Consider the following 144,179-nt stretch of genomic DNA (forward strand, 5'->3'; position numbering starts at 1 on the left):
TTTGTCCACCACAAAGTTCACTTGGCGAGGGCTGGGATCGAACCCGGGACCCCAAGCACCAGAGGTGAACGCTCTACCACTGAGCCACCGCGGCCCCTGAAAAAGGAAGGATAACCATTTCTCCAGTCTAAGATGAATCTTTATTTTTGGAGTGTTTTGCCCAATGAACACCATATATAACAGACATTATAATTAATTGTATATGTAATGTATTTTCTTATTACATACTGCATGCAAGAAGAAAGAAAACACTGGTTATACATGAATTAGAAACTTCAACCGGAAGTAGGCTCAAATCTTGCAAAGGGTGCGAGATATTGAGAAAAAATAATCGAAAAAATCTCCCCTTTATGATACTCCTTGCCGATTTTTTTTTTTTTTTTTTAAATCAAGACGTCTTTCACTTGTGTCTGTAAAGGGACATGTACATATGTTGTGAGAAATGAGAAGGAGATTTATGCTCATATGCGAATGATGCGCTGTGTAGAGAGCGCAGGTTCAGCTAGTTGGATTTGAAATTTCCTTAAACAATTTAACATTTCCAGGCATATTAAATATCCAGTAATATTGTTTTCGTCTACAAATAATAATGATAATAAATAATAATAATAATAATAATAATAATAATAATAATAATAATAATAATAATAATAATAATAATAATAATAAATTGCAAATAAAATTATATCAATATATATAATAAAAGTAAGTGTGGTTTGTCCGTACGTGCCACAAAGGCTCCGAAACCAAGACCCGGAGCCCCATGGAAGTTATATGGTATTGTAGCCCTGTATCTCCCATTCATGAAGAAGGTTTCGGTTTGGACCAGCAGGTGTCCTAGAGGAAGAAAACGCCCTAGCAACGGTGTTACTGTGTTAAAAAAAAAAAAAAAGGGTTAAATTTTAACGACAATGCGTGTATTTCTTCATTTTCAATTTCAATGTTGCTTTTCTTTCTACACAAATCATTATTGATCGAATATTCCAGAATGCTCTAGAATTATCAACAATCTTGGAAAATGTTATAGACTGTTATAAAAGTTTCCCAGAGGTTCGAGAATGTTCTAGAATTTTCATGATGCTCTAGAACCTTCTAGAATCATCTAGGATGTTCTAAAATGTTCCAGAATATTCGAAATTGTTGTAGAATGTGCCAGCATGTTATATTACTTTCCTATAGGTTCGACAATGTCATAAAATGTGCACCACTAGGAAGATACACATTAATATTACGGGGTCATTTTTATTAAAGTTTACAGTTATCATTATCATTATGCTCAGGTTCTTCTCAACCTATTTAATGTTTTGAAAGGAAAATGGTGGGGTTATGTGTAGATGATGGGAGCCACACAACAGAACCTACCTAACCTAACCGAATCCGAGCTACTACTACTACCAACTACTACTACTACTATTTGTTCTACTATTACTACTGCTACCACTATTGTTACCAACTACTACTATTACTATTTGTACTACTACTACTACTACTTCTACTAAAGGCTGCCTCCCATCTCTAAACACAATTATCTCTGTGGCGCCCCTGAAGTTTACCTGTTCCAGGTTGAATATCGCCATGCACCACCACTAAAATTATAGATTGCCGAAAAACTCTTACAAGTTGATGAGGGCAAGCATCCAATTGATTGTATAACTGGCCAAATTGAACTTACAAGTGATTTATGTAATGCTGTCGACAGTCCAGATGAATTAATAGATAAAGTTTATACCCTAACGTTGTTCAAAATTACACAAATTCAAATTGGTTATTTGAAAGAGCCATTCTAGCAGTAAGAAATGACGTCGTCGACCATATTAATTTAAAAATTCAAAACAAGATTCCTGGCGAGAAACGAATATATAAATCAATTGATTCTATGATTGATGAAAATGAAAGTGTTAACTTTCCTACCGAATTTTTGAATACAATGCAAGTGCCATGAATGCCTTTACATTGTTTAAGATTAAATATAGGATCTCCAATAATTTTGTTGAGAAATTTGTATTCAGCAACATTATGTAATGGGACAAGAATGACCGTGAAACAGTTATCAAACAATATAATTAAAGCAAAAATAATGTCAGGAAATAATAACGGAAAAACAGTATTTATTCCAAGGATTCCGCTCATATCTACCGAACTGCCGTTTCAATTCAAAAGACTGCAATTTCCAGTAAGATTAGCATTCAGCATCACTATAAATAAGTCAAAAGGACAAACGTTAACATGTTGTGGGATTAACTTAAAAGAATCATGCTTTTCTCACGGTCAGTTATATGTAGCTTACTCTAGAGTAGGGAAACCAAAGAATGTATATATCTACTCACCAAACAATAAGATAGCAAATGTAGTTTATAAGCAAGTATTGTAATAAAACAACTAAGTTATGAAATAAAATGAAAATAACATTAAATACAAACCAGACTTTCCTTTCACTACAATTTTCTTCATTCTAATTTAATAGCATTATTGTTGATTTTCTTTTTAAATGAGTTTCCGTTCACTAAATTTTCTATTCTTGCATAACCGTGCACTTCACATATAAAAGTACGAAACTTATTAAATAGTCAAAAATCAATTTATAGCGAGTCACCTATCTCCTATAAACATATTTCCACCGTGCGAAGAACGGGCATTTCAGCTAGTAAATAAATAAATTCTAATCTTTACAACAGGGATTGAAGTTGGGTTTGATGACTTACGATTCCGTGACTGTGTCATAATACTTTTAATTTCAACCCCACTATTTTACTGTTAGACTGCTTCCAGTTAAGGTAAGTACGGTACAGAACATTCGTTGAATCACACTGTTTGAATTACCCTATACAGTGTCACAAGTATTGAATTGGCAACACTTGACTTTAGAATGTTTGCATCCTCATACTACATCTAGTAGGTTGCCTGAGCACATTAGCTCATCAAACGTCGCTTAACTAACGACATTCTGATGACGTATGACTCAGAGGATACTGAAGTTGAGAAATTTTATTTTTTTATGTAACATCCTCAGGGCGATGCTACACTAAAATGGATTGAAATGAAGACCACGAACAACAGACACAGCATTATTCCTGTATACAAGTATAACTTTTTACTCACAGAAAACTTCTTGAAAAGAAACGAGAGTACCTGTGAGGTTTCAAGACAAATCCCTTTGACAGAAGAGGAAAAAACTTATCTGTAAATTCCAGCTGCGACACAATTACTTACAAAAGAAAAATAAAATAAAATTTAAAAAAATTAGAGTATCAGGTATCTACTTTAATATAAAGTTAAGTTTGTGCATAGAACTAAATCAATCAAACAAAATACTTCCAGTCTTCCTCTACACAAACATTTATCGCGACCAAGACACACAACAGCAAGTATCGGTTAAAATAATCTTTAAAAGTTGATTACAAAGAACTCTTTGCACTAAACAAATCATGCTAATGAAACAGATTTAAATTTCCTTCCAGTATAAGTATTCTTAGAAAGTTTTATTCTTAGGAATATAGAACTGACCATCCCGATATAATTGAAAGTATTTATTTCATGTCAAGATACCAGATACAAAGTAAACACTATTCAATAATAACTTACGTAAAAATGTTAGATTGAGATAGTTCCATGATATATTCACAACGTTCCCTATAAATTCACGAAATATGAAGACCTTGGAAGTATTTCACAGAATCGTGTCGGAATGAAAAGGAAAACAATTAAAACTTCAAGTATAAGCCTCAATAAAATTTAATAATGTGACATAGCGTAATATAATGTAGTGTCACTGATAAAGTTTTGTCACTCATCATCCTTTGTCTTACATATCAGTTGTAAATTGTAACATACAATTATATTCAATTTCTTAATAACACTTCGAGTTCTGCAACTTTGAAATTACCTAAATTGCTACCATGGTTTCTGGTACGCCAAACAACATATCGTCGCTGCGTCTCGAAGAACCGCCATGTGACATTTTTTTCGAAAATGAGTTATGTCGTGCAAATAAACCTGAAAGCTATCAGGCAGAGTCCCTTATAATGTGATAAGTGAATGTTCAATTGTTTCACCACAACAATGAAAAAATAATAGGAAATTGAAGGCTTTAGGTTCCCATTACTTACGTATTAATTAATGTATACAAATTCTCTATGTGCTTATAAAGGAGCAAAAGGTAAACCGACATGTGCTACATAAACACAGAAATAGTAATATAATATTGTTGAAGCAAGCTAACGCAAAAACAATTTTATTATATTTTTCAAGTGTTTCCGTGTTTATTTGGCAAAATTTTAAGAGTTCGGAATGTTTTTTGCTTCTTCTGGAAAGTTGTGGTTTTAACACATAGGGATTCTTCGAGGCGCAGCGACGATATATTTCAAACGTATCCTGCCACGTCATATCATTTAAGAAATTCACGCTTTATCACAATTTAAACGAACTTTAGAATAGTCCAACGCAGATTTCAAAACAATATGTATTAGGCTACTTATAGGAATGTGGATGCCCACGGTGGAGTCATAGGCTGTGGGTTTTGCAAGTACGACATTACAACAGCAGAAATCGATAACCTGTAAAAGAAAATTGTGCAATTACTCTCAGTTTCACAATTTTATGTAGGAAATGAAAAATTGTGTTGAATTTACTATTTTATTCGTAACCAACAGAATCTACAACAACAATCTCTAAGTACATTCTCGTCTGAAAAATACATATAAACTGCCACCAATTTTGTTAATGTTGCATTCACAGGTGAAATTATATCAAATAAGAATGTTGTCTTTCTTCAGACAGTTATTATCAGCCTTAAGATTTCCACTAAAAGGGTTTACCAATAAGAATGAGATACTGCACTGAGAAACAAATTAAAATGAGAAAACTGCAAGCAAGCAAATAAAATGTTTATTATCATTATCTTTATTATTATTGTTGCGAAAAGCAATCAATGTCATCATGTTTTGAAGAAAATGTCGTCCAAATGTTCTCTGCTTCTGGCCAGCATGAATTTTGAGAGTTTAGTTTTGCATCATTTTTGCACATACAGGTACAAAGTCGCTTTCCCAAAAACAAGTAACGAAAAAAAAAGAAAGAAAGAAAGAAAAGAAGAAAAAAGAAGCAAGTTATGCGCGAGTTTTTTTTTTTTTTTTTAACTAGAAGTGGCATTACTGTCTTTCTCAGTGTAGCTGGGATTTGTAACAACGTTTTCGTACATACTTTGTTTAAGAGTTGTTTAGTAATCGAAGTTGCGCCGAGCAGTACAGGTGTTGAGATGAATCGCAAATTAACAAAGGAAAAACGTAGTTTCGTGCGCTACAAGATTGATGGTAACACAAACGTGGCAGAGTTCAGAAGATTTCGAAGTGTGGAACCACCGTCACGTCAAACCATAAGAAACCTCAACAACGATTCGAAGCTACAAGTTCTGGGTATGATCTACCACGAAGCGTACGAAATGAAGGGAACACTAAACTTGCTCTTCAAAGTTGTGTACCTATCCCGAAAAAGTCTACCAGAAGACATCAACGTGACCTGGGAATTGCACGTACCTCTTTAAGAAACATGTTAAAGGATTTGAAGATTAAACCTTACCGGCTAAAGCTTCTGCATGCATTACACGAATGTGATCCGAACCGGCGTGTTGAGTTCTGATTGGTTTCTCATTCGGAACGAAGTTGACAGAGATTTCTGGAAACGAATTTTGTGCACAGATGACATGTCATTCAAGATGAACGTTTGTGAAAACAAACACAATTGTGTTTATTGGAGTGAAACCAATCAACACGAAATTGTAACGGGAGTCAGTAGTATCATCCTTTGGGATAGTATTTGAAGTGGTGGTGTCATAGGACCATTCTTTCTTGAAGGACCAGTGACACATACCTTCAGATGTTGTAGGACGTTGTCATTACGGAACTTGAAAATAACCCTCTTTATGAAAACATTCCGTTTACGTGGCAACACGATGGAATCCCCTCTCACTTTGGTGTTGTAAGGGATTTCTTAAATCAACAATACGATGAATGGATTGGTTGTCGTGGTACGACAAATCATGTGATTTCACACCATGCGACTTCTCCATGTAGGGTATTGTCAAAGACGAGGTGTTTTTCGGGCAACCGAATGATTTGGATCACTTGAAACAGCTTATCGAACAATAATTCCAGAGGTTGGATGTCAATCCTCGGTTGCCTCACGGTATTTCCAAATCAGTGCTAAAGAGATGTACCTTGTGCAATGAATGTCGTGAAAGACAGTTTAAACAGTATTTGTAAGTACAATAAAGACTGTCAAGTCACCTAGCTTCTTTTATTTTATTTCTTCATATATTGGGGAAGGCTACTTTGTGTCCACCTTGTACATTGGGCAGTAAATTCGCACATCCTGTTTTGTCACATTTTGATGGTGAATTCGAATAGTTTATACTAACTGTTGAATTGTGTATCTCTCAATGGTAATCTGCCACAAACTACTCCATACAGCTACCTCAATTTCATCTCCCCAAACCAGGTAGTATTATCAGAATATGATCTCAAAGTTCTAACGTTCTTATTGGTAAACACTTTATGAGTGAAAATACTTTTATACATGGCTACATTTAACACTATATATACACAAAATGATTTCCCACCCCAATGGAATCTATACTCCTGCAGTAAAATTCCTTAGCTTGGATATCTCTCCATTTCACATGCCTTCCCTTGGTACTGAAGGAAGCAAAATTTATGTATGTAAATCCTTCAATAATTTTCTTAAAAACATACAGTGTGTCATTAAGGAGCAAATAACTTCTTAGATCTATACTACCAGATCTATATTAAACAATGTGGAATACAAAAATGTGGTTATAGAACATATCAAGGCTTTGTGTCCTGTCGCACCGTTACAAAAAAGAGTGACACATATTATGTTAACCTTCCACGAAATGCAGTCCACACTGGTAGTTCACCATTAGTTCTATACTACTCACGAGAAGATGTTCAAACAATGAAATCAACTTACAACAGCAGCAGACCTTGCGCTGAAACCAGTTCTTTATGTAAGGAACATCCACGAAAATATACGAAGCCCAACAAATATGCCATGATCCCCACTCCTCTCGCTCCTCCACTGTCAGTGCTACAGCCAGTGTGGAAATTGAAGCACTTCGAGGTGGGGTGGGGGGGACTTAGTGTGGGCCAAAAATAAACTTGTACTAAGAGTGTACTATTGCAGCAGTGGCGTATACTGGTTTGATGGCTTGGGCTACCACTAACCTTTATAATACCTGTACATTATTATTATTATTATTTGACTTTTTTCCACTTTATTATACAATCTTCAAAATAAGAAAAACTTTACACCATCCTTTTATCAAGTAGATAAATATCATTTTTTCTTCACTAGCAAGACTTATATTATCTTATTAGTATTACGGAAAAACGATCGTACATTTCTACCTTTATTTGTTGCATGAAGTCAAGGGCGTCGATCCTGGGGGACCAGGGGGCCCGGGCCCCCCCAAAGGTCATGTGGGCCCCTCATTGTATTTGTGAATATACAATATTTTGCATAATTTGAATGCAATTTGTCTTAAAATCCTCATATATGTCGTCTGCATCTGAATGGACCCCCAATTTTACAGAGAACTCGGTGCCCTTGCATGAAGTATTACTACATTTCGCATTGGATATATGGTAACCCTACTCATCAGAACAAATGGAAGCTGTCCGAGTAATAATGAACGCTGAAATAGGCGATTAGGAAAGGAGTCGTCTCAGTCTGTGAGAGCTACGCAAACTACTGTAAAGCACAAAATTTTCGTTGCGCTAACGCAAATCGCTACAAAACGAGGCCCGTGATGTAAAAAACAATTCACAGAGACCACCAAAACTCACTGTTATTGCTCGTCTAATTTCCTTTTACTCTGTACTCACGCCCAAGAAACCGATTTCTCTAGAGGCAACTGCTTTTACCTGGCGGAGTTCGTATGCTGTGGGCGGAGGTGGAGCGAAGGGGAATGCTCTGATACGATTCTTGCTGTAGTAGCTAGAGAGTAGTTTCTACTATGTTGTCATATTGAAGACTCTTAAGTTCGCGAGACAGGCTGAGTGGATCTTTCTAAATACATTCAAATTCTCAAAAACTTTTATCATTGAAAGAAGATACTAAAGTATAAAATTATTAATATAATTTAGTTCATATTATAACTTTATTTTGTAATATTCTAGGGCTGCTGCCGGTAGGTCACAAAATACGCCACTGTCTTGCAGACTGTGTTAATTTCTCAACACATTCCAAAAGAAACTTGTACTCGCAGGAAAATAACTCTGTACAATATGGAATAGTATTTTTCTCACAAAAGACTTGAAAAATCAGTTTTTCTAATGTGCATAGTGTATAAAGGATCTTGGGTATCCTCTGTGAGAGTGTCTCCATAAAGTGTGCTCATAATTGTAATTTGTGTAATCACTAGAATACCACGTTAAATTTAAGTTACAAATATGCATAACCGCAATTATTATGAATATCATTCAAAGTAATTAACCTTCTAGTTTAAAAGAGGTGTATTATACAAAAAAGGTAGAACAGATATTTGTTAAAAACTATCTTATATCCATTGTTCACAGTAAAACAGCTTCCAACGAAACATAACTAAACCTGAGAAACTGAAACACACCTCAATCTGTTCACTGTTCAGATGTTACTTTTCAGCGTTTCGGATAACTCACTGTACCAGTGGCGTATTTAGGATTTTGTTTCGGGGAGGGCTATGCACAATACGGCGAAGAATGGGGCAATTCCCCACCTGAGTTTGAGAATTAATATTTTAATCAATTGTCTACTAATTCTGTACTAGGAAAAAACGTGAAACTTTTATGTCGGTGGAGGATCTTACCTCCCATGCAAATCCCAAATGACACTTCTACAAACACACGTTGAAGATTTGTAATCTCATTTCAACTTAGAATAAATGGAAATATTCAGCTTTATCTGTTTAATTTTGTACCTGAAATAAAATGTTGAGACAAGTTGAAGTTGAAATATACTGATTGCAGTTTTAATGGCAAGAATTGTAGATTGGTGAATCTTATGTGATAAAATACACACAAAAATTTAACAACCAAACCTTTTATTCTATTCATAGAAGAAAAAAGGAAGCATCTTCTTGACGTACCTAATTTCCTGGACTACGTATTTCCCCTCTCTTGATTTTCTTTAATCCAAACATTTACTTTTCTTTATAACTAAACGATGTAAATATTCCTTTGCTATAATAACTAAACTCCCGTTATGTTGATATCCGTGCAAGTTGGTATGGAACATCAGTTTGGCTTATCAGCTTACCATAGTTTTGGTGTTACTGACGACGGCCGACTGAAATCACAACCAACAACGGTCGAAACTATGATAGGAAAAACGAAAAAAAGTAACAACCAAGAAAAAGAAACAGAAGAGTAGAATGGACGAAAGATTTTAAAAAAAATGTTCTTACATGGAATGAAATTGGACAAATACAGTATTATTTGTGAACAAAGAGCATAAGGAAATGGAAAGTCAATGAAATAGTTAGAAATGGTGAGGATTAATGTTGTAGTCCTACGTGGAGTGCGAAAAACCATCAAATTTATTTCGGGAGGAGCTTGAGTCCGATAACCCTCCCCCTAAATACGCCACTGCACTGTAGTAAAATTTCTGGGAGTAGATTCTATTTCGACACAGATTCCTTATTAGTAATTTGAAAAACTGATAATTTTTATTTGTATATAAATTTAATTTTTGTAATTACACATGAAGGTTGGGGTCATTGCCAAGTCCCCTCCCTAGAAAGCACAAAGGGAACGAGGTTCCGGGGAAATGTTCAGAGGTGCCTGGGAATTTCCCCCCTTTCTCCCCCTTCAATTACCACACTGGCTACAGCTGATCAAAATGTGGGGAAATTAATTGGGTATTATTGGCAATAACTGTATTGTCAATTGCATCATTTCAACACAATAGAACAGAGTAATTCAAATCAGTACAAACTATTACGAACAGTTTTCAATGCCATTTTACATTTTTGAATAAACAAGTTTCTATCTGTAATACATTTTGTTTTATTAGGATCACACAGTGAGACATTCAAGATTGTATTGTAAGTACGTCAGTCCGTCCTTTCGTTACTCCACACGATAACTCTTGAACGATTGTGAATTTGTTAACACATTATTTTGGGCAATAGATAGCTAGAGCGATTATCTAGGACCAGTTCTTTAACGGGGGCAGTCTGTTAAAATAACGGATAACGTCGACTTTAACGGCGGCTACCAATGGTTCATATCCCACATATGTAAGAATTTTTTAAAATTTTATTTCTTGTAATGTATAGCTAGAGCAATTATCTGCGCCGAGTTTGTTAATGGAATCAATCTATTAACAACTTAACTCATCACGACGACTTTAACGTGGCCATCAATAGGACTGGGATTAGGAATTAGATTTCTGAGCTTTCAGCAGCTATAACCATGTTAACCCGTCATGTATGAGGAATGTCATCCGTCGGCGATTACACTACCAGAGGAATTGGTGAGGAAAATAGGAATGGCAAGCGTGGAAGCGGCCTGGTACCATTGTTATATACCATCCCGGCACTTGCTTGATATGAATGAGGAAAACCTCTCCCAGGATAGCTAGCCTGAAATCTCACTCAGGACTATAGTCAATGTCCTACATATGTAAGCAAATTTTTGAATCCTGTGTTTTGTCATAGGTAGTTAGAGCGGTCGTCAAAACCCAGCTCGTTAACGGAGTCAATCTGTCAGCACAGTAACAGGTAACGGTGATATTAACGGTGTCAATCTATAGCTTATATCACACGAATGTAATGATTTTTTAAAAAAAAAATTCTGCTTTTTACCAATAGACAGCTCAAGCGATTATCTCGATACAGTTTTTCTTTAATGGGGTCAATCATTTAATATCGTAACGGGTAACGGTGACTTTAACGCTGGCTATCTAGAGCCCATATCCTATACATGTAAGCGAATTCCTTTGTTCTGTTTTAGTAATACATAGCTAGAACAATTATCTTAACCCAGTTTGTTTACGGAATCAATCTGGTAATATCGTAACGGAACTTTAACAGTGTCCATCTATAGCCTATTATTACCATACATGTAAGAGAATTTTTTGCAATAGATCTAGAGCGATTATCTCCGCTGAGTTCCTTAATGAATTCAATCCGTTAACATCTTAACGAGTAACAGTGACTCTAAAGATGGCTATTCATATCCTATACATGGTAATATTTCGGATCTTTCCTACTGTCTCTAGCCTTCAAAATCTAGGTGGTTTTATTGAGTCACCCTGTATAACCACATTTCTGAAGGTGCACAATTTCATTTTTATTATCTTAGTTGTTCTCAGAATATTTATAATATTACAGTTAGCAGTGGCGTACACAGAATTTCATCACGGGGGATTCAAGCACCGAACACTGAATCCCACATCCTTTCAGGACAAAAGTGATCATATATTATATAAGTGATTATATATATTACAGTAAATGTTTATTTTCCCATAATATTTTCCGTAAGGAGGGGAGGGATTTAAACACCGAAACTTCCGTTCTCCTACTTCGATTGATCATGAACTCCATAAAAATAGATTGACACACTTCTCTTGACTTGAGCTTTATAAAAAGTTGATCTACATAAAATGAAATAACAAAATACAAGGTTTTCCCGGAAATTTAGGAATGAGAAGAAATTACTATAGACCGGATGTTTTCAACTTCTTACGAAGCTGACCTACATCTGACAGTCGATAAAGCTGGTAACAAATAATGTTAGTATGAAAAAGGTGACATATCACATCAGCACAATATTTGTGTTAGCATAATTGCTCTCAAACTTTGCTACCTGTATGCTTTGAACGTGAAAATATTAATTTATGGTTTTCACAAAATACTAAAACAGCAGATATGCGTTCATATAAGTGTGGACTTACAGCAACTACGCAGTGAAATTATTTCCATACTAAAAACTAAAAAAACTCGTTTTTATTCAGCTAGCTTGTCGTCTTTGGAGAACAGAACTATCAAGGAGGGGCGACGAATTTGTTTAGGTAAGTCATGTGAACATTAAGCGTAATTTAATGAATTTATCTACACGCAATAACACAGCACTAATATATAATTTTTGTAAGTGATAAAAATATTTCTTTCACCTCATCCAAGGTCACCAGTCGATGTAGAAGTATATTATCGTACTCGTTGATAAAATTAGTGTTTACAATGTACCTCACTCGCACGTTTACTTTATCAATTTCGCTAGCATCTGCTGCTCTCGATTTTTTTGTTTAATTTAATTTAACGTTCCACGCTTATGCCTGCTAGGCTAAAAGAGATGTGAATCTATTGATTATAGTGGAATCCGAACCACTTTAGTCGCTCAACTGTACCTATACCGGGAATCGAACCCGGGACCAAGCGAAGTCAAACGTGCTTGCCACTAGACGAAGCGGGGGTTCTATTCTCGAAATTATTCACTGATGGATGAACTTAAATAATTTGGTTGCTAATACTGTATAACATTAGTCATCATTATTAACACCAGTTGTCGAAGTGAAGAGCTGTGAAACATATCACTGGTCCATTGTAGGTTTATCTAACAACGACAATGCAACAACAACCCAAGAAGTAGGCTTGTTTCAAAGATACAGCCATTCTCGGCGTTTAAAAAAAAAAAAAGAATGCCCTGGAAATCGACCAGACAGTTTCTTTCCTCATTATCATTTATTTTGCACTTTAGAGCACCGGTTAGGTTTTATGGCTTGTCATTCGTACAGTCAACCTTCAAATACCAAAGTGTATTTATGCTGCACCCGCATTGTCCTATTCTAATATAAAGTAAATATAATACTACAATACTCATAGAAAATACTTACATAAAGCTACTGAGTATTTGCTTCGTATCATCATTCACTCGAGAGTTTGCGAAACTAATGCATGAACAGTAAAGGGCAACCCATGCACACCACTTCAGCTGAAAATAAATTAATAGCTAAAAAATATGGTAGAATAAAATGTACACCGAATAAATTTTATGAAAGCTTTACAAACTTAATATCTCCAGACAACTTTCAAGGAATAAGTTTCTCCTAAGCCATATTTGGAAAAATTAATTAAAAATTTAACGGATTAAAATTAAAAATTAAGCCATAAAAAGTAATTGTTTACATTAAAAATTATTCAACAAAAATTAAAATTAAAAATGGCAATTTTCACTACTATCCAACAAAAATTGCCTGGAGTTATTAAATATAAAATTTAATGGATAAAATTACGGACATGAAAAAACTATTGGATTATTATAAGAAGTTACGATTTTCGAACAAACATAATACCATAATTAATAAAAAATATAATAAAAATATAATTAAAATTTGTAAAATTCCAAACAATTTCACCAACGAAAAACATCTATTTTTAAATTTAACTTTTTGTGTATTTGTTAGTTCTAAAGGGATTAACATAATAATCTTTAATAAAGGTGACTTCATAATTATAAAGCTCGCGAAAGATCTCGTGACGATCTTTAACAATATTTCCAGTGTAATCGTACGTAACATACTAAAACTGAAAAACAAAGACAGGAGAAAACTAATAAACAGAGAAAATTAATGTTCAGTACTTCTAATTGTGGTTATTCGGTTATCTTTATATGCATTAGTTGGTTCCCCCAAGCCTTCGGCTCTTCTGTATGGTAACGACATCTCTTAGCTTCAAGTAGGAGGGGGCGCAGCTAGCGACATCTATTAACTTCAATGTGAACTATTACGAATTAACGTGACTGGATAGACTGAGGCATCTTGCTTTTATAAGAGTGATACTTCTAAAAAGAACATACATTTTGTTTTCAAAATGCATATTTTTAAACGGCTGCCCAAGTTAAATTTCGCTTCTAATTAATATAAAAAAAATCAATACTTAATTATTATAACGATATCGTTATATCAACCTTTTAACCAACCCTCTTATTCTCCATGTTAATTCTTGGAACCAACGCCTAGCCAGTCGGAATTCGCAGAAGAGCGAAACAATGGAATTTTTCTCCCCAGAAGGTGCCTCTTTCCTCAAGACATTTCAGCACCTCTCGCCGGACCGTATTTGGGAAGGTATTTGTTCGTTCCCTCACTCACACCCACGCAAAGCTGATTGTCTGAGCAACAGCAGTGGATCATACGTCATAACGTGCATTTTTGAAAATAATTATTAATTATTTACACTATTATGTGCGTCAATATGATTAATGTACTCTCAACCAAGTGATAATTAATCAATTATTTCTTATTATCAAAGCAGTTATATAAAAACTAAATGTTTTGTGCGAACTATCTTTTATTCCAATAATGTATCAATGAGCCTCCATTGTGACAACGAAGAGAGCAGCCAGGACTTGGCGCGAGAGTGCAATTTGGATACCCAAAGAGATGAGAGCACTCGACGAACACTCCAATTTTAAACTAGCGTTAAATACAAGTGTCATAAGTTTTATTACATTTTTTTTCGTACTAAGCTCACCAGTAACGTGTAGACATGAAAAGGCCTCTAAGTTATCTAAGTTACCATCACCAACAAAATAATGCAACGGAATTTCCTGTGCTAGTCAGAATGGAACCAGCATGTGGGAGAAGCAAAAGGATCCCAACAACCTGTGGATGGATTCTCATTTTTGTGAGCAATGTTTGTATTTGTTGGTCAATTGACTTTCGTAACCGTGAATACGCTAGCGGAAATATTAATATTCGGTCGTCGCGTAATACGGGGCCACATCATTGCAATTTGTAAAGGTATCTTAGTGCTGATAAAATGTAAAGTGCCACAATATGTGAAAAGTTTAAAATATACATATTAATTATATTTTTGTGTGAATTAATTAACATACAAGTGACGCAAAAAAGTGCATGTTATATAATAATATTTTTTGTTAGAGGAAAAGTATTATGCATGTATTTTATTTATTATGTTTGCAGTTTCAGCAGTGCAACAGGTTGATATTGTTTTGCATGAAATACAAAGGAAATATACGTCGCACCCAACGTTCCCCAAACACTGACCGTATACTGGGTAACCACGAACGGAACAATCAGCTGATCCAGCTGAGGTGAATACAGGGAGTAATCACGAACACGATACATATTAATAGTCCCTGGTTCGAATCCTGAGTTTCACCAGTTTAGTTCTTAGTTGGTTAATATTTACTTATAGGTTGGTATTTCGTACTCCAAAATTCTGTTTTCTTACATGAATCAGTATAAGGACGTTTTAGGATCAAACCCGATACCATTAAATCTGTTTACTCAAACGATAGCCCATAGGAACGAACCCCAGTATAGTCATATATAGTCATATATAGCTTATCCCGAACAGGGACATATGAGAATCGAACCCTATATAGTAGGGCGGAGCGAAAAATCACTTTTTTATATATCGAAGACGCAATAGTGCGGAAAAGTTGTCAATTGATATTGATAAAATACTGTAAAAATTTCGTTTCTGAAATCAAATATCTTCCGGTGGCGAATCGCCAAAAAAGATTTTGTGTCTTTATAGGGTATGCAAACCCGCCGTACACATCACTTTTTTCTGTTTCTATAATAATTATTACCTATATTTCTTAACGTAAGCAGTCTATAAAATGGAAGAAATAATTTCTAGATGGTTTAGGCAGATTTAGAACCATAAAATAGTCCATTTTAGCAAAACGAAGTGTTGTATATCATATCCTGTACTTGTGGTTTCTTATAAAGTTCTAACATTAAATTAATATGCCGATAAATGTGTTCATTGTTCATTATAATTTTTCCTTCAACACTCTTTTTCCTTTTAAAATTTATCGTACTGCTTTATAGAGTTTAACTTCCTCCCCTGAATAAGAATTCAATTTGGTCTAGTTCAATTGATAGTAGCAGTATTATAAAGAAACAACGTTAGTATTTGATAACTTCGTTCGAGTGTGGAAGACGATCTTTTCAAGGTAATTTTGCGGTGTTAACATTGCGTTTCAATGTTTACTTCGTTGTGCGTAGTTGGTATGTGTATAAACAATTTGTTTTTGTACTGTAAATTAAACTTTATGTAATGTGTGTGAGATCTGTATTTTATATCAATATTGAAACTCTAACCATGCCGAAGATAAGAACAAGATTAAGAACGACTTACACCGTACTTGGACATTCAGATGAACTTTCAGGTGTGTAGTTGCCCACAAAATTAGATGTAATGAAGCATTATTTTCAATTGGTAGAGCTGCAAAAGTGTGAGAAAGGGTGTGATCGATCTGTAAAGAAGTTGGCGAGAGACGTTGCTCAATGTCTGAAATCTGTTTAGGGCAAAGCTTCCATCCCTACTTTGTCGTTAGAACGTGTAGTTCAGTTTCTACTTGCTTTGCACGGAAAGTATATAAGAAGTTTGTTAAATCTGAGAAGAAAACGAAAGCTTCTGCTAGCTTCCAGAAAAAATGGATATATTTAAACAAGATTACAGGAAGTCTTTTGATATATGTTCCTGTATATGTCATGAACTTTCCATGTGCTCATGTGAATTAAGAAAGAAAATACCTAGGAAGGAGTGGATATTTCTGCAAGAACAGAGAACAACACGAGTAGCCAGAATAGAGGGAGTTGACTACGAGTTGACTAATCATACGTACTAAAAGTAAATCACGAGAGACCACCCGACAACAGTCTTCTTACACATCACAAACGAGTACTTCCAATGAACTCCAGACATCATCTTCTGATGGCGATGAGTCAGATGTTGATTACTTTGCAAAACAACAGAATATTAGAGAAAAAAGAAGCAAGCAGCAACGACATGTCCTTAGACTTCTCGGCATGCTGGCAGACCGATTTCGAACATCTCATCGTGCAACTGCTTTGATAGCAACAGTTACATTGCAATTTTTTGTAATAATTGATCCACAAAATGCTGGCTAGATGACAGACTGCCCAAAAGTCCGGCGAGAAAGGGAAAATATAGGACAAAAGGAAGTGCTAATGAACAAAGGAAAGAATCTTAGAAGCTTGTACTTTGATGGTCTTAAAGATCAAAGAAACTATGAAGGAAAGAGACTAGAGGTCGCTGATTTTCAGTAAAGAGATACGCTACTTGTAAAGATGGAGCTAAACACGTATGGTTAATGAGAACTTCTTCAAGGTACATACCACAAAAGGAACGTCAACTGGTTTAAGAAGTGCGTAATCCAAAATAACTGCTATTTCGCACACCCGGAGAATATATTGCCTTCTATGGTTGACGATGAAAGACTTTACGTCAGAAAAGAGGCATAGAAAAAGATAGTCAACGTAATGGGAAAAGCTAGGAATGAGAAGAGCAGATATCATGACAGTAGTATCAGTAGGAAGACGAAACGAGGAAGACCAGCTAAAGAAGACAATGAGTCACATGTAAAAAATGTATGCTACCAAAGCTCAATTTCAATGCAAACGATTACACAGACCTTATTAATTGGGAATCAGTTGAAGTGAGGCATCCTCCAGCGTTGTCTTGTTTTCCAACAAAGAACTTGAAATCTACAATAATAACCGTGAACATCCAGTCATAAAAAGAGCTTTAAAATATTCCTGTCACATTACGAGTACAGAACGCTGCGTGAAACTTGTAACAGAAGCATCTGCAGCAGTTTGTGGCAGAGATGGTTTTATCAGACAAACTAAAAATACCGATTTGTGAACACAAAAGTACAGACAAAGGCAAACTATGCTCTGCAAATAACCAAAGATCTAATTTTGAACATACGTGTATGGATGGTAGGGTGGGCATGGGAGGGACTTGACCGGCACCCACGTCCTCGTCGTGGGTCCTGGGTCGTTTCGCTGAAACAAGCAGAAAGGTGCAGAAAAAATATGTATTTTGTATGAAGTAGATTGTTATTTTGATCAAATTGACTAGTTTGTGATCCAAAATATGCCTGAATCACGCAGAAAACATTTCTTGAATTTTATATATTACTTAACTTAAGAAATGTGGGTTATACTTTTGTTCATTTACCGTAGAAACGCAAAAGAGTGATGTGTACGGCGGGTTTGCATACCCCATAAAGACAAAATCTTTTTTGGCGATTCGCCACCCGAAGATATTCGATTTCAGCGCCGAGATTTTTACAGTATTTTATCAACATCAATTTACAACTTTTCCGCACTATTGCGTTTTCGATATATAAAAAAGTGATTTTTCGCTCCGCCCTACTATATAGTCATATTATTATACTTTCAAATTATGCGATGTATAAGTTCGTCAGTCTCACAGAACGGCTATGTCCGTATGTCGTCTGTCTGTCAACAGGTTTCAGAGTAGAAACGGTAAGATTTGGAGAAGCGTGTTTCTGCAATCGATTCAACGCCCCAAATACACGTGTTCCATTTTCTCCGGTAACCTTCTATTCAAGCCGGAAGTGGTAGAAATCCGGCGATTTTTTTGCAATCCATTCAGCATCTTTGGAGAACACATCATCACTGCACGCAACGCTACCGCAACCTGAAGTGGTTCAAATCTAATAAGATTTCCGGTTTCAATGCTAATTTCCAGAGAATTATAAACGATACCGAGAAACGCTTTTCTGTAATTGATTTTGTATTCCAAAAATAGATTCCATCTTCTCCTTTAACCCTCTACTGACACTGGATGTCGGAGAAATAAACCATTTCCGGTTACAGTGTTGCTTGTCACGCAACAAAAACAGTAATAAACAGCGACAAGCAGGTTTTTTTGTTTCAATCGACTCAGGGTCTCAAAAGAACATGTCATTGTCTTCCACACCACTCTACTGAAACTTGAAGTAGTAGAAATTCACCAGTACTTGAGGTTTCAATATTGATACTCATAAAGCGAAAACGCTAAAAGATATCGAGAAGCATTTTTTTAATCGATTCAACGTCCCATGAATAGGTTACATATCCTCTCTTAACCTTCTATTTATACCGGAAGTCATAGAAATCAACCATTTCTGATTTCAATGTTTATTTCCATAGAACAAAAGTAGTAATAAGTAGCGATAATCCATTCTTTTGCAATCGATTCAACGACTTAAGTGAAGACATAATTATCACCTGCAACACTCTACCAAAACCAGAAGTGGCTAAAATTCACTAGTACTTACGATTTCAATATTGATTTCTATAGAGCACAAGCGGTGAAAAATATCAAAAAGTGTTTTTTGCAATCAATTCAGCATTCCAAGAACAGGTTTGATCTTTGTTAACCCTCAACTTAAACCAGAAATAGTAGACATCAACAATGTCCGCTTTCAACATTGTTCGTCATAGAATAAAACAGGAAGAGAGAGCGACAAGTGGTGTTTTGTACTCTAACATGTCAAGAGAACATACTACCACCACCCGCAATACATTATCAAAAGCGGAATTGGTTTAAATTTACTATATTTTCGGTTTCAATATTGATATCCATAGAGCAAGAAATGGTATTGTTTGTTCCTTCAACCCGAGTGCAGTTCATATATAAAGAATGCCGCCTTCTACGTGTGGTGGCTCGTGCTATAAATAATTCGTCGTCAAAGAGATCTTGCGGAAAACACCTCCCAATCAGTAAATGGCCAACTAGAACTCTCATTCTAAACAATTGACAGTCGCTTATCAAGTTTACGAGCAGTCTTAGTTGCCATTATTCCAACTGCTGCCCTTTAAGTTACTTCTCGATTCCCTATTCCCACGACCAGCTTGTGTTTACATTGCCTGACATCTGTTTCATATTAGCCATAGTACTGGGAAGAAAGAAAAGACATAGTGGATGTTACGACGTTGCAACCCCGCAAATGCGGTCGAAAGGGGGATGTAGGGAGGAAGGGGTGCTGTTGTAAAATTCAGCATGAGGACTTCAAAGATATATGCCTAACTGCACTCCTATTGAATGAACACACTATAACAGGTATTGAGGAGTGATTTTTTAAAGTTGATTCAGCGTCCCAAGAATATATTCCGTGGCTTCCTTTAAACCTCTATTCAATTCGGAAGTGGTGGAAATCAAGCGTTTCTGGTTTTTAACGTTGATTGCCATACAACAAAGAGAGTAATGGATAACAACAAGCGATTTTTTGCGATCGATTTGGTGTCTTAAGAGAACATACTATCACCATCCACAATACTGCATCGAACAAGAAGTGCTTGAAATTTACTAATTCCTTCGGTTTCAATACTTATTTCCAAAGGGACAATCTATATATATATATATATATATATATATATATATATATGTGTGTGTGTGTGTGTGTGTGTGTGTGAGAGAGAGAGAGAGAGAGAGAGAGAGAGAGAGAGAAAAGTGGTGTCTTGACTCAGATTTAGCTTTCCGAGAATGAGTTTTATCTCGACTTTTATCTGTCTGCTCACACCGGAGGTGGTGAAGGTCTATGGTTTCCGCTTACAACACTGAAAGCATAATGGATAAAACAGAAAGAGATAGCGACATGCAGTTTTTTTTTTTTTTTTATATATAGATTCACTACCGGAAGAATATACTTAACCTATGATTTTATTTCTCTCTTGTAACTTAAAGTGATAAGACATCAACTAGCAATTTCGGTTTCAATAACTATCACCATAGAACAAATAAGAGATAGTATAATGGCTTTTTGATATGGATTCAGAGTCCGAGGAACAGGTTCTATCTTTGATCTTATTCCTCTATTGCAACTAGTAGTTACTATATACTATTTCGAGTTCAAGCATTGAATTCGCATAGTTTGGAAGTCTATCGTAGTTTTACACTGTGAAGCGAAACTCACTTGTTATAAAGTGTATGATGCACGTACTTGCATATTAAAGTGCAGAGAAATATAATGGGTTAATTTGTTTAGAGAAAATATACCAAAACCAAACCAAAAGTAAAATAAATAAATAAATAAATAAATACATACATAAATAAATAAATAAATAAATAATAATAATAATAATAATAATAATAATAATAATAATAATAATATAGACCGAATTGTGAGAAGCAACAGACAATATTATGTTTCGATATGTGAAGCAGAGTAGAGCCATCCCATGTCAAACCAACACAAATTCTACCTTACCTTGCCAGATTTTGATGAAATTTGAAAAAGTTCTTGGTAAGACTGGAGAATGACAAACCTTGATATTTCAGGTTACTATGTGAACACGTTTCAAAATTACAAGCCCCCAAAATTCTCAAAATTTACAAAAAATTCGTGTCATTGCCATTTGCAGACAAAAGAGTATTCAGATTGTATATAACAGTATAAAATTTTCTTAGAAAATAGTTATTTTTATTTTATTTATTTATTTACTGGAAATTTCAAATTTTGAATTCGATTTTCTCAAAGAGTCATATTTTGAAACTTTTCAAAAAAAAAAAAAAAAAAAAAAAAATATTATATATATATTCAAATTGTTAAGCCCGAATGTATCCTCGAAGATTTATGTTGGAATCAGCACAGGATCATTTGTTACAAGAGTTTTCACTTCCAAATGTATAGTTGAAAATCGCTTTAATTTACGTTCTTGTAAAATGGATGGAAATAAAAATTTTATGGCACAGGATAAGGTGCAGAGCTATCACTAGACTAGTGAGCAAGCCACTGTTCATCCTTTATAGTCAGTGATAACGCCAGAAATAGGCAAAGAGGTGGGGACCCACTGGTGAGTACATCTACCACCCAAACATTTGCTGTTGTAATGTAGGTCAAATAACATAAAACTATCCTTTCGGTATATAAAAGAATAGGTACCCCCATCAGGAAATTAAAACTGCAGCCGTCACTGTTTGTAGTTTACTATAAGGGGTAAATGAAAACAGAGCATGTTATATATGTTGGAATTTTGGAGTGTCTCGAACACAACACTAAGGATGTGTATCGCTTCCAGCAGAAACTTCCCTCTGTTCCAACGGTGCTGCTTCCAGCTGAACGGTATTCTGCTCCTGAAAAATCAATTTACGCCAAAAAAGATATACTACTACTCTGATGGATCTGGTACTCAGTGCAAAAACAACTTATGTTTACATAAAGCTGAATTTGGCATAAAGGCTGAATGCTATTTTGCTGCAGTATCTCATAAAAAGAGGCCTTGTAATGGGATTGCTGACACAGTCAAAGAGATTGGCAGCCCGAGCTAGTCTGAAGCATCCACATAATAATACAATTTTTCACCCCGGCAGCTTTTTGATAGTGGCAAACGTTACTGGAGAGCATTTTACATTTGATAGTCAAGAACAGTTTACCAAGTCAGCAAGTTCGCCTCATCAAAGCACAAACAATTCCTGGGCCACAGAAATTTATGCGTTCATTCCTACAGCTTCATATACTCCCAACATTTTTGTCTAAGTACTTTCGTATTGCCAGAGTTCATTGGAACAGACTTGGGTGGTGACAAAAATTACGGGAAAGAATTTCCTGACTTTTCCCGGTTTTCCAGAACATTTTTTCCCCTGATATGTAATTAGCCATACAAACTTTTTTTATGTTGATAGAAAAATAAGTCAAAGGAAACATACCGATGATACAAAAATAATGTATTGGTCCCTAATTAACTAGAGTTTGGTTTGATTTAGTTTAACGTCCCACGCTTATATCTACTAGGCTAAAGGAGACGTGGATCTACTGATTATAGTGGAATCTGAACCACTTTGGTCGTTCAACTGTACCCCTACCGGGAATCGAACCCGGGACCACGCGAACCGAAGTCAAGCGTGCTAGCCACTAGACCAAGCGGGGATTCCCTATTTAACTAGAATATGGAATTATATTTATATATATATTGTGTATATATATAAACCTATTTTATTAAGAAATTACAAAGCAAGAAATTGCAAGAAAGAAATTAAACCAAGAAGAATTAACAAAAATTCGCTAAGCAAGAAATTAAACATCTTCCCTGAAACTTGAACCTGTAATTTTAACTTCATGATGAAAGTTTCGTCATATACGGACAAGAAGTCACAGTGAGACAATCATTGAAAAGGAGTGGATGTATGTAAGAGTGGTATATTAACAACATATATTTCGAAATAAAAGTCAACAGAATTATGTAATTCATTTCACTTCTCCAAGCGTGTTTCTCCTCCTTCACTATTTTAGTCTTCTTAATTTCACGCTCTTTCAGAATGATCTTTATTTTCCTCTCTCCAGTTTCTTCTTCTTTCTTTTCGCCTTCCTCTCCAGAAGTTTAAGAACATATTTCGTAGACACTTTATGCACAATCAGCGAAAATACATAATTTCCAAACCCATTATTGGTTGATATTTCTTAAAGACAGTATGTGTAACAAAACCAATGTCAACGTTTTTCACAACAAGATGATTTTCTTCATTTTCCACATCAACTCGTATACATGAACTCGAAGAATTAAAAGCCTGCCGTTTTACAAACTTATTTTGCATCCTTTTTTTTCTTTCTTTCTTTCTCGAGTAACAGTGTTCCAAAATCCCTTCATTTGTGTGATAACCTACTTTCAATTAATGCAGGACACCAAACTGCGATAAGATAGAAACTAGTAGGAACGAATAAGCGGAAAAAAATATATTGGAATTACACATGGGTCGAAAATGAATTTACAACTGCGTCACTGATTCAACAGCATTTTGTAGGTGATTCAACAATATGGTATTCTACTACTCAAGCGATAAACGAAAAATGATGCACACAGCTGCAAAACATAAGTTTGTTACACATCGAAAGTGGAAAACACAGACAAGTTTCTAAGTTTGAAGTTAACAAACAGAAAACAAGCACTAAATCACATCTGAAATTTTGATTTTTAAATGTCTTCAAAATATCATTCTTAGCAAATCGAAATTCCTTGACTCAGCAAAATTCCCTGGTTTCTCAATTTCCCTGGCATTTCCTGGTTTTCCAGGTTTGTGGTTATTCTGCGTTTGTTTCCATGTAGTAAGCTCCCTTAACAGTATAAGATTTTCAGAATTTAGTATGTATCTTTTCTTAGGTGAAATATGTACAATCCGCGGCAAAAAACCTGCAACATGAGGATGTAAGTTTATTGTGAAACTACGCCTAACAGCACAGGGAATGAAGATAACGTCTAAGTAGAACGAATCACACCAGGATAAACCTCGGCCTCCTCCCGTGCACACTTATTTTGGAGCAAAAGACTTCGTCATTTCACAATAAACTTATATGCTCATGTTGCAGGTTTTTTGCCGCGGATTGTACAATGGGACCAATCACAATTAAAAATTATGTAAATTTCTTTGCAATATATGAAAGTGACTTTCGTCATTTTCTTTTACACGGCAAATTTATTGTAATAAACAAAACACCATGTCATCATGAACTACATACACCTTGCACTATTTTTCGACATAGTCGCCACCGACATTGAGACCTTTGTCGTACCGTGCAATCAGTTTGAAGAAACTACTCTGGTAAAACTCGGTGCCCTGCGATGCACATCCTACTCTATCTCAGCATTGTTTTGGAAAAAAAAAATGAAATTTTTGAGTTTTACGTCCCACGGTTATGCCAGTTAGGCTAAAGGAGACGGTGATGATGAGAGATGAATGAAATGGTGGAATGAAGAAAATGGAAGGAAACGGGAGAACCCCGAGAAAACCCACGCACACGGTGTTTGTCCACCACAAAGTTCACTTGGCGGGAGCAGGATTTGAACCCGGGACCCCAAGCACCAGTGGTGAACGCTCTACTACTGAGCCACCGCGGTCCCCAGCATTGTTTTGGAAGTGACGTCCCGAGTGCATCTTTCAATGCAGGGAACAGATGAAAGTCCGATGGGTCAAGATCGGGGCTGTGGGCAGGGTGATCCAATCTCTCCCATTCGAAGCGACGAATCTGATCTTGTATGAGCCTTGCTGTGTTTCGTTTTGCGTTGTCGTCCAAGAGCACAACACCTTCACTCAAGAGCCCTGTTCTCTTTCGTCGAAAGGAGTTCCAGAGTTTGGTCAGGGTGTCGCTGTAGCATGCCGCATTGATGGTCCCTTCATGGAGGAAATCAACCTAGAACACTGACCATAACCTTTCCTGCGGAGGGTGACATTTTGATTTGTTTTCCTCACTGGTAAACTGGGATGCTTCCACGCCATTGAAGTGGCCTTTGTTTCTGGGGTAAAGTGTGCATCCATGTCTCATAGCCTGTGATGATTTTGAACAGAAACTCATTTCCCTCTCCCGCATCGAGTGATCAAGGCTCATTCCCATTCTTTACACTCTTGTGATCCGGGGTCGGGTTTCTCGGCATCCATCTTGCAGAAACTTTTCGGTAACCCAACACATTACGGAACATATGATGGGCCTGAGCACGACCAATACACAGTGTGGACGCCACGTCTGACACCGTTATATACTTGTCCTCTATCACCATGTCATGTACTCTAGCAATGTTGTTTTCATTTGTGGATGTGGACGGATGCCCACTTCGACATTCATCCTCCACACTCTGCCTTCCTTCACATGAAACACAAGCGACAAACCATTTGACGAGATATGACCTCTTCTCCACACGCAATTTGTAGGCGTTCATGGATGATGGACACACTAGTCTCACGTGTCCATTTATACCGGATAACAGCCCACACTTCCATTGGCGACCACATTGTCAGCACACGTCTGTCTGCCATCGTGATTTATACTCGAATAACCTTGGGCACGCAGGTCTGCTGCTACTCTCTCTTCTTCGGCATTCTGCGCATGCGTCACTCCACCTCCGCTGAAGCTCCTTCCGCCGTTGAACCAGCAACCGGTGTGGTTTCTTATTGTATGTTTCACGTGATGTGCCATCTTCTCGTTCAAAACAAATGACGAAACTTATTTCGAAACGTCTTTCGTATATTTAAAAATATAATATTGATTATCTAATGTTCGATATGACTATACTGGATGTATTATAAGAATTCATCGTCTTTAGAACAATATTAATTCCATTTTTTATTATTATGTGTACCCCTATATTATTGGGTACTGACATACATATATACATTTATCACTATACTTAATTTTAATGTGATATGTGTTTATTTGTTTAATAAATATAAATATTGATCCACACATATTGTGTACAAACTAATGACTAGCAAACACACGCGAAGTTCAATGAACTTTCATTCATACATTTGTTTGTGCATTCTTAACATTTTATTCTTATTAATTAGTTGTCCTTCAGATCGCTGTACACTATAGGTTAAAATCATCCTTAAGGTTGGTGTAAAGGGACAAGTTTTTCCAATAGATGTCACTACAGTCTTCGTATCTCTCTCATGTATTTTTTAACTTTCATGAAAATTTACAATTTCTCTTCCAAATTTCAACCTAGATACTTGAAATTTTTGGAGAAGGAACTTGATAACCGATCGAAGGCAACAATCCGTGCCGATTTCTTATTTTGAATTTTCTTCATTGTTGAAAGAGTTATATTGTTAAAGGTTTGGATATCCCTTTCAACAAACAAGCCTTTTAAACAATGAAGAAAATTCTAAATAAAAAATCGGCACAGATTGTTGTCTTCGATAGGTTATGAAGTTCCTTCTCGAAAAATTTGAAATCTCTAGTTTGAAATTTGTAAGAGAAATCGTGAATTTTCGTGAAAGGTAAAAAATACATGAGAGATACGAAGACTGTAGTGGCATCTATCGGCAAAACTTGTCCCTTTAAACTAACCTTAACAACAAGCTGTGATTGTTTACATTTAACTTTTTCTTTTTAACCTTCGAGTAGTCACGCCGCGGTCAAAAGCACCGCAGGAAAATTATTTTTGATCGTGTGTCCATTCTGTTTGTCCGACAGATTCCTCCGTCTAGCTAATCTTCCCTTTCACCTTCCCGAACATTACTGCTCAATCACTCCGTTATCTGTTGTTTAGTTTAACTACTAATGATTGTTTAGTGATTCTGCGGTGCTTTCCACCGCGCGCGACTAACCGTGTAATGTTTTTTCTCAGTGTTTCGCTCTGCACGTGACCTTTGCTTTGGAGATGTTTTAAGCTTTATAAAAATAAATATTATTTTAATGGACGGAAGAGAGGTCGACAGAGTTAACAAACTGATACCAAGTGTGAAAAAAGAGAAAATTAGAAATGAACAGCTTAAAACAACGGAGGGAAATGTTAGGAATGAACTATTTGGATAAATCAGCCGAGATGATCTCGTGAAAGCTTTGTCTGAGGAAAATAATAACAAATATATATGGACCAGCGATTCCCCGAGTGTAGTCAGAGGAGTAGAGGACGAAATAAGCGACGGCGAAATGTAGAACAGTATAAATTTCAAGATAACCTAAAATAATTCAATGTAGTGCTGTATAGGTGAAGTTTCAAAATAACAGGACAATATAATACGATGAATAATAAAATAATTCAATGTAAATTTGATTTGATTTCAATTTAGCGCCCCTTTCAGCATCAAGGCTATGTAAGACGTGGACCTACTGCTTAACGTGGGATCCGAACCACATGAACTCCCACCGGGAATCGAACCAGGAAGTCCCACGCCAAAGGCGTTTATGCTAACCGCTTAGCTACGAGTGAGCTCTAATTGAATGTAAAATGCGCTGTGAAGCTTTGTTTTAGTGTTATGTTTATCTAGTATTTATTTTACTATTGCATTTCTAATTTTAGACAAACCAAAGAGTTGACAAAACAAAAGATCGACATCAGATTTAGAATTTTCAATAAAACCAGTGCTTAGCTATCTATCTAAAGAAATATGTAACGAAAAAACGTTTTATTCCAAATAAGAAATAAAAAAAAAAAAAAAAAAACAGTACATGTTTAATTGTAGGTTCCTCTATTAGTTATTACTGTAAAACTTATTATAATAATAAAAATGCTATTCCCTCTTAATCGGAAAATATACAAAATTACGTTTCTAATACAAGAAAAATGTTTAAAACGATATTTGCAACACATTATGTTCGTGCGGTCCTTTTGACCGCGCGCGACTACTCGCGTTACTTTTTCAGCGCGACTTCTCGAGGGTTAATATTTTAGCAACTAACTTGCGGTTACACAAATATTAATGCTCAAATTCAAATACGATTACGACTCCCGTCTTAATAATAAAAAGCAAAGTACGTTCATGTTCAGCATCATCACTATCAATTTTGAAACAATTCAACTGAAACAATACAGTTCAAGTTGCAATTAAATCGTCATAATATATTGCTGTAGAAATACTTAATTAATACAGAAATAAATATTCATGCTCAAATCTAAACGTGGTTACGGCCTTTGTCCTATTTTGCAATAATTAAACTGAAACAATGTAGGTCTTAAGTTGCAACTAAATTGTCACAATAGTTGTAAATCTGCAAATTGCCTGCACGCTAGTGACATTTGTTAGCGCCAGACAAACAAGCACGCAGGCAGCGCACACAGCGACACCTATAAGGGCAAATGTGAAAGATGAGGAATAAGAGTTACACACAGAATGGGACTACTTCGTATAACGATTTTTTTTTAGTTTTACGTCCCACAGTTATGCCATGTCGGCTAAAGGAGAGGGTGATGATGAGAATGAATAATAGAATAATGAAGTGTTGAAACGAAGAAAGTAGGAGGAAACGGGAGAACCCCGAGAAATTCCATCTACACGGTGTTTATCCGCAACAAAGCCCACTTCACTCGATTTATCGTATGACAATAAGGATTAACATTATAATTACATGGGCGCATGGGAGGATAATCCAAATTAACAAGAAATTAAAAATTAATTTATTTCCAAGGGAGGATTCATTGGTAAGTAACCAATTTTTTGTTAATAAGGATTAACGTTTGTTTGAAAGGAGTAACTTCTCATAATAATCGATTAATTTTCTCATGCATGTTGAAAACATTCCAATAACTATTGATACAATTGAAATACTGTTCATAAAATTGGTATTAGCACATAAATCTTTTTATATAATTGTAGTTTATTTTCCACCGAAAATAAAAGTTGATAAATATCAAGAATTTTTTGCAAAAATCGAGCAGATTAAGGATATTCAGCACAATAACTTATTAATTTTCGGTGATTTCAATATTCCAGAAATTACCGATTCTGATTATGACTTGTTGCAAGGTAGTCTGATTTGTGTTTCGTTGGCCAACTTCTTGTCATTGGTTAATTTTGAGAAATAGTAATGGAAAAACTTTGGATTTAGTTCTTTCTAACATTGAAGAAGGTTTAAATGTATCTAAGTGTATATTTCCTTTATTACCTAAAGATTATCATCATCCCTCTTTAACCTGTCAACTTTATATTAAGAGTTCTAAGTTTACTATTAAACCAAGTCCTATTATTGTATATGATTACAGTAAAGCTGACTTTTTCAATTTACATAAATCATTACAGAAACAAAATTGGAACGTAGTAACTAACTCCAATAACGTTGATAAGACCGTGGATATTTTCTATGAAGTAGTTAATGGTGTTATTGATAGATACGTAACAAAGAAAAGATTATTTAAGAAACGTACTTACCCTTGTTGGTTTACACATGAAATTATTACTATTCTCAAGCAAATGGATTATTATAGAAAACACAAAACTCAATCGGAGTATAACTATAATAAATTTATTGAATTTCGTAGACAACTAAAACGTATGTTGAGCACTGCGTACAAGAGTTATATATTACAAACTGAAAACACTCTAAATAAGAATTCTAAATGTTTTTGGAATTTTATTAAATCCAAGAAAAATAATAATTTTGTAAATAACTGTATGTTTTACAATAATCAGAAGTTGAACTCTGACAGAGATATTGCAGACAGTTTTGCGCTGTATTTCCGAAGTGTGTATAGTTCAGATTCTTCTTCTTACGTTATTCCTGATATAAGTACTATGGAAGTTTCTCAGAATTTAACAATTTATTTTATAACTGAACTTGAAATCAAAGAATCCATCAAAAAACTAAAGCCATCTAAGGCAAGTGGTCCAGACTCTATTCCTAGCTATGTGTTCAAAGGTTGTGGTGATATTTTAATTTCCCCTTTGTATTATATTTTTAATTTAATATTAAAAACGGCATCATTTCCTAAATTGTGGAAAGTCAGTAAAGTTTGTCCTATTCTGAAAAAAGGTAATACAAATTTAATTGAAAATTATAGGCCAATATTACTTATATCAACTCCGGCTAAAATATTTGAGCACAATTTTTAATAGAATTTTTAATCATGTTAAATCATACATATCCATATATCAACACGGATTTTATCCAGGACGTTCAACTGTGACCAACTTAATTACATTTATCCAAAATATCTCAGATTCCATAAATAATAATTTTATGGTTGATACCATATATACGGATTTTGCAAAAGCTTTCGACAAACTCAATCATGATATGTTACTACGAAAATTATCTTCCTTTGGATTATCATATAAATTATTGACATTAGTAGTATCGTATCTTAAACATCGCGTACAGTATGTATTATATAATCAGTTAAATTCGTCACAGTATAGAGTCTTATCGGGTGTACCACAAGGTTCAAATCTTGGACCATTACTTTTTCTGTTGTTTATTAATGATTTGCCTTGAGTTATAAAATACTCCAAATGTTTGTTGTACGCAGACGACATGAAATTGTATAAAGAAATAAAGAACAACGGTGATGTAATCAAGTTTCAAATGGATTTAGATAGCTGTTACAGATGGAGTATTGACAATAAATTGCCTTTTAATATAAATAAATGTTCGGTAATAACGTTCTCGAGAAAGGTAACCCTACCTAATTCCAATTATTCTATGAATAACATTATAATACAAAGAATTAGACATGTAAATGATTTAGGCGTCCTTATAGATTCTAAACTATGCTTTAATCAGCATATACATAAAATGATTAATGAGGCATACAAATCTTTAGGATTTTTAATTAGAAATACAAATGAATTTACTAACATAAGAGCTTGTACGGTTTTGTTTAATAGCTTAGTACGTAGCAAGTTAGAGTATGCGTCAATAGTATGGACTCCTTACTATAAACAACAGGAAAGGAATATTGAAAAAATACAAAAGAAGTTTTTACGATATTAAAAATGTACAGGGTGAATTCCTATGACATGAGAGTTTCTTACAGCAAATTATTAGACATTTTTAAATATTCGCCATTAACTACACGAAGAGAAATATCTCAATTGATTTTCTTATTTAAATTGATGAATGGCATTATAGATAATCATGAATGCATAAGTTAAGTTAAGTTTTAATACTGCCAAAATGAACTTACGGACCAGATCGCTATTTTATACTGTAAAATCTAGAACTTCTATGCATATGAATTCCCCCCTAATTAGAATTTGTCGAAATTATAATAATGTATCTAAGGAGAGTCCAGAGATTGATCTTTCTTTGCCATACACTTTATATTTGAAATTATTAAAACAAACATTAGATAAGAGGTGTGTCAGATGATTATTAAAATATTGTATATATTGTATAATTTTCTCTATTATATCCTTTATATTTGCAATTGTTGAAACAAATATCAGACAAGCAATGCGTCAGATGATTATTCGAACATTGTATACATAGTTCCTTTTTTCTATTACGTTATAGATGTAACATTGTTTTTGCTTTTCTTTACACCAATGCCAATCAAACGTATATCTTTCTTTATTTTATTTTATTTTAGTTTTATTTACTCGTTTTTCTTTCTATTTTTCCTCTCTTTTAGTTTTATTTTATTTTTATTTTTATTTTTATTCTTATTATTGTACATGTATATAAGTATTTGAATATAATTTAATTCATGTAAGCCTATTGTAATTGGGACAGCAGTCCTGTTATAGGTGATAAATAAATAAATAAATAAATGCCTCAATGTCATGTATAAAATTTTACATTAACTTTCACAACTCTCGTTGCACAGTAGTGAAAATGATCTTCTTTTTTTTCAAATTTCAATTAATTAATTAATTCTGATGATAATTTTAATTCTAACCATTATTTCTTTCTGACATGAATTTTTCATTTAGACAATTATTTTTTTCGGAGCCTCAATTTTTAATGTTAATATACTAAAATTGCTAATTTTTTTTTTCAACTATGCATAAAACACACTGTATGTGAAAATAATATTTAAAAAAAATACACAGTGGAAAATTTTGTGCAAAAAAATTAAATAATTTCTAAGTTAGTCCGATAGAGCAGTCGCAATCATGCTTTATTCTACAAGAAAGTAGGCCTTTAGCCTTTCACATTCAAAAGCACATTCCTACTGTGATATACAAGTTCAAGTATGTCTCAGTAATTTTAGGTGTGAGCAGAAAAAGGCAGGTATCACATGTACTACTTCAAATATCTACAAGAAATTTATATAAACTGCGAGGTCTTTTTGGTAAGTAATGCACTATATGTTAAAATGATCGCTAATGTTCTATTCTTGTAAACTCACAACTATTTCCATGTTACGCAAAGCTCTGAAATGTACAATCACATTCAACAGTGGATTTTCTCAGATACATTTTTGCCCGCAATAACTTCCAGATACATAATATGATTCGTATACAATGAGTAAATTACATTAAAGCATGACAGGAATAGTTTACTTCCATTAGCCAATTCATTAGGAAATAATTGACACATTAAATATTATAAAACATCGATACAAAGAAGGTTGAGAATAATTTCAGCTTACTTTGTAACGTTGCAACGAAACGTTAAACATTGTGTTGAATTATCTACGTATACTTCAATGTCTTTACATTATGTTTGCGTTAGGTTCAGTTAACCACTTTCTTTGTATGTAATGTCTTTGGAACAATAACTCAACATGTCTGTACTAGGTTCTTCCTTATACATGCAAGCTGCACATTAGTTAAAAAACACGTTCACTCGCCTTAAAACGAAAAAGTGTTGTCAAGTTAATGGTCTTGCGTTTGACATGCTTAATTTATAATTTACGGTAATTCAGTACACAAATCAATTGCTGACAGCAATTTGAAGCAAACAGTATAAACAGTTACACTTGTAGGTAAAATAATGCTTAACTAAATAGCATAATTGTCCCGGAAACTTCTGTATCATGAAATTTCAAAACTTTCGTCATTTTCAGGAGTTAGTTTTACTTCTAAAACTGCTATATTTAATATAATACACATTGAGAATAGGTTTTGAAAGTGTACAGGTCAGTTACAAGGTAACGTGTCAGCCCTGTATTTACCACGCATTAGCGAGGGTTGATTGACTACATACTCAGTCGTAGTGGCTCATTGTGTTTAATTTACTTCAGCAATAATTACAAAAATGCGGATGTCATGACGAATTATTCCATTTATGTTACGTGTACGAATGCTCCGATCTATTATTGTTCACGTTACGTGCACACTGTTTGTATAATACACAGTATCCATGTATTGATTATGGATGTAGGGTAACCTACCTGAGCTTTTAAATAAACTTAATCCAACGAGAGCTTATCTAATGGTACTGCATGCTAAACATATTTATAATTCTTATGATTTTTTGCATTAACTCAATCTCGTTTCACCTCTAGAAGAAAACTGACAGTTAACACATTAACCCACTAACTGCTTACAAATAGAACTAGAAGCTTACCTATAGTTAAGGCGGCTTTTAATAAACTTAATATACTAATATCTCTGTTTTTACTAATATGTAAAAACCAGCTCCTTGACTGGTTTGATGACTTTTAGTTTTCCGAATTTGGAACTGCTATTACTCACGTTTACAAACATTACTGGTTGTGGGTCTTCACTGAAGAGGACTATTTCAGATATTTGGGTTTATACTTTTATTTATCTAACGTTCTGGAACAAGGCAAATGAAACACATATTGGAACACAGGATGTTAAGGGGTGTGTGAAGTATAAGCTATGGAAGCTTAGTTAAAACATCTGAGAGGTCTTATGGATCCATATCAAATTGAAAATTTTCATTGTAACGCCTGTCTAACGCTTTTGGAGGGCTAGACGAAGTGCTGACGTTATAGGCTTTACCAAATTTTGTTAAGATCTCCACCTCTGGAACTCACATACCTGCTTAAGTTCGTAGCAATTTTGTTGGATCTGAATAATTTAAATTGGCTTTCACGAGAACGAAGTGTATAGAGATTTCATAATGGTTGTATATGGAAAGCAGATCACGTACGTGTAATTATAACGAATGTATAAACGTCCGGGGTCATAAGCAATCTCCGTTATGAGTAAAGATAAGAAAGAACAGAATGAGAAAACGTTGTTGGAAATGTGATTTTCAATCTAGATTAATAATAATAATAATAATAATAATAATAAAAAGCCCCAGCCGTTTGGGCTCCACACTGGTAATGCGTCCAATGTTAAATGTAAAAGTAACGTTGTCAGTTCAACAGACTAGTCGAACGGATCGTGTGGGCACACAAAAATAACATAGAGAGCGTTCACAGTATTACGTGAGAGAACCTAGAACACCTCGAACGCATTTTCCAATAATGCTGTAATGTTGGTATGTGTCGAAACAGTATATAGAATAAACGACAGATCTTTACTCATGTATGAACAATAAATGCAGTACAATACTGTATGCAAGATAAATTATTATAATAACTCATGTCATTTACTGTACTTAAATCATATAAAACGTAATCGGCCTGGCTTCGATGAAAGATAGCTACAATTAATTTTACAGTTGTTCTTTCAGCATCTGCAAAATAGATGGAAGTGATCAACAAAAGTACAACCATTAGACAATGTCCATTTGCATTAAATGTCGTTATTACAACTCAATTACATGACGTGTTTTGCAGCTATTTACAAGCTCGCCTAAAAATGCTAGAATTATAAGTGGATCCCTAGGAAAGCATGTAGATGAGTCATGATAACGGAATTTCATGCAAAAGAAGTGTGTCTAGGGTACTTACCTTTTACTTTTCGATTACTTCAATTTATTTTGTAGATAATACTGTATTTAATGAAAACTGTAAAATTAGAAGTAGTTACGGCATTTCATTAGTAAGAAGGACCTTAAGCATGCAAGCTGAAAAGAAACACAGTTACAGTACTTTAATATCTGATAATTTCGGCACTTCTAATTTTGTGAATTACAAGCCATTGAACAGCTCTGAACTCATTGCTAAATGAAGTGAATGTGGAATAAACGGGGCGCGTCTTTTATTTATTTATTTATTAATTACTATTATTTTTTGTATTTATATATGTCTGTGTTCAGTGATGATTTCAGGCGATTTGCCCCAAGGGGGAATTTGAATAAAACAGGTGTAAGTAGTACTACGAAAATATTGGTAATAGGTTGAACACGATCGCAGAGAAGCCCCAGGGGTAAAGTCACTCCCGGCTTCACCCCTTGAAACCACCAATGGGTGATATGCATAAAAGTGAGATCTTCAAGCTTGCTAAAGATTTTGAGATTAATCTCAAGGTTGTATGCATGAAAAGCAAGACAACGTGACGTCATTTGAGTTTAATCTCAGGTACCTGATTAAATGCTCGGAACTGATGAATCAAACTGTGATTTCTCACTTTTCGTATGCATAAAGTTGAGTATAATCTCAACTAGCTGAGATTAATCTCCAAATTTTGTGAACCACCTCAGTAACTAGTTCACTTGTCTCACAGTGTGTTAGAGTGGGTTGAAATGGCTGAATTTATGGAAGTGTAGCCACGAAGAAAAGTGTACAAAATTCGAAGAGACTCTGATGTGCATGACTATAAAAGTCTATATAGATCTGAAAAACAAAATGTACAATGGATTGCACAGCGTTTGCTTGGGAATTTACTGGAAACCAGAGGTGGGGCTCTGAATAATGAAAAGAAGAGAGTTTTTTGCTCTCATGTTGCACTCTCAATGATAAAAAAAAAAAAAAAAAAAAAAAAAAAAAAAAAAAAACAATAAGCAAAAACATGTTAAAAATAGTAGCCGCGCTCAGCGTAGCGGCTAACGCTCTCGCCTTCGGTGCGAGCAGTCCTGGGTTCGATTCCCGATGGAGGCACTCGGTGGAAAAAGTGGAGAAAGCTTTTACAGGCAAGCCATCCTGAATGAAGTTTTTCTCATTCACACCAAGAAAACGCCGGGATGGTACCTAACTTCTAGGTCCCAGGCCGCTTCCTTCCTTCCCTTTCCCCGGATAGTGTGCTCGCCGAGGGACGTCATCCTTCATGTACGTGACGGGCTAAATGGCCTTCGATGCCGAAAGCCCAGAAATCTAAATTCTAAATGTTAAAAAATAAATATAATAAATAAATATGGTGATGTACGGAAGAACCACTTCTTGTTCTTTAGTAATTCATAATGGACTCAATTTTAGAGTCGTTGGTGCCCCGTCCACTTCTGATTTCAACATGTGCGCTCTAATACTCGATATGTGTGATTACATGTAACATTTTATTAGGAACAAGATTGCACTTGATAATTTTTTCTATTTCTTGTAATTTGTGAGCTAATCGATTTTTTCTGCTTATTTTAAAACTTTGATTCCCGTTCTTTAACCTTTTCTAGAAGTTTTCGGGAAACCGAGATTGCCATTTCTTTTTCAAAATCCACGGGAACCCCAAACACCGTTGCATGAGATAGGGGCACGGTGCCTCAGTGGTGCCCTCCCAGCTGCTCTAGTGGCTAGCACGTGCGCCTTTGGTGTACGGCGTCCATGATTCGATTACCGGCGAGAGAGCCTTTGACATTTTAACTGTCCTCGATGTTTCTGTGTTTGTGTCTCTGCCGTTAAAGAAGTTACTGGAAACACTGTAGACTATACAGTGAAGTAAAAATATAGTAAAATAAGGAAATTAAGTTACTGCTACTTGTTCGGTGAATCAGTTAACTTTTTTTTTTTAAAAAAAAAAAGGTAGGGCGCTTACCTCTAGTGCGTGGGATCCTTGGTTCGATCCCTGACCAAGTGAGGTTGTGGTGGACAACATCGTGTCCGTGGATCTTCTTGGGGTATTCCCATTTCCTTCCACTTTTTCATTCGACTAATTCTTCCATAATTCATTTGCTTTAATCATCGTCTCCCTTAGGCTAAATGGTATAATAGTGAGACATTAAACTGTAAGATTACTTTTTTTCTTTTTCTTTTTTTTTTTTTTTTTTTTTTTTTATACTGTTGCATGAGTTAGCACTTCCGTTTCGTTTCCCTATCACAAATGCAAAATTGTTCCCAATTGGTTCCCCAAAATTGGAACAACTGTTGTGACCGTATAGTGCAAAGAATTTGGTCGTCACTGTTTTATATGCTGGAATATTCAAACGAAAGTAGCCGTACTTTAATCAATCTAATCCGCGGACCCCTGGGTTCGTGGGACCTAGCCAGGAGGTCGACGACGCCTAAAAGTGAAATGTGTTTTAATAAAATAGAACTCTCAGCTGTCATGCAAGAAGTATTTTTTTTCAGTTACTAAAAAAAAAAAGTTCCTTCTTTGTTAAGGCATTTTTTCAAAAGCAGTTGTAATTTAACTGCACGCTGCCTTGGAATTTCATGGATTTCATCTTCAAGTGGCGGAAAGCCCCCACCATACCACCAATTTCAGATTTTTTTTTAAAAAGAAAAAGAAGTAAATGTTAGCTCCTTTGCTTATAAACATTAAGCATCCCCCAATTCTGAGATTTCTAAAAAAGAAAAAAAAAAGATGAGAAACCCCTCCCAAAATATGTTCCTAGATCCGCCACTGCCAGTAACTTTTGACTCAAATTGGTTTGCGTGTGTGCTATGAGTATGAAAAATTGTCTAAAATGGCATTGCAACATTTGATGCCTTTCCCTACCACTTACTTATGTGAGCAGGCCTTTTCTGCTCTTTGCAGTATCGAAACTTGAAAGCGAAATAGCCTTAGTGTGGAATGGGACCAAAGATTGATGATGACAAAAATTCATCTTTGTGTGAAAAACACAAAGAAGTTCATTCCTCACATTAGTGACCCCCTAATTTGAGAACATTGTTTCTCAAATGGATTTCCTTAAATAAATAAATAAATAAATAAATAAATAAATAAATAAATAAAAAAGTAAAAGATTGAAGTTCAGTCTTGAAGGTTACTGTATTTTGAATTGAAATTTCACTAGGAAACAATCATGTATCTTTAGAATAAATTACTTATTGTATTATATTTCTTGATCTTTTGTAGGTGGTAATTTTAATTAGTATATTTTTGATACAATGTGAAATTTCAGATAGCATTGCAGGGGAGTCCGCAGATCACTTCCCGAATGAACAGAGGTCCGCGCAGTCGGAAAGTTTGACCACCACTACTGATCCAATCCAATAGATGAAAAAGTCATGCTTTTGTGCTGGATAAATAACGGTACTGATTTTAATTTTACTGACATGATTTCACTTCGTACACACCTATGAATTCCTAATTTAGAAAAGTGAACGAAATAAACATTGCATTCATTACGTCATTTCTGTATGAAACGTCATCAAAACCAAGTTCGCATGAGACGGAACTGCCTGTCACAGTGAGAACAATCTCATTCCTATTCGTTCTTTTTATGCATACGAATTACGACTAAGAACTCACTTGTACATTAATCTCGTTTAAGAGGTGAGATTATACTCTCTAGTACTTAGTCATCTTTATGCATATCACCAATAGTGTATGTATGTTTTTCTGTAGAGAGAAAGAAAAGTAGGTTCATTAATGGGAGAGGTGCATTGGTTTCGTAATGTATTCTTTCCTTCATACATAATAATTATTCTCTTTCATTCTTTTGTGTATGAAAGACAATTACAATTTACGTCATTTTGCTATCATAAGAGAGATGTGCACGCTGGTTTGTTGTAGAGTTTTAGCATCTCATTCTGCAGCGAGGCTATATAAGACCTGGACAAGACCTGGGATTCGAAGCACATTAGCTCCCACCGACAATCAAACCTGAGTCTCCTAAACTACACATAGTACACATTACAGACTGTTTTATCTCTAATTTTACGGTTTTCCGTAAATATGGTATTATTTACAAAATAAATAGAAGTGATCGAAAAGTAAAAAGTAACTACCTTAGTTTTTTTTAATAGCAAAGTAACTACCTTAGTTTTTTAAAATAGCAAAACGCATTATGTAGAAAATTGTAATAACGGCACTTAATGCAAACGGGTAATGTCTAACGGCTGTACTTTTAACTTTTCGATCACTTTCATTTATTTCCCAGATACTGTAAGAACAACTGCAAAATTGGCTGTAGCTATCTTTCATCGAAGTCAGGCTAATTACATTTCATATGATTTAAGTACAATAATTAACGTGAATTATCATGATAATTTATGTTGCATACATAATTGTACTACATTTGTCCTTCATACATCAGGACAAATGTTTCATTAAGACACAAGATCTACCGTTTAATCTACGTGCTGTGATTGGACATTTAGGTTCTCACCATACAAACAATAGAGCATTATTGGAGAATGAGTTCGTGGTGTCCTATGATCCATCACACAACACTCTGCACGTTTTCTATGTCATTTTTGCGTGCCCTCATGTTCCGTTCGACTAGCCTGTTGAACTGACAACGTTGCCTTTTCATTTAATATTGGACACATTACCAGTGTGGAACCCAGGTGCATCTAAAATAAAATAAAATAAAGAAATAAATTAAATAAAATCACGTATTTCCAACAACTTTCCTCTCTCCATTTTTCCAATCTTTAGTCATAACAGAGATAGCCCCGTACTTCTGAGGGTTTTCACTTTAAAATCTGTTGAAAAACTTAAAAATAACGATGTTTTTTTTTAATTATAAAGAAAAGATGCTACATACTCTCATCATTAATCCGCACATGCTAAAAATCATTCCAAGTATATTCATATAATCAGGAGTTAGATCTTCTCCCGGAGCAGCCTGTGACGATGGTGTAGGAAGCTTGTACCTATAATAAAAAAGAAAATATAACATTTGATTTCTAGAAGTATGTGAAAAAAAAGTCCACATTACTGTAAATAAAATCAAACGCAGTGTACACATATAACTGAGAAGCTTAGGGGAAAACGGCATATCCTGTAAAATTGTTATCAAATGATGATGGCTGTATGATTGCTCTATTTTTTTGAGGAAGTTTGAAGCTTCAGACGTGTATATTAAGAATAATATATACAATTTAACGAAGAAAAAAAAAAGTTTTATGGAAATGTTAGCGGAAAAAAAAAACTATCTTCATGCAAATTCTCAGCCCTTATTTCGAAAGCGTCTTATCTACACGTGAACGTAACAACTGAGTGGATGATATGATACTGAATGTTACTTGCTACAAGCTAGATGGGCACCCTATCATGGATGTTTTTACATTTTTCTGAAGTCACTCATCTCCAGACATTAAATTGCAAAGAAACAAAAAAATAAACAACAAAAATACAAAAGCATATACTTTCTTGAAGGCGTGCAATAACTAAACTCGGTTTTTAACAGTACATTACGAGTACTGTTTGCTCCAAAAGAGAGCACTTGCATCTAGCATTCTTTTATTTCAGACGTTTCCTTGATATCTGAAGATTGCAAGAATTTAACCTTTTGATTATTTTAGTTGCACTACATTAGCTTATTTTATACACGTTTCATTGACTGTTAGTACAACAACAAAATTTTGCAAGATACCACTACCCTCCCTGCAGTGGTACAATGATGTCAATGGAAGAGTTCATTGCCCATCATTAGGCATTTTACGTGTATGCTTTTCTTTAGGTGAGTTTTATTTTTTCATTTCCATAATTTCCCACTAAATACTGTTACAACGCGCTTAGAATATACCGAATGCATTATTAACTATATTATCGAATTCACGTACATAATGCATGGCTCATGTCACAAGTTTCAGTGATAATCTAGTAATCCACTACTCCTTTTCGTATCATCACCACAATACTATCATTTCGTTTCTCATTGATTAAAAGACATTCGTAATACCAAAGTGTGCAAAATATGTAATTCTACCAAATTTCTTTTTAAAAACTGAAATCACATATAACAAAGTTAACTAGAGCTTGTTAACTTAAAGAATTAATTTAACCTACTGATTATAAAACATGTAGATTCTATAAGCTGTCACGCTGTGCTTCTCAAACTACTAATTCGGTTGCTTCTTCATACTGATATTTCCTGCATCAGAGGTAAAATTTCACTTACGAATAAGTGGACTTTGTGGCGGACAAATACCGTGTGTGTGTTCCTTTTCGGAGTTTTCTCGTTTCCTTCCAATTTTTCATTTCACCATTTCGTTGTTATTATCATAATCTCCATTAGCCTTGGTGCATAATCATGGGAGGTTGGAGTAAAACAAAAAAGCAAAAAAAAAAAAAAAAAAAAAATTAAACTCTTATTTTTGTTAAAAAAAAATCTCAAGCAAACAGATTCTCCAAATAATACATACAAAATAAACTCATATAACAGAGAGAGATAACTAGGTTTGTGATAACTCACACTGTAGTGGAGCACGGTGGCTCAGTAGTACAGCGTGGGATCTCTGGTTCGATCCCCGGCCAAATAAGTTTGTGGTAGACAACATCGTGTTCATGGGATTTCTCGGAGTACTTCTCTTTTTTCTCCCACTTTCTCATTCCACCAGTTCTTCCATCATTAATTTGCTTTAATCAGAGTCTCTCTCAGCCGAAAAGGCATAACGTGGGACGTTAAACTGAAATATTTCATTTTTAACTCATATTATATCCGTGGGTTTTTTTCGTCTCCTCCTAGGTTTTCATGTCACCATTTCTAACATAATCATCCATCTTTTCTAGCCTAAAGAGCATAAGCACGGGACGCCAAACTAAAAAAATACATTTCACTGCAGAAAATATAATCACACAACATCATCAGAGAAGGAGAGAAAAAAGTACGAACAAAAAGCATTTTCAAAAACAGGAACGCAGATGTGAACTATATTTCCATATGGCACCCACCTGGACACTTCAAACCTACTCTTCACTTTTTTTAATCATATATCTTCCCTTCGTTATTTGATGCAACGTTTAGCGAAAGAAAATGAAATGAAATCTTTGAGTTTTACGTCCCACGGTTATGCCGGTTAGGCTAAAGGAGACGGTGATGATGAGTAATGAATGAAAATGGTGGAATGAAGAAAGTGGGAGGAAACGGGAGAACCCCGAGAAAACCCACGCACACAGTGTTTGTCCACCACAAAGTTCACTTGGCGGGGGCTGGGATCGAACCCGGGACCCTAAGCACCAGAGGTGAACGCTCTACCACTGATTTAGCGAAAGAGTTGCAGTGTACTTTATGAGTGTGATAATGTTTTCAATATTTTAAAAATAAGTCATCCGTTGTCTATGCTCGCCTCGGAACTCCTTTTTTCCAACTATATATAGTGTGTGTCAGATCTTTAAATACACACCGTAAGAGCGTACAGAGGGCATTCTCAGTAACATTATTTAATGCAATAGTACTTGCTATGCTTAACTGCCGAAGTCGCTACTGAATGTCTAAAAATCGCATCCTTAATTACGCAAACGTCTGAATATATTGATACGCCGACATACAATTATTTTGAGAGGTGAACTTTGTAAAATAACATTTATTCAGGGGCGCCGCCAGTTATAGGCAGGAGTCAAATAAAAAAATAAATAAATAAATAAATAAATAGCAATTGAGTAATATGTGGTAGAAAAAGTTATTTTAAGATAGAAGGAAGTTGGTGGTTTGGATGTTGTAGCAATATGTTTAATCATCCAGACCTTCCCAATGAAACAAGTGTTCAACTTCCTTACTATCATTTCCCACAAGCATCTCTGGTAGACTTTTTAAACAGTGTTTTTCTCTGAACACAGTAGAATAAATGTCTTGGCATTTTTTGATATTTTCAGCGGTTTCGGTGACTTACAGAAAAGTACCAGAGTTTTTGAACACCCTGTAGAAACTAAGCTGGCTATTACGGATAACGGTTGCTATTAAAAATTTTGTTCGCCGTGATCGTGCAGCATGAATTAAATGTTTTGAGACATCTTGTATATATGAAGAGTTCGAATTACATAAGTAAGTGAAGTCACTTCACTTATGTGAAGTGCGGATTATTAAAACATGAACAAGCTTTTAACTATATACTTGACGCAAAGGAATAGCAATCCACTTGATTTTAAATTGAAATATATTTGAAAGTTTTTCTCGTTACTGTACGATATAATAGCCCTTAAAGGAAAAGGTGAAACTTCCAGTACATCTTGTCTCTTTATTACTTCTATCATTTTACCTGTGTGATGTATCATTATACCAATAACGTACAGATGTTAAGCAAAGTCACCAGACACGGTAAAATTTGTTTTATTTACATATTTACTGGAAAAATCTCTCGAGTTCTTAAGAACAGGTTTTCATTGTAGGACATTACAATAACGTAACATGAATGTCGTGTCGTTCAAGTCTATGGGATAACAAGGAACATGGACCTCATACATGTTACACTTTTTGTTATAAACATAACATTTGGAAGATTCCACAATTATATCTAGCTAATAGTAACCACGTGTATACAGACAACAGAAGAATCTTAAATTTTACTTGCACATTACACTATGTAACACATTTTTGTCCTTGGGTTATAATATATACCAATACTCTGCGATGAAAGATATAAATGTGTTATTTTAACTTATAATCTTCTGCGTGACGTATACAGTCCGCAGCAAAAAAACCCGCAACATGAGCATGTAAGTATATTGTGAAACGACGAAGTCTTTTCCTCCAAAATAAGTATGCAGGAGAGGACGCCGAAATTTCTCCTGGCGTGGTTCGTGCCACTTAGATTATACTGATTCTCTGGGCTGTTAGGCGCAGTTTTACAACAAACTTACATGCTCATGTTGCAGGTTTTTTGTTGCGGACTGTACAACGAAATATGTGTTTTGAACTAGCTATACAGGCTATGTAATTTCTGGCGTCTTTGAAGACATGTTTCGGATAGTTGTACTTCTCACGTAGCAACACTTTGGAATTGACACATGCTGTAACACACGAGTGACACGAGTGAAGCATCAACGCCACGTATATTGTCGAAAATATTGTATTTTCAGGTATATATATATATATATATATATATATATATATATATATATATATATATACGGAATTATTTCTTATCAGCGGTACATTTTTGTTACTATGCACGTGGAAGAAACAAGTACTATATGTCTTCATTTAAGAAGAAAGCGATAGTTGTTTAACCTGTTGAAGTACTTGTAAATCATAACAGTTTACAAAAAGAAATATATAAATGATAATAGATACAAGTCAAAACCTAGCACATGGGTGATAGGGAAGATTCATGCCTGTAACGGACAGGATCACAAGGAAAGGTAAATACACTTCCGAAGTCATGGTTTCGTGATGATGTAGTTAGCGTTGCGGAATTCTGTAGGTCTGTTTATTTTAGCATGGGTTTGAATACCCTCTGCTAGAAATTATTTTTCTTAAGCAAAGGATCTGGATTTTATTGTATCAAATATTCATGTTGCATTTAACATGTATCAATGTAAGAATATTACAAATACATCACAGCTACGTACTCTTTAAACTGCCGTAAAAAATTTACCACTGAACTAATCTTTCAATGAAAATTGTGCTGGAATACTGAATTGAATTGTGCTGGAAATTTAATTGTTTCCTAAATTCTCACATATAATACGCTTTTATTTCACGATATCTGTCTGTTTAACCATTAGTTATACGGGCTTATGTTTAGCAGAAGTGGTCCAGAAGCACTAAAAAATACAAAATTTAAAGGAGAAATGGATGATGCATGACTTAGACCTAACATAATGTAACCAAATATAACCTAAGCTAACCTGAAATAACCTAATATTAGTAAAATAAGTGAAATTATATCATTTTTTGGAAAATTATGCTAGACCCATACACTAACGTAATCTATAATAAACTAACCTAATGTGAACAGAAATTACCGAAATTGTAACTTTTTTTTTAAGAAAAAATTGCTGGGCCCCTTCTGCTAAACATAAACCGTTGTACGGACTGGAAGTTTTCGGCAAACACATATTTGTAACACTCATAAAATTTTCCTATATACTACAGAAACCTCATAACTCTATGGTGCCTCTCTTTAATTGATAATAGAGCTCTTGATAGCCGTTAGACATATCGAGCTCTAGTTTTCGTTGTGGACATATCTGGAACGTTCTTCAACACTTGTTTCGAAAACATGTATAAATTGGGAGTTGCACGTTTCTCATGGTAAGCCCAAACCCCATAATAGTATACATTCGTTTTGGAGTGAAACTGGGCAAGTCTTTATTTTCGCCATTTCATTCATTTTTTCGATTCTTCGATTCAGTGATTTGATCTTTCGGTTCCGTCTTTGAGAGCTTACCTGTTCCGCTAACTTGGTTGCTGGCTCAAGTCATGTGGTACGTGATGTTGTACAGTTAATGTTCTTTTTTTCTTTCTTTCTTTCTTTTTTTTTTTTTTTTTTTGGTTTGTACGGGGAATTATGAATATAATGTGACGTCATCTTGTGTGTTACCGTCTTCAATGTTTCACGTGGTTAGTTGTGGGTGCGGGTGGTTCGTTTCTAAGTTCTTAGTATGATCGTGGTGTCAGTGTCAAATGCGATGTTTTTTTTTTTTCCTCGTTAAAGGAGTGATATGATATTTAAATTTTTAAAGGCAGTCGAAATTAGTGCGTGAAACTGATATTGATACCTATAGATTTTGTTGAACTGTGAAATTATTGGACCTTAAGAGGAGTTCCAGCGTTTGTTAAAAGGAGCAGAAGCAATGCAATGGCAGTTTTATTAGTGGATCTAGGTAGAAAGTACGTGAGATCTTTTTACTTTGTTTCATGTTTGTGTCTGGAGTTATGAGAATATTATTCATGAATGTTCATTTGGCCCTGTATTAAGCACAGATTGCTGGAAGGGTTACACGAGTTAGATCGTGGTCAGTAGAAGCATCTGAATGTGAACCATTCTTACAACTATGATGACGTTATAAGTGGGGCATATACGCAAACTATTCAGAAGGTTTGGACGTCTTAAAAGTTAGAACCAAAACCTTGTTTTTTTTTTTTTTTTTTTTTTTTTTTTTTGTTATAATTATTTAACCCATAACCAAAAATGTAAAATGCAACAAAAAAGAAAATAAAGACCAAAGGAGCTTAGGTAATTCCAAGGTCATCCCAAGCACCTTCTAGTGAGTCATGACTCACATCCAATATCGAAGCAAACAAATACCAAAATTAAATAATATGCTGTTATCAATGCTAAATTATGGATATTAAACAAGTTTTTATTACAACAAATATCTTCGGTAGATTTCGTTGGAACACAAGTTACAAGAAATGTATCGAAGAGCATCGATCCCAAAATGAGGCAATTATATGTTACGTAAACAAAGCGGAGAGTGCAAAATATTTTTATTACTACAAATTTCTTAGATAAATTTTGTTGTGGGTCAGCCCAAAAGAAGACCATCTCAAAACCTTTGTAATGAGACATCACTCACTTCTATCTTCGAAGCGCATCGATTCCAAAATGAAAAAATTATGTGCCACTTAAAGCAAATGAAGCATTCAACGTTATTTCATAACTAGAAATCTCGATAAATTCTGTTGAGACTCACCACACAGGAAGACCATTACAAATGCCTTTTAATGAGACATGACTCACATCAACCTTTGAAGTGCATCGATTCTAAAATTAGACAATTATCTGGAATTTAAAGCAAATGGAGAATGCAAAATATTTTTGTTATTAGAAATCTCTTCCATAAATATTATTGTGAGTCAGCCCAAAGGAAGACCATCTCAAAACCTTTGTAATGAGACGCCACTCACTTCTATCTTCGAAGCGCATCGATTTCAAAATGAAGAAATTATGTGCCATTTAAAGCAAATGAAGAATTCAACGTTATTTCATTACTAGAAATCTCGATAAATTTTGCTGTGACTCAGCACACAGAACGACCATCACAAACGCTTTTTAATGAGACACGACTCACCTCTAGCTTTGAAGTGAATCGACTCTAAAATCAGACAATTATCTGGAATCAAAACCAAATCTAGGGTGAAAATATTTTAACTACTAAACTTCTCTTCGATAAATATTCTTCTGAGTCATCCCAAAGGAAGACCTCAAACCCTTTGTAATGAGACATGACTCACTTCTGTCTTCGAAGAGCATCGATTCCAAAATAAAGAAAATATGTACCACTTAAAGCAAATGAAGAATTCAACGTTATTTCATTACTAGAAATCTGGATAAATTTTGTTGAGATCCACCACATAGGAAGATCATCACAAACGCTTCTTAATGAGACATGAATCACCTCAACCTTTGAAGTTCATAGATTCTAAAATTAGACAATTATCTGGAATTTAAAACAAATGCAGAATGTAAAATATTTTTATTACTACAAATCCCTTCGATATATTTTGTCGTGAGTCAGGCCAAAAGAATACCAACTCAAATCCTTTGTAATGAGACATCACTCACTTCTATCTTCGAAGCGCATCGATTCCAAAATGAAAAAATTATGTGCCACTTAAAGCAAATGAAGAATTCAACGTTATTTCATAACTAGAAATCTCGATAAATTTTGTTGAGAGTCACCAAACGGGAAGACCATCACAAACGCTTTTTAATGAGACATGACTCACCTCAACCTTTGAAGTGCATCTATTCTATAATTAGACAATTATCTGGAATCTAAAGCAAATAAGAGTGCAAAATATTTTCATTACTAGAAATCTATTCGAGAAATTTTGTTGTGAGTCAGGCCAAACGAAGAACATCTCAAACACTTTGTTATGAGACATGACTCACTTCAATCATCGAAGCGAATCGATTCCAAAATGAAGAAATTATGTACCACTTAAAGGAAATGAAGAATTCAACCTTATTTCGTTACTAGAAATCTCGATAAAATTTCTTGAGAGTCAGCACACAGAAAGACCATCACTAACGCTTTTCAATGAGACATGACTTATCTCTAGCTTTCAAGTGCATCGGTTCTAAAGTTAGACAATTATGTGGAATCTAAAGCAAATCCAGAGTGAAAATATTTTTAATACTAAAAATCTCTTCGACAAATTTTGTTGTGAGTCAGCCCAAAGGAAGACCATCTCAAACCCTTTGTAATAGATATGACTCACTTCAATCATCGAAGCGAATCGATTCCAAAATGAAGAAATTATGTGCCACTTAAAGGAAATGAAGAATTCAACCTTATTTCATTACTAAAAATTTCGATAAACTTTGTTGAGAGTCACCAGACGTGGGAAGACCATCACAAGCGCTTTTTAATGACACATGACTCACCTCAACCTTTGAAGTGCATCGATTCTAAAATCAGACAATTATCTGGAATTTAAAGCAAATGGAGAATGTAAAATATTTTTATTACTAGATATCACTTCGATAAATTTTCTTGTGAGTCACCCCAAAAGAAGACCAACTCAAATCCTTTTAATGAGACATGACTCACTTCTATCATCGAAGCGCATGAATTCCAAAATGAAGGAATTATGTGCAACTTAAAGCAAATGAAGAAGTCAACGTGGTTTCATTACTAGAAATCTTCATAAATTTTGTTGTGAGTCAGCACACAGAAAGACCATCACCAACCCTTTTTAATGAGAGATGACTCACCTCTACCTTTGAAGTGCATCGATTCTAAAATTAGACAATTATCTGGAATCTAAAGCAAATGGAGAGTGCAAAATATTTTTATTACTAGAAATCTATTCCATAAATTTTGTTGTGGGTCATCCAAAGCGAAGACCATCTCAAACCCTTTGTAATGAGACATCAATCACTTCTATCTTCGAACATCATAGATTCCAAAATGAGAAAATTATGTGCCACATCAAAAAATGAAGAATTCAACGTTATTTCATTACTAAAAATTTCAATAAACTTGGTTGAGAGTCACCACACCGGCAGACCTTTACAAACGCTTTTTAATGAGACATGACTCACCTCAACCTTTGAAGTGCATCGATTCTAAAAGTACACAATTATCTGGAATTTAAAGCAAATAGAAAATGTAAAATATTTTTATTACTAAAAATCTCTTCGATAAATTTTGTTGTGAGTCAGCACACAGAAAGACTATCACCAACGCTTTTTAATCAGACATGACTCAAATCTACCTTTGAAGTGCATCGATTCTAAAATTAGAAAATTATCTGGAATCTAAAGCAAATGGACGATGCAAAATATTTTTATTACTAGAAATCCCTTCGATAAATTTTGTTGTGACTCAACCCAAAGGAAAACTATCTGAAACCATTTGTAATGAGACATGCGTCACTTCTATCTACGAAGTGCATCGATTGAAAAATGAAGAAATTATGTGCCACTTAAAGGAAAAGAAGAATTCAACGTTATTAAATTACTATAAATCTCTTTAAATTTTGCTGTGACTCAGCACACAGAAAGACCATCACCAACGCGTTTTAATGAGACATGACTCACCTCAACCTTCGAAATGCATCGATACTTAAATTAGACAATTACCTGGAATTTAAAGGAAATTCAGGCTGAAAATATTTTTACTACTAAAAATCTTTTCGATAAATATCGTTGTGAGTCAGAACAAAGGAAGACCATCTCAAACCATTTGTAATGAGATATGACTCACTTCTATCTTCGAAGCGCATCCATTAAAAAGGAAGAAAATATGTGCCTCTTTAGGCAAATGAGAATTCAACATTTTTTATTTACTAGAAATCACGATAAATTTTGTTGTGAGTCACCAAACAGAAAGACCATTACCAACGCTTTTTTTATGAAACGTGACCCACCTCTACCTTTCGAGTGCATCGATTCTAAAATTACATAAATATCTGGAATCTAAAGCCAACGGGGACTGCAAAATATTTTCATGAATGGAAATCTCTTAAATAAATTTTGTTGTGAGTCATCTCGAACAAAGACCATCTCAAACCGTTTGTAATGAGTCATGACTGACTTCTATCTTCGAAGCGCATCATTCCAAAAGGAAGAAATTATGTGCCACTTAAAAGAAATGAAGAATTGAACGTTATTTCATTACTAGAAATCTCGATAAATTTTGTTGTGAATCACGGCACAAAAAGACCATTACTAACGCTTTTTAATGAAAGATGACTCATCTCATCCTTTGAAGTGCATCGATTCCAAAATTAGACAATTATCTGGAAATTAAAGCAAATGGAGATTGCAAAATATTTTTATTGCTAGAAGATAGAAGTGAGTCATGTCTTACAACTAAATTTATCGAGATTTCTAGTAATGAGATAACGTTGAATTCTTTATTTGCTTTAAGAGGCACATATTTTCTTCATTTTGGAATCGATAAGTTTCAAAGATAGAAGTGAGTCATGTCTCACTACAAAGGGTTTGAGATCGTCTTCCTCTGAGCTGACTCACAACAAAATTTATCGAAGAGATTTCTAGTAATAAAATATTTTTTTCATTGTCCATTTGCTTTAAATTCCATATAATTGTCTATTTTCAAAATCGATGCACTTGGAAGGTAGATGTGAGTCATGTCTCATTAAAAAGCGTTAGTGATGGTGTGCCAGTGTGGTGACTCTCAACAAAATTTATCGAGATTTCTAGTAATGAAATAACGTTGAATTCTTCATTTCCTTTATGTGGCAAATATCTTCTTGATTTTGGAATCGATGCGCTTCAAAGTGAGTCACGTCTCACTACAAACGGTATCAGATAGTCTTTTTTGAGCTGACTCACAACAACATTTATCGAAGAGATTTCTAGTAATAAAAATATTTTACATTCCTCATTTGCTTTAAATTAAATATAAATGTCTAATTTTAGAATCGACGCACTTCAAAGGTTGAGGTTAGTCATGTCTCATTAAAAGGCATTTGTAATGGTCTTCCCGTGTGGTGAGTCTCAACAGAATTTATCGAGATTTCTAGTTATGAAATAACGTTGAGTTCTACATTTGCTTTGCGTGGCACATAATTTCTTCAGTTTGGAACCGATGCGCGTCGAAGATAGAAGCGAGTCATGTTTCATTACAAAGATTTTGAGATGGCCTTCCTTGAGCTGACTCACAACAAAATTTATCGAAGAGATTTCTAGTAATAAAAATATTTTACATTCCTCATTTGCTTTAAATTAAATATAAATGTCTAATTTTAGAATCGACGCACTTCAAAGGTTGAGGTTAGTCATGTCTCATTAAAAAGCGTTTGTGAAGGTCTTCCCGTGTGGTGACTCTCAACAAAATTTATCGAAAAGATTTTTAGTAGTAAAAATATTTTCACTCTGGATTTGCTTTGGATTCCAGATAATTGTCTAACTTTAGAATCGATGCACTTCAAAGCTCGAGGTGAGTCATGTCACATTAAAAAGCGTCAGTGATGATCTTTCTGTGTGCTGAATCACAACAAAAATTATCGAGATTTCTAGTAATGAAATAACGTTGAGTTCTTCATTTGCTTTGCGTGGCACATAATTTCTTCAGTTTGGAACTGATGCGCGTCGAAGATAGAAGCGAGTCATGTTTCATTACAAAGATTTTGAGATGACCTTGCTTGAGCTGACTCACAACAAAATTTATCGAAGAGATTTGTAGCAATAAAAATTTTTTGCACTCTCCATTTGCTTCAAATTCCAGATAACTGTCTAACTGTAGAGTCGATGCACTTCAAAGGTAAAGGAGAGTCATGTCTCATTAAAGAGCGTTAGTGATGGTGTTTCCGTATGCTGACTCACAACAAAATTTATGAAGATTTTTAGTAATGAAATAACGTTGAATTCTTCATTTGCTTAAAGTGGCACATAATTTCTTCATTTTGGAATCAATGCGCTTCGAAAATAGAAGTGGGTCATGTCTCGTTACAAAGGGTTTGAAATGTTTTTTCTTTGGGTTGACTCACAACAAAATTTATCGAAGAGACTTCTAGTAATAAAAATATTTTAATTCTCCATTTGCTTTAAATTAAACATAATTGTCTACTTTTAGAATCCATGCACTTCGAAGGTAGAAATGAGTCATGTCTCATTAAAAAGCGTTAGTGATGGTCTTCCCGTTTGGTGACTCTCAACAAAATTTATCGAAAATTCTAGTAATGAAATAACGTTGAATTTTATCATTTGCTTTAAGTGGCACATAATTCCTTCACTTTGGAATCGTTGCGCTTCGAGGATAGAAGTGAGTCATGTCTAATTAGAAAGGAAAGGACCTGCGTCTTCTTTCGGCTGACCCACAACAAAATTTATCGAAGAGATTTCTAATAATAAAAATATTTTACATTCTCCATTTGCTTTAAATTAGAGATAATTGTCAAATTTTAGAAACGATGCACTTCAAAAGTTGAGGTGAGTCATGTCTCATTAAAAAGCTCTACTAATGGTCTTCCCGTTTGCTGACTCTCAACAAAATTTATCGAGAATTCTAGTAATGAAATAACGTTAAGTTCTTCATTTCCTTCAAGTGACACATAATTTCTTCACTTTGGAATCGATGCGTTTCGAAGATAGAAGTGAGTCATGTCTCATTACAAAGGATTTGAAATGGTCTTCTTTTGTCTGACACACAACAAAATTTATCGAAGAGATTTCTAGTAATAAAAATATTTTGGACTCTCCATTTGTTTCAGAATCCAGATAATTGTCTAATTTTTGAATCGGTGCGCTTCAAAGGTAGAAATGAGCCATGTCTCAATAAAAAGCGTTACTGATGATCTTCCCGTTTGCTGACTCTCAACTAAATTTATCGAGAATTCTAGTAATGAAATAAGGTTGAGTTCTTCATTTGCTTCAAGTTGCACATAATTCCTTCAATTTGGAATCGATGCGCTTCGAGGATAGAAGTGAGTCATGTCTCATTACAAACGGTTTCAGATCGAATACCTTTGGACTGACTCACAAAAAAATTTCTCAAAGAGATTTCTAGTATTAAAAATATTTTACATTCTCCATTTGTTTTAAATTCCAGATAATTGTCTAATTTTAGAATCCACGCACTCCAAAGGTTGAGGTGAGTCAAGTCTCATTAAAAAGCGTTTGTGATGGTCTTTCCCTGTGGTGACTCAACAAAATTTATCGAGATTTCTAGTAATGAAATAAGGTTGAATTCTTCATTTCCTTTGTGAGGCACAAAATTTCTTCATTTTGCAACCGATGCGGTTCGAAGATAGAAGTGAGTCATGTCTCATTACAAAGGGTTTGAGATGGTCTTCCTTTGGGCTGACTCACAACAAAATTTGTCGAAGAGATTTTTACTAGTAAAAATATATTGTACTTTCCATTTGCTTTAGATTCCAGATAACTGTCTAATTTTAGAATCGATGCACTTCAAAGGTAGAGGTGAGTCATGTCTCATTAAAAACGTTAGTGTTGCTCTTTATTTGTGCTGACTCTCAACAAAATTTATGAAAATTTCTAGTAATAAAATTACATTGAATTCTTCATTTGTTTAAAGTGGCACATATTTTTTTTTCATTTTGAATCGATACGCAACGAAGATAGAAGTGAGTCATGTCTCATTACAAAGAATTTTGGGATGGCCTTCCTTTGAGCTGACTCTCAAAAGAATTTTATCACAGAGATTTCTAGTGATAGAAATATTTTGCGCCCTCCATTTGCTTTAGACCTAAGATGTCTGTCGGATTTTAGAATCGATGCACTTCAAAGGTTGCGGTGAGTCATGTCTCATTAAAAAGCGTTTGTGATGGTCTTCCCGTGTGGTGACTCTCAAGAAAATTTATCGAGATTTCTAGTAATAAAATAACTTGAATTCTTCGTGGCACATAATTTCTTATTTTGGAATTCATGCGCTTCGAAGATAGAAGTAAGTCATATCTCATTACAAAGGTTTTGAGGTGTTCTTCCTTTGGGCTCACTCACAAAAATATTTATCGAAGAGATTTCTCGTAACAAAAATATTTTGCATTGTCCATTTGCTTTAAATTCCAGATAATTGTCTAATTTTAGAATCGATGCACTTGATTGCTAGAGGTGAGTCATGTCACATTAAAAAGCGTTAGTGATGGTCTTCCTTTCGGCTGACTCACAACAAAATTTATCGAGATTTCTAGTAATGAAATAACGTCGAATTCTTTATTTGCTTTGAGTGGCACATAATTTCTTCATTTTGGAATCAATGCGCTAAGAAGATAGAAGTGAGTCATGTCTCATTTTAAAGGGTCTGAGATGTCCTTCCGTTGGGCTGACTCACAACAAAACTTATCGAAGAGATTCCTAGTAATAAAAATATTTTGTAGTCTCTATTTGCTTCAGATTCCAGATAAATGTCTAATTTTTGAATTGATGCACTTCAAAGGTAGAGATGAGTCATGTCTCATTAAAAAGCGTTAGTGATGGTCTTTCTGTGTGCTGACTAACAACAAAATTTATGAAGATTTCTAGTAATGAAATACGTTGAATTCTTCATTTACTTTAAGTGAGACAAAATTTCTTCATTTTGGAATCGATGTGCTTCGAAGATAAAAGTGAGTAATGTCTCATTGCAAAGGATTTGAAATGGTCTTCTTTTGGGCTGACACAACAAAATTTATCGAAGTAATTTCTAGGAATAAAAATATTTTACATTCTCCATTTGCTTCAAATTCCAGATATATGTCGAATTTTATAATCTATGCACTTCAAAGGTTGAGGTGAGTTATGTCTCATTAAAAAAAATTTGTGATGGTTTTCCCGTGTGGTGACTCTCAACAAAATTTAGCGAAAAGATTTTTAGTAGTAAAAATATTTTCTGTCTGGATTTGCTTTAGATTCCAAATAATTGTCTAATTTTAGAATCTAGGCACTTCAAAGGTATGGGTGAGTCATGTCTCATTGAAAAGCGTTAATGATGGTCTTTCTGGGTGCTGACTCACAACAAACATTATGAAGATTTCTAGTAATGAAATAACGTTGAATTCTTCATTTGCTTTAACTGGCAAATAATTTCTTCATTTTGGAATCGATGCACTTCGAAGATAGAAGTGAGTCATGTCTCATTATAAAGTATTTCAGTGCGTCTTCTTTTCCGCTGACCCAGAACAAAATTTATCGAAGGGATTTCTAGTAATAAAAATATTTTACATTCTCCATTTGCTATAAATTAGAGATAATTGTCAAATTTTAGAATCGATGCACTTCAAAGGTTGAGGTGAGTCACGTATCATTAGAAAGCGCCTGTGATGGTCTTTCCGTGTGGTGATTCACAACAAAATTTATCCAGATTTCTAGTAATGAAATAAAGTTGAATTCTTCATTTGCTTTTAGCGGTACATAATTTCTTCATTTTAAAATCAATGCGCTTCGAAGATAGAAGTGAGTGGTGTCTCATTACAAAGGTTTTGAGATGGTCTTCCTTTTGGCTGACTCACAACAAAATTTATCAAAGAGATTTCTAGTAATAAAAATATTTTGCTCTCTCCATTTGCTTCAGATTCCAGATAATTGTCTAATTTTTTAATCAATGCACTTCAAAGGTAGAGGTGAGTCACGTCTCATTAAAAAGCGTTAGTGATGGTATGTCTGTTTGCTGACTCACAACAAACATTATGAAGGTTTCTAGTAATGAAATAACGTTGAAATCTTCATTTCCTTCAAGTGACACATAATTTGTTCATTTTGGAATCGATGCGCTTCGAGGATAGAAGTGAGTCATGTCTCATTACAAACGGTTTCAGATGGTACACCTTTGGACTGACTCACAACAAAATTTCTCGAAAAGATTTCTAGTATTAAAAATATTTTACATTCTCCATTTGCTTTAAATTCGAGATAATTGTCTAATTTTAGAATCAACGCACTTCAAAGGTAGAGGTGAGTCATGTCTCATTAAAAAACGTTAGTGTTGCTCTGTGTGTGTGCTGACTCACAACAAAATTTATGAAAATTTATAGTAAAAAAATTACATTGAGTTCTTCATTTGTTTAAAGTCGCACATATTTTTTCATTTGGAATCGATGCGCAACGAAGATGGAAATGAGTAATGTCTCATTACAAAGGGTTTTGAGATGGCCTTCCTTTGAGCTGACTCAAAAAAATTTTATCAAAGAGATTTCTAGTGATAGAAATATTTCGCACCCTCCATTTGCTTTAGACCCCAGATATCTGTCTAATTTTAGAATCGATGCACTTCAAAGGTTGCGGTGAGTCATGTCTGATTAAAAAGCGTTTGCGATGGTCTTCCCGTGTGGTGACTTTCAAGAAAATTTATCGAGATTGCTAGTAATGAAATAACATTGAATTCTTCATATGCTTTAAGTGGCACATAATTTCTTATCTTGGAATTCATGCGCTTCGAAGATAGAAGTGACTCATATCTCATTACAAAGGATTTGAGATGTTCTTCCTTTGGTCTGACTCACAACAATATTTATCGAAGAGATTTCTAGTAACAAAAATATTTTGCATTGTCCATTTGCTTTAAATTCCAGATAATTGTCTAATTTTAGAATCGATGCACTTCAAAGGTTGACGTGAGTCATGTCTCATTAAAAAGAGTTTGTGATGGTCTTCCCGTGTGATGACTCTCAGCAAAATTTATCGAGATTTCTAGTAATGAAATAGCGTTGAATTCTTCATTTGCTTTAAGTGGCACATAATGTCTTCATTTTGGAATCGATCCGCTTCCAAGATAGAAGTGAGTCATGTCTCATTACAAACGGTTTCAGATGGTCGTTCTTTGGGCTGAGTCACAGCAAAATTTATCGAAGAGATTTGTAGTAATAAAATTATTTTGCAGTCTCCATTTTCTTTACGTAGCAGATAATTGCCTTATTTCGGAATGGATGTGCTTGGAAGATAGAGGTGAGTCATGTTTCATTAAGAAGGATTTGAGATGGCGTTCCCTTGGGCTTATTGAGAGCGAAATTTATGAAGGAGATTTGTAATAATAAAAATATCTTGTACTCTCCAGTTTCTTTACGTAACATATAATTGCCTCATTTTGGAATCGATGCTCTTCGAAGATGACGATGAGTCACGACTCGCCATGAAGATTTTGCTATGCACTTTTTGTAACTTGTGTCACAGCGAAATCTACCGAAGATATTTGTAGTAAGAAAAAGCTTGTTTAATATCCATAATTTAGCATTGATAACAGCATATTATTTAATTTTGGTATTTGTTTGCTTCGACATTGGATGTGAGTCATGACTCACTAGGAGGAGCTTGGGATGACCTTGCAGTTACCTAATCTCCTTTGGTCTTCATTTTCCTTTTTGTTGCATTTTACATTTTTGGTTATGGGTTAAATAATTATAACCAAAAAAAAAAAAAATGTTTTGGTTCTAACTTTTAAGACATAAGGTTTGGTGTCATTTGACGAGGAGTTCGAGCTGCATGCATGGTCACAAATGATGATGTTGCAATTTGGATATTATTTATGAAATAGGAATTTTTGTTTCGGTTAGAGCGTTGGGCAAAAGTATTATTGGTATGTCCAGGGTTACCTGGTTTAAACCAGCTGAAAAAAAAATAGTTTAAACCAAAAACCAAAAAATATTCGTAAAAGTGTAAGTGTTTGTAAAATCTTGATGAACACACATTTGTGGGTTATCACGTTTCATTCACGTATATTATTCGTATTATATTCAGACCTAAATTTCCCATTCATTACTCTAACAAGGTACATTCGCGAAGTGTCCCATTGGGATTCGTGTAAAATTGATTTAAATCCGAAGTTCTCAGCGGCCCAATATGTATTGTACTAATTTTAGCGGCCCATACGGGTAATTTGCATATTTATGGGCCTTTATATATCCTAGATTCATATACTACTATAACGCTCGGACACAAAATTGCTTTTAGTTTCTTTAAATGTTACTAGACATGAATGTGGGTATATTCAAAACAAATTGGATCAAGTACGGCTTCTTTGACACATGTTACTCATCCCGGCCGCCATCTTGGAACCGCCATATTGGATTTATCTTTCGGTTTTTCAAATGGGAATAGGTGCGCGTGATATATCAAATTAATGTACAATTTTCTCGGAAATCCACTGGTGTAGTTAATTTTACCATAGCTCGTACCGTTTGGAAGATATTGAATACTAAATTCCTCCAGGCATTTCGCGAATAAACATTGCAGAGTAATATCAGTTACGGTTACGATGTTGACAAATCAAAATAATTTCTAACTGGAAAAATACTGTAGGCAGTGAAGTATTTAAGAGGGCGGCTTCCGGGCTTAAGCCGCCCCGCCTCCCCCCCAAAATATTTATTATCTTAAAGTAAATGAAATATTTTGCAGAATTTTCACATTTCCAGAAACAAGGCAAAGCCCCCGAAACATAATCGTAAATTCACCACTGACTGTAGGTATAATCAAACACTTTACAACATTGGTGTCACAATTTTATTACATGTCTGTGAGTGATTGTTCTTACTTTCATGTTATACTATAACAAGGAAGTGTTCTATTACGGTCAAAATGCCTAGTGTAAATCCAGATACGACCAGATTTGGGTGAAGACCTACCATTTCCGTATTTATGTCTGTGTGTATGTATTTACGTTCAGAGAATATTTCGTCAACGATAAATCGCGTAGATTACATATACACACGGAGCCCTGCACAACTTTCTGTTTGGTTCACTATTTGTAAAGTTCCTTATATTTAACATGCAATATCATGCAAACGGTACAAGCTGCGTTAAAATCAACTACACCAATGAATTTCAGAGAAAATTCTATATGAATTTGAAGTATCACATGCAACTATTCCCATTTGAAAAACCTAAGGTCGAATCCAATATGGCGGAAGGAATGGGTAACACGTCTCAGAGAAGCAGTACTTGATCCAATTTGTTCTGCATATGCCCACATTCATGCCCAATTATATCTAAAGAAACTAAAATCAATTTTATAATCAAGCTTTATAGTAGTGGTTGATTGAATTCCGAGTATATGAAGGCCCATAAATATGCAAACTACCCATATGGGCCGCTAAAATTAGTACAATACACATTGGGCCGCGGAAAACTTTTCATTTGAATCAATTTTAGACGAATCCCGAGGGGACACTTCGCGAATGTACCTTGTAAGAGATTATACTACCAAAGCAACTTTTTTTTTTACTTTATGAATGTTTTTTTTTGTGATTTTTTTATAGTTTGTTATTATTGTTATGCAATTCAATCAAAGAAAAATTCTAAATATTGTTTCGTTTTAATAATGTTTACTATTGATAAAATACATCGAAATGCCATACTTTTTTTTCGGGGGGGGGGGGGGGGATACAAAATCCACGATAGGCATTTATTGAAATTAGAAGTATCTTTGGTATCTATTTATGTATATAAAAAAGTCAGAGCCAAAGTGGACTCAAATAATTCGTATATTTAATTTTTTTTTTTTTACTGATATGCAAATTAAGTCGTCGTATTTCTTTAACTTGGAATAATAAAAGTTGTAGTGAACTAACTTTAGCTAAATTAGTTCTGCTGTACTCTGTAGTATTTTGAAATTGTCCGTATGTAATTCTGTATAATGATTTCATCTGTGCAACTGTTTATTCTTTTGTAGTTCTGAAATGACTCTTGATAATTATATTAACCGTATATAAAGATAAATACAACGTATTTTTTATCAGCAGTCCTTCGTGAGTGAGTTAGCAGACGTATCGCATTTGTAGCCAATTAGTCCCGGTTTCGATTTCAAATGGAGGACAAATTCTGTTGGATGTAAGCCGAGAAGCGGTTTGGATTCCACTTTAAGCTTATGTGACCCCTTTCAGCATAACCCGGTTGTTGCATAATAACACCAAAGCGAAACATACTTATTTCTGTCCATATATGATATAAATGCATAAAGGAAATTATTTAAACCAAGAAAACCTGGTTTAAACAAAAAAAACGGATTTTTTTCAATTAAAACCATGTTTTTTGTTAACCCTGGGTATGCCGAATTATTTATGAGGCATACTGTGGAATTGTACACGCGGCATTGAAATATCAAGTATTTACTTTTTATTGATTTTTTCCGTAGTTGAAAAATAATTATTTGGTTTCGTTTGCTGTTGTTTCATTTCGAGTATATAGTTCTGTGAAATTTCCACTGTACGTTAATTGTCATTTTTTAAACTGTAATGGGGTTAGGAGGGCATGCTCCCCTCATGTGTATAATTTATTTTCCGTTTTTGCTTTTTTTTTCATTATGAAAGTGTGGTGGTTCTTGCTGTAGTTTCATCTATTATTTAATACGTAATATATTTCAAGTTTGTTACATTTATAACTGATACGATATGAAGTTCGCTTAGTTCTATATGTATTAATACTTGAACTATGAAATGTTGTAAATAATAGTAGAATCATTACAGTCGGAACCACCATGATTTCTAACCGATTCGGTTCATAAGGAACTGGTTCCTGGTTATATATAACGAACTGTTCCGAGGAACCAGATCTTTCTGAATCGGTTCATTGAACGATTCAATTGAATGAAATGGCCAAAGTAAAGACTTGCCTGAAACGGTTCCTGAAGTTGTTAGACCTCAGTAAATAATTTTTCGAAATAGCTCCATCTAGTACTCATACCCTACACCTCTATGGTGTCGCTTTTATTTCATGTTTTTTCCATAACCGTTAGATATTACGACTTCCAGGTTTCGGTAAGCACACATTTGTAAAGTTCTTCAGAATATTTTAAGTCATAGTTTGGAAATATTTTAAAATGGGAGTGTCACGACTCGCATGGTACCCCTAAACTACACGAGGATTACAGTTGCTATGGATTATGAGAGTTCTTGGAGTTGTTGTTGGTCCTCATTATTATTATTATTATTATTTTCAAAATTATACTATCTAGCACGCAAATCCCGCATATCTATGGTGTCGGCTTTTATTACCCACATATTTCGGTACCCACATTTTTTTTTTTCGAAATTGTACCATGTAGTATGCAAAACTCGCACCCCCATGGTGTCGCACTTTGTAACACCACATTTCAGTAACCATGAGGTGTAGCGAGTTGTGTTTTTTGGTAAACATGTATGTATAACATTCTTTACTACATTTTGGAGACAAATATTTCAAAATATGGGTACACTTTACAATACACGCTCCAGCTGCGCATCGATATGTAGACATTAGAAAAGGTATAGTAGAGTAGAGCAAGATAGGAATAAGTAGAGTAGGGGTAGGGAGGTATTCGGACAAAATCTCCGCAAAAGACACCGGGTAGGACACAATCCCCCATGAAAAATGCGCCTAGGACAAAATCCCCACCGGAAAAATAACTTTTAATGAAGCCTCTGTTTCTTCCTTAAGCCCTTCTGTATGCGTCCATATATAATAAAAAAAACGCACGATAATATTTGCTGGACTTGTATCCGGTAGAAAATTTGTTTAGGAGTAATAACATTGGACAATGTGGTGACTAAGATTGCGGTTGTTTATTTGTACCTATGTAGACAACGAATCTCTGGGAAAAAGCATTCCTTCTATATTAGTGCCTATTGTTGAATCTGTATTTACACATTACCTATGAGTGTGATTTTATGGGGAATAATTCATTTCTGGTTGAGAATTTGGCTATTCATTAGTTAAGATTGCCAAACTTCAATCAAGTGAAAACATATACGTCCATAATGGTCACAGCAGAAGGGTACGACTCATGAATTTTTTTTCGTTTACCACTTGGTATAATCCTTTCACTGAATGTGGTAATCTGATTGAAGATAACTTATAATTTCTGTTTGCTTAACTAGAAGTAAAGATTTCCTTTTCATCTCAGGTCTCCACCAAATAGTACAGTGTGAAGAAGCGTGCCGGTTCGTCTCGTGAAGCCCATGGTGTAATATTTGGAGAAAGTGTAAGAGGGACATTGAAGAAGCCATGACATTCTTGCCTAAAGAGGAAGGCGCGAAACTGTTCTGCCAGGTACTCATAATCACCTGATTCCTTACACGAATTTGTAATTGACCCATAGTAGACCACGACGGGGACGGAAGATGCGGAAGGATTTCTCATCTATGATAATGGTCCAGAAAGTGTGAACAAAATATTGATTTTTGCATAAGATATGTTTCTGAAGCTATTGCAGGAACAAGATAGATGGTATATGGAAGGGACATTTGAAGTTGCTCCCAGAGATTTCCGTCAACTTCATACTATACATGTATACGTTTGTGGGACGTCAATTTCAATCATATATGCCTTACTTGAACGGAAGAATCACGATACTCACGTCGAGCAGTTTCAAAAATTACATAATTATTGTTCTTTAAAAAAACACCTATCTTGCACCGAAGAGAGTGATAGTAGATTTTGAGATACCAGCTACGATAGCTGTGAAAGAAGTATTTGGAGATGCAACGGAAATAAAAGGGTGCTTTCTTATTTATGTCAATCAGTGAAGGTACCAGAGGCAATTGAAAAGATTGTGTGAAAGATATCAAGGGCGAGAAGTATCTCTAGAAGACTTTCTTAGAAGTGTCAGTCAAATTGCAAGATTTCGTTGAGACCTCACTGGGGAAAAATTAAACTTAATGGACTACCCAATTATAATTAATGTAGCGACTGGTTATAGTATAATGAATATATGTATGTTGATTTTTATATTATTTCATTAGTGTACCTTTGGTTTTTAAATTAGATGTATATTTTCACCTTTATTCACTATATTTTATACCTTTGTTTGTTCGATTATCTTGTATAAGTGTATGATTGCACTTCATATTAAAGCAGTTTGAAAAGCACGTTTCAGTATTCGTTTGACTTGCTGTGAATGCTAGCTTTAGCATGTTTTACGAATTTCTCGGTGTACTAATCACTTTGTTCGAAGGTGCAAAAGTAGATATCGGCAATGAGGAAAATATTTTTCTGGGATGATAGAGGAGATATGATGGTACTTCTGTACAGACGTCAACTTATATCACATGAACACTATATTATTATTATTGTTCATTAAAAGTTACTTTTCCGGAGGAATTTGTCCGAGATTTTGACCTAGGAGCATCTTTTCACGAGGGGATTATGTCCTACCATGTGTCTCTTGGGGGTATTTCGTCCGGGGAGATTTTGTCCTTGATTCGGGTAAGAACGGGGTTAGCTTTAGGTTAAGGAAGTTTTGATTTATTTTCATAAAATTAGAAGAGTGTAATTTCTCGTTCCTGAGTAAGTATACCAGGATTATAAGGCTAACCAAAAAATATTTAAAAGTGCTGAAACTAGGTACCCCAGAACCCCATTGGTGTATCCACCTACTTGTGCGTAATAATACATTTCAGTTGCTGTTAAGCCTCAATAAGTACTTTTTTTTTTCGAAATTCATTGTAGTTATACCCGAAACCAAGAAGTCCATAGCCGACATTGCAGGGTACAAAATTTCAGTTTTTTTTTTTTTTTTTTTTTTTTTGCACCTGTTTAAAAGTGTTAAGGTTATATTAAGATAAATGCTCCACTAAATACATAGTTTAAGATAGAGAGACTCGATTTACTGAAAAAAAAAAAAACTGTACGCAATGAATTTATGTACGGATCCGTACAGTAAATTTGTATAAAATATTACGGTATTAATTAAATACATATACAAAAGTGTTCTAAAGATATTTTATCAATCGCCCCTTATTTTTAATTGAACTACAAACGGAAACATTAAACTTCCACTCACTATGTGGTGGCTCCCAGATAGTTCAACTATACGCGTTCCTTTTTATGTAGTATAATACAGTACTATTATATATTTGTTACTACCTTCGAATTTTGTCAGGTCTTCTACAGTCTACACCTTTATCCATGTTGACGTTGGATTTTCTTTAGTTCACGATTGCTTTATGTACAATAAACACTTCTAAAATACATCCGGTATTCAATGAATAGTCACCCGTGTTTTTTTTTTTTTTTTTTTGTCTCTTTTACTTCTTCTCTTCTACAAAACCAATAACGGTTAAAACTGTGCCTCGCATATAATACATGTAGGTTACAAACGTAAAAAATTGTATGTGTATCTCACAAAGAGGATTTTTGATTTGAAAACGAAATTGTTCAAAAGTGAGGACTACAATTAAGAAAAGTAAAGACACAACCAGGAAAAGGAAATGTAAAAATCAGGAAAAGACCAAAATCGGGAAAGAAGTTCAGATGGTGAAAGAAAGATAAGTAGCCAGTTGGATAGGGATAAAAAAGGTGGGAAAAAGTAAGAAATGCATAATGAAAAACCAAGAAGTCTAAAGAAAGAAGTGAATATAAAAACAACTAAATGCACAAAGAAGAGAAATGTAGGTGTAATATATATGAGAAGAAAGTTCCACTTGAGCCCTTTGTCTAGACAGCACCACAGGAACACGACTTGCACTGGAAGACTGTCACTAACGAACTACTCTCTTATACTGCTTGTAGACGATTCAAGAGAGCTTGAACAAGAGTCTTGTTCAAGACCATTCAAGACTATTTGATGAAAATGGCGTCAGCGCTGTCGTCATTTTTGTCTTGAATTCAATAGTTTCGTTCAAGAGATTTCGTTTCGGTCCTGTTCTAAACAATCCAATTCAAGAGCATTCAATAGCCAATCAGCGCTCGAATTGAGTGCAGGAAAATCCAAATCAAACATGATGACGTCGTGAGACAGAGCGGCAGTTGTTGAATATTTTTTTTATTACTCCTTTCCTTAATTATCTGATGTTCAAAGTATGCATATCTGCGCTGGATATTGTTAGTATTTTTGTTGACAATATACACGATTGATGTAGTTACAGGGCTTGCATGCCCATAACTATTGTTAAATTTTGAGACAATGATAGGTATAAGTATTAATTTGAGAATTTAATATACAAGAATATCGTCTGTAGATTAAGAAAGTAGAGTTCATCAAATAAAAAATATATATCTGACTTTTCTTGCTTTAATAAGACTTTTTGTACTCTTAGTAATCTGGGATAATAAAAAAAATAATTGCGTACAGATTGATATTATGCTCGCAAATTTACTACCTGGAAGTTATTACATGTTATCCCATTATAAAATATGCAATTGTTTTATTATGTAATTCACATGTAGTATTTCAGGAGTCATTTCTTAAGGTAGGATTTGCTTTCATGTGTGCAGGTTAATTTTACGAAGACTTTCCCGGAAGATACAAATGCGCACCCAGACATATGCCACATGTACGAAAGTGGAAACCCCACTAAAATCGAGAATGCTATTTAACAGTGTCAGCGCAGGAAAGTAGAAAAGGGCCCACGCGAGAGTACGTCCGTCGGGAGCAGGCGCGTCATCGACGGAGGTTATAGTGCAAGAAACATAAGAATAGTGCAACAAACCCTTGACAGTGTATTCACTCATTTGAAATCAACTATAGCCCTTGTAATGATTTGATACTGGTAACATTAAAACTTCTAAACATAATTGTTTCCTACATTATACAGGCATGTTCCGACAGTGGAAATTATTATCTCATGTCTCTCCTCCGCCAAACAACCCTCTTTCAAATCCACTCAAAAATTTAGCAGTAAGATTACTATTTGTTTGACGGGTTATTCTTAGCCAGTACCAAATATGGGATAGGTTTGTGAAGAAAGTCTGATGCATATATGGGCGGTAAGTCTAGTGGCTGAAAAAACTATATATTATTATTGCTTCGTTTGGTTTCCTGATTTTCGGCCATTTCTCTAAACAGACTTCGATGCCATAGCATAAATAACATCAAAAGGTAGTCATTGCTTCGTGATATAATTTTAGGAAGCAGTTCGATCTTTTGTTTTTGAGTGTGATTCTGCCATCAGTACACCAGTTGAAGAAACAGATTTTTAACAGGATTTTATATGTAAGCAGCACTTTACTTTTTTAACTTAAGCTAACCTAACCCACATTTAATTTAAAAGGGGGCAAAATACATGGTGGAAATTCGAAGGGAGTTGCTACAAAATGAATTGACCTGCTTACTAAATTATTTAATATACCGGTAATCTATTAAATTCCGAATGCCTGCAGAAAGTTAGGAAAGATATGCTAATATTATAGCTATTCATGCGCAGGTCTGAACAAAATCAGTACGTAGTTTTGCTTTCATTTGTTTCTATCGCTTCAGTCACTTGTTTTGGACTGCCACCAATCAACAAGTATATAAAACATGATTCAATACCTCTATGATCGTGTAAAAGATGTTTCAAGACCATTCGAGACTCTTGTTCAAGTGTCTTGAACAATATTCCTTTGATCGTGTAAATTTGAGGTATTGAATGGTCTTGTTCAAGCTTTCTTGAATCATCTACAAAAGGCATTATTTCTCCCCCAATCCACTAACGGTTATATGAATAGGTGCCTCAGACATAAATTTCTATAGACTACAAATGTAAAATTATTTTATGTAGATCTCATTAAGAGGATTTTAAAATAAAAATAAATTTTCCATCTGTTAATGGTTCCTATGTCGGGGTACCATGATGGTGAACCTACACATTCTCTCGCAATCAGGATTAACACACCCGAGACTCCAGCTTATGCGCAACACGGGCCTGAATTATGCCAATCTTTTCTAAATTATGCCAGAACTTGAAATGATCTTTCCACCAGTAGTGAATCGTGACGTGCTTGAAGTTGGCCCCCACCTCTCTAAAATTGCACCAAACGTTGCACATCGTTAGTGCATCGTTAGTGCACGTTAGATCACTAAGAACTAACGTTAGTGCTATTAGAGTTTACGAGTTATTCAAGATTTTTGGTGGGGGTAACTTCATATGATGTTAGCCCTCCACCCATCATTATACAAACAGATTTTTACCAAACTTATCACATAGTTAGTGTATTGTTAGTGCACTTAAACGCACTAAGCACTAACGTTAATGCTACCATGTTTTCGGATTTATTCAATATTTTTGGTTGGGGGGCCAACTTCAGAAATATCGAAATCTATACAAATTGAGGTAGAAACATGAGGTTAACGGCAATCGTTAGTGCACTTAAACTCACTAAGCACTAACGTTAGTGCTACTTATTTTGGGATTTATTCAATATTTTTGGTGGGGGCCAACTTCAGAAATATCAAATTCTATACAAATTGAGGTAGAATGATGGGGTTAACGGTGATCGTTAGTGCATCGTTAGTGCACATAAACGCACTAAGTACTAACGTTAGTGCTATCAGAGTGTACAAGTTATTGAAGATTTTTGGTGGAGGCCAACTTTAGACATATCAAACTCCATACAAATTAAGGTAGAAACATAGGGTTAACGGCAATCGTTAGTGCACTTAAACTTACTAAGCACTAACTTTAGTGCTACCACATTTTGAGATTTATTCAAGATTTTTTTTGGGGGGGGGGCAACTTCAGAAATATCAAAATCCATACAAATTGACGGAGAAACATGGGTTTAACGGGAATCTTAAGTTCACGCTAACCTCGAAGATATTTTACTTGTAGCACCTGTACTAATGAAGCACTAACGTTAGGGGTTGTTGCACTAACAAGCACTAACGATTGCACTAGAAGAGATCTTTAGTGCTGTTGAATTTGTAGGAAATTTGATGCAATGAAAAATTCCCCATAAATTTTTTATGTGAGTTTTGTGACATGTAATTGGCCAGAACTACAGTAATAGTGAAGGACTAACGAAACTTAGTTTTTTCTTAATAGCACTGACAACGGACTGGCGTATATAACTAATATTTTTCGTTAGTGCTTGAAGTGGGGGTGCCAAAGGTACTTTAATTGTAGCGCCTATACTAATGAAGCACTAACGCTAGGTGTAGATGCACTAACGATTGCTTTAGAAGAGATCGTTAGTGCTTTAGAATTTGGCGGAAATTTGATTCAATAAAAAATTCGCCTAAATTTCTAATTTGAGTTCCGTGACATGGAAATGGTCATAACTACATTAATAGTGAAGCACTAACGAAATTGTTAGTGTTTTGTAGAAGTACTAACGAATGGCACTATTTATATCGTTAGTGCTTAAAATGTGGGTGCAAAGTTCATGCTGGCCCCCAAAGGTTTTTTATTTGTAACAGCTACACTAATGAAGCACTAACGTTAGGTGTTTGTGCTCTAAAAAGCACTTACGATGCACTAACAATTGCACTAGGAGAGGTAATTAGTGCTTTTTGAATGTGATGGGAATTGGTTGCAATGCAATGAGAAATTCCCCATGTATTCTTATGGGAGCTTCGTGTCTTATAATTGGCCATATCTACACTAATGGTGAAGCACTAACGACTTTGTTTGTGTCTCTAGAAGTACTAACAATGTACTAACGAATAGCATTAATTTTTCGTTAATCTTATGGTGGGGACTAAATTCACTCTATTTTGCAGTTTTTGTTGAAGCGGGAGTCAAATTCACGCTGCTCGCAAAGTTTTATTTTACTTGTAGCACCTACATTAATGAAGCATTAACGACGTCCATGAACTTGGCTCTTACATAACGCACTAATGATACATTTAGTGTCAATCGTTAGTGCTTCTTAGTGCATCAACGCCTAACGTTAGTTCTTTACTAGTGTTGATGCTACAAGTAAAAAACCTTTGCGAGCAAGCGTGAATTTGGCTCCCACTTCAACAAAAACTGCAAAATAGCGTGAATTTAGCCCCCACCGTAAGCACTAACGAAAAATAAGTGCCATTCGTTAATGCATCATTAGTGCTTCTAGAAAACACTGTCAGTTTCGTTAGTGCATTACTATTAGTGTAGTTAAGCCCAGTTACATGTCACGAAACTCACATAAGAAATTTAAGGGGAGTTTCGCATTGTGTAAAATTTTCGCCAAATTAAAAACCACCAATGATCTCTTCTAGTACAATTGTTAGTGGATTCTCAGTGATTCTTAGTGCACCAAGATCTAAAGTTAGTGCTTCATTAGTGTGTGTGTGTTACAAGTAAAAGAATTTGGGGGCTCGTGAACTTGGCGCCCTCATTTCAAGCAATAACGAAAATATTAGTGCCGTTCGTTAGTGCATCGCTAGTGCTTCAAGAAAACACTATCAGTTTCGTTAGCGCTTTATTATTAGTGTAGTTATGGACAGATACATGTCACGAAACTCACTTAAGAAATTTAAGGGGAGTTTTATATTGTGTAAAATTTCCGCTAAATTAAAAACCACTAATGATCTCTTTTAATACAATCGTTAGTGGATCGTTACCGCTTCTTAGTGCCCAACCCCTAACTTTAGTGCTTCATTAGTAAAGGTGGCACAAGTAAAATATCATTGGTGGTCAGCGTGAACTTGCCCCACTTCAAACACTAACAAAGTGATTAGTGCATCGTTGGTGCTTCTGGAAAACATTGACAGTTTGTATGGAATTTGATATTTCTGAAGTTGGCCCCCAACCAAAAATATTGAATAAATCTCAAAATATGGTAGCACTAACGTTAGTGCTTAATGCGTTTAAGTGCATTAACGATGTACTAACGATTGCCGATAACCCCATGTTTCTACCTCAATTTTTATAGAATTCGATATTTCTGAAGTTGGCCCCCACCAAAAATAATGAATAATTTCCAAAATATGGTAGTACTAGCATTAGTACGAAGTGCGTTTAAGTGCACTAACGATGCACTAACGACTACCGTTAACCCCATGTTTCTATGTCAATTTTTATAGAATTTGATATTTCTGAAGTTGGCCCCCACCAAAAATATTGAATAAATCCCAAAATATGGTAGCACTAATGTTAGTGCTTAGTGCGTTTAAGTGCACTAACGATGCACTAACGATTGCCGTTAACTCCATGTTTCTACGTCAATTTTTAAACAATTTGATATTTCTGAAGTTGGCCCCCACCAAAAATATTGAACAAATCCGAAAATATGGTAGCACTAATGTTAGTGCTTAGTGCGTTTAAGTGTACTAACGATCCACTAACGATTGCCGTTAACCCCATGTTCTACCTCAATTTGTATAGAATTTGATATTTCTGAAGTTGGCCCCTATCAAAAGTATTGAATAAATCCGAAAATATGCTGCACTAACGTTAGTGCTTAGTACGTTTAAGCGCGCTAACGATGTGATAAGTTTGGTAAAAATCTGTTTGCATAAAGTAGGGTGAAGGCCTAACTTCATATGAAGTTAGCCTCCATCAAAAATCTTGAATAACTCGTAAACTCAGATAGCACTAACGTTAGTTCTTAATGCACTAAAGTGCACTAACGATGCATTAACGATCTGCTACGTTTGATGTAATTTGGAAGAGGTGGGGGATCAACTTCAGACACATTGAATCGTGGCCTTATTAAAGGTATGCATGCGTGAATGTTCTCATTCCCGAAGTTCTTCAGTCTTACCCGAATGATATTCAGGAAATATGAAGAGAAAAGTCTCTGCAAGCTCTATTTCCTATTTGTTTATTTATTGATTTAAGTACATTCCCTAATATCGATTTAATATATAGGCTAATCCTTTTTTAAAGAAAATGAAAAACTGGTGCCAATGTACTTTAACAGATATTATTTATAAATAAGTCTTCTATGCCGACGTTATTGAACAAGAGATAAGTAAAACATATAGCATTAGCTGTAAGACTTGAATGATGATATTATGGATGAAGAATACAAGAAAATTGCATATATTCAGCAATTAGTTAAACTAAAGGGGTAATGCGCCAACATACACGTTTTTAATGAGGAGGTTCACTGTTTGACCACTAAAGTGCAGTGCTGCATAGGCGGAAATACCTTTCTTGCTTTCAAGAAGTTGTAATATGTATTATCTGTCAGGAAAGTAAATGTACACCTATTTTTCGAGTCTGGCATTCCTGCGCTCCATCCGTGGAGAGTATGAGAATTAAATCAATCAAATGTTTACTGAGGGACAAGAAGAAAAGTCTAATATGAATAAGACATTGCAGAGGGGCACAAGCTGAGAATATGAATAGTGCATGGTGTAAATAAAGGGCGATACCGAAAGAGAAAGCCAGAAACAGCTGCTAAACAGAGAAAATAGAGTAGAAATTGTCGAAGTGGGAACATAAAACCCAAATACAACAAATACACCGACAACTAAGCGTTTACCACCCTATGATCGTGGTGTAGTGGTTAAGGTGTTGGCTTAGCGAATGCAAAGGACGCTAATTCGAATCCCTGGCAAGGACATTTTTTAAAATTTTTGTTAATAATACATACAGCTCATGAGAGATGGTAAAAGAGGTCGTATTTAGTCTTTCGTAGCAATTATTATTGGTAATGTTCTTTACGTATTGCTTTTATTCTTATCTTCATTTCGAAAGAGAAGAATATCCGAACAAATGCCACCAAAATCCCGCTTATTTTGAATGGAAACGCCATTTGCAATTAGTAAAGAATAAAAATTGAACGTTTCGACGTAGCTGCAAAAAGTAAAACAAGACATGGAAGTGGAGGCGTTCGAACCCATACTCATGGTTATTAAAAATACAATCTCTACATGCCTTACACCTCTCGACAACGTTTCTACGTTAGCAAATAAGAGGTTTGTGTTTAGTTTAAGCTGGTCAATACGTTTTGCAAAGAGGCTCGGTTTAGCTGTGACCCAGCACAGGTGCGAGAAGGGAGAAGGGAGCAAAACACTTTTTCTCTCTACCTCTGTGTGTCTACTTATCTATCCATCTGTATATATATATATATATATATATATATATATATATATATATATATATAACGCTATTTGAGAATGCCATAACCACCATCATTTTCAGCACATTGAGACAAAACTTGGCACAAACATTAACTGTTGAAATATCTTGATGAGTTCGTTAACCAGAATAATCAGATGAAAATGTTCAAAATGGCGTCCCTTCAAACTCTTAAAAAGTTCCAAGGGAACCAAATTTCGCCCATGAATAGGTATTCAAAAAGTTTGAGTAACTTTTCCTCTTTTACTGAAATATTTGTGTGCAGGGACTTATCCTCTTTTATTGAAATATTGGACCCGATTAATCGCGTAAAGAAGGCTCAGGCTACGGGCAGGCTTTTTTTGCAGGAGGGGGGATATTTTCCTATCGGAACAAGATGATTCTTAGTGATGATATGAAATTACACATTGAAAGTGAAGTAACTTGTGAAACGTGTTATTTGAAAGAATAATATAATAAATGTGCTTTCCCCTAACACAGAAAACTGTAAATCATGTATTTTGAGTTCGGGAGCGTGAATGGCGAGGAGTGTTATTTGATTTGCTTTTTAGTAACACACTGTATTGCAAATAAAGGTAGGCAACATTAGTGGTAAGTAAAACAATAATAATAATAATAATAATAATAATAATAATAATAATAATAATAATAATAATAATAGGTGTTGTTTGTGGCAAGGCAATATCTTCCTCAATTCTTCTTCAAACGTAACGATTATAACGCCATATCTCCCTTACAAACAAAATATTAGCAATTTATATCGAGAGAACGGGAAATTGTATAGTGATGGGAGCAACGTTGGACAGTATGCACTCATAGTACTCAAAAAAATAAGCGATTTCAATGCAAAATGAACGAAGAGTCGTTGTCATGGGGAGTCATGGGGCCACGGCAGACCCCTCTTTAGGCAAAATGTCGATAACTTATATCGAGAGAACAGGAGATGATAGTGGGATGGGACCAACGTTGGACACCGTGGACCCATAAGGCGCATCGAAAAAATTAGGAGGGGGGCACTAGCCAGCCTTACTTATTTCCACATAATAATATAAATTATATTGTTGAAACACACACGAGTTAGCTAGTAATATTTCATATAATAATAATAATAATAATAATTATTATTATTCTTATTATTATTATTATTATTATTATTATTATTATCAACAGCGTCTTTTCATTATGTGTGCATGTTTGACATGAAACCAAAGAGAAGATCCATCATTCGTAGAAAGAATAAAAATAGCCAGTTATTTTAACTGTGAAGGACGGCGAAAAATACGAAAAGAGTGACTACGTGTAACGAAAAGAAACAATACTTTCTCTCAAATGGATAAAAAATCAAGCCGAAATAGATTCGAACTCGCATGGACGGGGCGACAAGCCAGTGCTTTGTCCACTTTGTTTTTTTAACTGACTCACCGAACGTGTTTCAGTAACTTACTTATTGCTAATTTTACTTGCTTCACTCGTTTAACTTGCTTTTTCTAATAACTTATAACGAAGGGACACGAACAGAGAAACATCGAGGACAGTTAAAAATCATAAATTCTCTCCCGCCGGGAATCAAACCGGGGACACCATACACCAAAGTCGCACGTATTAGCCACTAGACCAGCGGGGAGGGCACCGCTCACCCCCTGTGTCTTAGGGATTTCGACCACTGTATTGCCGGCTATCACTTCTGTGGGATGTATACTATGATCACATGTTCCTTCTTTGCTGGAAGAGTTAAACCTACATTCTATGTAATACATGAGGTATATAGACCTACGTGCTCTTCATATAATTTAATAAAAGGGCATGCTGGGAATAAGAAAAAGAACATTTCTTGGACAAAACGGAAACTATTGGCATCAGAAACAGGAGCGTCATTTCAGATTTTCCTTGGGGGGGCAAGACCCCTTGATATTAGTAAAATTTCGCGTTTTTCACTGATTTACTACTATTCTATTGATAAAATCTATACACATCTCAAACTCAGAGAGGCAAATGCCCCTCCCTGCCCCCCTAAATGACGCCCCTGATCAGAAATATTTATCTACGAGGCATGCGCAGTAGTGTAATTCAGAATAGTTACTGTTTAGTTCAATAAACGAAGAAAGGGGTATAAAAAAGCAAATATGTCGAGATCAACGAGATCGACCAGAGTTGACAGAGGCGGAAGCAGATGTGTAGTAATACAACAACTTGGTTAAATTGATAATTCGTTCTGTATCATGTAGTAGACCGTATCACAACTTTACGGAAGAGCAAAGAAAGTCTTGCTAACGCTATCATATAATAAGCTTTAGTAACACGATCATATAGACACAAATGGATGAAACTGTGAGTACTACAACTTGGATTTAACGAAAGCCGTTTAGATATTCAGTGGTTCGCAGGGTTGTATAAGACACAAAAAGATAAGACACAACACAATTCTTCATAGCTCAGCTACCAGTAGCTAGATACATGCAATTTCTGGTTAGATACTGAAACTCCTGTCGGATTTTAATACATGACGTATTGCAGGATACAAAATGCTTTGCATTACTTGTTTGTTTGTAGACAGCTACTTGCCAAGTGTTCTGAAAGGTTGGGTATAAACTAGGGATGTCCAATTCCGGAATTTTTACTTTCCTAACTCCCGAAAGTAAAACCGGACTAATTCCGGAATTCGGAAAATTACGATTTTGGAATAATTCCGGAATTCGAAAAAATCCGGAATTTAGAAATTTCTGATTTCGTTAACATTCCGGAATTCGAAAAAATCCGGATTTTTTCGAAATCCGGAATTTTTCTCAATTCCTGAATTTTCTAAATTACGGATTCTTTCCGAGTTCAGGAATTCTTCTGAATTCCGGAGTTTAACTGAATTCCATAATTTTCCGAAATCCGGAAAGTAAGCATTCCGCTTCCGAAAAATAAATTTATTTTGGTTAGTATGCATCATGGCGGAAATAAGTCTTTGACCAGGTAATGGCGACTGCTTTGAAAGAAATGGAGAGTATGAGAATTCAATCTGTCATATCTGTAGTTTCGTGTGGAGAAAAAACAAACTTGTAAACCAACGGTTGAAGAACAACTCAAGATATTAATGCCGACATCATGAAAGAAATACGAAAGACATCTTGAATCGAAGAAATATAACATACAAGTTTCCAAGCGGAGACAAAGAAACCTAACGTAACCAGATTAAAGACGAATCGTTTACTGCGTAGCGATCGCAGTTCAGTGGTCAAGGTGCTTGTGCGAATCCACGTCACAATTTTTTTTACTTTAGGATTTTTGATGGCGATTGATCGGCATGACATACGTTTTATTATATTTAGATATTTGAATACTCGAATGTTTCAATACTTGAACTATCAAATCTTCAGGAATAATAATAGTAATAATAATAAACTAATAATAATAATTATTATCTCGTAGAGAATTAAAAGCTACGAGCTAATTATCGCTCAGGTCATACCATTACAAGCAGAAACGTGACATTTGGAAAGAATATTTCGGTTTGGTTTAATGTTACCCACGAGAAGAGGAATTTCTCATCTCGTTTCTAAAACAAACAAAATAACATGATAATTAACATTTTATATTCGAGACGGGATAAGGCTAACTCAAAACTTTCGTCTCGCTTTGGAGATCAGAATCGAGACGAGACGAAAAGTATCGTAAACATTTCCCTTCTTGTCTCGATTTCCGAAATAGTGTATGTCCATTCTTTAAGTAACAATTGCTCTATAGACTGAATCTCATAGGCTATTTCGTTACATTCTATTTCAGAGCTCATTGAATTATGGTCTGTGTAAGTATTTTTGTAGCAAAGCTTTTATATTTAGCTCTGCATATCCTAAAAATTAGTATATTATATGCCTTACTGTTGCGTGATATTCAGTTATTTTTATTACAATCATTTTCCTTAAAACATACAGTAGAGTAGTTGTAGACGAACTTCTACACCCGAAAGCAAGAATGTTAACGGTACTTTACGTAATAATGATGTTCTAACATGGTTCTTTAATGGATGTTGTCAGAGGGTGGCGTGTATGTCATTATGGGTTGATGACCTGCTTACGTGTGTTAGAAAGTTGTTATATTTTTGTTTTTAGTTGTGATGACATGTCTGTATTGTTGGAAAAGGTCATGTGTTCTTTTTCGAGTGTGTATACGTGTCTGTAGAGACTCTATACTGGCTATTTTTAAAAATAATAATGGAAATTTGAATTGGTTTGATTTGAATTAAATCTGTTGATATGATTAAATTAATAATCCGTATTAGTGATTAAATTAATAATATTGAATATATTACACGAACAATATGTGAGAGAGAATAAAAAGATATTCTCCTAATAATTTAGTCGGAACAAATAAGATGTTCGAACAATATGTGAGAGAGAATAAAAAATTACACGAGCAATATGTGAGAGAGAATAAAAGATTACACGAACAATATGTGGAGAGAATAAAAAAAAAGATATTTTCCTAATATATTTTATGGATCGATTTCTATGAAATCTCATAAAGTGGGAGGAAACCATTTTATTAGAAGGTGAGAACACTTATAATGTGTGATACGTATTGGGATCGAACCCGGGACCCTTAACACTAGAGGTGTACACTGTATTGTACTGAAAATGAACCTGGTACCCTTAGCAACAGAGGTGAACAATGCATTGTATTGAGAATGAGCCTGGGACCCCCAAGCACCAGATATGAACGCTGCATTGTACTGAAAATGAACCTGGTAGCCTTAGCACCAGAGGTGAATGATGCATTGTACGGGGATTAAACCCGGGACCCTTAACACTATTGATGAACGCTGCATTGTACTGAAAATGAACTTGGGACCCCCAAGCACCAGAGGTGAATGTTGTATTGTACTGAAAATGAACCTGGTACCCTTAGCACCAGAGGTGAATGCTGTATTGTATTGGAATTGAACCAGTGGTCCTTAGCAACAGAGGTGAACGTTGCATTGTACGGGGATTAAACCCGGGACCCTTAACATTATTGGTGAACGTTGCATTGTATTGGAATTGAACCCGTGGCCCTTAGCACCAGAGGTGAACGCTGTATTGTACTGAGAATTATTGCAATCCTTACATGTAAATTGGCGAGAAAAAAAACATATGGAAAATACGATGTGTGTGTATGTGTGATTTGAATGGTTTATTTATTTATTTAATATTCATCGTTTTTATTCCTTATAGTTAACTCCGTGTTTACAGCCAAGTTTGAAATATGGAGCGAATGATTGTTGTTCCGTCTCTTACAGAAGACTAGCTTAGAATGAACAGAGATTTATTTTTGTAATTGCCATTACTTCCGGGTCAATGCCTTACACGCTTTCTCCTTGCTCCCGATAGAACTATGACTTGTGACACGCATGTATAGAGTGTCAATGCACTTTCTAATTTTATTTCCGATTGTACTGGAATAACCTTAGACGCTTTCCCCTTGTTTGTTGGAACTTTGACTGATGACATACTGAAATATTTTTCCACTAACGATGATTGTCACGGCGATACCTATCGGCAGTGATGAAGAAGACAGATAGAAATTCGATGTTTCTTCCCCCTTTAGAAGATGTTTTGGACAAACACGTAAATGTATTTTTGTGGCAATATCTGATTTTTGGCAGAATATCTAAAATCTGATGAAAGTTTAACATGTAGGCATTTTCCTTAATTAGATGAGATCCGTACATTGGTAGAAGACTTAAATGTTGATACCATGTCTGAATGAGATTTCTCCAGCGGTTGACGAACTTGAAAATAAGAAATTTTTAGATTTCTCGCTGTGGCAATGAATGAATAAACGATGTTAGCGGATATGATGATTTTATTTATTTATAATTAATGAAATCGGGTTGAAAACATGATGCTTGGGGGAGGGACATAATGAAATCCTTATATATATATATAGTATTGAAATAAAGTTTGTTATTATTGTTTTTACACAGTGCCATAGTGTGTGTGTGTTGATCTTTTGTGTGTTGAACTTTTTCGTCAGTGATTTTAACAAAACGAACTTTGATTTTTTTAAGGTGAGAACTTTTTTAAATGCTAAACTGATATGTATTATTCACTTAATTATAATAATGAGTTTTTTTTGAATAATTATTGAAAAACTACACGAGTTGCTTTTGAGAAACATTATCGGGGAATAAACCTACGACCATGTAAGAGGGACAAGATTTCAAGTGTTTGCAATTTATTATTATTATTATTATTATTATTATTATTTCATTATTTCGCTTCTTTTTTTATTGGTTCGTGTTATTTTATTGGTTTATTTGCTTTTTTTTTGTTCAATCACTTCATTAGAAGTTCCGTGTTAATTATTGGATTGTATGCTAAAACATACTCCTAAGAACAGGTACCCTGTGAACCTACAAATAATTTCGAAAATACTAAGCTCGTTTTTAAAATAAGAAACTCAGAACAGGTACCCTGTGAACCTACAAATAATTTAAAAATTGCGAACATATTAAAAAATGTGAACCTACAAATAATTTTGAAAATTGCGAACATATTAAAAATGTGAACCTACAAATAAAAGGCCTAAAGACGGACCATTTACTTGTAGAGTTTTATTTGCTTAATTATAGGATGCTTAATTACAATATGTTTGATTTATTTGTTACGATTTTTTAACTGTTATATCGATTACTTTAAAATCAGTTATACCTAATATATATATATATATATATATATATATATATATATATATATATATATATATATATATATATATATATATATATATATACGTTGTACAGATGGGACTTGAACTGTTTAAGTAAGCTCATTTGCTAATAGATGGCATAAAAGTACGCTTTGGTAACATAGCTGATAATCTTTTAGGAAGGCAAATGTTTGAACTAAGACGAGTATTTGCAGAAAGAAAGAAATGTTTTAGTCTTGGGGGGGAGCGCTTTTCCCCTAACATTATTGTGTTTTAATAGTAAATATTACTGAATGTTAGCCACATAACCCATACAATAGCTTTAATGTTAAGAAAGAAAATTTACGGACCCCCTTAAGTACATTGGTTATTGAACACTGTCTTTTGATTTGAAAGCTTGTTGTGTATCCGCGAAGCAAAATGAAATTATATAGTCCTATTCGTACTATATTCCTCTAACTAACTGGCTTTTGCCTGTCAGATAGATTGCTTAGATTTTAAAAGTATTATAGCAAAAGGAAATTAGGTACTCCTATTTGTAGCATGATCCTCAATGAAGGGGCTTTTGCCTTTCAGATAGATTGCCTAGATTTTAACAGTATTATAGCAAAAGGAAAATCACGTACCTATAACTGGCGGGCGACATTCCCCCATTAGTTATAGGTGCCCCTAATTTAAACAGTATTGTATTACAAGGAAGCAAAATGAAATTATGTAGTCCTATTTGTAGCATGTTCCTCAATGAAGGGGCTTTTGCCTCTTAGATAGACATCCATAGATTTAAACAGTATTGTATTAGAAGGAAGCAAAATGAAATTATGTAGTCCTATTTGTAGCATGTTCCTCAATGAAGGGGCTTTTGTCTCTTAGATAGACCAACATAGATTTAAACAGTATTGTATTACAAGGAAGCGAATTGAAATTATGTAGTCCTATTTGTAGCATGTTCCTTAATGAAGGGGCATTTCCCTCTCAGATAGACATCCATAGATTTAAACAGTATTGTATTAGAAGGAAGCAAAATGAAATTATGTAGTCCTATTTGTAGCATGTTCCTCAATGAAGGGGCTTTTGTCTCTTAGATAGACCAACATAGATTTAAACAGTATTGTATTACAAGGAAGCGAATTGAAATTATGTAGTCCTATTTGTAGCATGTTCCTTAATGAAGGGGTATTTCCCTCTCAGATAGACATCCATAGATTTAAACAGTATTGTATTAGAAGGAAGCAAAATGAAATTATGTAGTCCTATTTGTACTATATCCCTCCAACTAAGTAGCTTTACCCTCTCAGATAGATTGCATAGATTTTAACAGTATTATAGCAAAAGGAAATTAGGTACTCCTATTTGTAGTATAACCGTATAACTGGCGGGGGCATTTGCCTCTCAGATAGATTGCCTAGATTTAAACAGTATTATATTATAGCAAAAAGAGAATTATGTACGGCTATTTCTATTATATATACGTTGATATGCGTTAAAGTTTTCCATTAGTTAGTCCCTACAATTGCGGGTTTTTCTGAATAGGTAATAACATGATGATAATTATGTTCAACTGAAGGGTCATATGTGTTGGTGGGTCCCCCTTAGGGATTTGTAATATAATGAACGTTTGGTGGATTACTGATAGAAGAAGAATCAACTATTCCCTCACAAATTATGGTTTATTAACAGAACACAACTGCGAGAAGGGTTCTTGGTACTTATTTAATGCTATTAGTAGTATTTTACGGATAAAAAGAAATATATATCATACTGTACCTTTAAAATATAAATATATATATTCAGGACTAATAATAAATACGTCAACACGACGCACAGGCTAAACTAAACTAAACTTAATTTAAAAGTTTTCCGACAGATGTCACTGTTAGTGGTGGGGGAGGGAGAACACTTGATAGAACATGATATAACATGTGTTTGATGTGTACGATTATCATTTTTTCTTACGTCGGCGTGCGTTAAAGATCACAGAGAAAGCTTTCCTGATTATTAAACCTATTTTAATAGTATTAAATAAAGTATACAGGATTACCACTATATTTATTGAGACCTGTTTTATTACAGACATTGAAGCTGTGCTAAGCGTTGTGGTGCTAGCAATTAATTAAAAGTACCAACTATCCCAGCTGAGATTTCTTCTTTTTCTTTTTGTGGATTGTGAACGGAGAACTAAGCCTTGAAAGGTATGTATTTCTTATGGTTATTATGATTTTTTTTAAAAAAAGAAAGAAATTATATAGTTTTTAATTGTACTTGACTTGTATTTAACCAATATTAATGAACAAAGAGAGACTCTCTCTCTCTCTGTGTGTGTGTGTGTGTGTGTGTGTGTGTGTGTCTCTCTCTCTCTCTCTCTCTCTCTGTGTGTGTGTGTGTGTGTGTGTGTGTGTGTGTGTGTGGATATTTTTAATAGAATAGTTTACAATTCAATATAAGTGAATATATATTTACTGATTTTTCATAAAGTAACTTGATTGATTTCTATTTACATATCAATAATTAACTAAAAATGATGATTAATTTTTTTCTTTTTATATGATATTATCAGGTGAGGTTTGCTTAAAAGAAGTATTTATTTGATTTTTATTATTATTATTATTATTAAACTGTAGTTGATTACTCAAAATAGTTTTTCTTTGTTTTATTTTTTAGATGGATTTCTTTTGCCCGACTGAAGAATTTAACATGATTGATGAGATCTACCTGCAAGAGGTCTTGCGCGGTCTCAACGAGTACCCTAGGGTTTTTAGTACGTGGAAAGCCATTATGGAATTAAGCAGACTTGGCCATAGGGGAACGGTGAGATGCGAAGCCCTATTGCGGACCCTTCGTGTCTTTGAAGGTAATGATACACTAATTCTCCAGCACTGTGTAAGCAGTGCTGACGTACTGGATTTGTTTGTGTACGGTTTTTTCCGTAGTAAAGAATCATATGAATTGGCTCTAGATAAACTTATGTATTTATTAGCTTGTGGGGAAGGTCAGGTAGATAGGATAAATGATACAGAGTTATCTGAGTTTTTTTTATTTTGGCTCGCGATTTGTTTTGGAACCATGCTTAATCCCATCTGAAAATAATAATAATGCCATAGTCATGACCCCTCAAGAAACTCATAACTTGAGTCCTAATAATTTATATTTGTTATCAAATGAAGATTTAGCTTTCCTAAATGATAAAGCAGATGGGATTGGCAATTTAAATTCCGTTGAATTACCAATTGAAGAAGAAATGAGGAGATTGGTTGAAAATGAGGACAATGCTGTGGTTATACCCACGCAACAGGTCCAGGGAGAAAATCCTGTATACAATACAACTCAATATTGTGTACAGGATAATCATGACTATGGGAACCAAATGATTTTTTCTCCTCAGCCTGGACCGTCATCTGCTAGTGTCCCACCAATGGTTGGACATGGCAACATAAATAAGAATAGTACAAGTAGTACTACTGGTAGTTATAATAGTGGTAGTACAAGTGGTAGTAGTAGTGATAATAGTCATGGCGGGGATAATCAAAGCAATAGTAATTTCGAAGTTGTAAGACAAAGCAGACAAAGGTTTCGTAAGTTTCATCTTACGGGCCATGAAATTGACGTCAGACCTGTGGGTGATGAAAGGAATATTAATAACCCAGAGGCCTATATCGAGAGTTTAATCGATTTTGCGTTGGAACATGTGATCTCCAATGCACGCCCCATGGGCTACATTGGTTTATACGTTGAAAGTAGTAATAGTACTAATAACAAACCAGTGTATGTACCGTTTAGAAGAAAGGACAATTTCACTGCTAGAACAGTCCTCACTTCAATCGAACGAGTACTAAATTCGAATGAAGTGTTCCTTTTAGGGGAAGAAGTATTGTTTCGATTCCATATAGCTGAAAATTTGCACGGACAAGGAAGACCTAATGCAATGAGTGCTGTCCAAAAATATTGCAAATACCAAGATTACTTGGAAAAGCGATTAATTCGCATTGAAAATAAGAATATGTACTGCCTCCCCATGGCCATAATATATGGAATAACAAAACATACCGCAAGTAGTCAAGTTTTATGTAATTTAAAAACAAGAGATTATGATAATTGGATTCTTAAAGCAGAAGTTCTCTGCGAAATGGCAGGAGTTAACGTTCAAAGTAAGCAAGGTTGTGACATCTCTGATTTGGACCTCTTTCAAGCATATTTGAAAGGGGAATATCAAATCGTTGTTTATGAGGAGGTTGAAAAGAATAATCGGGAATATATAGTACGTTACCCGGGAGAACACGCAGAAAATAAGATTTTTATCCTATATCAAAGAGGTAACACTATTGGTCATTTTGAACCCATTCGTAATATTACAAGTTTTCTTAGCAAACGGAAGTATTGTTATTATTGTTTGGAAGGTTATGATGAAAGATATCGCGCACACAAGTGTAAAACTCGTTGTACTTTTTGCGAACATACTCACGAACGGGACTATACTGCAAACAGAATTAAATGTAATGCATGCAATAGAGAATTTGCAAAGGGTATTTGTTTTGACAACCATCTGACACATAATAAAGCGGCTAAATCCGTATGTGATAATGTAAAGCTCTGCATTGATTGTGGTATCATCTTTGATAAGAGGGGGCGAAAATCTGAACACATGTGTGGTGAACATTTTTGTTCAACATGCCGCGCGTATGTTAATACAAATCATACATGTTTTGTTCAGAGACAGCAACCTGTTCATACGAAAAGGTTTATGTACATCACCTATGATGTAGAGACGATGTTGAAGGCGCCGAATGAGCGCGGTGAAAGGGAACATGAAGTTGTACTGGTGTGTTGTCATCATGTATGTCACGTCTGTATAAGGAAAGGTATCGATGAGCCTTGTAAAACGTGCGGTGATAATATTGGAAATCGTTCGTTTTCTTTAAGACAATGACGGATTTTATTAACCACGTGTTAGTAGAACGTCCTGTCTTTCAGAAAATCCTGGTGATCGCTCATAATGCATCCAGATACGATGGCCTCTTCTGTCTTAGAACTCTAATAGAAGACCAGCATATTGTACCTAGTGTTCTTATTCAGGGTCAAAAGATTTTTAATATTAACATAGGTAACCGTATTTTTTTTCGCGACTTTTTCCTCTATATTGGTGCTAAATTATCCAAATTACCGAAAACGTTAGGCCTTAGTCAAAATTTAAAGAAGGGAGATTTCCCATATTTGTTTAATACTGAAGAGAATCAAAATTATGTCGGTCCCTACCCTCCGCTTAAGTACTATGGCCCTGAGGGACGAAGCACAGAAGAAAGAAAACAATTGGAAGCCTGGCAACAAGAACGTGCGGAAAGTGGCGAGGAGTTTAACCTGCAAAAGGATATGTTGGCTTATTGTAAAAATGATGTTAGAATTCTAACAGAAGCGGTCATCAAATTTAGCGATATTATTGAAGAGAAAACGGAGGGTTTGCAATGTTTCATAACATCATCAACCATTGCAAGTCTTGCAATGCGTACATATCGTACCTTGCACTTACCGGAAAATACTATTCCTATCATTCCCGCGTTGGGATTCCATCATAAGACCAAGTATAGTACAAAAGCTATGCAATGGCTTATGTATATGGAAGACCAATTAGGGATAGAAATCCAGCATGCTAGGAGAGGTGGGGAAAAGTATATTGGTAGGTACAAGGTCGATGGATGGCACGAAGGACTCAACGCTGCCTTCGAGTATTACGGATGTTTTTTCCATGCCTGCCGCCATTGTTTTCCCTTTAACCGTGACGCGGTTTTGCACGATGCACAAGATTCGTACAATACGATGGAAAAACGATATGAGCAAACCATGCGCCGCCGTAAGTACCTGAAAAGTATAGGTGTAAACCTATATGAAATATGGGAATGTTCTTGGGATAATAAGATAAAGACGGACAAGGAAGTGCAAAAGTTTGTTCAAGAACGTTGTACTAATCTACCTGATTTTCTTATTCCTAAGAACTGTTACAACGGTGGTCGCACGGAGGTCTTTCGTTCTTACGTCAATTGTACGAGTGATGAGGGTATATCTTATGCCGATGTAACTAGCCTTTACCCATGGGTAATGGCACGTAAACCTATGCCGGTTAAATCACCTAAGATTCACACGGGACCGGACTTTCCATATGTGGAAAGTATTCACGGTGTAGTCAAATGCACAATTGTCCCTGCAAAGGACCTCTATTTTCCGATCTTACCATACGTTGCGGGAGGTCGATTACTTTTCGGCCTTTGCCGCACATGTATGGAAGAAGAAAACACTAATGAATGTACTCATAGTGATGCTGAGTGTGCTCTCACAGGAACATTTTGTACTCCAGAGTTACACCTTGCTCTTAAAAAAAGGTTACAAAATAATCGATATACATGAGATATGGGAATTTGAACTCTTAGATCCTGAAGAGGGAAATTCAGGTGAGCTGTTCGGGACCTATGTGAATTCCTTCCTTCAGATGAAGCAGGAAGCCTCTGGTTTTCCTGCTTACTGTACCACTGAAGAAGACAAACATAAATATATCGAAGAATATTAAGCACTTGAAGGCATACAATTAAATTATGATAATATTAGGACGAACCCTGGATTGAGGCAATGTGCGAAACTATACCTCAATTCATTGTATGGAAAGTGGGGGCAACGCACAGGTATGTCACAGAGTATAATTGTTAGTGATGAGGTCACATTTCTTAGGTATTTAACTACGGCAAGGTATGAAATTCAAAGTGTGATACCAATTGATGATGACCATCTCATTGTCACATACAGAGACATTGAAAACGAAAACGTTCCGTTAGCGTTTTCTAATGTGATACTAGCCGCATTTATTACTTCGTGGGCTAGACTTAGACTTTACGAATTACTGACGACTGTAGGACCTGACAGAGCAATCTACTGTGACACTGACAGTATCATGTATCTACAGAAAAAAGATGAGGAACCCTTGTTACCGCTCGGAAACTATTTGGGCGATCTTACAAATGAAATTCCTGAAGGTTGGGAGTTTACAACCTTTATAGGTCTTGGCTGTAAAAACTACGCAATGCGGCTAACAAATGCCCAAGGGGATGTTCGCGATATATTCAAAATTAGGGGGATAACACTAAACGATAGAACCTCGCAAAAAATTAACTTTGAGAGTTTCTATAAATTAGTGTCTGGACAATTAGAGTCCACAGTAATAGAAAACCCAAACAGTATCGTTCGTAGACCGGGCTTCCGTATCTTAGCTGTAGAGAGACAAAGACACACCGTGAGGTCAACAAAAAACGAAAACGTATTGACGAACCTGACGTAACTGACGATGAACCAGTACAAAAACGTGCAAGTGTACCTTACGGTTATAGACCCACGAATGAATGAATGTGAGTTGTATGAATGTCTCTTTTTTAAACCGGCTCGTATGCACAGCATAACCGTTCTTAAAATATTTATTTATTTTTAATTTATTCCTAATTTATTTTAATTTATTCTTAATTTTTTTTCATTTCAAGCTTTAATTTTATATCCCAGTGATTTTTTTTAATGGTTCGTATGCCAGAGCAGCTACGCTGTAAACTTGTAAATAATTCGTTTGCTGTGCAATTTTAGTTGGTACGCTTCTTGTAGAAGCTCATTTTATTTAAATTTTCGTTTCGAAATTCAAGCTTTAATCTTATATCCCAGTGATTTTTTATCCGTTTCATTAGTATGTATACTCCGAACAATCAACGATTGTGAAAATATTAAAATTCACATGTTTGAAAATATGTGAATGTAGGAGTGTGAGTGTGTATATAAAGCAGAGTCTCTATTGTATGCATTCATTTGATTACAAGATGTTAAAGTTTCAACATCCCTCTACTATTTTAAATGCTGGTCCTTCAAGGACTGGTAAAACTTGTTTTGTAAATCGTTTACTTAATGAATGTGATCAAATGTTTAGTATAAAATTTAATGATATTGTTTGGTGTTATGGTGCAGTAATACCAAAATTAGATGCAAATGCAAAAATACGTTTTGTAGAGGAAATACCTGACATGAATAATTTTGAAATTAAAGAAAATTCATTATTAATACTTGATGATTTAATGTCGGAAACTAATGGCGATGTTGCTAATTTATTTACAAAGTATGCACAACATAAAAAGTTAACTGTAATATTTATTATTCAAAATTTATTTCCAAAAGGAAAACATGCACGTGATATTAGTTTAAATGCACATTATATTATAGTATTTAAAAATCCACGTGATAAATTACAAATACAATATTTAGCAAGGCAAATTATGCCTCGGTATAGTAAAGAAGTCGTGAGTGTGTTCGAAGAAGTAACACGGGAGCCTCACACTTATTTATTATTTGACTTGACACAAAAAACAAACGATGCATTGCGAATACGTACAAATATTTTTCCGAATGAAATCATGCATGTGTACGCTAACGTAAAAGACATGCATACAGAAACTTTTGTTTAGTTTGCATCAAGATGTTGAAGGTGAAACAACACTACAGCACGCTCCGTGCTCTGTGCAAATGCAAAAATGCAAAACGAAAACAAATTTTACAAAATGCTTCAGGGGATTTAATAAGAACAATATCACAAGTAGCTAAAAACACAATAAAAGGGAACATTCCTTTAAATTCTCGTCAGAAGCAACGTTTACGTAGACATAAAAAGATCTTACGTGCTCTATCTCAGCAGCGTACTGCATTGAATAAAAAGAAGAAGTTGTTACTACAAAAAGATGGTGCGCTTTTACCGTTAATCTTGGGACCACTTCTTGCAGCAGTAGGAAGTAGTATTTTCAGTCGTTAAATATGTCAGAGTTACGTAAAATGATTTTAGTTCCTGAAAATGCTGTACATGAAATTCAATCAAATCTTAAATCCATAGATTCACATCAGTCACGTTTAGATGAAGAAATGAATAATATCTTAAAACGTCATGATCTTAGTGTACAACAAAAGTGGAAATTATATCAACAAGCTTTGCATCGTTATTTACAGTATACATCTTCTTCTTCACATAAGCCTATTACTTTACCTATCATTCAAGAAGAAGAAGAAGAAAAATTATCATCAAGTTCCAAACAAAATAGCAATACTTCTATTTTACCATTTGTATCAGACATTTTACAATCAGTACCGAAAACACTTCGTAGGAAAACAGATCTATTATTAAAACAGTTGACAAGTTCTGATAAAATTCAGTAGGATAAGTCTGGCATTGTACGTATTCAAGGAAAAACAATACCAGGTTCAAATATTATAGATTTAGTAAATGATGTTGTTCGTACAAGAAAATATTCAAGAAATCCTTTAGGTATTCATGAATTTAAAAATTTATTAGAAGATCTTAATGTTCCTAAAGAATTTATTGGTACACCTATTAGCACACCAGCATCAAAAGTGAATAGTAGTAGTAGTAGACAACGTATTCGTAAAGTAAGAAAATCTACTAGTCCTGCAGTAGTTGCTAATTTATTTAAACAGTGGAAAGAATATAGTATGTAAAAAATGACAAAATTATCAAAAATATATTATGATTATTCAAATCCTGATTCTTTATCAAGTATACAAACATTACAACGCAAAACAAAGTTATCTAAAAAGAAAATTAAAAATTGGTTAGCTTCTCAAGATGCTTATACATTACATGCACCGGCTCGTAAAGTTTTTGAACGTAGAAAGTATTATGTTAGTGCACCAAATGAAACATTACAAATGGATTTAGCAGATATGCAAAATATTGCAAAGTATAATAATAATTATAAATATATATTATGTTGTATTGATATTTTTTCACGTTATGCATATTGTGTTCCGTTAAAAACAAAGAAAGGTCCTGAAATGGTAAAAGCAATAACAAAAATTTTTAAAAATTTCAAGTTACCCGTGTTTAACGTACAAACAGATTTAGGCGGTGAATTTTATAATCGTCATGTAAAACAATTGTTTAAAAAATATGAAATTAATCATTATAGTGTTCATTCCGAAATTAAATGCGCGTTAGCAGAATGTTTTATACGTACATTAAAAGAAAGATTGTATCGTTATTTTACTGCAAAGAATACTTATCGTTATATTAATGTATTAGATCAAATTGTAAAAAATTATAATCATTCATACCATTCAAGTATTAAAATGGCACCTGCACAAGTAAATGATTCCAATGTGAATCAAGTGTGGGAAACATTATACGGAAATAAAAATAATAAAAAGAATATAACATGTAAATTTAATCCGGGTGATTATGTACGTGTTAGTAAGTATAAACATGTATTAGAAAAAGGATATTTACCTAAATGGTCACAAGAAATATTTATTGTTGACAAATGTATTAAGTCAGATCCTGTCACTTACAAATTAAAAGATTGGAACGGTGAAGAAATTAAAGGAATATTTTATGCACAAAAATTACAAAAAGTAATTATAAATTCAAAGAAAACATATCTCATTGAAAAAGTATTAAAACGTAAAAAAGGGTGGATGTATGTAAAATGGTTAGGATATCCATCAAGTATGAATTCGTGGATTAGATCAGATTCTATTCAGTCTGCAAAATGAATTCGAACTTTACACACGACTTTTACTTTACTCTTCCTTCAAATGCAAGTAGCAATTTTTTAATAATAATACCACATCATCATTTCGAGTTAAATTGGCACAACCTATTGATTTAAGTGATGGGGAATGGGGTGTTGCATTAACACAAATTAATATTCCGTGGAGTTTTTACAATGTTGGTGAAAATGAAGAAATTATAATTACTAGTGTTATCGATGATAAAGTTGAACGCTGCCATGTTCCAATAACACCTGGATATTATTCATCAATTGAATCAATTCTACAATTAATTCCTGAAAATGTTCGTATGTTACACTATTTACAAAATAAAAATCAAGTTGTTATTAAACATTCTTTAAAATTAGAAGATCAATGTATGATTGGTGTTACACCAGGTTTACAACAGATTTTTGGATTTATTAATGAAAATACGCTTGATGTTAAAAATGTTATATACACAAAAGTTAAAAATGTTGATTTAATATTAGCACGTGGAAAATTTCCATGTGATTTAGATTATAATATTCCCAATACAATTAATGTTTGCATTGATATTGTAAAACAACAACAAAATATAGGTCCATTAGTTCGAAAACTTAGTGTATATAATGTACAACACGGTCATGTAAAATCTTTTGTATTTCACACACCACATTATGTTAAAGTTGAAAAGAAATATTTTGATACAATAGAAGTAAACTTAAAAGATGAACACGGGTTAAAATTACCATTTCGTTTTGGAACTTCAAACCTAACACTTCACTTTAAACGAAAATGATTTCTGAAAGTATTGATGATAGTTTTTACATTACATTAGTTTCAAATGCTAGTGCTAATGTATATCCTACAAATAGTACAACACATTTTATTAATCAATTAAAAAATAATATTCGTTTATCAGAATCCGATTGGTATGTAGGATTAAGTGAAGTACATATTCCATTAACATGTTATAATGTTACCGCGGGTGAAAACGTTATATGGTACAAATTTAAAAATGCAGAACCTATGAAAAGTAAAATTCTTGTTGGATATTATCCATCCATTCATCATTTACTAGAAGAATTAAACGCAATATCGAGTTTTATAAGATTTAGTTTTTCAAATGTTGTACATGTTGAATGTGATGAAAATGTAGAATCAGTTACATTGTCGCCTACATTAGCTTTACAATTAGGTTTTTCTGAAAAATCAGATCTTGTAAAAGAATCTCATGGATTCAAACAACCATACATAGATATCGGATATCCACATCAAATTTTTATTTATACAGATATTATGCAATATCAATTTTTAGGTGATACAAAAGCACCATTATTACGTATAGCAACAATCTCTGATATTAAATATGGAAAAGTTCAAACAATTACATTTGAAAATATTCATTATATGCCACTTGCAAAATTTTGTTTTAATACAATTGAAATACTATTAAAAGATCATGCAGGGCGAAATTTGCCATTTCGTTCTGGGACACTGACCGTAACACTACATTTTAAACGCTCTCCGGCATCTTCTAAATAATAATAATAATAATAATAAAAAATGAGAGCAAGACGTGTTACTTATCATCGTGGGCGCGGAATACCATATTTTTCAGGACCTGTATATCAAAGGGGACATGGTATAGGTAGTTTCTTTAAAGGATTATTTCGTTTTGCTTTACCATTTCTTAAACAAGGTGCAAAAACTGTAGGACGTCAAGCATTACAAACCGGTATGCAAGTTGCGGGTGATGTATTAGAAAATCGACCATTTAAAGAATCGGTTCGTGCACGTGTAAAAGAAGCTGGTAATAGTTTAAAGACAAAAGCAATTAATAAAGTTGGGCAGTTGCTAACTGGTAACGGCAAGAGACGGTCACGCAAGAGGAAAGCTCCTGCAATTGTAAAGTTTGGACCACCAACAAAACGTAAACATATACAGGACATCTTTTCATAATGGCGTTCCTAAATTCAAATAGTTTTGAATGTTGTACCAATGAATTTGATTTCTTTTCTATACCAATGACACAAACAGCTATTGAAGCAACTACAAATGCTGAATATCGTCCTATTTCTACATTAACCTCAGAAGGACCTATTGAATTTGTTATTCCGGGAGAAACAGGTGAATTTATTCATCCTGCATATCTATATCTTTATGTAAGTTGTAAAATTACTAAAGCTGATGGTACAACTTTAGCTGACGATGATGTTGTCGCACCCGTAAATAATTTCTTACATTCTTTATTTAGTCAAATTGATATTTCGTTAAATGATAAATTAATTAGTTCTTCATCAGGATCTTATCCTTATCGTGCATACATTGAAACATTATTAAATTATTCTCATGATGCTTCTCAAACACATTTAGGATGTGCCATGTGGCATAAAGATACTGCAAAAAATTTTAATAAATTAGATAATACAAATGCTGGTTTTCAAAAACCTGCTAATATGGTGAAAAATAGTAAATCTTTTGAAATGTATGGACGTCTTCATACGGATATTGTAAGTTTAGATCGTATGCTTCCTAACAAAGTAAGTTTGCGTGTAAAACTACATCGTAGTAAAGATAATTTTTGCTTAATGTCTGCTGAAAATACAAGTTATAAAGTTGCACTTGAGGAAATTATTCTTCATGTACGTCGTATTGATGTAGCTGCAGGTTTAGCTATGCAATTAAATACACGAATGGGTTCGGAAACAGCCAAGTTACCTCTGACGAGAGTGGAAACAAGATCTTATACTATACCTGCACAAGTAAAGTCTTACAGCCTTGATAATCTTTTCCTGGGTAATGTTCCTAAAGGCCTGATTATTGGTTTCATCTCCAACACAGCCTTCAATGGGAAATCACATCTTAATCCCTTTGAATTTCAAAACTTTAACGTTAACAAACTGCAATTACAAGTCGGTTCAAAATCATTTCCTCCCAACCCCCTCACACCTGATTTTAATAATAATTTATACCTTCTAAGTTACTATACTTTGATTTCAGGTACTGGTATATATTATCAAAATTATTCACATACTGTTACTCTTGATGAGTATCCAAACGGATATGCTCTGTATGCATTTATTCTATCTCCAACAGGAACTTTAGATGATAACACGTGGGATGTAGTACGCGATTCCAATGTAAATTTAAAAGTATCATTTTCAGAAACTTTAACTGAACCTGTTACATGCATTGTGTACGCACAATTCGATTCTTTAGCACTAGTAGACAAAGACAGAAATATTTATACTGATAACACCTTCTAATTTATTTAGTTGAGTACAATGCGGGTTGTTGTTCACTTCTCGGCGTATCATGATAACGAAGATGAGTTTATTATAAAAGAGCTAGCCATTGTAAATCCTGACGTTCCCTTTTTTCAAAATTGGGTTTTTAAACCACCATTTCCTTTAAATAACTTATCTGAGCCAATCATAAGCACAAACAAATATCTAGGTGAGAATGTGTATGGCATTACCTGGCACGAAGGGGATGTAGAATATTCACATCTTAAGGAAATACTTCAAACATATTGTTCAAATACTACAACCATATACACATACGGAATAAATAGAAAGTGTTTTCTTCAAGAAATTCTTCAAAGAGAAGTTACAAATTTGGAAGAAATAAACTGTCCAAAGTATACTGCATTAAGTTTTCACGTTCATCGGTGTGCACATAATAAGCATCGTTTCGGACAATATAGATGTACTGTTCATGAAGCATTACTGTATAGTGAATATGTGAAAGTGTATGATTATGTGTTACATGTGAATAACAGTGATAATTACATACCTACTACAATTAAAAATAATCTTTATCATGTATAGTGATGAATTATTAAAAGTGTCACTAACTGATAAAGTGACTGGTGCAAGTGTTACTGGAATTTACCCTATTGACAAACTTCCTGTAACGGTAAAACCTCCTGCAGCACTTGTGATGAATCTTGATACATCTGATTCTGCTGGTTCCCACTGGGTTGCAGTGTACATCAATAAGAAAAAACATGGATACTACTTTGATAGTCTTGCTATGGACATTCCCAAGGAAATAAAAAACTTTTTGTCGAAAAATACTAAAATGTACTTTACAAATATTCAACAATATCAACATGATAATTCTGTGTTATGTGGTTATTTTGTCTTATATTTTCTGCATCATATTATTCGCACTCAATCATTTGAAAAGTGTTTAAAATTGTTTAACAAGAAAATTTTGAAAAAGAGTGATGCTATTGTTTATAAACATGTAAACAAATTTTTAAAAAGAAAACACAAATAATTTTTTTTAAATTTTTTTATTTATTTTTTTTTAAATTTACATTTTTAATTTACAATAATTTTTTTTAAACTTACACCCATGCATTTTATTTACAATTCCTCATTACAATCTTGATAATGCATTAGTTAATGCTGTTGATCTTTCATATTTCCACCAATAATTCAACTGTTGTGCATTACGATATGCACATCCTGATTTCTTTACAATACTTGTGTGAAAAGAACAATATTCATTAAATGTATTTCCACATAATTCATTTAATGAAGGACAATGTTTTGTTTCTAAATCAATGACATTATCTAATGCAAATATTCTTTTAATCCAAAGAGATTTCTCTAAACCTTTACAATAAAAGGTTGAATTCTTTGCGCATAATTGATATACAAGGTTTCGTATGCATGATACAGTATATCCAGTTTTGCTATCGCATTTCAATCCATGCAAATTTAATGTTAACCAGTCAATTTGTTTATGACATCCTAGTGATAATAAATTATATTCAACTGGTGATTTTACCAAGCAATGGAAATTTACTGTATCATCGCATGCAGTTAAACAAAACTCACGAATAATAAATTCGTTATCAGACATTTTAAAAGCTTGAATATCAATAATATACTGATTTACACATGGTGAAATTTCATTTGTATGAAAAATAAAAAACGGAATTATCTGTCCAACAAATTCTGTATTTTGTAAAAGATCACAAGTTTTATGCATAAAACATAGAAATGAGATTTCACTATGTTCTTGTTCAAACACTTCAAAGAGTTCACTAAGAGTTTTGTCAAGAGATAAATACTTCACTGCAAATGATCCAGTATTATGAAAATGTCTACATTCATGAGGAAGATGTAACTTGCATTCCACGCATTCCAATGGATTATTGTTGTGTAAGTATACTTTTATAGTTTTTAATACACAGTTCACATTAATGTTTTCACCATTACATAACACACATGAAACACTAGCACTATTCGAATACATTTTTTCAATCTGAAATATTCGCTTTCCGTTTGTCTTTTCTTATGAAGATCTCTAGTAATTCCGGTAAATAGTTTGTATCACTTAATAATTCCACATAGGCGTCATAAAATTTTTCTCTAGTTAATAGTCCGATAATATGCGTGTTTGCGTACAAATAAAACACATCATCTTCAACACTAGGACTTGCTATAATACTCCAAGCACGGATTTCCAATAATTCTGGACGCGTCGTCATACAATCATGATCAAAATCATGATTAGATCCTGTCGTACACCCATCACATATTAGTGTTTCATTAAAATTCCATTTTTCAATAGCCTTCTTTATACATTCGCGATCCACTTTTTCACTATTACAACAACAATCTAAAGCCCAAAATCGTGATGTTCTTGATAATACAATTGGAGATGATGGCGGTGTTGATGAAACTGTTAGCGCTGGTGAATCTATTGCATGAAAATCAAATTCTTCATCTGACGATGATTCGTATATTTCTGTTTCAGCATCAGATATTGCTTCAATATTGCTATTGCAAAGATCCTTCTTCTCATACGACTGCATGATGTATCTTTATATATTTTGTCTCTTATAACCTGTATTTAAAGTATTTTCATAACCGCAAGGTAATCACGTGTTCAGCATTCCCAACAGCAAAGTTCTTTTCTATTCTCAAATACCATACGGACATGTTTCAACATGTTCACCTACCGCGTCCCCAATTTTTCTTTCTTTTCTATTTTCACCGAGAATGTCTTTTGTTCACCTACCGCGGCAGCAAAGTTATTTCTATTAGTCTGGCTCCAATCTGTGACGTTTATCTTCCACGTCCGCAATCTTTCTTTTGTGTTTTTCACCGACAATGTCTTTTATTCACCTACCGCGGCACCAAAGTTACTTCTATTAGTCTGGCGGTATTCTGTGATGTTTACCAAACGTGTCAACGTTCTTCCATTGTATTTGAATTCAAGTTTTAACACCGCCCTGCAAACACACATCATCATCATCACTCCTACACAACCGGTTTTCCAAAAGCGCGCAAACTTTCAGTTTGTCTCTTGAGTTCACCAGCAAAAGAAGTACGGAAACCACGCTCTGTATACGTATATTTACCAATACGCTTCTAATAAATAATTACCAACAAGTTCTTCAAAAAATCATACTGTTCAAGTAATCAATACGAAAAATTAAAATAAAAATAAGGTCCCGCATGAATAAATATTACCCACCCATCATACAGCGTTCACCTCGGGAGCTAAGGGTCCCGGGTTCATTCCCAGTATCCACCACATACACTTTTATAATATATGTATTTTTCAATACCTTTTATAAAATGGTTTATCTCCCACGTCTGCAATCTTCCTTTTGTTCACCTACCGCGGCGCCAAAGTTATTTCTATCAGTCTGGCGGTATTCTGTAATGGTTACCAAACGTGTCAGCAATCTTCCTTTGTATTAAAATTCAAGTTTTAGCAACGCCCTGCAAGCACACATCATCACTCTTACCCAACCGGGTTTCCAAAAGCGCGGGAAAAGTTCAGTTCATGTCTTAAGTTCACCAGCAAAAGACGTACGGAAACCACGCTCTGTATATGTACCAGCATAGTATATCATGCCAAAGTATACATATTTTATACACGACATCTTTCAGATTATTACCAACGAGTAATATTTTACATATTACGAATGAGTAAAAAGTCACGCATGAATAAATATTTCCCTCCCATCATACAGTATTCAACTCCAATGGTAATGGTCCCGGGTTCAATCCCAATACGTATCACACATTATAAGTGTTCTTACCTTCTAATAAAATGGTTTCCTCCCACTTTATGAGATTTCATAGAAATCGATCCATAAAATATATTAGGAAAATATCTTTTTTTTATTCTCTCCACATATTGTTCGAAACAAGTTTCTCTTTTGAATTTGCTAAGCAAATGAACCAATAAAAATAGAAATCGATCCATAAAATAAGTTGCTCCGACTAATTTATTAGGAAAATATCTTTTTATTCTCTCTCACATATTGCTCGTGTAATCTTTTATTCTCTCTCACATATTGTTCGAACATCTTATTTGTTCCGACTAAATTATTAGGAGAATATCTTTTTATTCTCTCTCACATATTGTTCGTGTAATATATTCAATATTATTAATTTAATCACTAATACGGATTATTAATTTAATCATATCAACAGATTTAATTCAAATCAAACCAATTCAAATTTCCATTATTATTTTTAAAAATAGCCAGTATAGAGTCTCTACAGACACGTATACACACTCGAAAAAGAACACATGACCTTTTCCAACAATACAGACATGTCATCACAACTAAAAACAAAAATATAACAACTTTCTAACACACGTAAGCAGGTCATCAACCCATAATGACATACACGCCACCCTCTGACAACATCCATTAAAGAACCATGTTAGAACATCATATTTACGTAAAGTACCGTTAACATTCTTGCTTTCGGGTGTAGAAGTTCGTCTACAACTACTCAGTAGAATACTTTCTACATGAAACTTCATTGGAACGCTCCAGTTTAAAATTTTAGTAGTTGCAGAGGTGTGTCTTGAAGGTATGGAACCCTTTCCCCGAAATCTCTACTTTTAAGTAAGTTTTGCCAAATTTTGGTGCAAGTTTAAAACTTTTAATGCCATTATTATTATTATCATTATTATTATTATTATTATTATTATTATTATTATTATTATTATTATTATTATTATTATTATTATTATTATTATATCAATACCGTGTATAATCTTTAAAGTCGAACCGTGCCGATGGACTAGTTTCAACTTAGCTGGCTCGAACCGGTTAACATGAGCCAAGTAGGTGACCCATCCCAACCGAGCCGACTCGAGCTGTTCGCTCAGTTGATACGAGCCGAGCCGGTTGATATCACTACCCGGGTTGGTCTTCTGCTTGGGCTCAAGAATTCGACCGTGCAGATCTCAGCCTTGAATTTAAGAAGTACAGTATATACTTATATTGGTGATTACGACATTTGAGGCTGTCTCGTCATAATTTAAAAAAACTCTTCTCCTCTCGTTATCTAGACAAGACGAGATACACTAAAATTGCCCCACGAGATGCACTAAAATTACGAGATGAGATGAACCCTTGTCGTGAACAACACTAAAAGTATTCCACATTACTGTTTACATTTCTCATGGCTTTTGCTTTCCAGTCTAATCAGGACATTATTTCAAAACGAGTTAAAACGAGCTGAACGAGCGAGCGAGCCATTATCAAACTCGACTCAACTCGAAACTCGACCTCGAAAACAGCTACTTCGCTCGGAACTCAACTCAAGAAAATTACCTTTGACTCGACTCGAATTCAACTCGAGTCGAGTCGAATTTTGGCTCGACTCGTGCTCATCCTTATTCGTATTTGTATTTTATGTTTTCTCTTCAACAGTTTCTACTGTTTTTCTCTCCGTTTACCTGCTGTTTCAGAATTTCTCTGTCGGTGTCGTCCTTTATTTTCACCATGCACTATTCTTATTCCCAGCTTGTGACCCGCTTCAATGTCTTATTCAGTTTAGACTTTGCTTCTTACGTTGACTACACATGTGATTGATTTAATTCTTACTTTCCGCCCAGGACCGATAAAAATTATTATTATTATTATTATTATTATTATTATTATTATTATTATTATTATTATTATTATTATTATTAGTGTTATTATTATTATACTAATGAACTTGCACGGCGGAATTACTGTATAATACGATATCATTTCTGTAATTTTACTCCATTGTATGTTATTTAGTTTATTAATGGGTACTAAATTGTCTCCAGATCATCGAATAAATTAGTGTTGCCACGAGACGAGACATTTCTCGTGTCTCGTCTCGTCTCGTCTCGTTCACGAGACGAGACATGAGACGATATAGAACCTTTTTAGAATGAAAACGCTGGCGGGAATGGCCAAGATTGAAATTGCCAGTGGTCCTATAGATTGCAAAAGGAAAATCCCGTTTGTGAGAAATCATGTTGAAAAGCCTTCATAGAAAAGTGTCCTCTGCCTATTGAATGACAATCGTGATACGTGAGCTTCCAGGAATGTCATCCTTAATCTCTTGTCCCAAATTCCCCGTGCTGTAAACTGAGGAATTCTTTTTTTTAATTTCTGGCTGGAATGATGACAAACAAAACAAAGAGAGGGAAGATTTTTACAGGGTCAAGAAACCGAACTATCACCACCAGCTATTTAATTTGAAAACTGGGTAAGGTTCACTCATCACAGGCTGTAGTTGAAAGTTCTGGCTGAGGTGCCAAAGAAGAACAGACTACACTTGTCTTTATTCTCTGGTGGCGCGGCAGTATTCTTTTTACTAAATGAATCGAAAACCGCAATTGAAGTACGTCATCTTGCAACTAAAATTTTGTCTTCTCTCTCTCTCTCTCTCTCTCCCTCGCACACGCACATAAAAACACACTTTTACCGTTTTACCAATCGCCCGCTTATTGCAGTCATGTTGAAAAATTCACATCTTCGTTTGGAAGCAGGGAGAAGGACAAAGAAAGCAAAGATATTGTCGACGAACCCTTCAAATTGTTTGCTTTCAGCAAATTTATGTTACCCCTATAGTAACAATAACCCTGGAGCTGAAGAGGTTTTACAGGGGGGGGGCTTCCTTTTGTTACGCGAAAATGTTTGATCTGACCAGAGTGCGAAATTGCCCTCTGCTTCCATGTTGAGAGGAGGGGAATACTTCACTTTCCTAGTGAATAATATTCATTAGGACCTGAATTATCTTCAAAAATGATTTCTTACAGGCGCATAAAACCTTTCGAACTTAATAAATCTAAAGAACATTTGGTATAATATTCATGGAACTCCGTTGAAAGCAGAAAATATCATGAGAATGATCAAAATTCGAACATTGAAGAACATAATTAACAGAAAAGAAATAGGACACCCAAACCATATTTTTAACCCTGCTATAGAATGTATATTTTATATTTTTTACTAATTCCTTACTCCCATGAAAGTAACCTGGCCAGGATATTCTCTCCAAATTTTTCAAACTGAAATCCTTTTATTCCGTACGATTTCGCCCCCTGACACAATACAGAAAAAAAATTCTGTTAAAATCCATACACATGACCCTTCCGGGACTCAACTCGGGGCCTTCAGGCCGATGGTGTATCGCCGCAGACCGCTCGGTTTGGTATGAAGGTGTACGTTGTACGATTACGAATAGATCACGACAATATAAGAAACTTTAATCCAAAATGGCCACCCAAAAATCAACTTTTTTTACACCACTAGCTAATCTGTGCGTACTGTTATGAGTTTGTTACACAAACGGGGCAACCACCATATAGGGGCACACACCCCGCGGGTATGGGGAGTATTTTGTAACATGGAGGTGTAGACTGGCCCCAAGCATTCTTTTCTCCGATGTGTCACGTAGAGCTTACTGTGCTGTAACCTATAAAATTTCAATCAAATACTTTCCATTACTCAATAAAATTATTTTTTCTAAGCCTTTTTTTTTAAATATATAATAATTGCAACAAATCTAAACATGCTAAAATGGAAAGTAGTTTTTGGATTGGTATGGGTTAACACTGTGAAACCTAAAGGCTGGAATATATGAAATCAAAGTGTACACACACTTGTATCTATCTATCTATCTAATATTTGACATTAGAGTTTTCATCTTCCACGTACCTATGAGCAATTTACTATATATTCGTGTATTAAAACTGGTGAATTAAATTTCAATGTTTCAAAATCTTAAAAAAAAGCCAGGGTCGAGAAGCCTCAGACCACTAATAGCAGAGATATATTATTTTGTAAACTATTTGTCCTTACCTTGTGAGCTTATTTGAATTTATTTTTAAGACCTTTAGGCAACTTTGGCCCACTTCGAATAGATGATAATGGGAAAATTAGTGGAATGAAGAAAGTGATAGAATACAAGACAACTCGAGAAAACACACACACACACTCGATGTTTGTCCACCACAAAGCTCACATGGCACTAACCGAGATCGAACCGACTACCACACACACCAGAGGTAAATGCTTCACGGTGTAGCGACCGTGACATTTCTTTTCTTGTGTGTTCTGGGTAATAACTTAGTTGTATCTTGATTAGCATGGTGCAGTCTGCTACATTTTACTTTCGTTCCCTTAGTATGCTGCTATTTTTTACGAGACAAAACGAGACAAACGAGACGAGACGGGACCTGACAGAACTTCTTGAGACGAGACACGAGACGGGACGAGCACATTTTTTCGAGACGAGACACGAGACGAGACATGCTTTGCGCGAGACGACTCGTCTCGTGCCAGCACTAGAGTAAATTAACTTCGGCATGCACTTTGGTGGAAATATCATTACAGGAACATTACCGGTTCGTTCCAAAAATCAGGGCTGAACTTAGCAATATTTAGCTTATGATGTTGCATGAGAAGATAATGTAGGGGTCAAGTGTTGGACTTGTGAGTAATACAACTAATCAATATAGCTTCAAATCCTATTCAAGTTATTTTATTTTCAAAGCAATCGCGAAGAATCAAAGAGTGACTTATCATACTAAATGAGCAATCCTTAAGAAAGTGGACGCAAACACTTGTATCATGATAGAGACGATTTACGCATGTTAATTGGGAAAGGGCAAGAAAATTACTAGGACATTCGAAACACTTCGTTCATCTGCAGTATGCACTTTTTAATTTATCGTTCTAAGGAAAAAAAACACTACAACATTTGTTATCGTTAAACTAACTTTGGCTAGCGCAATCGGTGGAATATGATGGTCTCTGTAATAGGCACATTTTTGAAGAAGTTTGCCTATTGTAGAGAGAGACATGTGTGAAATTCGGAAAAATTTCGTTTTATCGATCACCGCCCTGTGATTCATACCCCTGATTAGATATACTTGCTTCCTCATTTTCATTGTATCACTTCTCTAATAAATGTCAGTGGAATTTTTACCAAGTTTTCACTTAACATCTCAAACGAGTAATACGCTCTCTTTTACCATCTCTCACGTGCTGTATGCATTATTAAAAAGTCATTCTATTTGTAGTGGATTGGAACTTACGTCCTTTGTATTTTCAATCTAGCGTCTTAGGCACTACATTCCTGCGTTCAAACCATCTAGAATATAATAATTAAATCAATACAGACAAAGCAGAGAAAAAGAAAGCAGAAATTGTCAAAGGGGGAACAGAAAATACAAATGCGAACATATATTCCAACAACTAAACGTTTACCAAGCAGCGATCTTCGTGTAGTGGTTAAGGCGCTAGATTGCAAATCCTCTGGACGGCGATTCGAATTGCTCCAAGGAGTATATATTATTTTTAGGTTTTAAAAATAACGCATAGAGCACATGAGAGATGGTGAAAGGGAACGTATTATCCGTTTAATACGTTAAGTGAAAAAGAGTTTAAAATTTCGGTGAAATTTATTAGAGAAGTAAAACAATGAAAACGAGGAAACAGGTATATTTAATCATGAGTATGTATCAGAGGGTGTTAATCTCAAAAACTGCAAATTTTCCCGAATTTCGCACATGTGAGTCTCTACGATAGGCAAATTTCTTTAGAAATGTGCCTATTGCAGAGACCATCTTGACAGAAATGATGTAAAATTACTATACAATTTTGCCCTTTTGTCTATCATCACCTCTGAAACGGAAAGAGAGAGGGAGAGAGAGATGTTCCCGGAACTGAGAGTGAGGAGCTTCCATTCAAATCAACGAGTTGACAAATAGACGCTTACATAATGAGAATGCGGAATACAAACAACTATAAAACATCAAAGTGATAATTGCAAGCATTATCACCTAAAGCTCCGGAACCGTGACGGTCAGTGAAACATGATCCGATGTCGGACGTCGAGAAATAATTTGATAATGAAATGAAAACAGAACTTTAGAAAAGAAATTATTATGATGCACTAGACACAACATGATTGCCTTTTTCTTCTCCTCATGTTAAATTGTCTCATTTTAGCGATGCGAGACGAAGCCTGTGTCTCGCCTCGTGGTTATCCCAGTGTCATCTCGTGTTTCCTAAACGAGATAAATTGTTATCTCGTCTCCTTTCCTTTAATTTTCTTTCTTAAACCTAATAATAATAGAAATAAGATTGGAATCCATGCGACTTCGAAATGGAACGAAGTTTACAAGTTAGAATTGATATTCGTACAAGAGAGGGCTATGGAAAGCTTTCGAGACATTTAAAACGCGATGAGTCCAAACAAGGACATGTCACGTCTCGTGTCGGAAAACGAGACGAGGCAGAAACTTTGTCTCGTCTCGTCTCGGATTTAACAAAGCCTATATTGTCTCTCCCATGCTGAATTGGAAACCTCTCACCAGAATTGAAGTGGGTCTTCTGTCAAGTGCGACATGTCGCTCAAGATGTGTAAGTCGATTAGTGGGTCGTGGGTCAACAGGATGTGACCCACTGCAATCCACCACCCACCGTGACCCACCATAAACCAGCGATCCACCATAACCTACAGACTCACTACGATCCACCGACACACTCTGCTAAGTGCATTGTATGTAGCATCCTCTGAACAGTGGTGAATATGTCTATATTTTACTTTTAGGGTCTCTATTTTCTTTTTTTTTCTTTTTTGGAATTCGTTTCTATTTACTTACCTGAGATGACTATATCTTACAAAGAAAAAGCAGACTTTGTTAAATGAACTTTCGCGAGGTAGTAGTGCATATTTAAAGTGTTAATATTACAAACTGGGAGAGCGCTATAACCAGAAATAGCCTAGAAAATGCGTCTCAAAGTTTCGACTCGCCTTATATATGATACGACGCTTAAACATATGCATTATAGACATATGGTGAATTAATATTTTACCTGTAGTTATAAATGACTACTTTATTGGTAAAAAGCCAAAACAAGTTGACTCGAGCTGGAATTGAACGCTGGACCCTTTACATGAGAGTCGTGAATACTCCACACTCTGCCACACCGCTACTTGGTAATTTTAGGCGTCGTACCGTATATACAGCGAGCCGAAACTTTGAGATCCTTTTTCTAAGCTATTTATGGCTATTGCGCTCTCCCAGTTTAAATGTGCACTACTACCTCATGAAGGATGGCCCCTAAGTTCATTTAACAAAGTCTGCCTTGTCCTTGTTAGATATACTCATCTGAGGTAAGTAAATAGAAACAAATACAAAAGAAGAAGAAGAAGAAGAAGAAGAAAATGGAGATCCTAAAAGTAAAATTTAGACAAATTCACCACTCTTCAGAGGATGCTATATACAATGCATTAAGCAGAGTGTGTCGGTGTGTCGTAGTGGGTATGTATGTTATGGTGGGTCACGGCGGATGGTTGGTTGCAGTGGGTCACGCCCTGTTGACCCACGGCCCACGATCTACTTCATCTCTGGTGAGAGGCTAACAATCCAGCATGGGCGAGACAATATAGGTTTTGTTAAATCCGAGACGAGACAAGACAAAGCATTTGTCTCGTTTCGTTTTCCTACACGAGACGTGACAGGTCCTTGTCTGGACTCGTCGCGTTTAAAATGTCTTGAAAGCATTCCATAGCCCTCTCTTGCCCGATTATCAATTCTAATTTATAAACTTCGTTACATTTCGAAGAAGCATGGCTTCCAATTTTACTTCTATTATTATGAGGTTTACGAAATAAAATTAGAGGATAGGAGACTAGATAACAATTTGTCTTGTTTAGGAAACACGAGATGACACCGGTATAGCCACGAAACCAGTGGCGGTTCTAGAAGGTAAAAGCTGGGGGAGGCTGCCTGAATTTAAGCTATGATAAGTATATCATGACCTTACTATAAATTTTCAAAACTATATAAATAATAGCTTAAATTATTTTCGTCAATCTGAAAGTGGGAGGAGTATGCCCCCCGCCCCTGAGCTAGATCCGCCATTGCACAAGACGAAATATGCTTTTTCTCGCCTCTATAAAACGAGATATTTTCACATGACGAGACGAAACATGCAACCATGTTGTGTCTAGCGCATGATAGCCATTCCTTTTATAAAATTCTGTTTTCATGTCATTATCAAGTTATTTCTCGAAATCCGACCTCGGATCATCTTCCTTTCATTGACTGTCATTGTTTCCTTCACTAACTTGTGTTCATAATTGTAATTTTTAAAAAAATCATTCTATTTTCTACGGTTCTCATTCCACGGTCAGTCTACGGTTTTCATTCTACCACTTGTGAAGTGGAATTAACATATGATAGTTTATAATGGTGTTGTGAATGTTTTTTATGTGTCTAATTGTTTGAAACTATTGTATATTATACAATCGATACTATGTGGGGTTAATTGCATTCATCTATTACTACTTAACTGTCTATGTGTGGTATACCTATAAGTGTAGTGTTCTACGTTTTCCTTCGTAGAACAAAGTTGTTTGAAGGACCTGGATTAAGTATAATGGAACTGTATAATAGTCTAGGCATGTAACTTTGATAGGGAAATGGAAGTTAAAACTACAGCATGAAGTGTGGTAAGAGGGATCTTTCTTTTTTTCTTGAAATGTCTGTAATGCATTGTTTCTTCCGTTCACTGTATCGTTATCTGTCCTCGCTGCTTCCTTCAGGCGTTATTCAGCGTGCTTCGGTGGCTAGCCTCTGCATAGCAAAACTCACGAGTGTAATATGCATGACTCACTGTGTAACGCAGTGTTGCAATAACTTCGCTTTGTCGTTAACAAATATAGTGCTTTTGCTGTCTTTAATATCAATAAAACTGGTTGTGGAAAAAATAACTGAATACGAATCTACTAAAAGTCTACTTATATAGTTTAATATTGTAGTCTCAATATGGTCCCTCATCCCAAAACTTGTGATTGTTTTCACAGGACTCATTTGGGGAGAGGGGGAGTTGTGTAAGTCGCAATATTTTGGCATTCAGGATATTAGTGATATGTTGTTCGGATCTTGGAAACTTAGGTGATAACCAGAGCCCGTCAAATGCCATTTTGCCATGTTTTGTCCTAACGTTCTGATCATCTTGAAACTTCGTATGTAGGCAATTTGTGGGGTCCAGCATATTTCCCACATATATTTAAAAAGCCATAAAAGCTATATTTTGTCTGTTCCCGCGATAAAAAACATATTTCCGAATAAAAGCAATATTTTAAAGCAATTTTCAATAGATATTCTGCAAAATAAGCAAGTTGTATTGTATACATTTTTCCTAATTAATGTTTCTTTTCCAATTCGGATAAATATCATGTTTTTAAGTGCAAGCGTCTCGGATAAATATCATTTCAGCACAAGTTAAACACGGTAATTTGGATTATGCACAACACGAAAACCCGAAACAGACAACGGAAAACAGCAGCGAGTGGAAATTCTCGTTTGCGTGATTCCGTTTGAACTATTTCACCTTTTCTGTTTACCCACGAATTCAAGTTCAAACTAAACAAAGAACAACACTATCGCAAGTCAGTGCAGAAGTCGCTAAGTAACCACGAATATCTACTACTTCTGTGCAACAGTTTGCAATCCGTATTTAAGTTTTGTGTGTTCAGTGGAAGCTTATTGAAATGCCGAAGGTTTCGTTACCGAAGTCAGCTTTAGTGAAGAAGTGGGCAGCAGAAGATGATAATTTCAAGGCCGACGGTGAAAAAATAATCTTCAAACTTTGCGTGAAAACTGTAAGTATTGACGGAATTTATTTAGCTTTCTTTTCTATTATACTGTTTTTTTTTACAAAAATTATTATTTCTATTCTTTTTTATATTTATACAGGGATAATATTTAGTTTAGAGAAACCACTGATTTAAGATTTTTACATTTACTAATTTGAAGAATTCATTAGGGGTTTACATTTTTACTTTTTAGCAGCAAAGGTTCCGTTTGAATTTAGTGTACGCCTATTTATAAGCTGCCATATAAAGTAACGAAAATATACATTTATTGTCCTGTACAACAAAGAAATACCAAGGAAAAGCTCCTTACAAGAATAATTGGTTGAAACTGTACAGTCGATGTCATACTTTCAAAAATAACGGAACAGTTTTACTGTTGTAAAAGTTCTGCACTCAACTTATTTCTCGATTTATCAACAAGTGTTCAAGGAAAATTTTACAGTACAGAGTTTTGTTTATGTCTCCTTTTTGTCGATACTCAAACATGTTTTCATGTAAAGATACGTGCTACTGGGCTACGAGTAATAGTATTACTTCTTTATTTCAGTTTGAATTCAAGAAGAAATGTGAATTTGTTCAACATAAACAATCCATGGTACACAAGAGTAAGTTGCTTCGAGGCGGGCAAAAACAGAAGTTACTGACAGAAATGGAAACTTCTAAGGAACAAAAGCAATTTGAGAAGGACTTGGTTCGAGCATTCTTAGAGGATGGGATTCCACTCCAAAAATTGGAAAATGGGCCTCTTCGTGTCTTTTTCGATAAGTACTGCACTGAGAAAATCCCGAGTGTTTCTACGTTACGGCGAACAGTACCAACAATTCACGAAGAGGTAAGACCAACAAGTACCAACAGGTAACAGTGGAAATTTATGTAAACAGAAACTTACTGCCAAAAATTACTTCTAACTCCAAACCAGTGTATACTAACCTTTTGTTTACCAAGTATTTATATATATATATATATATTTAGTTCAGGTAAGGTCGTTTGTATCAATGTAGTCAACTTGAAAATATCGTATTATTTTCCATTTCTTGCAAGTCCATAATAATAATAATAATAATAATAGGAGGGAAATGTTTTCATTGTTATCCTTAGATCTATCACAATTTTTAATCTAACCTAAAGGAAGATTAACTTAGAATATGTCCAAATTGTTTCTCAGGTTGTGGATCAATTGGAGGAGGATGCTGAATGTGTGAAGAAATCTAAGAGTATTCTTCAGAATCCCTACTGCAGAGACAGCTCATCTCAATAGAACACAACTACGGTGAGATCCCACAAATAATAGAGGAACTGCAGAGTCAGTCTATACAACTAACCACAGCCATTTCAAAAGTAGAAATGTTCACATCGCACAAATGTACTGGCCCTGTAGGCGAAACAATAAACAAGAAGATGGAAGCTGTTCTGTAGCGAAATTGTGGATGGAAGCCCCTGCGAGCAGTGGCTCAAACACTAGCAGGATCCAACATTCTGGAACCACTTCCAGATAACTGGACAAATTTGGACGTGCTCTCATGCAAATTTGCACCAGTGACATCAGCAGACGTTGAGCGTTCCTTTCCAAAGTTGAATTACTTACTCAACGACAGAAGATTGTGTCTGTCAACAGCCAACATTGAATACTATTTGATTACAATGTTCAATAAAGAATGATATTTGTTCACAGAATGGCCATTTTAAGTTTTTAATCTGTAAGTATTGGAATGTAATGGAAAAATAAAAGCTGTACATAAAAGCCATATTTTTAATAAAAGATATATATAAAAGCCATGTTTTTAATTTTTAAAAGCCATTTTGCTATGCCATATTTCAAGAAAATAAGAGCTATATTTTGACGGGCTCTGGTGATAACGCTTGCAATTATTTGCTGTTTTATGGCTGTTTGTATTCGGCATTCTTATTATGTAAGCGTCTATTTGTCATCTCGTTGATTTGAATGGAAGCAGCACACTCTAAGTTCCAGGAGCATCTCTCTCTCTCTCTCTCTCTCTTTCTCACACTCACTCTCTCTCGCTCTCGCTCTCTCTCTCTCTCTCTCTCTCTCTGCAATACGCACATTTCTGACGAAATTTGCCTATCGTAGAGTCTCACATGGGCGAAATTCGGGAAAATTTCCAGTTTTTCCGGTCACCTACCTCTGATACAACCCCTGATTAAATATACTTGCTTCCTCATTTTCATTCTTTCACTTCTCTAATAAATTTCTCCGAAATTTTAAACTCGTTTTCACTTACCATATTAAACGGGTAATACACTCTCTTTTGCCAGCTTTCATGTGCGGTATGCATTAATTTAAAAAAAGTACTTGAAACAGATTCGAACCGCCGTTCTTTGGATTTGTAATCTAGTGTCTTAACCACTACACCAAGATCGTTGCTTGTTAAACGCTTAGTTGTTGGCATATTTGTTTTATTTGTATTTTATGTTCCCACTTCGACAATTTTTACTTTGTTTTCTCCGTTTAGCAGCTGTTTCTGTCTTTCTCTTTCGGTGTCAACCTTTATTTACGCTATGCACTATTCCTATTCACAGCTTGTGCCCCTCTGCAATGTCTTATTCAGATCAGACTTTTCTTCTTGCCCCTCAGTAAACATTTGATTGATTTAATTCTCATACTCTCCATGGATCGAGCGCATTAATGCCAGACTCAAAAAACAGGTGTACATTTACTTTTCTGACAGATAATACACAGTAAATAGAAACATCGAGTTGTAAGGGAAGTACGACGCGAATTTGTTATTTCTTGATAGTACAATAAAGAATATTTGAAACCTATGTAATAAACAATGCAGTGCATCCGAAATGTTTTTAAATAGATTAGCAGGGATGTTGTATATTTTTGTTACACCCCAGAATTTCTTACATCACAATTATTGGGTATTCACATTTTCGTACTTAGGAAAATCTTGAAAACAACTTTCAGTTTATTTAGTATTATTGTATAAGTATTAAACCGCCTACTTTACAAAATTATCATTGGAAAACAACTATTAATATTATTTTTATAAGCAGAGCAAAATATGAAATTTCAATTTTTAAACCATGAAGCGCACACCAATAAGAACAATAGTCTTAATGTCTCATGGTGTGTTGAATCGAAATAGCGTGTTTTAATATTTCATATATGATCGTATTTTCATATTTAGTAAAAATCTTCATATTTTGTATATTGTTTGTCTAAACTTATCTGTAGCTTCGTTGAGCTCAGTGACCTTGAATCAATTTAAAGGATAAGAGCATTTCCCCTCTCATATGTACCGTACGTCTACCTAAGATTTTGAATGTGACCTAAAGAGAGAAAGAAAGAAAGAAAATTAGCAGACGAAAACTGGTTGTTGAAGCGAGCGTAGTGAGTTAGCACCATTCGACTGAAACGGTATGTGTGTATGGCGTGGGAGACCAGGGTTTGATTCCCAACGGGAGCTGATGTGGTTCGGATTCCACCTTAATCAGTAGGTCCCATCTCATTGCCTCGCTGCTGAAAGGGACGTTAAACTAAAAATCAACTCAACCGGTATGTGTGTATGTGTATTCGTCCGACTGTTTCATGTTAATACTAGAATATAACATCATTTTTTAAAATTACCTCATTGCAAAAGCTCTACCATAGCTGGAAAGCTGTGGGTGCGCAATCTTTTAGCATTATCATGGGTTTTGTCACAAATGTTCGCACTGTTCTTAAATATTATACATAAATCTATAGATAATCCTCTGTATCATAAGAGGAAACTGGAAACTGGAACTTGACTGTATAATTAGAGGTTTTTCTCCTTTACCGGCAAATCATAAGAGGCGAACATATTTAGTCACATCAAATCATAAGTATTCAAAAGGGGATGCGAAAATTTGTACTTCCAACAAACTCCCCAATATTGGCATTGAGCAAGTAGTGTAAAAACACTAGATTTACAGTTTCATTGTTCAGAAGCAATTCCAGAAGACATGCATACATTAAATTCATCGAAGATAGGCAAAGAAATCTTAGTATTAATTTTAAATTTCGAAACGTTTTGAAAACTATAGAAAATTGGGGGCGCGACAGATAAGCATCAAAATATCAAAATTCCACAAGGCAAAAAATATTTCTAGCACTGAAAGTTGGAAAACTCTAAAGCAAGAAAAATATTGGTTAATTAACCCTTTCACTGTGGAAGGCGACGGAAAGAAAATTTCCCTAACCTGCGAATGTCGATTATAGTCGACGTGTTAAAATTTGTCTGTATCTTGGTTTTGTTGATTGTAGTCGCCAAAGGCTTTCTGTATGAATTCTATTGTTTATCAAAACAATAGAACACAAAAAATTGAACGGTACAACATTGGCGACTACTCTCGACAAAGCCAAGATACGGACAAACAAATTTTAACACATCGACTATAGTCGACATTCGCATGTTAAGAAAATTTTCTTTCTGTCGACAAAAGTCGACTTCCTCTGTGAAAGGGTTAACTATCTGTTGTCCAAGTGACAGTTGATTCTTGTCATAACTTGTGACATTTGCTGCAAGGTAATTAAAATCTTGCTAATATCATACATTTTATTTATTACTACATATTTTTATATTACCACGTACATTTTGTCTCGCCTCGAAATTCGAGACGTCTAATTTACAATTTCGAGTCGAGTCAAGACAGAATCCGTCGAGTCGAATCAGGAATATGTTTTCGAGTCGACACAGCGTTTTCTCGAGACGAGGAGAGACAGTCTTAAATTTCGACTCGACTCGACTCGTGCGCATCCCTACCGAGAAGTGAGCTGAGTCAACAGCTCATCCCAACCGGGTCAACTCGAGCTGATGCCTTATCCCAAGCTAGCGGGCTCGAGCTTTTCACTCAGTTGAAGCGAGCTGACCCGGTTGACATCACTACCCAGGTTGAGATTCTGTTTGGGCTCGAAAATTCGACCGTAACACTAAAAGTATTCCACATTACTGCTTACATTGCTCATAGCTTTCGCTTTCCAGTATACGATCAGATTTCAAAACGAGCTAAAACGAGCTGAACGAGCGAGCTATTTACCAAACTCAACTCGACTCGAAACTCGACCTCAAAAACAGTGACTCGACTCGAGAAAATTACCTTTGACTCGACTCGTAACCTGACTCGAATTCGAGTTCACGCGAGTTTTAGCTCGAGTCGTGCCCATACCTAATTTCGTGGCATGATCTTACTTGACTTTCGCGGTTCAAACGAGCTTGACACTTCCTAAGCTCTGAATGAGACGTAACGTTTCCAAAATTCTCCCATCATTCCTAAAAATGAAGAGATCATACGATGCTTGTAATTTACGGTTGAAGGCACACTGCATAGAGGGGAGTGAGACAATTCTTGGAAATTGCTATCTATTGTCACAGAGCAGCAGCATTTTTGCACGTGGTTTTGTTGTCCATTTATTAATGTCTGTAGCGCAGTCCCGGGTTCGATTTCCGGTGGGGACACTCGGTCGAGAAAGTATAAAACGCTTTTTCAGGCCAGCCACCCTGAATGAGGCTTTCCTGGGTTTTCTTCATTCACACCAGGCAAATGCCGGGGTGGTATCTAACTTATAGGTCCCAGCGCTTCCTTCCTTTCCCAATCCTTTCTTCCTTCCCTTTCCCGGGATCGTGTGCTCGCCGAGGGACGTCATCCCTCAAACGTGACCGGCTAAATGGCCTTAGATGCTGAAAGCCCAGAACTCTAAATCCTAAATCCTAAATCCTAAAGTATGTAGCTAGAGTTCAATGGAAGAGCTTTTTTTTTTTTTTTTTTTTTTTAAGAATTTGAAACTGCTATAATGAATGAATAAAACTACAACAGCATACAACCTTTCTTTCCTTCTTCTTGGCCAAAAACTACATGAATACTCCATAATTTACTTTTAAATTACGGCAAAATATTTACTATCATCCACGTGCGTCTTCCTTACACTGTGTCCAGGGTTCAAGTCCTCATGAGAAAAGCCTTGAAATTTTGATCGTATTACGTTGCTTACGATTCTACCTTAAATTGAAGGTCGCCGTGTCATATAGCCTTGGTACTCAAAGGGATGTTTGGAACGATTGCAATAAGCAGTCCTATCTGCTGGTGTAGTGGCTAGCGCGTATTTCCTTTATTGTAAGGGGCCGCGGTGGCTCAGTGGTAGGGCGTTCACCTCTGGTGCATGGGGTCTCGGGTTCAAACCCTGCTCCCGCCAAGTGAACTTTGTGGTGGACACACACCGTGTGCGTGGGTTTTCTCGGGGCTCTCCCGTTTCCTCCCACTTTCTTCATTTCACCATTTCATTCATTTCTCATAATCACCGTCTCCTTTAGCCTAACCGGCATAACCGTGGGACGTAAAACTCAAAGATTTCATTTTTTTTCCTTTATTGTACGTGTTTTCAGATTTGATTCCCGGTAGGAGAGCACAAAGTTTAATTTTTCATCATTCACTTTCATTAATCATTTATCTCCTTCAACCGAAAGACCATAATGGTGGGACGTTAAATTTAAAAATTTGTTTTATTATTATTATTTTTTTTTTAATTTAATGAGCAATCGAATATGGTTTAGTCTTTGAACTGTATACACGGAAGAGGTTTATTCAAAATATTTGAAATGTGTATTTGAAGAGAAATTTATTTGTTATCACAATCTTCTGGTAGGTTCAATAGTTCTATTCATCTCTAAGAGTTATCAAATGTTCTACGGAGATCTATTGTTCTATTAGACTAAACTTGAGCTTGAATGTCATCTCGACTCTCACCAATCAGCTTAGAGACTCTTAAAAATGTGCTTTCGAAATGAATATGGGTCGTTCTCGATTATTTTTACATGTCACTCCTTCTATCCACCGCTATTGGGACTGGAGATGTCTTATCCCTACAATATTATTTTCTGTTCGTATTTCATATGTGTATCAAACTCGATTGAAATTGCTCCTAGAGTTCCAGAATTATGCTTGAACATACACAACATACTCTAGGAATGACACCGAGACTGACACTACTCCAAGTATCTTGTTTCTCGTCTTGAAATTTCGAGACGACACCAAGTTCGAGACAGACTTTAGTAAACCGAAACGAGACCGAGATTCAACATATCGAGCCTTACTAGAGAGTCCGAAACAAAACCGTGAACGAGACAGACAATTGTATTTGGAGACATGCCGAGACAAGACTAAGCTCAATCTCGAAAGTCTTCGTCTCGTGTCGAATATTAACAAAAGTTACTGAAATTACATGGCTTGCCAAAAATTTATTACTATTATGTTATATGTTACTTGGTGGAACAATTGCTCTTGGATGTTCTAAGTCATAGACGTGTGCACGGAAGAGAGGGAGAAAATGCCACGTCTAATATCTTGGTATTTAGGTATAACGAAAATAAATTAAACAACACATAATTTGAATTGGGATTCAATATATCTTATTCTCTTTCTAGTCTTTAAAATGACCGAAAAACTACGTTGCCAAAGTATTCCGAATCTTTGTTTTGTAAAACAAACATATGATGTTTCAGTTTTCAAACATTTTTTTCACGCAGCTTAAAAATTTTCCTTGGAAAGATATGTTTATTTTATTTTATTTTTTACTGCACCTGCTCGTGTTGTATCAACTTTGTTCTGAAACTGAGAATAAAATGCTAAGATTGGTAGAGAGTAGGAATTTCACAATAAAGCAAGATCATGGGAAGAGGAAAACTCTCAGATTAAACCAGTGAATTGGTTAAAAATATCAAGATGTAAATTGCATAGTTGGTTGGATTGGAATTTATCGTCCCTTTCAGCACCGAAGCAATATGAGATGTCGAACTGCGATTTAAGGGGGAATCTAAACTACCATTATGCTTTGAAACTTTTCAATGACATTCCACCAAGATTCGAACCCGGAACTCCATGCTCCAAGGCACATGCTCTGGCTAGTAGTATGGTGTCTGTCTGTTAGTCAAGAATAATGTAATGCAAAGTGTTTTAATTAATTGATTAGGGTTAAATGTTGATTTTCGATACCATGATATCTCAAGCAAAATGTCTGTTGCTCCGTCACTTTCGACTATATCAGCGAGGCTACATCAGATGTGAACTACATCTTAACGTGGGATCCTAACCACATGGCCTGCCGGGAATCGAATCCGGATCTAGCACGCCAAAGGCACGTACGCTAACCGCTTATTAAGAAGGAGATTCATAAATTGATCGAAACGAAACCGAGACTGATACGATGTTTTTTGGCTCGAGACGAGACCTAGAGTGTATTGAGTTCCATGTTGTTTCTATGCCATTCCTAACGTACACGTCCTTTTTATACAGATACATAGATTAATATGGATGTAGGAATATATTGAAATATTATAACACCAACTGAATTGTTTTCCAAGTTTGATTAAACTAAAGTAAGCTGTTTTTGTCGTTTACTTTGTCTGTATTTAGTTCAATAAAGTGCAAAAAATAACCGTGACAAAGTTTTCTATATGCTAATACTATGGTGATAAATTTAAAAATAACGAAATTACTGTGTAAAAATTTCCGGTGACTAAATTACCTACATGCTAATATTTTGGTGGCAAATTACCTAAGTTCGGCAAATGCCTAGAATGGGGGTGGCACATTTTCCGGTTTAAGCAAATTTGGTTGCAAATTGTTCGGTGTCAAATTGACATACACCCCTTAAATGGGACTTGTATCCATTTAATTTTGAAACCACAAGAACGATCTCTATGATCGCGCTAAATTTGGTCAACGTAACTCAAACCATTTTCGAGAGAATTATCTGTAAATAAACGTTTACAGTGGATGCATAAGTTACGTTCGTTTAGCTTAGTTGATTGATTAAGTTTAACGAGGTTTATGAAAGGCGAACATTTATATTAACCCTTTCAGACCTGATTTTTTGTTTACTCTCCGGTGTTATTGTTATTTTGAATTATTATTCTTTATGACTTAACAAATGAAATACAACCGTCAATTCGTTTGCAGATGTCATATTTAGAGAATTATGGACGAAACATTTTGCGTGCATTAGGGTTGAAATACGTATGTAAAATAAAAAATGGGATTAATCGAACACATCATTGTGATCTATATAGTTTAGAAACTCAAAATACATCACTAAAACAAAAGGAGAATTTATTGCAAATAGCTTGTTTCGCCAAGAATAAAACAGCCTACGTGGCTGAGCTTTGTCCATTGTGATAGCCCCTGCAAGTAGTTTACAAGAAATGTGCATTGCTTCCTGACAACAGATTAAAACACCACAGAAATAGTGGAAAGTGATTTAGAAAAGTTCAAAGAATTCTGACATAAAAACCCAGCCATTTAGAATCCTCCAGAGTAATTATATTAAGCTTAAAACTTAATGTACACAAATGTGACCACCAGGTCTGAAAGGGTTAATTTAGAATCTGAATCAGATGACTTCCCACTGGTGATCACACCATTCTTCTGTACAAGAAAAAAGAATTTAGTTTGGAGGTAAGTTTATATTAATTAAAAGCATTTGCTAGTTCTTATAAATTGATTATTATTAAACATTTAAGTTTGATGTTTTTACTTTTCTCTTAAGAAAAAGTACATTGAATGTTATAAGAAAGAAGAGATGAGATAAACTTAATACGATAATGAACAGGAAGTACTTATTAAAGCTCCATAATTTTCTACATAATCATCTTCCTATTTCGGGTAGAAATCATGGAGACTAGATCCTAAAATGAGGTTCTACTCCAGATTAAACTATAAGTCTCGATGATGAAAACGGTCGTTGGAAGTGACACCCCTTACCGGGCTAAAGCATCCAATGTGGCAGGGGTGGCTTGCCTATAAGTGCTGCAGAGCTGCAGAACTACCAGCTATTTTAGTGGCACAAATGTATTTTCAATTGAGTTGAATTGTGTTTAATTTAATCAAGGTAATAACATGTAATGATGATATTTGGTCTAACGGTGTCCTGAAATTGTACTGCTGGATATGCTACATATCGTAGTATTACTGGAAACACCTTCTGAAGCTTAATAATATTGCAAGAGCTGTGCACGGATTGCCCTATGCTTTAGCATTGAAACCAAAATCTTCACCAGCCGCACTGTATTACGTTTTCCTTGTCTCTTAGATAGGATTTACTAGAGCTGCACTCCCAGCAGCTCAGAACTCACGAATACTTCCGAAGAAGCCGAAGACACACGATGTGATGTACATGAGGCTCCCTTCTCTTGTTTTTGATAACGGTGTTCAGTGTAATTGTTGTGCGCTTTGAAAGTAATAGTATTCCATGTTCAAGTTTGTGCAAATTTTCTGAACAAACACAATTTGTGTGACAATTTTAAGGAAACCGTAAAGCTTTTGGAAATTCTTCAATTACCCCAACGACAATAGCTGAAGCAGAACGTTACTTCTCTAATTTTAAAATAGTTATAACATCTTCGGGAAGCACAATATGTCAGGAAAGAATCAATGCTTTGGCTGCCTTATCAATCGAGCGTGATTTCATATCCATCATGCCGAACTTTAATAACAGAGTAGTAGGACATTTTGTACAGCAGAAGACACGTCGGATAGACTATTTACAAACGATAAAATATTTATAATTCAGCAGTATTAATACAATTTCTACCTGTAGACAGTACGTGAATCCGAAATTGTTATGGTATCTGAAAACAGTGTTTCTTACGATATGGGTATGGTATTTTTAAAGTTTGTTACACGCAACAGTGGCGTATTTAGAGAGGAGCTATAAGGCTCAAGATCCCCCGAAATTCATTTAAACCTGTAGGTATCCCAAAGGAAAAATTAAGTGCTTATTCATATGCTGTGCAATGCCCCTCCCGGAAGAAAATCCTAAATACGTCACTGACACCCAATAAGCAAAACAATAGTGTTTTTGTTGCGATACAGTAAAGTTGTATATATATTTGTTAATTTCAATTATAATTGTCATTTATGTATAACGATTAGAGTGCTAAAAGATATGCGGTTCGTGTAGATTTTATAATTAATTACTGCAAACGGGAAATTTAATATACAAAAAAACACACTGTGCAGAACTACCTTAGATTATGGTATCGAGCCGCTACTGCAATGTGGAAAGAGTATTCCTATCTACTGCTGTGGCATTCAATGATAAAACTTAAATATAACACGTTTCTGCTCTCCGAGATAGAAGATGCTCGAAAATAATATTGTTCAGTACAAAAAAGGAGATATGGCTTCATACAGTAAATTTATCGAGTTTTGTGTAGTAGGCATGATGGTAATCAGAATCTGATCCGTATTTAGGAAATTTGAAGAAAATAACCATGTTTAATACCAGCTGCCTTCTTTGAGATTTCCCCTCATGTGATGAGCAATAATTTTTAAAAGCACCTAATTTTCAGCCTGCTGTTGACTAGGAATCTCAAAGCCTAATCTGCCGTAAGCAAATTAATTTCGAGGAGTAAAATAATTTAAACTTTTGAATAAAAGTGAGTGTGCAAATGTGAAATATCTAATTTATCTGTGAATGTACGAGACATTGAGTATGAGTACTTACAAATATCGTATTTTAGTAGGATCAGTCTTTCTTCAAGAGAATTTTGAGGGGGCAACATCAAAATGTTAAGGGCTACACATCAAAGTGTATCTGGAAGAAACACTGACGTGAGTAACTTTAGGAGCTCAAGAAATATAAAGGAAGAATTAACAAACTTATTCCGCTCGGATACGCCACCATGTAGGTAAAGAGGCTGGAATTGAAAATAAAATACGAGTTCCATAGTTTTGAGCACCCTACCGATTTCTAAGTGGAAAACCGATGAGTGAAAATTCGTAGTCATCCCCCACCCCCAAAATAATATCTACTACTATTTGATGAAATCATTGGCTAATCCACGCTTAATATTACCATGAATATGTTCAGATAAAATTTGAATGGAGATTCCTTTACATCTTTTGATTTCGCTTCGTAAATTTTGTAGAAGTCTCGTCTTGTATCGTCTTGATTCTCGAGAACTCACTTCCCGTCTCGTTCTATAAATTTATGTACAAAATGTATTCCCTCACTTGTTAGTTCTCAGATTCCTTCTACGTCACGGGAGGTCTAATAAGGGTGTAATTAGACATAAGGGTGTAATTAGACATAAGGGTGTAATCTGACAACATTTAAACCATATTTCTTATTGAAGTATATTGTGTAATGATTTGGGTATCTCGAAACGTTCATAAATGCTCTTCATTGTGGTCGTACAATTACTTTTATAATTTATAGGTTCTATATACGGATCATTTAGCACTGAAATGATGTTTGAAATATAAGACTGAGAGTCGAAAAATTTCTCGCCTCGTACTACAAATCATAAGAGTGATAACGGTGACGAGGTTCAGAAAGCGTTGTTTTGAACAGTAACTTTCAACATATTGTTTCTTATAATTATTAACATATAAGGAGATACATAAGATTTATATAAGGGATTGAGTTAGTTATTTGCACGAAGGTAGTTTAGTGAATTTCGTTAAAAATTCCAGCACGAATCCCTTTGTAATAGGTCTATGTGGTATATATTTCCTATGTGGAAAAATCTTTGACCCACTTTTTAAAGTTTGAATAAAAATGTCACTTTTGTGTGTAGGCGTTATTATTTTAACGCATCACAGAAGGCACCTGCACTAAATTCAAAGAAATTTCTGCGTCGTTACAGGACGAAGGATTATTCGCCCCTCCCCACTGGCGACAACATTTTGAGGCAGCTTCAGATAAGCGGATAAATGTTTCACTGTCACCCTCCCAGTAGGGAGTTCCAAAAACCGGTTAACCGGTTTCGGTTCGGTTTGTAGCTTAAACCGAATCAGTCGGTTTGGACTTCAAAGTGTTTCTGTTCGGTTTGGAAACGGTTCGGTTCGGTTCGGTTTGGGAACGGTTAGGTTCGGTATGGGAACGGTTCGGTTCGATTTGTAGAATGGTTCGGTTCGGTTTAAGAACTGTTGGACCCTGTTTGTGGACTATTTTGTTCAATTTCAGTTCAATGTTCGAAATCGATGGAAATGCAATTTGCGTTATTAGGAACCGTCCAACCTGAGATTACAATAAGTGTGTAATGTTATGTTTTCGGTATAACTTTATTCAGATGTAAAATTATTTCGATATTACTGAAACAATTGAGGGTTTATACTGTGTGGGTACTTTTACTGATGCTCTGGAAATTGAAATAAAACTCTTAATATCAGTTGGAAGACAATTTTACAGCATATGCAGATTTAGGATAGATACCATGGAAGGGGAAACAATTACTTGAAGGGTGGATGTTATTCCAGGGGAAGCTTCATTTAGAATGAAAATTAAACTCATCCTGAAATGACTGGGTGGCCTATGGTTTACGACCTGTATGGTGAAATCAAACACAGAGCAGTGCACATGCCTGATTTTTCTCGTGCCTGTTTTGATACGTTGTCTCCGGCCAGACGCTGCTTTTGTATAAAATGGTTAAAATAAAATATCTTCGGCAACTTTTGCTGTTATTGAATTAATATTTATAATAATTAATATAAATTAATTATTAAATTAATATTAAATTAATATAAATTAATATCTTGCAACGAAAAAGTAGAGGTGAACATGTATCAGTTATATTATAGGAAACGGTTCGGTTTGGGAACGGTTCGGTTCGGTTTAGAGACGGTTCGGTTCGGTTTCGGTTAACCGTTCCAAACCGGTTTAATTAACAAACCGAAATCGCGGTTTACGTTTCCAGGAACCGTCCACCCCTACCTCCCAGAAGCCCGTCCTGAATTCCAGTCATATGTTAACTGAGGCGTTAGAGCTGCAGATAAAAGCTTTTCTTCGGGTACCCTAAGGCGAATGTTCATTCAAACGGCTTTTCCAAGAAATGCGTGCTGCTTCGTGAGTAGGTAGTATTGTTTACAACAAAGATCATCCAGTACCGTAAGATTTGGTTACTTTGCACCAGATATAAGGAATTTTAAAGAAAATCACATGTAACTTCCAAACGTAATGATTTAGAACATTGCATTTTGAACATATAATAGCTAGATATATAAGAAAAAAACATGCAAGTGCATTAGTAAACATTCAGTATGACCGTGATTATCGGAATATAAACTTTGGTGCAAAGTAACGCTATAGGTGAGGATACTTTGCACCACATACAAACAATACGTTAAACATACGAACATAATATTTCTGTGCAATGCTTTCCCTTCAGTATTTATACATTTCACTTTCTACACAAGACTGCATGCAATCTACAAATATTAATATTAGGATTATGGTATTTGTAGCAGTACTTTGTATGAATTATCGATATTTGTAAAGAAAATTATGTATTTTCTGGTACAGGCACAGGAACAACATTCTGAGAGTTTACCATATATCCCACATAAATGTCAACTGAGGAACGAAGAAAAATCCCCGTGAACTTATTATCCTTAGTTGCTCTTTGTGTGCAAGAGTATAATCTCAACCGTAATCACTGGAAGATTTACGGGGTTTGGGGCTTTCAGGCTTAAGCCCTCCCAAATTGCAGGATTTATTTTATATATATAAAAAAGTTAATGTTAGTAATTCCTATGCGTATAAGCACCAAGTCCCCCCCCCCCCAAAAAAAAACGTCCAGCGATTTCTTAAAAAAAAGAAGCCTTTCTGAGTGAAGCTCATCTCAAACTAATTTTTCTGGATCTGCCAAAGTTCGTAATTTATTTTCCAACAATAAATCCATTCCAGCATCTACCTAAACAGGAAATTTACCTAAAATTAGAAGGCAGGGTGTGCCAGTAATAATGATTTTCTTGGAATACAAACTTTCGTGTAAAGTAATCCCATAGGTGAGGATACTTTGCACCACATAAAAAAAATACGTTAAACATACGAACATAATATTTCTGTGCAATGTTTTCCCTTCAATATTTATACATTTCACTTTCTACACAAAACTGCTTGCAATCTACAAATAATAATATTAGAATTATGGTACTGGTATCAGTACTATGTATGAATTATCGATATTTGTAAAGAAAATTATGTATTTTCTGGTACCGGCACGAACCACATTCTGATAGCTTACCATATCCCACTGTAGTGTTTAATATTTTGTAAAAATCGGTTGAATTATTTTGTATGCATAAAAAAAGAAAGAATTAAATTAGTGGTATTATATTGTAGTTGGATACACTGAGTGTGAAAAGTTAGTCCAACAAATTAGTTAAAGAGGTAGTACAATCCTAGTGTTAAGACGTATGTGCGACATTGTAACAATTGTAATAGCTAATGCCAAAATATACTTATTCAATATATTAATAAATAATAGTTTAATATACAAACGTATTACATGCAAGCTTTCATTATAGTGTGCTAACAATAGAGATTTATATAAAAGAAGTTTCGTGGAGTCAGATTACAAAAGACATTATCCTTTCGATAAAAAAGGAACATTGCACTTAGTGATGTGAGGTGGAAAATTTTCAGTAATTTTCAGTAAAAAATATCAGTAATCAAGTAACAATTCCTCACCAATTATAAAATTGGTAGAATTCATGTACAGAAATGTAAAAAAAAAGTGAAAGATCGTTTAAAGAATCTGAAAATTTTCATGGCTCAGACAATTTTCAGTAGTATGATGGAACAAGTTAAACAATTTTTCATGAATCGAAATATTTTCTGTCTTATATGGGTCTGAAAACTTTATATGAGTAGGAAAATTTTCATCATTTTGAAGCAAAAAGTAAGACAACTTTTTGTGAATCGGAAAGTTTTATTGCTCAGTAGAAACAAGTGAAAGGAATTTTCATAGATCGGAAAATTTTCATCACGATGTAGAAACAAGTGGATAAAACTTTCCATAAGCCGGACAATTTTGGATATTGTGTATAGTGATGTCAGGTGGAAAATCTTCCACTATATTTAACTGCACATTCAGCTACAAAATTGAATTTCTGTAGAGGACAGTTAGTCAGCAGCAAATTATAATTTTCCAATTAGCTTTCGGGAACCGGAAAATTTTCTAATATTTCAAGTTGGGAAGTAAACTTTTACACATTTTTTTCTCTCTCTCTTCATCTGCGATCTCCTTCGTTGCTAAGCGGTTAGAATACGCGCCTTTGGCATGCAAGACCTGGCTTCGATTTCCAGCGGGAGCTCATGTAGTTCGGATTTCACGTTAATCAGTTGGTCCCGTCTTATATAATCTTGCTGCTGAAAGGGACGTTAAACTCAAAATCAACTCAATTCAACTCTTCTCTCTCTCTCTCTCTCTCTCTCTCTCTCTCTCTCTCTCTCTCTCTCTGTGTGTGTGTGTGTGTGTGTGCAAAGTGCAGAGAACATGAGTTCGTAGAGTACAAATATCCAATTCTATTATTTAAAATTTCAATTTATTAAAAGTCATGAATGTGTTCCGATTCATAAAAACATACTCCACTTATTCCCACATCGCTGTTTAGCCGTAGAATTTATTGGTAATAAATATTGTCTTAAAAACTTTCATGAAGTGAAAATCTAATGATTCTTCATTTGAAGAATGTTTCACTATGTAAATTTTTACTTCCCAACTTGAAATATTAGAAAATTTTCTGGTTCCCGAAATCTAATTGAAAAATTATAATTTGTTGCTGTCTAATTTTCCTCTACAGGAATTGTATATCTCAATGTGCAGTTAAATATAGTGGAAAATTTTCCACCTAACATCACTATACATAATATCCAAAATTGTTTGGATTATGAAAAGTTTTTTAACTTGTTTCTAAATCGTGATGAAAATTTTTCGATTCATGAAAATTCCTTACATTTGTTTCTACAGAGCAATAAAACTTTCCGATTCACAAAAAGTTGTTTTACTTTTTGCTTCAAAATGATGAAAATTTTCCGACTCAAAAAGTTCTTCAATTTTTCCAAGACACAAAATATTTCGATTTATGAAACATTGTTTAACTTGTTCCTACATAGTACTGAAAATTGTCTGAGCCATGAAAATTTTCAGGATCTTTAAACGATCTTTCACATTTTAACATTTTTATACATGATTTCAATCAATTTTATGAATACTGAGGAACTGTTACTTGATCACTGATATTTGTTAAGAACGGAAAATTTTCCGGAAAAATATAGAAGAAAATTTCCACCTCACATCACCGCTAAACAACGATATAGGAATACGTGGAGTATGTTTTTATGAATCGGAAAATTTTCCGTTTCAAAATTTTCCGGAAAATTTTCATTGCTGTACAGAACAGACAATTCTTCGATTCATGAAAAATTGTTTCACTTGTTCCTACATAGAGCTGAAAATTGTCTGAGCCATGAAAATTTTCAGATTCTATAAACAATCTTTCAATTTTTAACATTCTGTACATGAATTTAATCAATTTATGAATACTGAGGAATTGTTACTTGATCACTGATATTTGTTAAGAACTGAAAATTTTCCGGAAAAGTATAGAAGACAATTTTCCACCTCACATTACGGTTATACAACGATAAGTGGAGTATGTTTTTATGAATTGGAAAATTTTCATCACTGATTGCACCACAAAAGTGTCGGATCAGGAACGAAAAAAAAATCCCCGTGAACTTATTTTCCTTGGTTGCTCTTTGAGTGCAAGAATATAATCTCAATCGTAATCATTGGAAGATTTACAGGGTTTGAGGCTTTCAGGCTGAAACCCACCCAAATAGCAGGTTTATTTTTTTTCTTTTGTTAAATAATGCTAGTAATTTATATGCGTATAAACTTCAAGCCCCCAGAACGTCCACGATTTTTTTTAGAAAAAAAAAACTTTCTGAGTGAAGCCCATCTCAAACTATTATTTCTGGATTTGCCACTGTCCATAATTTATTTTCCAACAATAAATCCCTTTCAGCATCTACCTACATAGGAAATTTGCCTAAAATTAGAAGGCAGGAGGTGCCAAAAGTAATAATTTCCTATCCAAGGGGTTATTTTGAGCCGGTGAAAAGTAACCCCGGATAGAGGCTGAAACCGCTTACTCCAATTTTATTTTTTCTATGTAAACTTTGGGTATTTCTTGCGAAGATTGTCCGCCAAAATGCATCTCCAGAAGGAAAATATGGAATAGTGGACATTTGCAAGTATAAAAATTACATATGTTAATTAGTCTTGTTGCATTGTATATTCTGAATAAAATAAAATTAAATCTTCAAATTTTATAGTGTGTACTGCATAGGCTAGGGTAGAGAAGACGGCGATGATGATAATGAACAAAGTGGTAGAATAAAAAAGTAATAGGAGGAAATGGGGTAATCCGAGAAAACTCATGCACACGGTGTTTGTCAACACAAAACTGTATAGGGCACGAAAGGTGATTGTAATATATGTAAATAATAACAATGAAATGAAAATATGTTAACGAAGTTAATTTGAATGGAATGTAAATAATCAGTAGTTTGTTGGACAAAAGTAAATAGAGTTCCTAATTATATATTCATGACACGTAGCAAGCTGCTTTACTTTCTTGCATTTTACAATCAAACTTGACATTGATGAATAGCTTTGAATTACATATTCCGTGGAGGTTTTGTACATTTTAGCAGTTCTTAATACACGGCCGGTTGACAGTTTGAAGAATGGATACATCCTTTTTTCCGCATATTAATGACACAGAAGAAATACGATAATATATACACCTGCGGACGAATATTGTATAGGGAAAAACAGAACATGACACATAATAAATGTTTTCCGGTGAAAAGAAATGTTAATTGGACAAGCAGAATACAGAAAGACCTTTCGGCAATAAAATATGCAGATCACACACGTAGAACAATCTAATATATTAATATGCATCATATGTATCGCGGCAGCTGATGGAGAATATTCTGGAATTTTGATCGTTGGAATGGGATATCACGTGATGGACGAAGCATATTAAATACCTCGTGTTTTTTTTAGTGAAAAGGAGTTATAGATTGGTTTTAAAGCATGGATTTGCCAAAACCTTTGAATTTTAGTACAAGAAGTGAAAGTGATTTTACAGAATCGTCATCTCTGCCGGGAACAGAGGTTTTATCCCAACCGGTGGTGATCCCGCACTTTCAGCCATTGGAAACAGAAGTTACTCCGTCTAAAGTGGATGTATTACCGGGAACAGAATTTTCATCCCAACCGGTGGTGAGCCCGCAACCTCCGCCACTGGAAACAGAAGTTTTTCCGGCCAACTTGGATGTATTGAATTCTTTATCGGGGACATACCAACCGGTGGTGAGCCCGCAACCTCAGCCACTGGAAACAGAAGTTTTCCCGTTACTTGATGTGGATCATGAAATAGAAGAACATCCCCCTACACCTTCACCAACAGTGAGTAATTGGGAGTAGGAAGAAGTTTGGATTTGCCATGTGAGTGTACTGTGGAACGTACATCATTGGATTGTATAAAAGACTGTATAATATACTGGAAACCAGACGATATATCTATTTGTTTTGCTTGGGGGTTCGGAGACGGCAGTCAATGGACACATGATTGTTTGGTGTTGGATACGGAATCTCTTGAGCGGAAAGCTATAGATGCCGTAACAAAAGTTGAGGTTCGTGAAGAATTATTATCAATTTACAGAAAAAAGCATGGACAGCCTTTTGCGATGATATGGAATTTCATAGAACGTTTCCGAGATCTTGTGTGGGACTTTGAATATAGACCCATTCTATTAAAAATTTTACTAGAAAGATTATGGGAAATACGTGGACAAATGGTAAATTGTCTATTGTTTTCATTTTTTTTAATTGTTGGATTTCCTTTTATTATTATTATTAGTAATCATGTATTGTGATAGTGAGAATTGAGGACAAAACATTAGTGAAAGTTGTGTGTTAGAAACTATAACTGTATACTTACGCTCAAATAGAATAAGTGGTATGCAGCATAATCCTGGAACTTCTCTTGAAAAGCACTTGTTGAATGATAAGACTTTAGTAGAACTCTTTGAAATTTTTCATGAACGGCATCGTGAAATTTCAATCACAAACTTGATGTTAAAAACTGGTGAATGTTTAAAAAATACTGAATTTATTGGACAACTTTTTCCAGTTGTCATGGAACGTTCGTGTGAAATTTCAGTTGGCCATAAAATGTATATTGTAGACATACAGGGATTTAAGATTTCCCCGAATGAATTTGTGATACGTGAATTTTGTCTTACTGCATGTGATGATACATTAAATTTTCATTGTTTAGTAAAAGTACCATGTGAATTTAACGATTTGCAATAGGTTGCCAAAAACAAATCGATTGGTTTACAAACCAGTTGCATGGCTTGTCATGGTCTAGTAAGACTGGCTATCTCGTATCACATATTCGGAATATTATGTATGATTTTTGTGCATCAGATGCAACTTTCTTTTGTAAAGGTGGGGAAAAATCCATTTGGATAAAGAAAATCTTTGCGTTAGCAAACGTTGTGGATCTGGAAAGAAAAGGTTGTCCACCATTAGCAGAATTACAAGGTACCGTTTGTAATGAATTTTGTTCATTTCATAAGCAAGTAGAATCAAAATCGGCATGTGCAAATCGAAATGCACAACAATTGAATTATTGGTGGAAAAATGAGTGATCCACAACCCTTACTAAGGACATAGCAAGTTTAATGTTTTCATTGTAATTTTAAAATTATTGTAAGAAAGAGATATTTTATGGAGAAATAAAAATATAAAAGTTTAAAAAAATTGGTATTTATTTATTTCTAAAAATCTACAAACATTTACTTTTTTCTTTTTCATTATGTTTTCTACATGTTTTTTGACAAGCTTATCATTAGTTTTTATTTTTTTATGATTAAACATTGCAATACAATTGTCAAATGAAACACCACGTATCATATAATACAGAAAATACAATACAAAATATCCACACATGATAGAATGATTATCTTGAACTTCTACAGTATTTACAAAATAGAGTTTACAATTCCTTTGTAGGAACTGTTGAATTAGTTTAGGCACACGCTGTGCCAGAGAATCAAAATAGTACCCATGTTTATTGTTATTGATATAGATCGCTACCCAATTGCTACCAGGTAAATCAGACTTGTCCAAATTAATAATCAGTCCTACAGGGTGTTGAACAAGTATAGGTAAACGATCAATGGGATAAATTCCAGTCACATTTGCACCGCTAATACAGTCCTTTAGTAACATTTGTAATAATTGATCACTATACATGTTTATTAGTCTATTTCATCCTTACTTTCCTCCTCTTGTTTTATTTTTGATGGAACATACGTTGCACTATTTGGATTTACGTATAAAACATAACCATAGACTTTTAAGTATTCGGCATATAATAAAGCTTCACGCATACAACAATTAAATTGTCCAAATCTATGTTTTAAATAAGCACAAGAGTAAACATGAAATCCCAAGGAAGACGCTTTTGGGCACTGTAAATATTTTAAATTCACAACAGTCCGTTCCAATAGTTGCTGCAGATACTCCTGAAGTGTCTTACCATAAGTATACAAGGTACAGGTATTAGCACAATATTGTTTCAATATAGTAGGTAACAATGAGTAATCCACATCGCCATTGTACCAGTCAATACCATAATCATGTTGTACTAGATGTTTATTCGAAAGTATGAGCGGCACACATAATTCATGTAATGGATATGGTGGTTTAAAAATCCAGCTTTGTACAAAGGGGATATCAGTATTTACAATTGCAAGTTCCTTAATAATAATATGATCATCATTATCGTTGAACGCGGAGAAGTGAACAATAACCCTCATGGCACTCAAATGACGAAATTTTACATTGTATGATCCGTATATACATTCCTGTCTTTATCGATTTGAATGAGAGAGTCAAATTGAGCGTACACAATGCATGTAATGGAATTTTGTAGACGTTGAGAAAATGATAATTTTAAATTGACAGGGGAATCACGTATGACATCCCACGTAGAATCATCTAATGTTCCTGTTGGAGATAGAATGAACGGGTACAAAGTGTATCCATGTCGAAATTCTTCACGGGAAATTGTATGTGAATGATCTTGATTATATATATACCGGTACCGGAAAACAGAGTGGAATATGTTTGAACATATAATCCATTTGCAAAATTAGGAGTGAGGGGTGTCGGTGGAAATGATTTTGAACCAACTTGTAATTGCAGATTGTTAACGTTAAAATGTTGAAATTCAAAAGGATTTACATGTGATTGACCATTAAATGCAGCGTTTGATACAAAACCTATAACAACACCTTTTGGTACTTTATCCAAAAATAAATTATCGAGATTATATGAACTTACTTCTGCGGGAATGGTATAGGTACGATTTTCAACACGAGTAAGAGCTATGCTGGCCGGAATGTATTCCATGCCAGCATTGATTTGCATAGCTAAGTCGGCAGCAATATCTAGACGCCGCACGTGAAGTGTTACGTCTTCAAGTTTGACTTTATATGCTGTATTTTCAGCAGACATCAAACAAAACGTATCTTTTGTACGATGTAATTTTACACGTAAGCTTACTTTATTAGGAAGCATACATCCCACACCGGCAATATCAGCATGGATACGGCCATACATATCGAATGATGCACTATTTCTAACATACTGGGCACGATTTGTAAATCCAGTATTTGCATTACCTAATACATTAAATTGGTTTGCAGTATCTTTATACCCTAACCCCCCAGTTAAATGGGTTCGAGCGGCATCACTACCATAATTTAATAATGTTTCGATATAAGCACGGTACGGCTATGAACCAGATGATGAACTAATTAATTTATCGTTTAATAAAACATCAACTTGACTAAATAACGAATGAAGAAAATTATTTACAGGTGCAACAATATCCGCCTCAACTAAATTTGTATTATTATTATTATTATTATTTTGTAATTTTACATTTTACATAGAGATACAAGTATGCAGTGTGAATAAAATCACCAGTTTCACCAGGTGCAACAAATTTAATTGGTCCTTCTGACGATAAAGTAGAAACCGGACGATATTCAACAGTGGAAGATGACTCAATAGCAGTTTGAGTCATTGGAATAGTAAACAATCAAGTTCACTTGTACAACATTCAGGACTACTTCCACTGAGTAAAGCCATGATTAACTAAATATATCACCGGAATATTTTCGATTACGTTTGACCGGAGGACTGAATTGTACAATAGCAGGAGCCTTACGTTTTCGTGGACGTCTCTTACCACTACCGGTTAACAACTGACTAAGTTTATTTGCACTTTAGTTTTTACTGTTTCTCCAGCTTCTTCTACGCGAGCACGAACGGATTCTTTAAATGGACGGTCTTCTAGTACATCACCTGCAACTTGTATTCCCGTTTGTAACGCTTGCCGGCCTACAGCTTTGGCACCTTGCTTTAATAAAGGCAATGGAAAACGAAATAAACCTTTAAAAAAACTACCAATCCCATGACCCCGTTGATAAACTGGACCTGAAAAGAAGGGAAGGCCACGTCCCCGCTGATAATACTATGTTGCTTTTCCATTTTCCAGGAGAACGTTTAAAATGAAGTGTCACTGTCAATGTCCCGGAACGAAATAGTAAATTTCGTCCTGCGTCGTCCTTTAGTAGTATTTCAACACTGTTAAAGCAAAATTTAGAAAGTGGTATATAGTGAATATCTTGATATCGTAACGTTTGAATTTTTCCATAAGTCATATTGCCAACAGTTGCAATACGTAGTAAGGGAGCTTGCGTATCTCCCACCAATTGATATTCAATAAGATCAGTATACACAAAAATTTGAAAAAGATATCCAATATCTAAGTATGATTGTTTAAATCCCTGTTTTTGAATAACGAGATCATTTTTTCATGAAAACCTAGTTGTATAGCCAAAGTAGGTGAAAGTGTTATAAATTCAACGTTTGGTTCAGAAGTAACATGAATAATATTGGAAGCGTTAAATCGTATAAATTCTGAAACTTTATTTAATTCTTCCAGTATGTGTTCAATGTTTGCATAATATCCAGGAGTAATTTTACTTTTCATAATTTCATGACCTTCTAATTTGTACCAAACGATATTTTCATCTTCGGTGACATTATGACACGTTAAAGGAATAGGTATTTCACTTAATCCGACACACCAATCTGTATCTGTTAAACGTACAGTATTTTTCAAATTATTAATGAAATGGGTTGGACTATTTTTAGGATAAACGTCTGTACTTGCATTTGAAACCAGTGAAATGTAGAAGCTGTCTTCTATGCTTTCAGAGACCATTTTCGTTTAAAGTGAAGTGTCAAGTTCGAAGTTCCAAAACGAAATGGTAAGTTTATTCCGTGTTCATCTTTTAAGTTTACTTCTATCGAATCAAAATATTTCTATTCAACTTTCACGTACTGCGGGTTATGAAATAAAATATTTTTGATTCGTCCATACCGCTCGTAAAATATACTAATTTTACGAAGTAAAGGTCCAATTTCTTCTTGTTGTTTTACAATATCCACACATACGTTAACTTCTGTTGGAATATTATAATCAAGGTTACAGGGATATTTTCCCTGAGGAGCCAGAAATTGTTCCCTATGTTGAACTTTTATATACACCACTGAATTATATAAATTTGAATTTTCATTCATAAAACCGAGTATATGTTGTAAACCTTTTGTTATGTATAGAATACACCGATCACGTGACCGGAAGGAATGTTGAATATACACTTGATTCTTAAAATAATTATATTTTATTATACGTACTTTCTCGGGAATTAGATTTAAGATGGCTTTAATGGATGCATAATACCCATCCGTTACTTTAACAGGATATCGACTATATTCACCATCAATAAATGTATCGATTGTAATATTGTTAACCCGGACCAACATTGTAAAAAGTCCACGGTATATTAATTTGTGTTAAGCCCACAACCCACTCTCCGTCCGTTAAATATATGGCTCTTGAAAGTTTTACTCGAAATGAGGATGTTGTATTATCAAACAGTGTACTACTTCTATTGGAGGGTAACGTCACGTAAAATCCGTGTTTCAATGACGAATTCATTATACAGACTCAATACTAGATACTCGAATCCACGAATTCATACTTTCTGGGTAGCCTAACCATTTTCTTTCAATTAAATAGGTTTTGCTTGAGCTTAGAAATGTCTTTTGTAATTCTTCAGCATAAAATATTCCTTTAATTTCATCACCATTCCAGTCTTTTAATTTATAAGTTACAGGATTTGATTTTATACACTTATCAACGAGAAATATTTCTCGAGACCAATGTGGCAAATAACCTTTTTCAAGTTTATGTCTATATTTAGTAATGCGAACATAACCTACTGCTTGAAATTTACAAGTTAATTTCTTGTTATTTACAGTCTTTCCGTACAGCGTATTCCGCACTTGATTGATATTTGAATCATTTACTTCTGCGGGTACCATTTTAATAGTTGAACGATAACTATGATTATAATTGTGTACAATTTGATCCAACACATCAATGTACCTATACGTATCTGCAGTAAAATAACGATATATTTTACTTTTAATGGTACGAATTACTCTTTCTACTAACGCACATTTCATTTCCGAATGTACACTATAATGATTAATTCCAAAATCTTTAAACACTTTCTTTACATGGTGATTATAAAATTCTGACCCTAAATCAGTTTGAGCGTGAACCAGTAATGGCACTTGATTTAAAATTGAAGTTATTGCATTAGCCATTTCAGGCCCTTTCTTTGTTTTCACAGGAATGGAATACAAGTACCGCGAAAAAATGTCAATTGCACATAAAATATAGCGATATCCGTCATTATACTTTGCAATATTTTGCATGTCCGCCAAATCGCATTGTAATGTTTCATTAGGACCACTAATATATTATTGTTTGCGTGGAAATGTTTTTCGTATTGGAGCGTGCATTGTATATGCATCTTGTGATGCTAATCATTCTTTAATTTTCTCTCGGGATAATTTTGTTTTACGTTCTAATGTACTAAAACTGGATAAAGATGCAGGATCTGAATACTTGTAATAGATTTTTGATAATTTTGTCATTTCTTATTTACATTTTATATTCTTTCCAATACCAAAATACGTTAGCTGCAATTGCGGGAGATACTGAAGTCGAAGAAGAATGCCGTTTTCGAATTTTACTGCCTGTCACTTTCGGGGTTGTGAAAGCAGGTGAAGGCGGTACTGGTGTACGTGAAATAATAAATTTCAGAGGAACATTAATATCATCCAATAACGTTTTAAACGACTGTAATCCTACTGGTTGTGTTGAATATTTCCGTGTACGAACGACATCATTTACTAAATCGATAATATTGGAACCGGGAATGATATTTCCATCGAAGCCACTGTACCTGTTTGATCACATGAGATTTTCTGTGAATTAATGAGTTGTTTAAGTAATAAATCCGTTTTCCTTCGAAGTTTTTTTGGTACTGATTGTAATATATCGGGTACAATAGTTAAAATACCACTATTTGTACGACTACTTGCATTTTCTGAGTCAACAATGGGTAAGGCAATAGGATTTTACGGTGTGGGACCCGATTTATAATGTAAATATTGATGTAATACTTGCTGATAAAATTTCCATTTTTGTTCTCTACTCAAATCTGTACGTTGTAAGATTTCGCTCATATCTTTATCTAATCTTGATTGATGTGCTTCATGCGTCTTTGAATTAGATTGTATTCTATGAAGTGCATTTTCTGGAACTAATAGCATTTTACGCAATTCCGACATGTTACCTTCCAAAAATTGTTGAGGCTAAGGCACCAATGAGTGGCCCGAGAATTAATGGAAGTAATGCACCACCTTTCTGTAGTAATATTTTTTTTCTTTTTAAGAGAAAGATTTGAGGAGAGAGCACGTAAGATCTTCTTATGCCTACGGAGCCTTTGCTTCTGAATTAATGATATGGAGATATTTCCTTTTATAGTATTTTTTGCTACTTGTGATATGGTACGAATCAAATCACCCGGTGCGTTTTGAAGAATAACTTTCCGATCGGATGGCTTGCATTTCGCAAGCGTGCAGAGCGTATTATAGTAATGTTTTACCTTCAAGATCTTGATGCCAACTAAATATAAAACGGCGTGGCCGCGTTTTTAACATTACTGTACACATGCATTATTTCTCCGGGAAATATATTTATTCTCAGTCGTAGGGCATCATGTGTTTGTTGTGTAAGATCAAACAATAAATACGTGTCTGGTTTTTGTGTAATTTCCTCAAAGACATTCACGAGTTGTTTCCTTTCACGAGGCATAATTTGTCTCGCTAAATGTTCAATTTGTAACTTATCACGTGGATTCTTAAATACCACTATATAATGTGCATTTAAACTAATATCTCGAGCATGCCGGTTTTTTGGAAATAAATTTTGAACATTAAATATTACGGTTAATTTCTTGTGGAGAGCGTACTTGGTAAATAATTTCACCACATCGTCATTTGTTTCTGACATTAAATCATCTAATATGAGTAGTGGATTTTCAATCACTATCAAAAGTATCAATCAAAAGTATTTATATCGGGGATTCCTTCCAGAAAACGTATTTTTGCATCAACGTCCAAGTTTGGTATAACTGCGCCATAACACCATACAATTTCTTTAAAGGAAACATTAAACATATCATTTCTTTCTTTGATTAATCGATTAACAAAGTGAGTTTTACCAGCACGGGATGGACCGGCTATGAGAATACTGCACGGATGTTCAAAACGTAAAATCTTCGTTGCAAATGACACAATGTGATAGAAACTCTGCTTTTTATTCCCAAAAAAACGAGTCTGTGGCTAATCATTTATGAGAGCTATAGCCATACGGAACAGTAACACTCAGTCACAATGTCAGCGTCTATTCGTCTGCATTTACTGGTCACCATTTGATGTGTCTTAATTCTCTTCGAGAAAAGATGCGCAAATCTGGTTTCCGAACAATTTTGGATGGCATTTTGATTACAGTTGCCACCCGATTCCCCGCCACTAAATCAAAAAACTATTAAAATTAATTTTATCACTTGTTCTGTGATTTAATGTTATTCCACGAATTTTATATACATATTTCATTTCCCCACTAGCATTGCGTAGAGCGTAAGCGTAATTCTTTGCACCTAATGCTACTACTTTACGTATTTCCCAACCTTCGGGAACTTCATTTGTTAACCCACCCAATTACGAACTTAATTTTAATGGGAGTTGCTCATCTTTTCTTTGTATAAACGTGATACTGTCCGTATCGCAATAGATTACATTCTGTTCTCCAACACTTGTTAGTAGATCATACAACCACAGTCGTGCCCATGATGTTATAAATGCCGCAAACACAACATTTGAAAATGTTAATGGGATATTTTCACTCTCGCAGTCTTTATATGGAACAATTAAATGAGTTTCACCAATTGGTGTTACAGCTTGAATTTCATATTTAGGATCTGTTAAAATTCAAAAAAAATCCTTTGCTGTATCAACCATTTTGCACTGCGAAAGGTCTGCTCTTTGCCCCCATTTCCCGTACAGCGAATTCAAAAACATTTTCGCTATACTGCGCAGGCCTGGATTATATTCTATGTTCTCATAATTTAACTGTATTCCCTCATGCCTGAAATATTCTTCAATCTACATTTCTCGTTTTTCTTTTGTAGTGCATTCTGCAGGAAAACCTGAAGCTTCTTGTTTCATTTGTAAAAAAGATTTCACATATGACCCAAATAGTCCTTCACAAACACCTTTTTCCGGGACTAATAAATCAAACTCCCACATTTCATGAATTTCAATTAGCTCATACCCATTGTCTAAAGCTTTGTGCAGTTCGGGGGTACAGAACGTACCGGTAATGATACGTTCAAGATCTATCGTCATCATTTTGTTCATCCATGCTCGATTTACATAATCCAAAGATCAATCTTCCTCCCGTAACATAAGGGAGGATTGGAAAATATAAATTGGAGGGTGAAAGAACACTGCATTTTACAAGTCCATGAATGTTTCGCACATTGGGGAAATTGGGGCAATTGTGTACTTTAGGTACATTCACAGGCATGCCTCGTTAACACGTTGTTGCGGGGTAAAGTGAAGTGACATCTACGTAAACCACGTATTCGTCCTCTGCACATTCTACATATAACTTAATTTTTTTTGTTCGACCTCCTTGATAGGCAGATTTCGGAATGAGAGGATCACGAATATGTTTGCACCGTTGTTCGAGGATATTCTGTATATGTTTATCACGTTTTACCATTGCATCCCATTCACATTCCCAGATTTCTATTAAATTATAACCTAATTCTTTCAAATAGTTGCGGCAGTGCACTGTTTGTTCAAAAGTGTTGTACGCACCGTTTTCTTTACATAAAATGCTATTTCTATTAGCTTTGTAGCAGCTTTTACAAGCGTGCCAGAAACAGGCCATGAGCTGGTATATAGTGTTTGTTTTAGCGTCAAAACCATCGACTTTATATCTGCAAAACCGTTCCTCCAACGCATTATCCGAAGTAACAATAGATCTCTTTGTTACGTGTTCCATATACTTCGACCATTTTAATGCTTTAATACTATATTGTTGAGTAAGTTGGAACCCGTTTGGAGGAATAACTGGAATTGTGTTTTCAACCAAATGATGACACCGGTACGTCAACATTGCTAGACTGGCAAAGGTCGTGCTGGAAATAAAACATTGAATACCATTTGTTTTCTCTTCAATCATGGAGGGAAATTTAATTACTGCCTCCGCTAATATACACACATCGTTCCGGCAGTACTCCAACAATTCTTTCTGAAAATCAAAAATATCACCATTCCGTACTCGCTCTTCATGCCACAGCATAAGTTCTGCCCGGTCTGCCGTACTACGTGAGTCCGGGTAATAATAATGCAATGCCGGCCATTCTCCAACATAATTTTGATGTTCCTCTGTATTAAAGAGGTATGGAAAATCTCCTTTTTTCAATTCAACATTCAATCCTAATGTTTTCGGTAATTTGGATAATTTTACACCAATATAAAGAAAAGTGTCCCGAAAATAAAAACGATTACTAATACTAATTTGAAATATGTTTTGACTGTGCATAAGAACATGTGGAGTTATTTTTGTTTTTCAATAAGTGTCCGAACACAAAATAGGCCATCATATCGCGAATTATTGTGAGCAAGTGCCACAATGATCTGATACTCTGGCCATTCCATAAGCACATGTTCAATAAATGCCTCCATGGTTGTGAAAAAAACATACGGTTCCCGGTTCTTTTATCTCCGCACTTGAAACACAAACTAGGTACTCCAGTATTTATGCAGTGAAAACATTCATTCAAACAACAACACAAATTTACAGCATGCTCCCGTTCACCTTTCTTATTTGGTGCTAATAGTATGGTTTCCACATCAAATATAATGTGCAAAAACCGTTCAGTGCGTTTTAGTTTACACTTTTGGACGAAACATCGATGGCCAACAGTTACGTGCAATTTACAAAGACTACAATAGTAGTCGCCTCATACATGAGGAGATTTTCTTTTCCTCACATCGTAAATTACACCACATGAGTTACACAATTTCACGTAATCACATGTGGATTTCTTTACTTTATTTATTGTTAAGTGGTTATTAAAGCAAGTGCCTTCAGCAAAGTTTCTATTACATTGTGTGCAATGTACTAGTTTCGCGTTAGTTGCTTTACTATGAAAATGTTCACAGTACGAACATCTCATCTGACATTGGTGAGCCGCACGTGTTTCATAAAATCCTTCCAAGCACGAAAAGCAGAAATTAATCTTACCCTTAAACGAAGTAATATTCTTAATGGGTTGAAAGTGGCCCACAGTATCCCCTCTCTGATACAAAATAAATATCTTTTTCTCCGCATTTATTTCTGAGTAGCGTACCACAAGTGTTCTGGAATCTTCCGGTAGTTCATATACTACAATTTGATAATTCTTTTTCACTAAATAATTTTGAAAAGCAACTACATCTTCTACATCAAATCCCTGTTTCCGTTCAAGGTACATTTTTGCATCGTTACACAATTTTTGTGCTTTATTTTGCCATGTTTTCTTCATAAGCAGGGTCATATCATATAAAGCCTGCTTACTTTGTTCATGTTTTGTAATCCAATATACTATGGATTTTGGCAGACAAAGAAAATCGCTAGCCTTTGTGGCCACCAAATGATCCTTGAGAAAAATACTCATTTCTGCATATTTTCTTGCCGCTGTGCGTTTACGTACACCCTGTCCGTGTAATCCATCAACGATGTCAAACCGAAATTCTAATTGATTCCCTAAAAGAAATGATTCGTTGTTATTTAGTACGTTCTCCACCGTTCTAAGAACCACATCGGTATTCAAATTTGGACGTTTTCGCCATGGAACAAATACTTCTTTACTCAGGAGATCTCTGTCGGAATTTATTCTTAAACCAACAAAATCGTGGGGTCGTGTATCCCTCAAAACGGTAGAAAGCGCATAATCCATCATGGACGTAATATAATCCATGGGATATGTAATTACATGTCGCGCCGTTGGTTTTACAATAATTTCCACCCCTTTCATATTGAAACGCGGGTACTCTCTCACATTTCTCCCCACAATTTCAAACATATTACACTTTGTTTCATTCCTTCTATACCCTCGCAATGGAGGGTGCTGAGAAGTTGTGGGCCGCATATCTTCTGAATAATGTGCATTATTCAGACGATCCACACGCGCATTTTCTTCCTGAATTTCTTGCAATTTTTGCCACAATATCTCTGTAAAGTCAGTTTCGGAATTTGTTTCGGAATTTTGAGTTTCTAATGGTTCACCCAAATTAATTTCATTTAATAGTGCACAATCAATATGTAATGAGTCATCATCATCATCATTATGTTCTGATTGAGCATTTTCACGATTTCCCGTAAATGAGAAGAACGCGGATATATTTTATCACTCACTCGCTCTAACTGCCCCTACTCAGAGGCCTATAATTTAAATATGACATAAATGCCGCATCATACAGTCGATCTTCACGGAAAAGACCGTGGTCAAAGAGGTCTATAATATCTGCTGTTGAGCGAACATTATTCAGTATAATATATTGATTATTTTTAAAATATAGGTACAAAAGCGATAGTAGATTACTTACAATTTCAGAAGATCCAATATACCCTGATGCTTGCAGGTCCACTACTTGTTGCCACGTACGTAAAACACGATCAGCACTATCCAAGCCTCTTAGTCTTCCTTGGAAAATGGTTTCATTAATAACGTTAACTTCTTCGAAGTAACACTCCATTTTTTGTAAAATACAAGACGAAAAGTGCAATCAATATATGTATATAATGAATAAAAAACCTGAAAACAAACAAAAATTTGAAAATAATAATAATAATAATAATAATAATAATAATAATAATACTTACCGAATATTAGTTTATCTCTGTTTAATTAATAATCCAATTCAAATCCACGTCTTTCGTCGCTGTCTGCATTTTCTCGGTTCTATCACTTATTATTTGCTTCAGCACCTAAAACAGAAAAGAAAAACCTGCAATTAGTTACTGTATTACGACTTTTCAAATCACAAAATATGATATTCAGCGTAGCACTAATGTTCTCAACCATATTGGCTTTGCATGTGAGAGAACCATGGTTCGATTCGCGGTGCAGATTCTGCTAACTACTTATCCAATATAAGTTCGTAAATACACAATAAAAATATACCATTTATAACTGAAAAAAGTCTACAGTGCAAGCAAGTGTACGGTTCTCCACCTGGGGCAACCCTGGTTCGAGTTCTGCCAGTGTCATGGCTCCCTAGTCAATAAAACTTCCTTCTTACTATATACTTTCTAAATACCAGTTATATGTCTTACACAATTCATAGCTACATATAAGTAACAACACCTGCTAAGCAAAAGGTTTATCGTACGGTTTTTCACGTCGAAAAGCCTTGGTTCGATTCCCGATGCGGATTCTGTTGACTTCCTGTTCTGTCATGCACAATTCATAGCTATATATAAGTAACAAGTTCACACTGCAAGCATAAAATTTAGCGTATGGTTCTCCACCTGGGAGACTACTAGTTCGATTCCCAATGCAATTAATAATGTTGATTCCCTCTACCCTACATATTACATTATACTATATCTTAGTCATGTTATAATTCCATAAAAGTACACCGAGTCATGCCATTTTCAATGCCGGAAAATCCGTAATCAATTTCCGATAAAAACAAACACTTCCGTCCCCTTATACTCCAGACAATTACAATATGTCCCTTTTCCCATATAAAAAAATGAACAAGTATAATACAAGAAAACTACAAAGTTCGTACTTACCAATCTTTCAGTCTCTCCTAGTAGTAAAATATCTTCTTCGCAAACTTAACACTTGTTCTTCCTGCAGTCGTCTTTGTAAATCTACACATCATGCAAATTCTTCAGTATTTATATACCCTTCAATCTTTCCAGAAGTTTAGAGAGTGTTCTTTCCCCTATTCCTACAACAATAACCTTAAGAAAAGATCTATAACGTTCCAGCAATTTCTTTCACTCATTCCAACGATCAAAATTCGAGAATATTCTACATCAGCTGCCGCGATACATGTTATGCATATTAATATATTAGATTGTTCTACGTGTTTGATCTGCATATTTTATTTCCGAAAGGTCTTTCTGTATTCTGCTTGTCCAATTAACATTTCTTTTCACCGGAAAACATTTATCATGTGTTATGTTCTGTTTTCTCTATACAATATTCGTCCGCAGGTGTATATATTATCGTACTTCTTCTGTGTCATTAATATGCGGAAGAAAGGGTGTATCCATTCTTCAAACTGTCAACCGGCCGTGTATTAAGAACTGCTAAAATGTAAAAAATCTCCAAGGAATATGTAATTCAAAGCTATTCATCAATGTTACGTTTGATTGTAAAATGCAAGAAAGTAAAGCAGCTTGCTACGTGTCATGAATATATAATTAGGAACTCACTTTACTTTTGTCCAACAAACTACTATAATCTTAATGATATGCAAATTTACTAGCAAAGTCGGTAGAGCTGATTTAATGTCGGTAGAGCAAAATTTAATTTAAACTGATAAAAAGATTATGCTGAACAAAATGGACTAAAATTACTTAAACTTTTCCAGCAAATATGAGACTCTAATTTTCAAGGTTAACGTAGTTTTACTCCAGGTGTAAGGAGTCTATACTATCTCCCACTCACGCAACAATATATGGATGGTGGTCTACCGTATCGTACTGGACTCGGGCAACTCCAGGACAGCTGAAAAAATACATAATATTGGTACACTTTATACATACCTTAATGGACTTCCTGTGGAGAATGATGAGCACAGATTTCATTTGGATGAACAAATTTTAATACGTTGTAAGCACACGTTATACTGTACACTAGATTTACAGATAAAAAATGTTTTTAAAATTTAAATTTTCAGATTGTTTCGCCGAAAAAATTTGTTGTTCGTATTTAGGCGTATTTGACTGATAATTAGAGTTCGTGCACGTTGTGTCACACTTCCAGGCCCTAGTTCCTGATGTTTCCTGTGGATTGCATGTCCTCTTCTAGCGTTGGCCCCACTATCTTCCGTTCCTAGTGAGACGTCGGTCCAACGATGGCCTTATTCCTCTTCCCATTGGAACAAGACTTTTCTGAAACACTCCTGTTTCGCCTACGCCTTGTCAGTTTAGGGAGCAATTAGCGTTTGCCATTCTCTGATGCCCACACTTTAGTTAGTTTCTAGAAGCTGCTCGTCTCGCCTAACTAGCGCGATCCAGCCCGTTAAGTGGCTATGATGCGACTATCTAATTTCATCACCCTAATACCAAAGGGGAGACGACACTGGCTTTAAAATTAACTTTCAAAACAATAGTTCCTACTGTCCGAGCATTGCGAAACGTAACCAGAAAATTACTGTTCTGTACCTACGTACACAGTTGCTATGATCAAAGTTTTATACAATTAAACGATGGAAAGTCTAGAGGATGGCTAAGATTTCATTGCTCTTGCAATGTCTATGTCGTTGCGGATCGTACACATCACTGGTACGAGCGAAAAGCACCAAAAAATATAAGTTCTTTATGAAAGTTGAAAATGCGTACTAAATATGCTAAAAGTTCGTGAAGACTAATGTTTCTGCATTAAGACTAAGCACCAATTCTCGAAGAGCGCGAAGAGTGTACCTTCTCTTCGGATGACAAGATACGAATTCACCAAGAGCGCGAAGAGTGATACTCCTGCTCTGACGACAAGACACGAATTATATCTTGTTTCCTCTCGGCTATCCTCTTTTAACAAACCCCTCTTGTTGTCAAAAGTCTGGGCTCGTTATCTACCTACTGCGAATCTTATGGTGGAGTTGGTGCGGTGCGAGCGGGTTTCCACCACATGTCATTGCACTATCTGACCTCATTACCACACTTTGCCATGTTCTCACGTTAATTACGTGAAACTGATAAATACTATTTAAATTCCGACACTTGCACTGTTAAGTAGAAATATCAAGCTTTCACTCAATATATATCACTTCACTTAGAATATCACAAATAAATATATAAATTAGTTTTAAACACTATGTGCATGCATTGCACTTGAGTTAACCCTTTCCTCACACTTGCTTTAGCCGTGCTACCATCTGGCGGGATTACTCGTAGTCGGTTCACCTGCATGAGGGATTGCTGTAACTGAGGTTATCATCTATTTTTCATTGTTTTTGAGTGATTGCATTATTTATCAACACACCACATATTAAAATAACTATTTACATACATTAATACACATACTATGAACATATGACATGCTGTCACTTCGTAACAACATAATATTTCATAATTTTGTTCGATGTGGGTGCTGTTTTCCTCCCCAGGACGTCTATTTCTCCGACAAGAGTTTTGTCGCTCTTACATCAATTATGCATCCCCTCAGGTTTAAACTGTTGGACTTGCCGTCCGAACCGAAATAAGCCTTTCTCTATTTTCTAAATCATACTATTAAGCGACTAACCTATCCTACATACTACGATAACGAAACGTCAAGAAAATTTGTACAATACTTAAAGAATTACTTGTAGAAGTATAATTATTTACAGGCGTGAAGGCTTCTACAGGGAATATTCTTTTCCTTGATTTTGCTCCTCTGAGGTGAGGGGAGTTTCAAATTTCTAGGCCGGAGCTGAGATCGCGGAAAATTCGTTGGAGATGATGCTTTCGAGGGAAAGAGGTGTTAAATCTGGACAGTTTTTCATTTGTTCACACCTCTTTGTTTTTGAAATTTTCGCATGTACCTCTCAACACCAGCAAGCGTTTTTGACAATGGCTGTTCTCGATTCGGTGTCTCCAGCTGTCAACGTATCCGACCGGAGTAACATTGTCGTCGATATCTTTTGTATGCCCTTTGATACTTAAAGTTCAGCCATATGCACCTATACTATGAACAATAGATTTAGCAACGATGTACCAGATGCTTCAAACTAATGGGTGTTCTCTTCTTGCAGACAAAGAATTTTGTCTTTAAACTTTTCTCTCTTTTTTCTGTGTGCTGGGTTTCATAACAGCTGAGTTCCCAACTTCCTATGTTTCCTATATAAAATTTAACCAGCTTCGCCTTGCAATCAAATATCATTTGCAATCAATATTAATAAAAATTCTAACTTATTTCGATCCTTCACATGTGAAATGATATCAAACACGAAAAATAATAATAATAATAATAATAATAATAATAATAATAATAATAATAATAATAATAATACACATAAATATGAAATTAACTCTACACTATTACTTATGTGTTAAGCATGGGCAACTGTAGGCCCAATTTTCGTTCTGAAAATTTTGGAACCAAATTGTTCTTATAGGCCAGACAATTCATCACTGCATTTAAAAAATTTCATGATTAGGCATGAATACTTACATAATAGAATTTGCCTACTAACAGGATTTGTGATTCTGGTTTGTGACTTTTTTTTTACGAATTCATTATACTCAGATGTATTTAGGTCTTGTTTTTTAGTGTTGTCGTCGTGCTTGCAGACAACACTCAAAGAAATCTCTTTCTTATTTACTAAGCTTTTGTTTTCGTTCGTAAGTTGTTGTTTTTTCTTAATAAATAAAATAAGGAAGAGATTCATTTGATGAGTGTTGGGTTGCAAGTGTCATGAAAGCCTTAAGACTTGAACTCTGCAACATTCTTAATATTTTATTCTGATGTCTGATAACTCCTATATGACATTAGTCATATAGTATACTTTCTATTGAGATGGTAGGCCTACTAGTAATCAAAGCCCAGATTTAAATATCTGGAGCATTTTAATACAACATTCCTCAAAGCCAACCCACGTTTAACACATTAAACCCTGCAACATCATTATTATTTTATTCTGATACCTGACAACAGATATATAGCATTAGTAGCTCTATTTTCTACTGAATTAGGCTTCCTATTAGTCAAAGTCTAGATTTTAATACCTCTTCATACCCATCATACATTTTCTAACGGAAAATGAAATATATCTGAGTTACTTTCAACCATAGTGAAAAAAGACATAACAAGGAGACACCCTTTCACCAAAATATCGTTTACCGATATTTCAGTGCTGCAAAATTTAAAGCACCGTAAGTTTTTAGGACAGAAGAAGGGGTAGATCGTTTTCTTCAGTAAAAGAAAGTAGTATGTTTTGTTTGTACAAATCTGTTTTCAATTTATATTTTAATATTCAAAATCTACTTCATATTAATATTCAAAGTTTGGTTTTCATTTTTGTCACATTTTCCGTTTGCCATTTTTCCGTTGCTTTTCTTATTTTATTGATGTTTATTTTCCTTTGCAATTAAATTAGTTAACCTATAAATGTATTTAGTTACCATCATTGTATCCTTTATTGCATTAATTATCTTATAATACAATTATATTTGGTCTAGGAATTAATTCGTGCGGTTGGTACGCACACATTGAAGCTGTAGTACAAACACAAAATACATAAATACCTTAAGAAAAATATGTCCATCGCTAGCCACCACTTTCGCCCATCTGTCAGGCAATGTACGGATTCCGTGGCGAAAGAAGTCCTCATCCTTGGAAGCGATCCAGTCAGAGACCCATGTTTCGATATCTTCTGAAGAAGTAAACCGCTGTCCAATCAAATCGTTGTTCATGCAATCGAACAAGTAGTAGTCCGAAGGAGCAACGTCTGGTGAATACGGCGGGTGGGGTAAAACTTCCCATCCGACATTTTCTAAATAGGTTTTGACCGGTTTTGCGACATGTGGGCGAGCGTTATCATGTTGAACAATAAGTTTATCATGTCTGTTCTCCCATTCTGGTCGTGTTCTGGCCAGAGCTTGCTTCAAACGCATTAATTGTCGTCGATAACGTTCTCCATTCATAGTTTCACCCGGTTGCAGCAGCTCATAGTACACCACACCTTTCATATCCCACCATATGCACAGCATAACCTTTGCACAGTGAATATCTCGTTTTGGTTGTGATGGACCTGGTTCACCTGGTTTCACCCAGGCCTTTTTTCGTTTAGGGTTCTCGTAATGGATCCACTTCTCATCACCCGTAATAATTCGATGCAGAAACCCCTTTCTGCTCTGTCGTTGAAGCAGCAATTCGCAAATGGTTTTTCGTCTTTCAACGTCTCTGTCTTTCAATTCATGTGGAACCCAATGTGACATCTTTTGAATCATTCCCATGGCTTTCAAGCGTTTGGAGACTGTTGTTTGATCAACGCCTAATGCTGCTGCAAGTTGTTCCTGC

General features: G+C 34.9%; 1 protein-coding gene across 1 annotated transcript; it reads right to left on the reverse strand.

Annotated features, from left to right (window-relative positions):
• Positions 1 to 3,716: 3,716 nt before the first annotated feature.
• On the reverse strand, positions 3,717 to 63,692 carry LOC145688098 (protein Asterix). Its single transcript, XM_081761833.1, has 4 exons — positions 63,535 to 63,692; positions 39,666 to 39,774; positions 12,886 to 12,983; positions 3,717 to 4,553 (listed from the first exon to the last, which is right to left on the reverse strand). The coding sequence occupies exons 1-4, from the start codon at positions 63,576 to 63,578 to the stop codon at positions 4,472 to 4,474; spliced, it is 333 nt and encodes a 110-aa protein (XP_081617959.1). The 5' UTR covers positions 63,579 to 63,692; the 3' UTR covers positions 3,717 to 4,471.
• Between the last annotated feature and the right edge of the window lie 80,487 nt (positions 63,693 to 144,179).

The sequence above is a fragment of the Thermobia domestica genome, chromosome 6 (genome assembly GCF_964235325.1).
Source record: "Thermobia domestica chromosome 6, izTheDome1.hap1.1, whole genome shotgun sequence".
Lineage (NCBI taxonomy): Eukaryota > Metazoa > Arthropoda > Insecta > Zygentoma > Lepismatidae > Thermobia > Thermobia domestica.

Excerpts from the sequence above, each read along its gene's own strand:
- LOC145688098 (XM_081761833.1), bottom strand. The coding sequence starts at position 63,578 with ATGGATAAAGGTGTAGACTGTAGAAGACCTGACAAAATTCGAAG. Across the intron at positions 39,775-63,534 it reads AGACCTGACAAAATTCGAAG|GTACAAGCTTCCTACACCAT; the intron begins GTAGTAACAAAT and ends TTTTTATTATAG. Across the intron at positions 4,554-12,885 it reads CAAATACTCAGTAGCTTTAT|GTTATCGATTTCTGCTGTTG; the intron begins GTAAGTATTTTC and ends TTTCTTTTACAG.